This window comes from Oncorhynchus nerka, linkage group LG20 (assembly GCF_034236695.1).
Source record: "Oncorhynchus nerka isolate Pitt River linkage group LG20, Oner_Uvic_2.0, whole genome shotgun sequence".
In the NCBI taxonomy this organism is placed as follows: Eukaryota; Metazoa; Chordata; class Actinopteri; order Salmoniformes; family Salmonidae; genus Oncorhynchus; species Oncorhynchus nerka.
The window spans coordinates 38,562,406-38,706,584 of NC_088415.1; the positions used below are offsets into that span (position 1 = coordinate 38,562,406).

The 144,179-nt window shown below is 42.5% G+C and overlaps 6 protein-coding genes and 2 long non-coding RNA genes across 14 annotated transcripts in view; 4 read left to right on the top strand and 4 right to left on the bottom strand.

Annotated features, from left to right (window-relative positions):
* The window catches only part of LOC115102462 (mitochondrial ubiquitin ligase activator of NFKB 1-like), a 23,053-nt gene extending 8,531 nt beyond the window's left edge, over positions 1-14,522 (top strand). Inside the window, exons 1-5 of one of the 5 annotated variants that reach the window (XM_029622438.2) lie at positions 9,098-9,168; positions 9,829-9,968; positions 10,285-10,493; positions 10,794-11,005; positions 13,546-14,522. In XM_029622438.2, the coding sequence (XP_029478298.1) occupies positions 9,849-9,968; positions 10,285-10,493; positions 10,794-11,005; positions 13,546-14,063 (1,059 nt within the window). In that variant the 5' untranslated portion in view covers positions 9,098-9,168; positions 9,829-9,848 and the 3' untranslated portion in view covers positions 14,064-14,522. The other 4 variants (XM_029622436.2, XM_029622435.2, XM_029622437.2 and 1 more) reach the window with 4 other exon arrangements.
* Positions 14,523-46,264: 31,742 nt separating this feature from the next.
* On the bottom strand, positions 46,265-89,997 carry LOC115101905 (von Willebrand factor A domain-containing protein 5B1-like). Its single transcript, XM_065005481.1, has 21 exons — positions 89,814-89,997; positions 89,418-89,579; positions 88,894-89,116; positions 88,403-88,557; positions 86,806-86,937; positions 85,497-85,621; positions 75,492-75,668; positions 74,071-74,181; positions 73,371-73,573; positions 66,028-66,142; positions 65,387-65,572; positions 64,854-65,061; positions 64,475-64,677; positions 60,766-61,033; positions 60,337-60,645; positions 54,411-54,548; positions 52,975-53,097; positions 52,212-52,283; positions 51,759-51,828; positions 49,351-49,474; positions 46,265-49,266 (listed from the first exon to the last, which is right to left on the bottom strand). Exons 1-21 carry the CDS (start codon positions 89,995-89,997, stop codon positions 48,520-48,522), a joined length of 4,035 nt encoding a protein of 1,344 aa, XP_064861553.1. The 3' UTR covers positions 46,265-48,519.
* Positions 89,998-95,334: 5,337 nt separating this feature from the next.
* LOC115102464 (ATP-dependent RNA helicase DDX19A-like) lies at positions 95,335-100,334 on the top strand. 2 transcript variants are annotated; one of them, XM_029622439.2, is made up of 12 exons: positions 95,335-95,578; positions 95,929-95,998; positions 96,107-96,157; positions 96,254-96,389; positions 96,597-96,689; positions 96,926-97,052; positions 97,318-97,432; positions 97,697-97,874; positions 98,108-98,345; positions 98,457-98,619; positions 98,780-98,971; positions 99,064-100,334. In XM_029622439.2, exons 1-12 carry the CDS (start codon positions 95,522-95,524, stop codon positions 99,123-99,125), a joined length of 1,482 nt encoding a protein of 493 aa, XP_029478299.1. In that variant the 5' UTR covers positions 95,335-95,521; the 3' UTR covers positions 99,126-100,334. The 2 variants fall into 2 exon arrangements, with proteins under 2 accessions (XP_029478299.1, XP_029478300.1); XM_029622440.2 differs by having other exon boundaries at positions 96,950-97,052.
* On the bottom strand, positions 99,938-101,932 carry ubxn10 (UBX domain protein 10). Its single transcript, XM_029622441.2, has 2 exons — positions 101,850-101,932; positions 99,938-101,433 (listed from the first exon to the last, which is right to left on the bottom strand). Exon 2 carries the CDS (start codon positions 101,393-101,395, stop codon positions 100,553-100,555), a length of 843 nt encoding a protein of 280 aa, XP_029478301.2. The 5' UTR covers positions 101,396-101,433; positions 101,850-101,932; the 3' UTR covers positions 99,938-100,552.
* Positions 101,933-102,402: 470 nt separating this feature from the next.
* cptp (ceramide-1-phosphate transfer protein) lies at positions 102,403-111,247 on the bottom strand. Of its 2 annotated transcripts, none has more exons than XM_029622442.2 (3): positions 111,114-111,247; positions 110,129-110,277; positions 102,403-106,729 (listed from the first exon to the last, which is right to left on the bottom strand). In XM_029622442.2, exons 1-3 carry the CDS (start codon positions 111,198-111,200, stop codon positions 106,207-106,209), a joined length of 759 nt encoding a protein of 252 aa, XP_029478302.1. In that variant the 5' UTR covers positions 111,201-111,247; the 3' UTR covers positions 102,403-106,206. The 2 variants fall into 2 exon arrangements, with proteins under 2 accessions (XP_029478302.1, XP_029478303.1); XM_029622443.2 differs by having other exon boundaries at positions 110,444-111,206.
* On the top strand, positions 109,704-116,146 carry LOC135562970 (uncharacterized). Its single transcript, XR_010460173.1, has 2 exons — positions 109,704-109,929; positions 115,128-116,146. It is a non-coding gene; the product is annotated as an uncharacterized LOC135562970 (long non-coding RNA).
* A 7,827-nt stretch (positions 116,147-123,973) lies between these two features.
* Positions 123,974-124,801, top strand: LOC115102468 (uncharacterized). The gene is made up of 3 exons (XR_003859456.2): positions 123,974-124,098; positions 124,183-124,247; positions 124,397-124,801. It is a non-coding gene; the product is annotated as an uncharacterized LOC115102468 (long non-coding RNA).
* A 5,380-nt stretch (positions 124,802-130,181) lies between these two features.
* LOC115101684 (lysophosphatidic acid receptor 6-like) lies at positions 130,182-133,841 on the bottom strand. Its single transcript, XM_029621150.2, has 2 exons — positions 133,717-133,841; positions 130,182-133,392 (listed from the first exon to the last, which is right to left on the bottom strand). Exon 2 carries the CDS (start codon positions 133,302-133,304, stop codon positions 132,321-132,323), a length of 984 nt encoding a protein of 327 aa, XP_029477010.1. The 5' UTR covers positions 133,305-133,392; positions 133,717-133,841; the 3' UTR covers positions 130,182-132,320.
* Positions 133,842-144,179: the final 10,338 nt, after the last annotated feature.

Here is a 144,179-nt window from a genome sequence, read left to right on the forward strand (position 1 = left end):
ATACAGAGCCTTCAGTCTACTGAATCAGTCTACGCTCTCATACAGAGCCTTCAGTCTACTGAATCAGTCTAGGCTCTCATACAGAGCCTTCAGTCTACTGAATCAGTCTACGCTCTCATACAGAGCCTTCAGTCTACTGAATCAGTCTACGCTCTCATACAGTGCCTTCAGTCTACTGAATCAGTCTACGCTCTCATACAGAGCCTTCAGTCTACTGAATCAGTCTACGCTCTCATACAGAGCCTTCAGTCTACTGAATCAGTCTACGCTCTCATACAGAGCCTTCAGTCTACTGAATCAGTCTACGCTCTCATACAGAGCCTTCAGTCTACTGAATCAGTCTACGCTCTCATACAGAGCCTTCAGTCTACTGAATCAGTCTACGCTCTCATACAGAGCCTTCAGTCTACTGAATCAGTCTACGCTCTCATACAGCTGTGCTTGAGGGAATTTTGTTCTTGTCTTTGTCGTAACCTGTGTTATTTTTGTTGTCTCATTATAAACATATATTCCTAGAATTGTTTATCAATAAGTGTATTTTGTATATAAACAATATCATTTTGTTATCAATGATTAGAATTTTTTATCAATAAAAAAAGTATCATGTTTTTATTACATTTTTTTTAATATAAATTAATTCCCCATAGGATTCAACGGAGAAACCAATTTTTTTTTTAGCAATAAGATTTTTTTTTATATCAAATGTTTAATTATCGATACAAAACATGGTAAGTGTCCATGTTGTTTATTAAAACCAGAACACTGAAGCAAAACAAAAATAGAACAAACCGCAAAAGTTCTGTCAGGTACTCACACACAACACTAAACAGAAAATAATCACCCACAACTCCAAATGGGAAAACTGGCTACCTAAGTATGGTTCTCAATCAGAGACAACGATTGCCAGCTGCCTCTGATTGGGAACCGTACCAGGCCAAATATATAGAGATAGAAAACATAGAATGCCCACCCCAACTCACGCCCTGACCAAACTAAAATAGAGACATAAAAAAGGAACTACGGTCAGGACGTGACAATTGTAAATGATTGATTTTTAGTTTTGTTTGAATTATCAATATCAAAAATGTATTTCTCCTTTGAGAAATTATATCAAAATAATTGTTGAATTTCACATATATTAGCACATATTTAGCATTATTAAGAAGTGGTACCACAGGTCCCAGAGTGGTGTGGGGCACGAAAAAAATCTAGGGCCTGTAGTTTTTCCTGATCTGGTAACCTAAGCAGGTAAAACTCCGGACCTTATACGGTATGCCGTGATGAATCTGTTGTGAAAAGGTTTAATATGGGCTATGATTGGATCAGATTGTTTCTAATCAGGTCACATGATTTTTTTTAAAATTCCTGGATGAAAACCCCGTCAAACTGCTGCAAACTTGTCCATATAAATGATATGTTAAAGAAGGACTAGGGGGGTTTCCTAGACACAGAAAGCAACATCATTGAACAATAAAACTCACAGGGCCTAGCTTGCTTTGTGCAGGTTTGCATCGTGTAGAATAGTCCTGCCCTATCCAACTGTAGGCCTAATAAAAAAATGAATCAGTCTATCAGCTATTGTGCTTATTGATTAATTAAGTCTAGGTAACCTAGTCAGCCCAAGTTTGAATATAAACCAAATTTGATCCAGTTCACATTTTTTCACAAACAAAATGTTACTGCATTGTTTTACCTGGCCAGAGGGACAGGGTACATAGTAGGCTAGACTATGCAGCCGTTGTTGTTAGTAGCCTACAGTTGATCAGACTTAAAAATAGCCTCATTATCAAATCGCATTTTATTTGTCACATGCGCCGAATACAACTGGTGCAGATTTCACAGTGAAATGCCTGCTTATTAACCCTTCCCAACAATGCAGAGTTGGAAATTGTGCAAATTGTAACACGAGAGGAATAAAATACACAAGAATGGAGCTATATACAGGGAATACCAGTACCAGAGTTTCCATGCAATACAGCATGTTAGATCGCTAATGTTTAGGTGTACATGTCAAGGCTCAGGAGAAGACCCAGATGCAGACAGTTTCGATGTAACAAAAGTTTATTACATAAACAGGGGCAGGCAAACGACAGGTCAAGGGCAGGCTGAGGTCAGTAGTCCAGAGCAGAGTCCGAAAGGTACAGAACGGCAGGCAGGGTCAGGGCAGGCAGGGGTCAGTAATCCAGGGTGGTATAACAAGGTACAGAACGACATGCAGGCTCAGGGTCAAGGCAAGCAGAATGGTCAAAAACCAGGAAAGCTAGAAAACAGGAACTAGAGATGGACAGGAGCATGGGAAAAACCGCTGGAAGGCTTGATGAAACAAAACGAACTGGCAACAGACAAACAGAAAACATAGGTATAAGTACACTGGGGATAATGGGGAAGATGGGTGACACCTGGAAGGGGTTGGAGACAAGCACAAAGACAGGTGAAACAGATCAGGGTGTGGCAGTATACTGTAGGCTAAGACATTTACGTTTAAGAGTTTTTACTTGTGTCTGGAGTGATGTTATCACTCTTGCTGAATAAATACCAGAGGTAAGTGGAGAGTGTGCGTTCAGCTTTGTGCGTTGTGCCCGGCCCGCATGACCTGCAATTTTCATGAATCTGATTGGTCAAGACACTCACAAAGCCTGCAGCAACACTCCTATGTGAAGGACAGAGAAATTCTGGGAGAGTTGACAAATCATGAGGCAAATCGGCCAAAAGAAACGCACTTTGCCCTCTTGATTTAGTTCAATAAAATAATAAGTGGTCTGGCGCTGCCACACCTGACTGAAAAGTGCTGGAGCAAATCTCGCCTCACCATTCGTTTTCCAGCGGCACTGCCATAATTACTACTTGGTGGAAGCACCATTGGCAGCCATTAAAGATGTGAATAATTTTGAATAAGATGAGTACTGTGGTGGCAGCATCGTGCTATGGCTATGCTTGTTACTGGAAGGGGCTGGGGAGTATGTTTGGATCAAAATAAGTATTAAAGGAGCAAAGGACAGGAAAACCATCGTCTTCTGAAAACCTAACCCTCTGATAGTTCATTTTTTTCAGAGGAACAATTACACATTCTAATGCCAAAGACCCACCAGAATGGCTTTCCAATAGGTGTTGAGTGTTCATGAATAGTCTAGCAGTCTCAGTCCTGACCTAAATCTGCTTGAAAGTCAGTGACAAACATTAAATATTGTTGTCCATCAATGATTCCTAACCAAATGCACTGAGCTTGAGTAATTTTGACAAAAACAATTGATATGTTGCCCAAAGAGTTGTACAAGGTTGTAACGCACTTCTATGAGTAGTGGGTGTGGAGTCAGGCGCAGGTAACAGAGGGCAAAGGACAACCAGGTGCATAACAAAGACCGGGCCAAAAACAGGACCCAACCAGTCTAGTAGACTGGTGACGACGACCGCAGAGCGCCGCCCGAACAGGAAGAGGAGCCACAGTACTCCCCGACGCCGGCCTCGAGGGTGACTAATGGAAATCCCCCAACAGGGACGGATCCAAGATGTCCCCCAGCACCTCTCCACCGGACCATACCCCTCCCAGTCCACGAGGTACTGCAGGCCCCTCACCCGGGGTCTAGAGTCCAGAACAGCACGTACTGTGTACGCCAGGGACCCCTCGATGTCCAGAGGGGGCGGAGGGACCTCCGGCTCCTCACCTTCCTGGTCCTCTACCAGCTACCACAGGCCTGAGGAGAGACACCTGAAATGAGGGGTTAATACGATAGTAAGAAGGGAGTTGTAATCTATAACACACCTCGTTTATCCTCCTCAGGACTGCGGCCCCAGCTTTCGGCAGAGCAGGCGGAGGCGCAGGTTTCGGGTCGAGAGCCAGACCCTGTCCCCCGGTGCGAACACAGGGGCCTCACTGTGGCGGTGGTCAGCGTTCCTCTTCTACCGTCCACCAGCTTGCTTAAGGGATTCCTGGACGGCCCTCCAGGTCTCCTTAGAGGGCTGCACCCACACCTCCACTGCAGGAGCCTCGGTCTGACTCTGATGCCACGGTGCCAGGACCATCTGGTAGCACAACACAACACGCATTGAAACGGTGACATGTTCGTGGAGGAGTGGCGTTGTGAGTTCTGAGCCACCTCCGCCCATGGGATGTACCTCGCCCATTCTCCTGGCCGGTCCTGGCAATACAACCGCAGAAACCTACCCACCTCCTGGTTCACTCTCTCCACCTGCCCATTACTCTCGGGGTCAGGCTGACCGAGACCCCCAGACACTCTATAAACACCCTCCAAACTCAGTACGTGAACTGGGGACCCCGATCAGAAACTATGTCCTCAGGCACCCCGTAGTGCCGGAAGACGTGGGTAAATAGGGCCTCCGCAGTCTGTAGGGCCGTAGGGAGACCAGGAAATGGGAGGAGACGGCAGGACTTAGAAAACCGATCCACAACGACCAGGATCGTGGTGTTCCCCTGAGACGGGGGAAATCAGTAAGAAAGTCCACCGACAGATGAGACCACGGCCGTTGTGGAACGGGGAAGGTCTGTAACTTCCCTCTAGGCAGGTGCCTAGGAGCCTTACTCTGAGCACACACCGAACAGGAAGAGACATGGAACCTCACGTTCTTAACTAAGGTGGGCCACCAGTCCTTCCCCCTAAGTACTTCCCCCTTGTCCTCGCCACACCAGGATGACCCGAAGAGGGTAGCGTGTGACCTCCCCGAATCAATTGATCACGGACACCAAGCGGTACGTACTTAAGACCTGTAGGACAATGTGGAGGCGCAGGTTCCAACCGTAAAGCCCCCTCGATGTCCGCGTCCACCTCCCATACCACCGGTGCCACCAGCCTTGAAGCTGGAAGGATGGGAGTAGGATCGATGGGTCGATCCTCGGTGTCATAGAGATGGGACAGCGCGTCGGCCTTCGTGTTGCACAAAAGCAGGCGGGCATCACCGGCTTAAATAGCCCCCCGAACAGGAAGAGGAGCCACCTTCGGTGGGAGTCGTGACAAAGGTTAGTAGAATCTTATTCAAAAGGATTCACAGCTGTAATGGCTGCTTCCACCAAGTATTAACTCTGGGGTGTGAAGACATACCTAATTAATACATTTTAATAAAAAAAATTCAGGCAACAAAATGTGAAGAATGGGTAAGGGATGTGTAGACTTTCACTAGTGACTGTATGTAGGAGCATGCACAGGTAATCCTGCCCCCATGAAGGTCATTACCTTAGATTTTATTTATATCGAATCTCTGTGCTGCACCCAATTAGCACAGGCATACAGTGATGTAGAGATACAAATATATAAATCCACATTCATCCCAAATGTTGAAGGGAAGTACACGACAAGCCTATGCATTGTACATTTAGCATCATTGTCACACATTGTTTGTAGATGTTGCATCCTTGTCACATCTTATGTCTACCGGATTTCATTGCATTAGTTATTTGACCCCAAATAATTTTTAGGAAACCAAGTCCCACATGCCCCTGCCTGTAACCCTGTAACTAAATATCAAATTGGCTATGACTGTTGTGTGGAAAACCAGCTGACGAGGCAGAGATTTTATGCTAATCCTGTACTCATTATAATTGCCCCAAAAAATGTGTAGGGTGCGTCCCAAATAGAACCCTATTCCTTATAGTGCACTACTTTTGACCAGGACACAATGGGCTCTGGTCAAAAGTGATGCACTATGTAGGGAATAGGGTGCCATTTGGAAAACAGATCTAGTGAGACAGAGAAGAGAATGGTGGCTGCTGCCTGTTAGACAGTGGGGCTGGACGAAGTGAGAGTAAGTTGGTGGATTTATGCACAACAGGCTCAATTGAATGGTTCTGAACTGAAGCCTGCTTTTCTCACTGCTGCATGCTGGCACTTACCATATTTCACCCTGAATAATTGAATGCTCTACATCTTTATTGCTTCTCTGCACTTCTCCATTGCATCATTGTTCATTGTCCTTTATGAACGAGATCAAGTTGTGATGTGTCCCAGTTTGATATCAAGTCTTCTTGTATTATCCTCTTTTGGCTTGTTCAGCAAATTGCAATGGGCTCCCCTACCCATTGATGTAGGCCAACATCTTTACATGAGAAAGAGGAAACAGAAAACATTGGCAAAATCACTTGAAATCACTGGCCACTTTAATAATGGAACACTAGTCACTTTTTAATAATGTTTACATATTTTGCATTACTCATCTCATATGTATATACTGTATTATATTCTACTGTATTGTAGTCTATGCTGCCCTACCAAGCAAAAAGGCAGTAACTGCTCATAAGTGTGGAACTGAGAAAATGGCTTTTATTTACCTTGGTTTCACAGTAACTTGATGCAGTTACTGCTAACATGACCCCCGTTTTCTCCAAACACAATAGAGGCAGGATACTTGTCCACATGATTAAGCAGCAACTTAATCTGCTTAATCCACATGATTAAGCAGTAATGTAGCAAAATTGACATTATCTCCGACCAAATGAGCAGTTACTGCCTTTTTGCTTGGTAAGGCAGAATGCCGCTCTGACGTTGCTCGTCCAAATATTTATATATTCTTAATTCCATTCCTTTAGATGTGTGTGTATGGTTGTGGAATTGTTATTACTTTTACATATTATTGCACTTGTTGGAGCTAGAAACACAAGCATTTTGCTACACCCGCAATAACATCTGCTAAACATGTGTACAGTATGTGACCAATAACATTTGATTTGATTTGAAAGTGCAGTGATGTTAACAAAATTCCTTAAACTCCCACCTTGTTTCCTGTAGCTGCATGTACTAATGGCTCTCACACAATACAATGCACATTTCTGTATGTTGTAAAACCGCTACATGGTCGCTGCCCATATCATTGCATAATGCAGAGGTCAGAAGCAACTGCTTGCATGTGCATTACCACTCCACTATGTCTCCCTGTCATGGCTTTTGCGCCTTCAGTACAGATACCAACACATCTTGACCACCAAAGTCCATTTTATGTCACAAAGCTGTCCAGTACTTTAAAAAAAAAATCCTCTCACCTTGTAATGGTTTCCTGTGGTTTACAGAAAAGGATGTTTCGCTTAATTGACCCCACATAAAGGTAACGGACATATACCAGGAGCTGTGCCAGGCCCAACATTTCTGTTGACTCATCCAGCTGTAAGGCATATAATTAGTTTCAAAACATCTCCTACTATGTCACTGATGCGTCGTGAAACAGTGTTGTTTGATGAAGGAATTGTCTGTAGTCTTTTCCCCCAGCCATATCCGCGGCAGTAGGGAAATTAAGTCATCCACAATAGTATGGGCCTTGCCTGTCCTAGCTACTCGGTAGCTCACCATATATGTCGCTTCTAGCCCCTTATTAGTGGTATCTGTTACTTTTATACATGTTACTACTCGAAAGTCGTCTTTATTCTCGCTCAAAAAACTCATGTTTCGTTTGTAAATGTCTGCGCATGAGTGAAAGTTTTCCGCGAGAGAGTAAGTAGCGGTTAATGTGATTGGATGATAATTATTTGACTAGGCTACCTGTATTTGACATTGTGTTATTTCGCAAAACACTAACGTTAGATGGTTTCATTTGATTTTTGGCAGACGAGAAGAAAAAAAACTCACCCAAACATATAGCCCCGTTAGAAAATGTAAATGTAATGTTTGAAAATGTGAAGAATTTATTTTTAAAGTAAAAAACCTTTTTGTGAATTACATTTTTATTTGGCGTACCGCCAAAGGCATGGCGTGTACCTAGTTTGGGAATACCTGGATTTGAGAATTGAGTTAAGATTACCAAGAATAAAAGTGTTCAGTGTTTATGTTGCTGCGTTTCTTTTATTCAATAAACCACTAGAAAGGCAATACATTTTGAAGACATGTTTCATTTGGGCTACACAATATTATTTGTCATGAAATCAATGGTTCTTATTGACCATTCTAACATTGATAACCGCTCTAAACGTGATATAATCTAATGGTTTATCAAAGGGCCCATAAACATAGTGTAGCGACCCGCACAGACAGCTGTGTGTTATGTGCTAGGCTAGGAGGTGGTTGTGTTGTACTGACCAGTACCCGGTGTTCGCGGGGTCCGACATGTCAATCAACCTGCTATCTGCCAATCACGGGAATGCCTGGAATGTTCTGATGCCGGGCATCCTGGTGGTTGGCGGAGTGGCGTGGAGGGGGGTTGGGCATTGGAAGTTAAGACCAGGTTCAGCCTTTGTTCTCTCTCTCTTACGTCTGGGCTTCATAAGAGAAGGTCACGATTGGCTTGTGGGTTATCTGTCATCTATTTGGCGTGTGCTACGGCCCAAACAGTAGCCTGTGTAAAGTTGGTTCAATAAACCGTCAATTCGCAAACTCAAGCCTCTGTCTGGACAATTGTTCATTTATGATCTAGTCAGGTCATTACAATAGATAAAAACGAATCTGTGCTGTGCTTTTCAATTGATAAATGATTGAACACTGCTCCCTGCTGGTCAAATGGCCACATTGAACTGCCTTTATTTTGAATTGAAAAAGGATGGAACCCCTCCAAGGATCAGATGTCAAGGATCAGCATGTCCCGTGCGAGCAAGGCAGGTTGATGTTTCCAGAGTTAGAGTAGTGCAGAGGCAGTGAAGAAAGTAGAGGAAGATGGGTCAAGGGGGAGGGATCCTCAGAGGAGTGGTGTGAGTAGTAGATCTGTACCAGTGCAGAGGGATAAACCAACAAGTGATATATGTTTCAGTAAGATTGGATTTTTGGCATTTATAGCAATGGTTATTAACTGTAATGCAGAGATGGAACGTAAGTCGCAGAAAATAGAGGTTGTGGTGGCAGCTGCAGAGAGGCATTTGGGTGTGTAAGACTTGACATCAGAAGAGTCACATGATGTGTTAAGTGGTGGTCCCATCCTTTCATGTTGTTGGCCTGAAGTAGGACTAAATAGATTTAAATAGTGGAGTATGGTATTTATTATTATTTAGAATTTTTATTGTGAGTGTAGTGTTAGATGGTAAGGTATTTGTTGTGTGTGTGTGTGTGTGTGTGTATGTATATATATATATATATATATATATATATATATATATATATATATATATATATATATAAGCATTGTATAAGGGAGTTATACTCCAGTATAGTAGGTGGCAGTAATGCAACATTTATTGGATGCCAACCGCCGTTAAACCTCATCGAAGAAGAAGTAGAACATAAAATAATAAAAAATTATTACTATGTAAGGAAGTGGAGGGTGAGCCCAAACTAGCAATTCGATGTGGCTTTATTTAGCTAATCTTGGAATGAAATCAATAGTTTTAAAATATAAAAGTAGCCAGTCTATTAAAATTAGCTTGATGAGAAATATGTGTTTACAACTAGCTAGCTAGCTACGTCAGTGCAGGGCTAAATTACAGAGCCCGGACCTAACTAGTTATGTTAGGTAACATTAATTACAGTAGCTTAACTAATTAGGTAGCTAGAGTAATGTCAACAAACCTGTTTAGTCAATCGATTTTGTATAATTGCATGATACCAAATTTTGAATTTTGGCGACAACGTTATCATTAGTATTTGAAATGGTCACTCGCCTCCAGAAAGTCACTCATCAACCCAAGTTGATTTTGACTAGCCCAAAAGAGAGAACTCCAGGGTTAGCTAATAATAGCTAGGTGTCAGTCAAGTCTCTGTAAGAATGGGTTTTCAGGCTGACAAATATAATACTGTAATTCCATGGCATTCATACATTCCATAAGGTCCCAACTAACACATTGAATCACATGACCATAGCCTTATAGACTGTCAATGGCAGGGCAACAGTTGTCATCTGATTTACGGCCCAGATGTGGATCCATACACCTTGCTCTTGTGTTCTTTGACATACTCTTTGTTGTTTCAGATCAAACAGAAGATCACAGGATGGATACTAGTGGGAAACCCTCCACAGCCCAATTTCTGCTATTAGCCACCAGCTCAGCACTTACTGCAGTCTTCTACTCTGTGTACTGGAGGAGGACAACAACCGTAGCTAGATTAAAGGTAATAACATTGCAGCCTTGCCTCATCTATATTATCTACCTTATCTCTTTAAATCTGTTAGTAGCATGTTTAGTAGTTAGGCTAAACATTGGCAAGCGACACATTGAAGGTGGTTTAAAATATTTTGTTTGCAACTTACCAGAGCACACCACTGCGCCCAGAAATCCAATGTAACGTTATCAATAGTTCAGACAGTGTTTTTATATCATTGCAGTTGACCAGGAAACGATGTAACTTAATCACAATGTCTATAACTGCATTGACAATGAACATTTGAGGTTTTTGATTATTATTCAATATCATTTATGTTTTACAGGGAGCCAAGAAAGTGTCTATTGATCAGGATATGAAGAACATCCTGACAGAAGCACCAGGAAAATGTGTCCCGTACGCTGTTATTGAAGGTGTTGTGAGATCTGTGAAAGAAACCTTGAACAGCCAGTTTGTGGACAACTGCAAAGGGGTCATCGAGAGGTTAACTCTAAAGGAGAAGAAGATGGTGTGGAATCGCACCACTCATCTCTGGTAAGTGCTAAAGTACACTAAAGTGTTATAATATTTTGCACCCTCTCTTACTGTTAGCTCAATTTGTGTGGATTTATTTTTTGTGTGTGGAGACACTTTCACACACTGACGATGGCCTAGTAATGGCTAACTTTTGTTCTGCTTATGCTACCTCCTAGAATGAATTAATAAATATGGTACCTTTTTTAAAAGTAAAAGAAAATATAAAAACAAACTTGATGATGAAAAACATTATACTCTATACTGTATCTTTTTGTGGATATACATCTCTGTAGGTATCTAATATTTTATACCTGTCAGGAACGAGAGTGAAAAGGTCATCCACCAGCGTACCAACACGGTGCCCTTTGACCTGGTGTCCCACGACGAGGCTGTGGCAGCCACCATTCGGGTCATCCGTCCCCTGGACTCCTCGGAGCTGGACCTGGAGACCACCTATGAGAACTTTCACCCCACTGCCCAGTCCCTGACCAACGTCATCGGCCACTTCATCAGCGGGGAGCGCCCTAAAGGTGTGGTCCTGTGTGGCTCAGTTGGTAGAGCATGGTCTTTGCAACACCAGGGTTGTGGGTTCAATTCCCGCTGGGGCCACCCATACTTACTAAACTAGGGGGGAAAAATACCATGAATTTCAATAAATGTAATCCATGGAATGGTCCTTGGGAAGAAGGATTGTTGATATATATTTGACATTTGTATCTAAAAGCATAATTTTGAAATAATTAATCAAAGCAAAGTTAATATATTTATGCCATTTTGGACCCAGGCCTCCTTAATGTTTAATCTGTAGGTTTCAATATATTGATGAACATTACACACCCTACAGGCATATCAAAGTTCCAGATTGGAATCGCTGCAGCTTTTAGAGTTATGATCAGTGGTGTAGTGGAGGGTGAACACACTTTTTCAAATAGATTCAATATTCAAATAGTCTGGATAAACATTTGATTAGATGTTCAGGAGTCTTATGGCTTGGGGGTAGAGGCTGTTTAAAAGCCTCTTTTGACTTGGCGCTCTGGTACCGCTTGTCGTTAGGTAGCAAAGAGAACAGTCTATGACTAGGTTGGCAGGAGTCTTTGGCAATTTTTAGGGTCTTCCTCTGACACCGCCTGGTATAGAGGTTCTAGATGGCAGGAAACTTGACCCCAGTGATGTACTGGGCCGTACGCACTACCCTCTGTAGTGCTTTGTGGTCGGAGGCCGAGCAGTTGCCATACTAGGCAGTGATGCAACCAGTCAGGATGCTCTTGATGGTGCAGCTGTAGAACCGTTTGAGTATCTGTAAACCCATGCCAAATCTCCTGAGGGGGAATAGGTTTTGTCATGCCCTCTTCACAACTGTCTTGGTGTGCTTGGACCATGTTAGTTTGTTGGTGATGTGGACACCAAGAAACTTGAAGCTCTCAACCTGCTCCACTACAGCCCCGTCAATGAGAATGGGGGCGTGCTCGGTCCTCTTTTTCATGTAGTCCACTATAATCTCCTTTGTCTTGATCACATTGTGGGAGATGTTGTTGTCTTGGCACCACACGGTCAGGTCTCTGACCTCCCTATAGGCTATCTCATCGTTGTCGTTGATCAGGCCTACCACTGTTGTCATCTGCAATTTATTTTTTATTTAACTAGGCAAGAACACATTCTTATTTACAATGATGGCCTAGGAACAGTGGGTTGTCAGGAGGTTCAGGATCCAGTTGCAGAGGGAGGTGTTTAGTCCCAGGGTCCTTAGCTTAGTGATGATCTTTGAGGGTACTATGGTGTTGAACGCTGAGCTGTAGTCAATGAATAGAATTCTCACATAGGTGTTCCATTTGTCCAGGTGGGAAAGGGCAGTGTGGAGTGCAATTGAGATTGCATCTGTTTATCAGATTGCATCTGTGTATCTGATGGGGTGGTATGCAAATTGAAGTGGGTCTAGAGTTTCTGGGATAATGGTGTTTATGTGAGCCATGACCAGCCTTTCAAAGCACTTCATGGCTATAGACGTGAGTGCTACGGTTCGGTAGTCGGAGACCAGGGAGGCCAAATCTACACTGGAGTTGTTTACCAAGAAGACAGTGAATGTTCCTGAGTGGCCAAGTTACAGATTTGATTTTAAATCTGCTTGAAAATGTATGGCAAGACCTGAAAATAGTTGTCTAGCAATGATCAATAACCAATTTGAGCTTGAAGAAGTTTAAAAAAGATTAATGGGCAAATATTGCACAATCCAGGTGTGGAAAGCGCTTACACTTACCCAGAAAGTATTGACTCAGGGGTGTGAATACTTATGTAAATGAGATATTTCTGTATTTAATTTTCAATACATAACCCAACAATTTCAAAAAACATGTTTTCACTGTCATTATGCGGTATTGTGTGTAGATGGGTGAGGGAAAAAATGTATTTAATCCATTTTGAATTCTGCCTGTAACACAACAAAATGTGGAATAAGTCGAGGGGTCTGAATAAGGGATTTATTATTTTAGATCATTCAGAGTCTGTCACTGTTTGTCATAAGTTTTGAACAGGGCGCCTTTCCTTCGCCGGTTGGGCCGTTTGGGATTTTTTTATGCCAAATTGGAGTATTCCCACTTCTCCAGGCACCACTACACCACTGGTTGAGATCCAATTAGATAAAATGACCGAATGGGAAACTGTATTCAAAATGGTTGCTCTCTGCTGGTGATTTGCAGGATGTGCAATGTTACAAGTAAGTAAAAGGAGGCTTGTGATTGGTTTACATTGCCTACTATGCCAATTTCTCTGGGCCATAACTTTTAACCTAGCAGAAATCCCTGGGTAAGGCCAAAATGTCAAATGTGCCAACTTTGATCAATTATTTCTCAATTATGCTTTTAGATACAAACGTCATATGTCAACAATTCTTCCTCCAAAGGACTATTCTATGGATTATTTTGTGAAAATCTCCAAAATCATGGTCTTTTTTTGTCCTGGTTTCGTGAGGAATCAGTCATTTGAATAATGTAATGTACTTTGTGATTGATATACTTTTATCCAATAAATCAATCAATAAAATTATATCCTAAATGGTATGTTATTATTATCTTAGGTATCCACGAGATGGAGGAGATGTTACGTCTGGGGGAGAGTGTGACCGGGGTCGGGGAGCTGGTGCTGGACAACAACCTGGTGAAGCTCCAGCCTCCCAAGCAGGGCCTGAGGTACTTCCTCAGCCGACTGGACTATGACTCCCTGGTGGAGAAGCAGCAGATCACAGTCAGGTTCTGGAGGATCCTGACTATGATGTTTGGTGTAGTTGCTTCCACAACGCTCTTCTTCATCCTGTGGAAGCAGTGGGCTTACCATACACAGAGGAGGAAGAAGAAGATTGTTCTGGAGGAATTCAAGGAGCAGCAGAGGAAGAGGATGAGGGAGCTGAATGTGGAGGAGGCCAGTGTTTCCCCTAGTGCCTGTACAGTGTGTTTGAGCCAGGAGCGTTCCTGTGTGTTCCTGGAGTGTGGGCATGTCTGTGCTTGTGACCGGTGCTACCAGGCACTGTCAAAGCCAAAGAAGTGCCCTATCTGCAGGGCGACGATAGAGAGGGTAGTGCCTCTTTATAACAGCTAATGGACAATGCCATTTGGATGGCCATTGTAAATGGACTGATCTAATGTCACTGAAAAAAGGATTGTCGGCTTGTAGCTTGATCTGAGTTATATCAGTTGAAATGAAAACGTCATATCCAGGATCCTTCTTAGTTGTAGAATCAACCCAGAACTTGAATGTTTTCACCTTTCTCCAAAGCACACATCAAAGCCATTTTGAATAAATAAAGACAAACAAAATAAATATATCCTCAACCTATTTTACAAATCTGTTGGCCCTATACTATCCACACACATGTATGTAAATGCTTGTCTGCCAGGAGAGGGTGATGTCTGCCTTGCATACCTTTTCAACAGGGAAGAAAGAGTACATCATATTTTATGATTTATATAAACCATTGCATTTGCTCTAAGCAGAAAATGCACAGAAATTATGTACAAAATAAAGGTATTTGCATATTAAAAACCATTTGATAAAGTACCAAGTTTTTTAAGTGACAATCAGTAAGTTATCATAAAAGAAGGCGCAATACACAATGGTGTTAATAACTTATTCATGAAGTGTTGACTGTTACGGGATGTCCATTGAACCGAGAAAGTAAAGAATAAACACAATATCACGAGCGTGTCGTGACGAGACAAGTGAATGCACCAGGAAAAGGCTACCTCAGTCGGATCTTCTGCCAATTCTGCTAGGGATTGTTTTGCATCGCTCTCCTACACTATTTGCATTTCTCTCCATCAGACTTTTATTCTGTAAATGACTATTCCATCGATAAAATACCCATTTATTCGTAAAGAGGACGGAACATTTTGGATAAAATGTGTTTTATGCAAGCGATATCATAGGCTACAGTATAATGTTCAGTTGATTATCAAATCATCGTTTTCACTGACGTCTTTCAGTATCGATTATTGACTAAGCTTTTATTGTGAAGACATTGCGGAAAGTATTGCCTTACAATGAGAAAAACTCATTATGGTGCTGATGGCGACAGGTCTCCATCACCGGTCTCCTTGCAGGATGCCAACAACTTCTATTGTAGCCTACTTCACAGACTAAAAAAAAACACCTCAACTCTAACAGATTGGGAGAAGTGAAAGAGGTGAGAGGCTATTGTCAGCCATAGGACATCTCTAAATCATTACAGTAAAGGCAATAAACACTTTTGGAAATAGGACAAAGGCCTAGTGTGTGTGTGTCCAAAAATACAGTCGGCCTCTTATTGGAAAATGTGTTCATATTTACCAGTGGCATTACTGGACACAGCATGTAAAATTAACTTTCCCATGAATAGATAAAGGCTGAGTTGAAATCCACTATCTCGTAGTTGATGCTTGCCTGCATCCTGAATCAGAATCTGACTGAATTCTCACAATTGTGTTCTCTTATCAGCAGTTGTCATTGAAGATGACAGAATAGATGGTGAGCTGAAAGACCCAACAAAAATAACAACTGCTGGTGTCTAAAATATGGTTGGAAGATCAAATATAGGCCTACCCTACCCTCCTTGCTCAACAAATAAACCATTTGGAGTGTTATGGTATTGTAATCCTCAGCAACTTGTCCTCCCAAGTTTAGCTTGAGATGTAGACCCCCCCCCCAAAAGTACTTGAGCAATTTGATTGGTTGATGATAGGCCTGTGACATCAGATCTCAACAATGATTGGAGAAGTGTTTAGCATCACCAGGAAGCTTAGGCTACCACATCCTTATATATGCATTTTTTTTCATAAGCGCAACGTGACTGCAAGACAGGTTGGAATGTCTGACTGAAATACGGGAAAAATCAACCTTTCTAAATTGGTGGTGTTTGAATTTGTTGATAAAATGCGGGACATGATTGTTTGGTTGCGGGGCGAAGGGACAAAATGCAACACTGTCCCGCACAATCCGAGACGTGGTCACCCTACCTTTTTGCAGTGATGAAATACTGAACCACTTGTTTTTTACAGAATGACAATTGAAGGAAAACCATTTGTATTAATCATGCACTTGTTGCTGTTCCTAGTTGTACTTATGCCATTGCTCTGAACTGCCGGCTCATTCTAATGTGAAAATCTATTTTTGTATCAGGCAGCTACCTATGAAACAACAAACAACTAGAATGACTTTGGCGATGTAATTTACAAAATAGCCTCCAACACCCTACTTAGCAAATTGGATGCAGTCTATCACAGTGCCATCCATTTTGTCACCAAAGCCCCATATACTAACCACCATTGCAACCTGTATGCTCTCGTTGGCTGGTCCTCGCTACATATTCGTCGCCAAACCCACTGGCTCCAGGTCATCTATAAGTCTTTGCTAGGTGAAGCTCTGCCTTATCTCAGCTCACTGGTCACCATAGCAACACCCACCCGTAGCACGCACTCCAGCAGGTATATTTCTATGGTAATCCCCAAAGCCAACACCTTTCTTTCCAGTTGTCTGCTTCCAATGACTGGAACGAATTGCAAAAATCACTTAAGTTGGAGACATATCTCCCTCACTAACTTCAAACATTGGCTGTCAGAGGAGCTTACAATTCGCTGCAACTGTACACAGCCCATCTGTAAATAGCCCATCCAACCAACTACCTACCTCATCCCCATATTTTTTTTATTTTTATTATTCTCTTTTGCACACCAGTATTTATACTTGCACATCCTCATCTGTGCATCTATCACTCCAGTGTTAATTGCTAAATTGTTATTACTTCGCCACTATGGCCTATTTATTGCCTTACCTCCTTACTTGATTTGCACACGCTGTACACAGATTTTATATTGTGTTATTGACTGTACGATTGTTTATCCCATGTGTAACTCTGTGTTGTTGTTTTTGTCGCACTGCTTTGCTTTATCTTGGCCAGGTCGCAGTTGTAAATGAAAACTTGTTCTCAACTGGTTAAATAAAGGTGAAATAAAAAAGGTATTTAACCTACCTGGTTAAATAAAGGTGAAATAAAAAATGTAAAAATCATGTTTTTGTGATTGTAACAGTCAACACATTTGATAGTATTGTGCTGTCCTAGGGTCACAACAGGTCACAACTGTCCCAAATATCTCAGATGATGCCAGCATATTAATTTATTCTCAGTGATACACTACATCACCAAATGTATGTGGACAGCTGCTCGTCGAACATCTCCTTCCAAAATCATGCGCATTAATATGGAGTTAGTGCCCCCCCCTTTGCTGCTATAACAGCAGCAAAGGGCTTTCCACTAGATGTTGGAACATTGCTGCAGGGACTTGCTTCAGCCACGAGCATTCATTAGGTCAGGCACTGATGTTGGACGATTAGGCCTGGCTCACGGTCGGTGTTCCAATTCATCCCAAAGGTGTTCGATGGAGTTGAGGTCAGGGCTCTGTGCAGGCCAGTCAAGTTCTTCCACACTGATCTCGACAAACCATTTCTGTATGGACCATGCTTTGTGCAAGGGGGCATTGTCATGCTGAAACAGGAAAAGGCCTTCCCCAATCTGTGTGTGACTGAAATAGCCGAAAACACTAATTTGAAGGGGTGTCCACATACCTTTATATATACAGTGCCTTATTCTAAAATTGATTAAATAAATAATTTCCCTCATCAATCTACACACAATACCCCATAATGACAAAGCGAATAAAATAACAGAACTACCTTATTTACATAAATATTCTGTTGATCATCCTTGAGTTGTTTCAACAACTTGCAAAAACCAAGCCATAAGGTCGAAGGAATTGTCCGTAGAGCTCCGAGACTGTGTTGAGGCACAGATCTGGGGAAGGGTACCAAAAATGTTCTGCACTATTGAAGGTCCCGAAGAACACTGTGGCCTCCATCATTTTTAAATGAAAGAAGTTTGGAACCACCAAGACTCTTCCTAGAGCTGGCTTCCCAGCCATACTGAGCAATTGGGAGAGAAGGGCCTTGGTCAGGGATGTGACCAAGAACCCAAGGTCACTCTGACAGAGCTCTAGAGTTCCTCTGTGGAGATGGGAGAATCTTCCAGAAGGACAACCATCTCTGCAGCACTCTACCAATCAGACCTTTATGGTAGAGTGGTCAGACGGAAGCCAATCCTCAGTAAAAGGCACATGACAGCCCTCTTGGAGTTTGCCAAAGGCACCTAAAGAACTCTCAGACCATGATAAACAAGATTCTCTTGTCTGATGAAACCAAGATTGAACTCTTTGGCCTGAATTCCAAGCGTCACATCTGGAGGAAACCTGGCACCATCTCTACAGTGAAGCATGGTGGTGGCAGCATCATACTGTGGGGATGTTTTTCAGCAGCAGGGACTGGGAGACTAGTCTGGATCGAGGGAAAGATGAACAGGCGATGTACAAGAGAGATCCTTGATGAAAACCTGCTCCAGAGTGCTCAGGACCTCAGACTGGGGCAAAGGTTCACCTTCCAATAGGACAACAACCCTAAGCACACAGCCAAGACAATACAGGAGTGGCTTCGGGACAAGTCTCTGAATGTCTTTGAGTGGCCCAGCCAGAGCCTGGACTTGAACCCGATCTAACATCTCTGGAGAGACCTGAAAATAGCTGTGCAGCGACACTCCCCTTCCAACATAACAAAGCTTGAAAGGATCTGCAGAGAAGAATCAGATAAACTCCCCAACTACAGGTGTGCTAAGCTTAGCGTCATAACCAAGAAGACTTGAGGCAGTAATCACTGCCAAAGGTGCTTCAACAAAGTACTGATTAAATGGTGTGAAAACTTATGTAAATATGATATGATATTTGCAAAAATGTCTAAACCTGTTTTTGCTTTGTCATTATGGGGTATTGTATGTATATTGAGAAAAACAATATAATCAAGGCTTTAATGTAACAAAATGTGGAAAAGGTCAAGGGGTCTGAATACTTTCCGAATGCACTGTATTGTGTTGCTTATAGCTCTTCTGAAGCATTTCCAATATGAGTTTAAATTGAAAACCTTCCTCTTTCATGGTTTGCTACAAAAACAATCCCTGCCTGTCAATTTATCAAAGGTTCAAATGCTCCGCTGGCAGACAATGGGGACTAGGTTTGATGTGAACATTTACTATTCATTATATACCAACAGAGACTCAACATAACCTCCGCTCGAGCCCAGAGAGCGACAAGCCATCTCATTGAGTGGCAGCGGATGCTCATGTCACAGTCGGACAGGGTTATTGAAAAGATCCAGGGAAAACCACCCAAACACAGGCAGGAGGCATACCATCAGGAAAGGGTAGTATGATATTCTCACTTTCTTTTCTTTCGTATCATGTATTTTCTTTCTTTTCTTCCTTTTGGCTCCACAGACATGGTTTACATAACGGAGGATCAGATATCCTTGCTGCTGAGTGACTGTCACCAGGACAGTAGTCGCTCAGTGGCAGTTATATAAGATGCCATGTAACTGTAAGCAATACTGGGTTCAAGGGCCTGGCTACAGTTATTGCGCTTTTCACGGGCAAAGGGCAGATGCAGTACAGTTCTCTATTAGAGTTAATGAGCACCATTCACCTCCTCATTTGGTACAGCTTGGTGACCTTTTCAGTGGTTACAATATGCCTAGTTCAAATAGGACTGGTGTGTGAATTTTCAAACTTAATGGAATATGCAACGTTCCTATACATCAGATGATTTTTAAAGGCATAAACTGGTTTGCTATGTCAGCTTGAAAAGTTATGCCCACGCATACTATAGATTAATTTGATGGTCTGGGTAGCCATTTGATTAGCTGTTCAGGAGTCTTATGGCTTGGGGGTAGAAGCTGCTTAGGAGCCTCTTGGACCTAGATTTGGTGCTCCGGTACCGCTTGCCTTGCGGTAGCATAGAGAGAACAGTCTATGACTAGGGTGGCTGGTGTCCTTGAGCATTTTTAGGGCCTTCCTCTAATACCGCCTGGTATAGAGGTCATGGATGGCAGGAAGCTTGACCCCAGTACTACCCTCTGTAGAGATTTATGGTCGGAGGCCAAGCCAGACAGTGATGCAACCCGTCAAGATGCTCTCGATGGTGCAGCTGAATAACCTTTTGAGATCTGAGGACCCATGCCAAATCTTTTCAGTCTCCTGAGGGGGAATAGGTTTTATCGTGCCCTCTTCACAACTGTCTTGGTGTGCTTGGACCATGTTAGTTTGTTTGTCTTGATCACGTTGAGGGAGAGGTTGTTGTCCTTGCACCACACGGTCATGTCTCTGACCTCCTCCCTATATGCTGTCGCTTCGGGGGTGTGCTCGATCCCCTTTTTCCTGTAGTCCACAATCATCTCCTTTGTCTTGATCACATTGAGGGAGAGGTTGTTGTCCTTGCACCACACGGTCATGTCTCTGACCTCCTCCCTATATGCTGTCGCCTCGTTGTCAGTTATCAGGCCTACCACTGTTGTGTCATCAGCAAACTTAATGATGGTGTTGGAATCATGCCTGGCCATGCAGTCATGAGTGAACAGGGAGTACAGTAGGGGACTGAGCACGCACCCCTGAGGGGCCCCCGTGTTGAGAATCAGCGTGGCGGATGTGTTGTTACCTACCCTTATCACCTGCGGGCAGCCCGTCAGGATGTCCAGGATCCAGTTGCAGGGGGAGGTGTTTAGTCCCATGGTCCTTAGCTTAGTGATGAGCTTTGAGGGCAATGGAGATTGCATCATCTGTTTTGTGCAGTATGCACATTGGAGTGAGTCTAGGGTTTCTGGGAATATGGTGTTGATGTGAACCATGGCCAGCCCTTTTAAAGCCTTTCATGGCTACAGATGTGAGTGCTACGGGTTGGTAGTCATTTAGGCAGGTTACCTTAGTGTTTTTGAGCACATGGACTTTGGTGGTCTGCTTGAAACATGTTGCAGACTCAGACAGGGAGAGGTTGAAAATGTCAGTAAAGACCCTTGCCAGTTGGTCAGCACATGCTCGGAGTACACGCCCTGGTAATCCGTCTGTTCCTGCGACCTTGTGAGTCTTGACCAGTTTGAAGGTCTTACTCACATCGGCTGCGGAGAGCGTAATCACACAGTCGTCCGGAACAGCTGATGCTCTCATGAATGTTTCAGTGTTACTTGCCTCGAAGCGAGCATAGAAGTTATTTAGCTCGTCTGGTAGGCTTGTGGCCCTGAGCAGCTCTCGGCTGGGCTTCCCTTTGTAGTCTATAATAGTTTTCAAGCCCTGCCACATCAAATCAAATCAAATCAAATTTATTTATATAGCCCTTCGTACATCAGCTGATATCTCAAAGTGCTGTACAGAAACCCAGCCTAAAACCCCAAACAGCAAGCAATGCAGGTGTAGAAGCACGGTGGCTAGGAAAAACTCCCTAGAAAGGCCAAAACCTAGGAAGAAACCTAGAGAGGAACCAGGCTATGTGGGGTGGCCAGTCCTCTTCTGGCTGTGCCGGGTGGAGATTATAACAGAACATGGCCAAGATGTTCAAATGTTCATAAATGACCAGCATGGTCGAATAATAATAAGGCAGAACAGTTGAAACTGGAGCAGCAGCACAGTCAGGTGGAAGTTGAAACTGGAGCAGCAGCATGGCCAGGTGGACTGGGGACAGCAAGGAGTCATCATGTCAGGTAGTCCTGGGGCATGGTCCTAGGGCTCAGGTCAGTTGAAACTGGAACAGCAGCATGGCCAGGTGGACTGGGGACAGCAAGGAGTCATCATGTCAGGTAGTCCTGGGGCATGGTCCTAGGGCTCAGGTCCTCCGAGAGAGAGAAAGAAAGAGAGAAGGAGAGAATTAGAGAACGCACACTTAGATTCACACAGGACACCGAATAGGACAGGAGAAGTACTCCAGATATAACAAACTGACCCCAGCCCCCCGACACATAAACTACTGCAGCATAAATACTGGAGGCTGAGACAAGCGTCGGAGCCGGTTTAATACGATTCGATCTTAGTCCTGTATTGATGCTTTGCCTGTTTGATGGTTCGTCGGAGGGCATAGCGGGATTTCTTATAAGCTTCCGGGTTAGAGTCCCGCTCCTTAAAAGCGGCAGCTCTACCCTTTAGCTCAGTGCGAATGTTACCTGTAATCTATAACTTCTGGTTGGGGTATGTACGTATAGTCACTGTGGGGACAACGTCGTCAATGCACTTATTGATAAAGCCAGTGACTGATGTGGTGTACTCCTCAATGCCATCAGAAGAATGCCGGAACATGTTCTAGTCTATGATAGCAAAACAGTCCTGTAGTTTAGCACCTGCTTCATCTGACCACTTTTGTTGCTTCCTGCTTAAATTTTTGCTTGTAAACTGGAATCAGGAGGATAGAATTATGGTCAGATTTGCCAAATGGAGGGCGAGGGAGAGCTTTGTGCCTCTGGATGAGCGTTTTCCTGTTTGCTTATGGCGGTATACAGCTCACAGAGTGCGGTTTTAGTGCCAACATTGGTCTGTGGTGGTATGTAGACAGATATGCAATATAATAGTCCATTATATCATAACACCTTAATGTCCCCCCCCCCACCACCACCACCAATACCACCACACACACGCACACACACACACTGAGCAAACACAAGTAATTACAAGGTCTAGCTCCACACAGCAGTCCATAGAGATGCATCGTGGTGCAGATCTATAAAAATAAATCCTACCTAGTCTCAACATTGAAGCAACAACTGCACTGGGAGACGGAGCTGGAGGCTTCGAGCAGTTGCCAAGGCAACTGTCCTGGTGCTGGCAGTCTGTGTGGTGTGTGTTATGTGTTACGTTTTCTCAGCTCACAGTTGTCATACCAAGAGTGCCGCCATGTGTTATCACAGTTTCCTGAGGAAATTGCTGTACCCCAGGGTGTCTAACATGATGATTCCTATCACATTTTAATGATATCAGCAGGAGATAGAAACTTCAATTAAGCCAACAACCAGACAGGGTGAGGCTAAAGTCTCACACAATGTAATGCATGGTGTGCACTGTTTTTCAACAGTATGGATCACTAAGGCTGCATTTACACAGGCAGCCCAATTCTGAACTTTTGCCAAATTATTTGCAAAAGATCTGTTTTGTTTGGTTAATTAGTGGCAAAAGAGAAAAATTGGGCTGCCTGTGTAAACACAGCACAATTGCCTCATTGCCCTGTCGTATGTCTCAAATTTTGATCAGTAATTAATTCACTCATTATATTGACACGCTCCTGTAAGATGGAGAAACGCAGCATCCTGATCATCTGAAAAGCAATGTGAGACCATGCTGGTGAAGCATTTTAATCTACTGTCATGTGCTGTGAATTGAAACCTGAGAAACAAGCTTCCAGATAAATGAGTCTACATCCTATAATGTTGGTAAATGGCTCCTTTGCAGACAAAAATAATTCAGCAGATCTTTTAATCGGCAACATGTAACTTCAGTATAAAACAGGGATTGTGGCTTTTTCTTTTCCCATCTTCTTACTCTGTAACACACACACTTCAAGTCCTTCTGATTAATAATGCACATTTACTATGGGCTGCATATTAGATGTTTGAAAGTGAGGTGTTGTTTTGATTAAGCGTTGTGTGTTTTGTTCTTCAATCACGTCAGTTAAGGATGATCTTTCAAAATGTTGACTCCCTTCAGTTGGGGCCTATTCCTTGGGGAGCCCTCGCCATTCCACAAATGTGTTCTATTCCAACACAAGCACTCCTGATTCAAGTAGTCCACGGACCTAATCATCAAGCTCTTGATTAATTGAATCAGGCGTACAGTGCTGGAATAACAAATATGTCCATGACATGATACTGGGTTAAAATATATGTGATGGATTATGTGTGCCAGGTGGAATTACTGTAATATATGGTAGAGTTGCTCATAGTGGGCTCTTCTGTATCTAGCTGAATATCATTGATGTAGCCCTTACATCCAAACCATGATTTCAAATTATTTATCTATTGTGGCTGGCATTTCCTACTGGCCAAACAGAGCTATTGAGACAAACACACTGAGCACTGACAATGTTGTTTGTTTTATGAAAACAAATGAAGTGTATTATGTATTCATGGAAGCAACCAGTCCACCTGCCTACATAAGATAATACAAATCAACCATGAGGAAAATGAGAAATATAATTGATTAATTATACATGAAAATGGTTCCGCTTTTATCAACCTCGTGATCATTTATAATATTGCCCCTCCTATAGCGGTAAGGATAGACACCATTCTAAATAGGAGTTATATCCGTTGTCATTAAATATGCCCCCAATTCAAAGCTAATGCAGCTATATACAATAATTGTAGATACAAATCAGGATACTAATCATCGCTGGTGATTTACGATTGTAACCTATACCGTAACGATACTAGTGAGCATACCCGTCTCTGTACTCTATTTTCTACTAGCCCAGATTATACCTTTGTCTTTCTCCTTGAGACCTGGGCCTTGCCTGCTTGCTAATTGAATTCACCGGTGTGTAATTACTCTGCACCTCTGTCAGACCGATTGGGCCGTGTAATAGTAGCTTTGAAAGGCTACAACGATTACTGGAGCAGTAGTGGATATTCAAGTGAATCTTTTGTTCTGTAACAATCTTTAACCCCGTAGTAGTGAGACTGACATCAAAGGGTGTTTCTGCATTAAACATGAACATTTCTATTCAAATATAAGGTTGGTCTAGGTACAACACCGAGCCACACTGAGATGGTAAAAACAATAGGAGGGCTTCAAGGAGGGAGTGAATCAGTGAAGTTGCCCAAGTAGCTGTGATGTGCACTTTTAGGTCATCATAAAAGGATTACCAGTGAGAGGAGGGCCATTAGGTTCATCTTGCTTGATTACCTGAGAATAGTCTGGGGTCCTCAGAGAGTACCACTGTCAGTTAATACCTCCTCTGATGGAGAGTGCTCAGGGTAGCTATGATGGTTATGTGGTAAATGGCTTGTTTGGTTGTAGGAGAGTGCGAAGAGACTCAGGGTCAGCCAGGGTAAAGAAAAACACAGTAGAGAACTCAATTTCACAATTTATTACTGTTTCAAAACTGTTTCTAGCTCCTAGCCAACTGTACATTACAAATATAGCTCTGTTCAGTGCCCTCTTTTGCCCTATTTTGTTCATTGAAAAGAGTGCATACACAATATTCAAAGAAGATATTCTTGAGGTCTGTCATTCCAAGTTCCAAACAATATGTATGCCAATTTGTTTTTTAAAGTTTTTTTTACCACTGAGACACTTCTGTTCTGACTATTCCATGCAAGGGCAGATGTAGACAGCCCACAAACAAACATTACAATCAGAAATGCACATTGGACCATCCGACATACACATGGCCAAAAGTATGTGGACACCCCTTAAAATTCGTGGATTTGGCTATTTTAGCCACACCAGTTGCTGACAGGTGTATAAAATCGAGCACACAGCCATGCAATCTCAATACAAACACATTGGCAGTAGAATGGCCCGTACTCCACTGTCATAGGATGCCACCTTTCCAAAAAGTCAGTTTGTCAAATTTCTGCCCTGCTAGAGCTGCCTCGGTCAACTGTAAGTGCTGTTATGGTGACGTGGAAAGTCTAGGAGCAACAACGGCTCAACCATGAAGTTGTAGGCCACACAAGCTCACAGAACGGGACCGCCGTGTGCTGAAGCGTGTAAAAATTGTCTGTCCTCGGTTGCAACAGTCACAACGAGTTCCAAACTGCCTCTGGAAGCAATATCAGCACAAGAACTGTTCATCAGGAGCTTCATGAAATGGGTTTCCATGGCCGACCAGCCGCACACAAGACTAAGATTGCCATTCGCAATGCCAAGCATTGGCTGGAGTGGTGTAAAACTCTGGAGCAGTGGAAATGTGTCCTCTGAAGTGCTGAATCACATTTCACCATCTAGCAGTCCGATGGACGAATCTGGTATGTATGTGTATGTGGACACCCTTTAAAATTTGTGGATTTGGCTATTTCAGCCACACACAGTTTGGGGAAGGCCCTTGCTTGTTTCAGAAGGACAATTCCCCTGTGCACAAAGCAAGGTCCATACAGAAATGATTTGTCAAGATCGGTGTGGAAGAACTTGACTGAACAGAGCCCTGATCTCAACCCCATCGAACACCTTTGGGATGAATTGGAACGCCAACTGCGAGCCAGGCATAGTCGCCCGACATCAGTGCCTGACCTCACTAATGCTCTTGTGGCTGAATGGAAGCAAGTCCCCGCAGCAATGTTCCAACATCTAGTTGGATGCCTTCCCAGAAGAGTGGAGGCTGTTATAGCAGCATAGGGGACACTAACTCCATATTAAATGCCCATGATATTGGAATGAGACGTTCGACAAGCAGGTGTCCATATACTTGGCCATGTAGCGTATGCCTACTCCAATTCTACTCATGGTGCAACAAAAATCTTCCAGACAGGGTCTATACTACTGTTGGCTATTGTCATTCCGTGTAACACAATGAGAGCAGTAACTTGGAACAGCATTGTGTAAACCTTTTATCCATGTCAAAACTGTTATGCTATTTATTTTTGTCAAAGTCAAGAACGGTTTAAATCAATTTATTGCATCCCAGAATAGATGTACAAGCCAATATTAGCTAGAAAAGGTATCCAAATGTCATGACTTGGACTCCACTGTACCTATAATGACGATGCAAAAGTTGGAGTCCTCAAAGGCCGGCCCTCTTACGCTTGTTTCCATTCATATTCCTCACTGACATGAGGCCATTTGTCAGGGTTCTATATAGAACACAAATATGTACTTTACAAGCAACACACCATGACCTCATTTAAAAGTGAAAAAAATATGGTAATAGTTTACTGGTGCATTGCTCTCTTCTCCCAGTCTGGGATGTCTCCCCCCCAGCTCTGAGAGATCTGTAATTTTACAAAAGGAAAATAATGCATTACACGTGGACAGGATTTTCCCATCCAGTACTACATGGCAATATGTCGTTCAACTCATACCAATAAAACATTTAATTTCTCACCAAATATTTTTTAAATCATTCCCCATTAGCTGCTCTTCCATCTTTAATAAATCTTCCGGACTCGGGCGACTGTCCTTTAAAAAGGTCACAGATGTCACAAAGGAGATATAGGACTCTTTTTTTACATTTCTGAAACAAAGTAGTTTGACATTTGTTCACTTCCTAATGTCACAGCCTAATTTGAATATCATTCAAAATGGTTTAAAAAGGAAGTGTCATACTTGCTTCCAGCATAGAAATAAGGTCTGAGCCGTTGCAGCGCTTTGGTGAGGGAGAAGGAGACCGCTGTCTCCCACATGACCCATCCCTGGAGAACGAAGGCTCAAGATTCTCTGCAGTAAAATATTGGACAACATCATGGCAATTCTTGGTACAACTAGAATACCAATGGGGTTTGCTTACTTTTTTGAAGGGTCCTCCTCACTATAATTGCTTGGTGGCTTGCGCAGCATTTTAGTTTGCCATTTCCCCTCAACGCCAATACTTGGTGGCTTGCAGGGAGTTTTAGCCTCAACCCCATCGAACACCTTTGGGATGAATTGGAATGCTGACTGTGAGCCAGGTCTAAACCCCCAACATCATTGCTCGACCTCACGAATGCTCTTCAAATCAAATCAAATGTATTTAATATAGCCCTTCGTACATCAGCTGATATCTCAAAGTGCTGTACAGAAACCCAGCCTAAAACCCCAAACAGCAAGCAATGCAGGTGTAGAAGCACGGTGGCTAGGAAAAACTGCCTAGAAAGGCCAAAACCTAGGAAGAAACCTAGAGAGGAACCAGGCTATGAAGGGTGGCCAGTCCTCTTCTGGCTGTGCCGGGTGGAGATTATAACAGAACATGGCCAAGATGTTCAAATGTTCATAAATGACCAGCATGGTCAAATAATAATAATCACAGTAGTTGTCGAGAGTGCAGCAAGTTAGCACCTCAGGAGTAAATGTCAGTTGGCTTTTCATAGCTGATCATTAAGACTATCTCTACCACTCCTGCTGTCTCTAGAGAGTTGAAAACAGCAGGTCTGGGACAGGTAGCACATCCGGTGAACAGGTCAAGATTCCATAGCCGCAGGCAGAACAGTTGAAACTGGAGCAGCAGCACGGCCAGGTGGACTGGGGACAGCAAGGAGTCATCATGCCAGGTAGTCCTGAGGCATGGTCCTGGGGCTCAGGTCCTCCGAGAGAGAGAAAGAAAGAGAGAAAGAGAGAATTAGAGAGAGCATACTTAAATTCACACAGGACACCGGATAAGACAGGAGAAGTACTCCAGATATAACAAACTGACCCTAGTCCCCCGACACATAAACTACTGCAGCATAAATACTGGAGGCTGAGACAGGAGGGGTCAGGAGACACTGTGGCCCCATCCGATGATACCCCCGGACAGGGCCAAACAGGAAGGATATAACCCCACACACTTTGCCAAAGCACAGACCCCACACCACTAGAGGGATATCTTCAACCACCAACTTACCATCCTGAGACAAGGCAGAGTATAGCCCACAAAGATCTCTGCCACGTCACAACCCAAGGGGGGGGGGCAACCCAGACAGGAAGATCACATCAGTGACTCAACCCACTCAAGTGACGCACCCCTCCTAGGGACGGCATGAAAGGGGGAGTTAGGGGGAGTGATGAGCTCTACAGCAGAGTCTCACAACTCAATCGTTGGTTGAAAACTGTTTTCTGCCCCTCTCAAAAGATAGAAGATAGGCTACTTAATGTTAGATCCCTTACTTCAAAGGCAATTATAGTCAATGAACTAATCACTGATCATAATCTTGATGTGATTGGCCTGACTGAAACATGGCTTAAGCCTGATGAATTTACTGTGTTAAATGAGGCCTCACCTCCTGGCTACACTAGTGACCATATCCCCCGTGCATCCCGTAAAGGCGGAGGTGTTGCTAACATTTACGATAGCAAATTTCAATTTACAAAAAAAAAAATGACGTTTTCGTCTTTTGAGCTTCTAGTAATGAAATCTATGCAGCCTACTCAATCACTTTTTATAGCTACTGTTTACAGGCCTCCTGGGCCATATACAGCGTTTCTCACTGAGTTCCCTGAATTCCTATCGGACCTTGTAGTCATTGCAGATAATATTCTAATCTTTGGTGACTTTAATATTCACATGGAAAAGTCCACAGACCCACTCCAAAAGGCTTTCGGAGACATCATCAACATGTCTCTGGACCCACTCACTGTCACAGTCATACGCTGGACCTAGTTTTGTCCCATGGAATAAATGTTGTGGATCTTAATGTTTTTCCTCATAATCCTGGACTATCGGACCACCATTTTATTACGTTTGCAATTGCAACAAATAATCTGCTCAGACCCCAACCAAGGAACATCAAAAGTTGTGCTATAAATTCACAGACAACACAAAGATTCCTTGATGCCCTTCCAGACTCCCTCTGCCTACCCAAGGACGCCAGAGGACAAAAATCCGTTAACCACCTAACTGAGGATCTCAATTTAACCTTGCGCAATACCCTAGATGCAGTTGCACCCCTAAAAACTAAAAAAATGTTTCATAAGAAACTAGCTCCCTGGTACACAGAAAATACCCGAGCTCTGAAGCAAGCTTCCAGAAAATTGGAACGGAAATGGCGCCACACCAAACTGGAAGTCTTCCGACTAGCTTGGAAGGACGGTACCGTGCAGTACCGAAGAGCCCTTACTGCTGCTCGATCATCCTATTTTTCTAACTTAATTGAGGAAAATAAGAACAATCCGAAATTCCTTTTTGATACTGTCGCAAAGCTAACTAAAAAGCAGCATTCCCCAAGAGAGGATGACTTTCACTTTAGCAGTGATAAATTCATGAACTTCTTTGAGGAAAAGATTATGATTATTAGAAAGCAAATTACGGACTCCTCTTTAAACCTGCGTATTCCTCCAAACCTCAGTTGTCCTGAGTCTGCACAACTCTGCCAGGACCTAGGATCAAGAGAGACGCTCAAGTCTTTTAGTACTATATCTCTTGACACAATGATGAAAATAATCATGGCCTCTAAACCTTCAAGCTGCATACTGGACCCTATTCCAACTAAACTACTGAAAGAGCTGCTTCCTGTGCTTGGCCCTCCTATGTTGAACATAATAAACGGCTCTCTATCCACTGGATGTGTACCAAACTCACTAAAAGTGTCAGTAATAAAGCCTCTCTTGAAAAAGCCAAACCTTGACCCAGAAAATATAAAAAACTATCGGCCTATATCGAATCTTCCATTCCTCTCAAAAATTTTAGAGAAGGCTGTTGCGCAGCAACTCACTGCCTTCCTGAAGACAAACAATGTATACGAAATGCTTCAGTCTGGTTTTAGACCCCACCATAGCACTGAGACGGCACTTGTGAAGGTGGTAAATGACATTTTAATGGCATCGAGGCTCTGCATCTGTCCTCGTGCTCCTAGACCTTAGTGCTGCTTTTGATACCATCGATCACCACATTCTTTTGGAGAGATTGGAAACCCAAATTGGTCTACACGGACATGTTCTGGCCTGGTTTAGATCTTATCTGTCGGAAAGATATCAGTTTGTCTCTGTGAATGGTTTGTCCTCTGACAAATCAACTGTAAATTTCGGTGTTCATCAAGGTTCTGTTTTAGGACCACTATTGTTTTCACTATATATTTTACCTCTTGGGGATGTTATTCGAAAACATAATGTAAACTTTCACTGCTATGCGGATGACACACAGCTGTACATTTCAATGAAACATGGTGAAGCCCCAAAATTGCCCTCGCTAGAAGCATGTGTTTCAGACATAAGGAAGTGGATGGCTGCAAACTTTCTACTATTAAACTCGGACAAAACAGAGATGCTTGTTCTAGATCCCAAGAAACAAAGAGATCTTCTGTTGAATCTGACAATTAATCTTAATAGTTGTACAGTCCTCTCAAATAAAACTGTGAAGGACCTCGACGTTACTCTGGACCCTGATCTCTCTTTTGAAGAACATATCAAGACCATTTCGAGGACAGCTTTTTTCCATCTACGTAACATTGCAAAAATCAGAAACTTTCTGTCCAAAAATGATGCAGAAAAATTAATCCATGCTTTTGTCACTTCTAGGTTAGACTACTGCAATGCTCTATTTTCCGGCTACCCGGATAAAGCACTAAATAAACTTCAGTTAGTGCTAAATACGGCTGCTAGAATCCTGACTAGAACCAAAAAATTTGATCATATTACTCCAGTGCTAGCCTCTCTACACTGGCTTCCTGTCAAAGCAAGGGCTGATTTCAAGGTTTGCTAACCTACAAAGCATTACATGGGCTAGCTCCTACCTATCTCTCTGATTTGGTCCTGCCGTACATACCTACACGTACGCTACGGTCACAAGACGCAGGCCTCCTAATTGTCCCTAGAATTTCTAAGCAAACAGCTGGAGGGAGGGCTTTCTCCTATAGAGCTCCATTTTTATGGAACGGTCTGCCTACCCATGTCAGAGACGCAAACTCGGTCTCAACCTTTAAGTCTTTACTGAAGACTCATCTCTTCAGTGGGTCATATGATTGAGTGTAGTCTGGCCCAGGAGTGGGAAGAGGCAGAGAATCCCAGTGGAGAGAGGGGAACCGGCCAGGCAGAGACAGCAAGGGCAGTTCGTTGCTCCAGAGCCTTTCCGTTCACCTTCACACTCCTGGGCCAGACTACACTCAATCATATGACGCACTAAAGAGACGAGTCTTCAGTAAAGATTTAAAGGTTGAGACCGAGTCTGTGTCTCTCACTTGGGTAGGCAGACCATTCCATAAAAATTGATAAGGTTTGTATCCAAATAAGTTCTTAGCCTAACTGGCATACATGCGCAGCACATGATTTTCAAGTTTGGGGAAAATCATTTTCACAATAAAAATGGACCTTTATAATAAAATAATTACATTACATTGATTACATTACATTTCAAATCAAGGCTAATTTATTTGTCACATGCGCCGAATACAACAGGTGTAGACCTTAGCGTGTAATGCTTACTTACAAGTCCTTAACCAACAATGTTTTTTTAAGAAAATAGAATTAAGAAAACATTTACTAAATAAACTAAGTAAAAAACAACAACAAAAGAAGGAACACAATATAATAACAATAATGAGGCTATACACAGTTGATTTTGTCATTTAGTCGAAGTAATTTGTAAGGTGACTATGCATAGATAATAAACAGTGAGTAGCAGTAGTGTAAAAACAAAGGGGGGGGTCAATCCAAATAGTCTGGGTGGCCATTTGATTCATTGTTCAGCATTCTTATGGCTTGGGGGTGTAAGCTGTTAAAGAGCCTTTTGGACCTAGACTTGGCGCTCCGGTACCGCTTGCCGTGCGGTAGCAGAGAGAACAGTCTATGACTTGGGTGACTTTTTGTGGTCACTTTTGTGGATGGTATTTTCCTTCTAATGGAACTGTCACGCTTATAGCCTACTGCCGTATGCGCATTGTTGCGCTTGTAATCTAAATACGTAGTCTAATAGTGTCTCAACACGGAGGATAGTAGATTGACATAGGCTAGTGCTTTTGCTGTTCGTTGGGCCTACTCATCTTCATCTTGACTGACGAAAATTAAATGTGGACAATTCTTCCAATATCTTCAATATGCTCCTCGGAATTAGATAAGGATACATGCAGTTGCATCCCCGATGTGTCTGTCTTCACTTGTAGCTTGTGAGAAAGACCCAATCGGAGAGCCATGTGAATGAGAGGTGCTTCTGCATGCAGCGGGAGAAGATCATTAGAATTAGAACATTCAGCCCAAGGGCACAACGGCCACTGGCCACAAAAAAAACATGGATTTTTTTAGGGTACATTACAGGCACACAAACGGGTTGCAGTCAGGTAATTCAGAGCATTATCAAGTGCTTGTCAAATTGTGAATGAGAGACTGATGAAGTGTGTACAGCCTGCGCAAAAAAAAGAAAGCAGAGCTCATGCCTTTCATTATCATTAGAGTCACATCATGTAGCCTTAGAATGTATTGCAAATCAAAACATATAGCCCAACATTTGTATCACAACTAAAGTTACATACATAACTGAGTTAACGCTTTGTTAACTGTTCAACACAGAATAGCCTCATGTGCACACATTTTATTTTATTCAGCTATGTTCAATTGTATTCTTCATACTATAAAATAGTGTAAAATAATGCCATGGAATTCTAAGCAAATCTTGTCTCCTAAATGAACTAGTGTAGCCCACAGCCATATGGAATTGCCAGATCAGGGCCTAACATACCACAACTCAGAGTATGCTATTCTGTTCTTCTGAAATAGACTACATTTTCTTCATATCATGTTTCTTTAGACCTGACTAAAATAAATAATGGATTTATTGTGAAGGTGTACCTTATATTACATGGATATATTAGACTTTTTAAACTGTAGATGTTCCAAAGGCCTCAATCAGTGGCTTGTAGGCTATGCCTTGGAAGCCGGGAGATGCCAAATAGGTTTATGTTAATTAATGGTCAATTCCCGTGTGATTGCCAGTTATTTGCTTGACAATCACCTTCTTGACCGCCACAACCCTATGACTGTTCAAAATCATTTTTCCCAATCGTAGCTTGTTTCTTTCCAAGATCCTAGTTGTCTTGAACGCACTGAAGTCAGAAGTCTGTGATTTCTGAGTTCCCAGGTCAGAGTTCCCAGTTGTTTTGAATGCTCCATTAATGCTCAGAGGGAGATGGCAGGGTATTCCCTTTGAGTCAAAGCCAATTTATGCTTCATCCGAAAATGTGGTCGGAGGCTTTGTATGGAGGGTGTGATGCAATTGCGGAGCCTCCGAGGGCATGCGGTGACCAAATCAAGCTCCGTACTGCATTGTCTTTCACCTCTCAAATGTTGTAACAATGCACAGGGCTCTGTATAGCTCCACCTTGAAATGATTGGTTGATGGTAGCTCTGCAAAGTGCAAAAAAATATGTTTACTCTGACTTCTGCAGAGGCCGCTTTGCAGTAAACAGCTGTACAGCCATTGCAGATGTCAGACTGACCATGCAGAGCCTTTTAGGAACCAAAACTCCATCATAGTGACGTGTGAATGCGTTGCATGCAGCATTCGGTCACATGACAGCTCAATCAGCTGTTCGATTTCACTTACCATGTCAACTGAGCCAGGATCACAGTCAAAAGGATTGGGAAGTAGGTCCGTCCCAAAGTGCTCTTCCAAGCGTTGGAGGTGAGCAGTCATCACTCGTGCCGGACACTTCCTGATGCTGTTTTCAATTATTTTCTTTTCATTACACAGAAAGTCAACCAAGTCTGTTTTTTTTGTTTTTTTACATCTATTGTGAATAACAACAGTTCCTCTCTCAATGCGAAAAATCTTTCCAACACTCCCCCTCAGTAACCACCGAGCCTCCGTGGGAAGTACTGTAGACATATGTTCCATTTCACACCGATGCGTGGTGGTTATCAAGGGCGAGCGTTGGAAAGATGTTTCACATTGAGAGAGGAACTGTTGTCATTCGCAATGGATGTCAAATAAACAGATTTGGTTGACTTTCTGTGCTCTTGTCACGCTCTGATCCCATGTCTCCACGTAGGTTTGCAAGCAGGTGTACACGTAGTCGATGTGGTTTGATGTAGTTTACAATCAAAGTTACCTGTTGCAATATATGTGTCTCCGAGTTCTGTGCTCAGCTCTTTTGACGCCAGTTGCTCTCGGTGTATAACGTGTGTCATACAGTGCATCCATATGGCAGAGGGAGACACATTCATAACTGGAGTGCAGAGTCCTGCCTGCCACCCTGTGATGGATGGAGCCCCATCTGTGTAAAAGCCCACCATTCCAGCCCATATGGAATCAGTTTTTCGTCAATATACCTAAGCAGCTAGGGCTGTGGCGGTCATGAAATTCTGTCAACCGGTTATAGTCATGCAAAAGACTGCCGGACTCACGGTAATTGACCATTAATTAACATAAAGTTTCGTATCGCCGGGCCTCCACACACTGGCTACATCCAAACAATTAGGGGGTCAACGAAAGGTTTTAAGATTCTCAAAGTTCTTCGAAGAACCTTAGGGTTATTGGCACTGAGAATTGTCCCCAAAAGTTTATTCCACGATCCCCATAGGAGGAGGGGTTCATCGAGGAACCTCATTTGTTGGTGGGGTTCTTGCAGGAATCTAACTGCCCAACTGAAGTATTTGGATTTGAATTTGAAAGGACAGCAGGTGTAGACACCTAACTGAAAAATGTAAAGATCTGCTAAATTTAAGGTAAGGTTTGTCCCTTGTATGATCTAAATTGATAATGTTTTGTGACGATACAGTCTAGCTTTTCATATTTGTGCAAAACAGAAAATGGACACAGTTCAATGGATATCAATCAACAAAGGTAAGAATATGTATGCTTGTAACGGTTGACAAGGAGGAGTAGTAGGAAGGACCGGGGACCAATGCGCAGCGTGGTAAGTGTTCATGATATTTATTATAACTCAGAACACTAAAGAATAAAACAACAAAGAGACCGAAATGAAACCGAAACAGTTCTGTCTGGTGCAGACACAAAACAGTAAATATAATCACCCACAACTCAAGGGTGAAAACAGGCTGCCTAAGTATGGTTCTCAATCAGGGACAACGATTGACAGCTGCCTCTGATTGAGAACCATACCAAGCCAAACACAGAAATACCAAATCATAGAAAAAAGAACATAGACTGCCACCCAACTCACGCCCTGACCATACTAAAACGAAGACATCACAAAGGAACTAAGGTCAGAACGTGACAATGCTCTAAGAATATGTTGGAGGCTTGCTGTATTGGTTGCAGATGACTGAACTGCTCACTTTTGTGTCTGTGTCTGTAGGTATACTGTCAATTGGTATGTTATGCAGATCACATGTACCATCCTCCTCCCTTACCTCTTCGATGAAAATCCCATAGGCCTCTACATTATGGACAAGGTATGTGTAGGAAAACCATAATCAAAACAGTTATTTACATTCACATTTACCACAAAAAAACAATAATGTCATGTGCATGTTTTGTTAAAAATATGTACAATTAAAAACATTTGGATTCACAGACTTCACCCTCCCTATACCCCTGATGAATATAACAGGAAACCTGTAGGGAAAAAAAGGAGGAGGAAGGGAAGGGAAGGGCTGCTAAGGTACACAATAGTAGATTTTGGTAGACAGAAGGTGTTCTTTGGTAAAAGGGGTAAATTGGTCATCAAAAAGAAAGGAGGACCAAGGCACTCTTCATATAATTAATTACAATGCCTTAATTTGTTCAATAGAGACAAAGTCAGGGAGTACAAAGAAATGATAATACAATGTCCTCTTTTGAACAGCTTTTTCCAATCTGCCCTAATTAGAAGAGGGAGCTGTTACAAAATTGATTGGACAACACCTAGTGAGTAATATTATACACATTAACAAGTGAAATACTGTAGACATGTTATCAAAATGTTTTACTCCAAGCTAGAAGCATCAGAACGCCTAGAAAGGTAGTTCTAACCTTAAATATGACTGTTAAAAAGCCACCACTAACATTGAGTGGCTGTTGCCAACACACTGACTCAACTCCAGCCACTTTAACAATGGAAATTGATGTAAAAATACATCACTAGCCACTTTAAACAATGCTACTTAATATAATGTTTACATACCCTACATTACTCATCTCATATGTGTATGTATATACTGTACTCTATATCATCTACTGCATCTTTATGTAATACATGTATCACTAGCCACTTTAAACTATGCCACTTTGTTTACATACCCTACATTACTCATCTCATATGTATATACTGTTGTCGATACCATCTACTGCATCTTGCCTATGCCATTCTGTACCATCACTCACTCATATATCTTTATGTACATACTCTTTATCCCTTTACACTTGTGCGTATAAGGTAGTAGTTTTGGAATTGTTAGGTTAGATTACTCGTTGGTTATTACTGCATTGTCGGAACTAGAAGCACAAGCATTTCGATTCACTCGCATTAACATCTGCTAACCATGTGTATGTAACAAATAAAATGTGATTTGATTTACCAAGAAAAGGAAAGCAATATATTCCATAGTACACAGCAAACATGGACAACAGTCTAAACATAGCTGAGGGCAAAAGAGCAAAATGTCCACTAGATGACAGCAAATAGACCCATCACAACCCTACAGAAAAGGTGAGAAATCCATATCTTCATTTAAACCAGGGTACTTAGTGGCCTGTAGTTTGTAAGTCCCAAAACGTTCCCTTTGGTTTAGCTGTTTAAGACAGTCCCCTTTTCTAATTGAGGCCGGAACATGATCAATACCCATAGCTTGTAGGGAGGCAGGGTTGCCATGGTGTAAGGACTTGTAGGACTTGTAGGACTTGTAGTTGCCATGGGGTAGTCTTCATTGCCTACCCGTATGGCTTACTTGTGTTCCACTAAGCGTTCTTGAAGGCGTCTCTTTGTCCGTCCAATGTAGAACACCTTGCACTGTGGACATTCCAATCTGTAGATGACATGAGCGGTTTTGCAGTTAATGAAATGCTTGACGTGATACGCCATTTTAGAAGCTGTGTCAACAAAATACTTCTTCTGTGCAATATTTCTGCAATGGTTGCATTTAAAAGAGCCCTTGGGTTTGTGGTCTAGCTAAGTGTTTTGAGAGTCACCCGGAAGATAACTCTGGACTAATTTGTCATTTAGGGTAGGACATTTCTTAAAGCTTATGACTGGTGGCTCAGGAAAGACTTGGCGTAGTAGCGTATCACTTTGGATGATTCCCCCAATTATTTTGAATGATACTTTTAATTTTCTCTGATTCAGTGCTGTATTTTCTAACAAAGTACACTCTCTGATGTACCACAAGGCTCTCCCCTTCGCAAACAAGGTCTCTCTGTCAAGGTCTCTCTGTCAAGTACCTGCATCATTCAGGACCTAGCCCCGATAAAAGAAGCGATTCTCCAATTCAGCAGATTTGACACTGCAGTCTGTTTCCTGATCGAAAATTCTGTGGACTCTTTGGAATTGGCCATATGGAATGTTCTCTTTTAGCCTTTTGGGGTGAAATCTGCCCTCAGAATGGTATTACCTTCTGTAGGCTTCCTAAGGATTGATGTGTGCAAACAATCTTTGTCCTTTTTTACTGATGTCAAGGTCCAGAAAATGAATTATCCTTGCTGTACTCTATAGTTAGTTTGATGTTAGGGTTAATGCTGTTAAGGTATTGGTGGAAGGAAATAAGTTCATCTTCTGAGCCGGACCAGAACAGGCAAACATCAACGTAGCGTCCCCACCATATAATCCGGTCAAATAAATGGTTATTAGAAGGATCCAAAATTAAGTAATTTTCCCATTTACCCAAGTACAAACCAGCGTAGGAAGGGCTGTAGCAAGCTCCCATGGCACATCTTTGACTTGTTTAAAAATACAGTCCTGAAAGACAAAGATGTTATTATTAAGAGTCCATTCAGTCAGTGAGACAATGAATTCTGTAGGATGCATCTCAGTCTCAGACCGGGTGCTCAAAATGGTGCATTGCTGCCAATCCTTGTTCATGCTCAATGGTGGTGCATAGAGACTCCACATCCATGGTGAATAAAAAGGAAGCTGTATCTATATTGTTCAATTCCTTAATTTTGTTTAACACATCTGTGGTATCTTGAAGATGGGCTGGGAGTGATGTCAGAACAGGCTTAATAAAGTAATCAGTGTACTTGGAGATGGGTTCTGCCAGACTTTCATTACCGCTAATGGCTGGTCTGCCTGGGGTGGTTTTCAAGATTATTGTGGACTTTTGGAAGAAGATAATACGTTTCTATTGAATATGCCATACAAATAAAGGCATTTTAATTCATTATATGAAGAGTGCCTTGGTCCTCCTTTCTTTTTGATAACAGGAAACCTGTTCGATCACCATGCACTGCAAAATCATTCTGGCTATGAATATGGAGAACATCAACACATTAACATCAATACTCCAGAGGATATACCCATTGGACTTGGGGCTCTGCTGGGAGTTTACCTCATATTTATTTATTTTAATTCTGCTTTGCCACTAAAATTATAGTGGGTTATTGTTGTTATTATTATTATTATTAATAATAATAATAATATGCATAACGGAGGGGGGCTACACTAAAAAAAAAAAAAATTAAAATAGGCGTTCAACAAGAGTTCTAAGATCCTCAAAGTTCTTTGAAGAATATATATACACTACCAGTCAAAAGTTTGGACACACCTACTCATTCCATGGTTTTTCTTTATTTGGACTATTTCCTACATTGTAGAATAATAGTGAAGACATCCAAACTATGAAATAACCCATATGGAATCATGTAATAACCCCAAAAAAGTGTTATACAAATCAAAATATATTTTAGATTCTTCAAAGTAGCCACCCTTTGCCTTGATGTCAGCTTTGCACACTCTTGGCACACTAATGTCAGAGAATGTAAGAGCACAATCTAATTTCATGGCAATCCCTGGTGCCACTGTCTGTGGCTTGCAGAGAAATCCTGTCTCACTCCATCATAGTTGAAGGGTGGCTGAGGTTGCCTTTAGAGCTCATTTTCCTGACGATGGCTCAACGCTCTTTGTACATGGAGACTTCAACCTCCCGACTGCTGCCTTCGATTCATTTATTGCCTCCTTTGACCTCACCCTTTCCCAGTCCCCTCCCACTCACAAGGCAGGCAATACTCTTGACCTCATCTTTACGATCTCACTGCAACCCCACTCCAGGTCTCAAATCACTACGTTGTTTCCTTTTCTGTCCCCGTCTCCTCCAACCCTAGCCACTCAGCCCCTACCCAGATGGTCATGAGCCATTGCAATCTTTGCTCTCTCTCTCCCACTGTTCTGGCCTCTTCTATCCTATCGTCTCTCCCTTCTGCTAAATCCTTCTACCTCCCATCTCCTGATTCTGCTTCTTCGACCCTACTCTCCTCCCATTCCGCATCCTATGACTCGCACTGTCCCCTTTCCTCCCGGCCAGCTCTCCCTTCCTGCTCCGTGTCTGAGTGACTCTTTGCGAGCTTACAAAACAGGGCCGAGCGAAAATGGAAGAAAGCTAAACTCAACCCCATCCCTTCCCCCCTTCTCCATTCCTCACATCCCCCATTAACTCATCTCTGACCAGTGGCTGCGTCCCCTGTGACTGGCAGAGTTGCTCCCCTCTTTAAGAAACCAACACTCGACTCCTCTGATGTCAAAAACTACAGACCAGTACCTGTTATTTTCTTTCCAAAACACTCGATTGCGCTGTCTATGACCAACTCTCTCACCATCTCTCTCAGAACAATCTTCTTGACCCTAGCCAGTCAGGTTTCAAGATGGGTCACTCAACCAAGACTGCTCTATTCTTTGTTATTGGGGCTTTCCACACTGCCAAAGCTGACTCTCTCTCTCTCCTCATCCTCCAAGATCTATCCTCTGCCTTTGACACAGTGAACCATCAGTTCCTTCTCTCCACCCTCTCAGGACTAGGTGTCTCAGGCTCTGCGCGCTCTTGGATAACATCCTACCTGGCAGGCTGCTCCTACCAGGTGACGTGGAGAGGATCTGTGTCTGCACCACATACTCTCACTCTCAATTCTAGGCCCTCTCCTCTCGATACAACAAGTCACTCGGCTCCGGCATATCCTCACATGGTCTATCCTATCATTGCTATGCGGATGACACTCAACTACTCCCCCAACACCCTGTCGTTCTCTGCAAACATAAAAACAGTGACTCTCTCCTGCAGGTTAGTTCCCTACAAACCTCAAACTCAACTCTATGTGCAATTCATTATCAGGTAGAACAGAAAACCAGTTGGCTACAGACTTCATAGGGTAAGAAATGAGTACCCTGCTCTACAACATCCGTAGAGTATGACCCTATCTCATACAGGAAGCCGGCACAGGTCCTAATCCTGGACTACTGCAACTTGCTGTTGGCTGGGCTCCCCGCTTTGTGCCATTAATTAAACCCCTGCAAATCTCTCAGAACATTGTAGCCCGCCTGGTGTTCAACCTTCTCAAGTTCTCCCATGTCACGCCGCTCCTCTGCACATGCCACTGGCTTCCAGTCGAAGCTTGCATCCACTTCAAGACGATGGTACTTGCATACGGAGCAGCAAGAGGAACTGAACTTCCCTACTGTGAGCGGACCAAGTACATTGAGGTTGCTCTACAGCGGAAAGGTGGAATAAACGATTCAGGAGCAGGTTTTATTAGTTAAACCAAGTTCTCTATTGAGGTATTTTGTTCCCTTCTCAAACACTTCAACACAATAAAGGATGACATCCCAAGGATGATATCCCAAGGATGATATCCCAAGGAAAACACAAATCTTCACAAGAACAAGGAACACAGGTGAGTATCTTTAAACTATAACATAAATCACGGGTGTGTCACCGCCTTCATGATCTGTCCATGGAGAGCTCCCTTCAGGTGGTCGTCCGGATCCATGGTGACCATCCCCAAGAGGTGGTATGTCCTCTCCTTTGTAGAAACAAACACTCTTTTCTCCCCTCTCTGCCGGTTCCCTCCTCTCTCTTGTCGGGGAAAGAGAATAGCTCATTAGTACCGTCAGCTGTGCTTAACTGCCTCTGATCACCTTGACTCACATGCCGGGCTGGGCTACTGTCCGTGGGAGCAGCCTGCCCTCTGGTGGTCCTTCCACACTACCTACATCCCGACCCAAGCACTCCGTTCTGACATCTTTGGTCTCTTGGCCACCCCCACCTGTACGGGAGGGAAGCTCCCGCTCAGCCCAGTCCAAACTCTTCTCTATCCTGGTACCCCAATGGTGGAACCAGCTTCCGCCTGAAGCTAGGTTAGCAGGGTCCCTGCCCTTCTTCTGAAAAAATCCCAAACCCTACCTCTTCAAAGAGTATCTTAAATAAAACCACAGAACCGCCTGCAAACCCTCCTCACCCCGACCTTTTCTGAACTAACACTCACACTTTTTCTGGATGAGGGCTTCCGCTAAATGACTAAAATATACAAAAATGTATTGAACCTTTATTTAACTAGGCAAGTCAGTTAAGAACAAATTATTATTTACAAATACAGCCTACCAAAAGGCAAAAGGCCTCCTGCAGGGACGGGAGCTGGGATTAAAAAATACAACATTTTTAAAAAATCAGGACAAAACACACATCACAACAAGAGGGACAACACAACACTACATAAAGAGAGACCTAAGACAACAACATATCATGGCAGCAACACATGACAACAACATGGTAGCAACCCAACATGACAACAACATGGTAGCAACACCACATGGCAGCAGCACAACATGGTAGCAGCACAAAACAGGATACAAACAGTATTTGGCACAGACAACAGCACAAGGGGGCAAGAAGGTAGAGACAACAATACATCACGCTAAGCAGCCACGACTGTCAGTAAGAGTGTCCATGATTGAGTCTTTGAATGAAGAGATTGAGATAAAACTGTCCAGTTTGACTGTTTGTTGCAGTCGGTAGCTGCAGCGAACTTAAAAGACGAGTGACCCAGGGATGAGTGTGCTTTGGGAACCTTCAACAGAATGTGACTGGCAGAATGGGTGTTGTATGTGGAGGATGAGGGCTGCATTAGATATCTCAAATTGAAAGGCACATTTCCATCCCCTGCACTGGCTTTGGAGGGTAGCTCTTCAAAGAAGCGTGTAGTGTGTACCATGTGTACCAGCAACAGGACCAGCTGTGTTTGATCTTCATAAAGAAATGGTCAAGATGGACTTCTGTTGCATCGCCTGTCTTTACACTAATGAGCCTTGCTTCATCTTTATTCACGCTCTCTCTCTCTCCATATCTCTCTCCCATTCTCTTTCTCTCTCCCACACTCTCTCTCCCGTCTACCTCCATCTATCCCTCTCTTTCTATCGCTATCCCTCTCTCCCCCCGCTCTATCTCCCCCCTACCTTCACCTCTCTCTCTATGTAGAGATATGTGCTTCCCCAGGTCGTGGTGTTGGTAGCATGACCAGATCCTTTCCACTGGGCACAGACGTCAGGTCAACGTCTAGTTTTGATTGACATTTGGTTGAGTTTTCAACTAATGTGAATTCAACATGAAATCAACAAAAAATTGCACGAGGTCAAAAGACGAAATGTCCTTACGTTGATGATTTTTTTGCAAATCCAATCAGTTTTCCACGTTGATTCAACGTCAGTACATAGATATTTTGGGTTGAAATGACGTGGAAACAGCATTGATTCAAACCGTTTTTGCCCAATGGGTTGTTATCCTAATGAGCTCTGATTTTCTCAAGTCATGGCTCCTTCCTACACTTGTTGTTAATGAGTCAGGTCTAGCTTACCTGACCGAGTTGACAAGCAGTCGTTAGTGAGTGATCCTGTAAAATATGAAAACATATTTTCATTTCAGTGAACATAGTGGCCTTTTGGTACAGACATTCTATACAGTTGCATGAGAGAACTTCGCATTTGAACTATACTGAACAAAAATATAAACGCTTCTTTACATCCCTGTTAGTGAGCATTTCTACTTTGCCAAGATAATCTATCCACCTGACAGGTGTGGCATATCAAGAAGCTGATTAAACATGATCATTACACAGGGGCATCTTGTGCTGGGGACAATAAAAGGCCACTCTAAAATGTGCAGTTGTGTCACACAACACAATGCCACAGATTTCTCAAGTTTTTAGGGAACGTGCAATTGGCATGCTAACTGCAGGAATGTCCACCAGAGCTGTTGCCTGAAAATTAAATGTTAATTTCTCTACCATAAGCCGCCTCCAATGTAACTTTCGAGAATTTGGCAGTACGTCCAACCGGCCTCACAACAGCAGACCACGTGTAACCACGCCAGCTCGGGACCACCACATCCAGCTTCTTCACCTGAGACAGCCAACAGGACAGCAGATGAAACTGTGGGTTTGCACAACCAAAGTATTTCTGCACCAACTGTGAGAAACCATCTCAGGGAAGCTCATCTGCGTGCTCATCATCCTCACCGACTTCAGTGGGAAATAATCACCTTTGATGGCCACTGGCATGCTGGAGAAGTGTGCTCTTCCTTGATGAATCTCGGTTTCAACTGTACCGGGCAGATGGCTGACAGCGTGTATAGCGTTGTGTGGGCGAGTGGTTTGCTTATGTCAACATTGTGGCAGTGGGGTTATGGTGTGGGCAGGCATAAGCTATGAACAATGAACACATTTGCATTTTATGGATCACCTCATGCTTCAGCATGATAATGCACGGCCCCATGTGGCAAGGATCTGTACAGAATTCCTGGAAGCTGAAAATGTCCCAGTTCTTCCATGGCCTGCATACTCACCAGACATATCATCCATTGTGCATGTTTGAGATGCTCTGGATCTACGTGTACGTCAACGTGTCCTAGTTCCCCGCCAATATCCGGCAACTTTGCACAGCCATTGAAAAGGATTGGTACAACATTCCACAGGCCATAATCAACAGCCTGATCAATTCTATGTGAATTGCATGAGGCAATTGGTGGTCACACCAGATACGGACTGGTTTTCTGGTACACGCCCATACTTTTGTTTGAAATTTATCTGTATTCCCAGTCATGGGAAAGCCATAGATTAGGGCCTAATGGATGTATTTGAATTGACAGATTTCCTTATGTGAACTGTAACAGTAACAATTTTGAAATTGTTGCGCGTTGCGTTTATATTTTTATTCAGTGTACATAGTTGACATCCACTGACTATGAATAGTAGTCGTGGCCAAAAGTTTTGAGAATGACACAAATATTAATTTCCACAAAGTTTGCTGTTTCAGTGTCTTTAGATATTTTTTTATCAGATGTTACTATGGAATACTGAAGTATAATTACAAGCATTTCATAAGTGTTAAAGGCTTTTGACAATAACATGAAGTTGATGCAAAGAGTCAATATTTGCAGTGTTGACCCTTCTTTGTCAAGACCTCTGCAATCCACCCTGGCATGCTGTCAATTAACTTCTGGGCCACATCCTGACTGATGGCAGCCCATTCTTGCATAATCAATGCTTGGAGTTTGTCAGAATTTGTGGATTTTTGTTTGTCCACTCGCCTCTTGAGGATTGACCACAAGTTCTCAATGGGATTAATGTCTGGGGAGTTTCCTGGCATTGAACCCAAAATATCGATGTTTAGTTCCCCCGAGCCACTTAGTAATCACTTTTGCCTTATGGCAAGGTGCTCCATCATGCTGGAAAATGCATTGTTCGTCACCAAACTGTTACTAGGATGGTTGGGAGAAGTTGCTCTCGGAGGATGTGTTGGTACCATTCTATATTCATGGCTGTGTTCTTAGGCAAAATTGTGAGTGAGCCCACTCCCTTGGCTGAGAAGCAACCCCACACATGAATGGTCTCAGGATGCTTTACTGTTGGCATGACACAGGACTGATGGTAGCGCTCACCTTGTCTTCTCTGGACAAGATTTTTTCCTCAAACAATTGGAAAGGGAATTCATCAGAGAAAATGACTTTACCCCAGTCCTCAGCAGTCAAATCCCTGTACCTTTTGCAGAATATTAGTCAGTCTCTGATGTTTTTCCGGGAGAGAAGTGGCTTCTTTGCTGCCCTTCTTGACACCAGGCCATCCTCCAAAAGTACTCGCCTCACTGTGCGTGCAGATGCACTCACACCTGCCTGCTGCCATTCCTGAGCAAGCTCTGTACTGGTGGTGCCCCGATCCCGCAGCTGAATCATCTTTAGGAGACGGTCCTGGCACTTGCTGAACTTTCTTGGGCGCCCTGAAGCCTTCACAACAATTGAACCACTCTCCTTGAAGTTCTTGATGATCCAATAAATGGTTGATTTATGTGCAATCTTACTGACAGCAATATCCTTGACTGTGAAGCCCTTTTTGTGCAAAGCAATGATGACACGTGTTTCCTTTCAAGCAACCATGGTTGACAGAGGAAGAACAATGATTCCAAGCACCACCCTCCTTTTGAAGCTTCCAGTCTGTTATTCGAACTCAATCAGCATGACAGAGTGATCTCCAGCCTTGTCCTCGTCAACACTCACACCTGTGTTAACGAGAGAATCACTGACATGATGTCAGCTGGTCCTTTTGTGGCAGGGCTGAAATGCAGTGTAAATGTTTTTGGGGGATTCAGTTAATTTGCATGGCAAAGAGGGACTTTGCAATTAATTGCAATTCAACGGATCACTCTTCATAACATTCTGGAGTATATGCAAATTGCTATCATACAAACTGAGGCAGCAGACTTTGTGAAAATCAATATTTGTGTCATTCTCAAAACTTTTGGCCACGACTGTACTGCCTTTCTGTGCAATTATTTTCAAATGCCAAACGTCATTAACTGAACATAAAACTGGACATAAACCACTACTGCACCATTCAGGGTAACGTTCGTTATATTGTTTGTGTGACCAATGGGACCAATAGTTTTTGCTTTGTCTCAATACAAACTTTTACGGCTTTACGAGTAAACACATTTTATTACATGCAGCCCCAAACAAACAGTCAACAATCTTTTCAAAACACACAGCAGCAATGGCGAGGTACACTACATATATATAAAAGTATGTGTACACCTTTTCAAATGAGTGGATTTGGATTTCAGCAACACCCATTGCTGACAGGTGGATAAAATTGAGCACACAGCCATGCAATCTCCATAGACAAACATTGTCAGTAGAATGGCCTAAGAGCTCAGTGACTTTCAATGTGGCACCGTCATAGGATGCCACCTTTCCAACAAGTCAGTTCGCCAAATTTCTGCCCTGCTAGAGCTGCCCCGGTCAACTGTAAGTGCTGTTATGGTGAAGTGGAAAAGTCTAGGAGCAACAACGGCTCAGCCGCGAAGTGGTAGGCCACACAAGCTCACAGAACGGGACCGCCAAGTGCTGAAGCGCGTAACACATAAAAATTGTCTGCAGTGGGAACGCGTTCTCTGGAGTGATGAATCACGCTTCACCATCTGGCAGTTCGACGGATGAATCTGGGTTTGGTGGATGCCAGGAGAATGCTACCATAGTGCAAACAACATTTTGGTGGAGGAGGAATAATGGTCTGGGGCTGTTTTTCATGGTTCGGGCTAGGCCCATTAGTTCCAGTGAAGGGAAATCTTAACGATACATCATACAATGACATTCTAGACGATTCTGTGCTTACAATTTTGTGGCAACAGTTTGGGAAAGGCCCTTTCCTGTTTCAGCATGACAATGCCGTGTACAAGAACTTAACTGGCCTGCACAGAGCCCTGACCTCAACTCCAACGAATACCTTTGAGATTAATTGGAAAGCAGATTGCAAGCCAGGCCTAATTGCCCAACATCAGTGTCCGACCTCACTAATGCTCTTGTGGCTGAATGGAAGCAAGTCTCTGCAGCAATGATCTAGTGGAAAGCCTTCTCAGAACAGTGAAAGCTGTTATAGCAGCAAATGGGGGACCGACTCCATATTAATGCCCATGATTTTGGAATGAAATGTTTGACAAGGAGGTGTCCACATACTTTTGGTCATGTAGAGTATGTTTGACCTCGAAACATGAAAAATACAACTTCTCACAAGTAAAGCCAGCCACCACAACCACAATAAGCTTATACAGATCACAATTACATTATGACATTTCTAGAGATGCGTCCCAAATGGCACCTTATCCCCTATGCAGTGAGATACTTTTGACCAGAGCCCTGGTCAAATATAGTGCACTATAAAGGGAATAGGGAGACATTTAAGACACACCATAGATCTCATCTCCGACAGCCAAATGCAGCAGAATAGGTTGACTGTGGGGGAATTGCTTTGCTCCAACTGTTGATACATCTTTTAAAACACAAACACCTGGTTTCCATGCAGCGGGATGGATGCAATGTCAAAGCCTGAGGAAAATAATATTACCTGAGTAAAACAACACAAGTTTATGAGTAAATATGAGAGCAAAGCACAATGCCTTGTAAAAGATAACAAGGACCAAGGAAAACGTTTATATCAAATTATTCAGAACTACGAAAACATCTACAAAGAAAACCTGCTGAGCATTTTCTTATAAGGAAACACAATTAATACAGTATGTCAAACAACATGTTGATGAATGGACAATGCATGACATCAGCAAAACATCCAAATACGTATTCCAGATAACCAATCGTTGTTTGTGTTGGATCATTGTTAGGCACTTATGGCTGATGAAAATACAATAAAAACACATTAAACATGAGAAGAGGAGTTCGCAAAGTTGGCAAAACGGCACAAACAGATCTGCTACCAGGCTCATTCTTATATCACAATATGGGTTTTGAAATGATGGTGACGAGCAAACACATTAGATGCAATATTAATAATTGGTATTGTTTTGGCAGATTCTCTCATCATTGGACATCAATATGATGGACATATTAAACACAAACAAAACATATATTTTCTCTCAAATATGTAAACAGTCAGCAAGTAACTTTACAGCACGTTTACGCGAACACTTCGGATTTCTTTCACTGACCCATAGCTAGTGAATGCATGGTCTGTATCCATCCACATGGAGACAACAAGCATGCCTCTGAGAAGCTTCTGACATGTTTAGAAGTTATCACAACATGATTAATCCAACTACACAATGCTCACAACAACCTCACATAACAAAATCATCAGAACAGCAAATACAATTTTTTTGTTTGTAAAGCGTTAGTCAGTTAGCATAGTTGGATATGTCGTGGTGGAGGACGGTGCATGCGATGCGATCAGACACTGTTGGGGTTGTAGCAGAGCATGTTGAGCTGCAGGTTCTCGTCCCAGTGTCTGAGGATGATAAAGAGCTGGTTGGCAGCAGACTTGACCGAGGCTAAGTCCTTTCCTTCAGGGATGCTCTGGGCACTGAGCCACATGCTAGCCTTAGCTGCTATCAGCTCCCACTCTATGAAGTAGCTGGCCGAACTGTGCTCCAGCCAGGCCAGGGCTACAGCCGTGGCCCACACCATGCCCTCCGTATCCAGCCTCTTCTCAGACCCAAGGGGCGCTGCTGGGGGTGTTTCCACACTCTCCGACTCCGAGCCCCGTCCGCCGTCAGTCAGGGAATGAGGGTAGAGAGGGGGCTCGGCGTAGGTGGTAGGGGTGGAGGGGCCGCCCAGGAAGAAAAGAGAAGATCCTGGCCCACCCTCCATCCGGAGACTCCTGGCCAGGTGTGAGGGGCCTTGGCCCGTCTGGCTGTGGCTGCTGACAGCCAGGTCTCCAGTCTGGTGGTGGCCTGCCAGGCTGGTCTCTGTTACCTTAGCTGAGCTCTCAAATGGAGACGGAGAGGTGGACTTGTGGCTGTCCTCTGCAGTGCTGCTGTCTGAGTGGCAACTGGCTGAGTGGGAGACGTGGTGACTCAGACTGATCCGGTGGCTGGTGAAGGGAGATGTCCACTTCAGCTTGTCCATGTGCACATTGATGGCCTCACACAGAGCGCTGTCCAGGCAGAACGCACCACACGCCAACTGTAAGGACACCTGTACCAGAGAGAGGGAGATGTAGGGTGTAAAAAGATAAACATTTATATTTTCAAAAACGTTTTGTCACCACTGACCACGCACCAGAGGAATGTAGTCTTTTTTTTCATTCTCGCTCTCCCCTACAGAGTTGCTGGTTTTGCTGTTTGAGCCAAACATGAAGCCCCTGGCAGCCCGGGTCAGGAGTCTTGTCCGGCTGAGAGTCAGTCTGTAGAGGACAGGAGAGAGATGCAGCATCTCAAGATCAACTTCAAGTTTCATTCATTGCCATTTGTGAGCACAAATACATACACTGGATTTTCTCTGTGACATCACGAAGCATACGCAGCCCTTATTTCCTGCTCCTAGCATAACCCTGCCATTCTCAGCACATACCTATAGTTCAACATAAGTGAAATTGTTTTCATTTTGAGAATGGAGGGGAAAGGGACATTTTTCCAACACTGGGAAATGCACAAATTATGCATAGCGGAAAAAGGCGACTGAGTGGTAATGTGTGCCTGAGAGATAAGACTGGGTGAGATTAGCATGAAATGGAGAAAGGAGACATTACATCACACAAAAAACAATGTACTCGAAGTAGGGATGTCCCCAACTAAAACTAATCTTACAAAATGTTAAAACGTGTACTTTTCCATATATGTGATTTGTTTAAGGAAACTAGGCATATGTCGCACGTCACTACTTCAGAGGAGAGGGATGTGAACATAAACATTTATTTTCTTATCAAAATGTGTTTTTTGGGTAGAAATCTGAACTTTCATGTGCCTTAATAACAAACTTGTATTCCATCCATAAATAGAAATACATTTTTGAAATTCCGAGCCTAGTTGGTTAAGCCACGGAAAAAGACAGGAATTTTACCGCTAGCCATGATTGGCTGAATGGGCTGGACATGCCGGGAGATGAGTTTGGATTGGTCTGCCATGTAGAATGCTTCTGTTTGTAACGTGAGCTGTTCAGTATGTGTTGCTAGTCCTTTCTACCGCGCCATTTAAAAAAAACGTTAGCCGTCGAGAACTAAAAAAGTTTTGCTACTTTTCTCAACAACATTGATGCCCTGAATTTAGCAGGTGCTATCAACAGTTCAGTTGGAAAAAGTGATGGACTACTTTCTGCACACGCCACGGTCAGTGTGAACCGGAGTGACTTGACACAACACCGGCCAAACAAGATGTAGCTTAAAATAAAGCATAGTTAAATGGTTCCAGTCTGCCGTGCAATGTTCATCCGTGTATACAGGTAAGAGTCTAGCTACATTTTCAGATAAACGTTTCTAATTTAGTCAGAAAGTCGTTTTTATTGCAAGTTAAAGCGTACTGTTAGTTAGATAACGAACGTTAGCTTTCTGGCTCACTAGCTAACTTTACGTGTATGATCTGTCTAATAGTATTATTAGAATCAGAAATCAATTTGCATTTCTAGTTAAAGAAAAAATTAAAAAATAATAAAATATGACATTTTTGTCCCCTTTCATGCTGAGTGGTTATCGAAAGGGAGAAATCTGGAAATATTTTTAAATAGGCTATGTTGAGGAACTATTGTCACTCTCAATGGATGTAAAAACAGACTTTGTTTACTTGCTGTTTGAGGCTAAATTTAAAAATACCTTGAGAAGCTCCACAGTAATGGTGAGTTATGACAATCAGAAATAGTAGCAGATCCCAAAATGGGCACATTTATAGGCCTACATTTGCGCCCAGGCCAGGTAGCCTAGGCCTACTTCTATACGTAATCAGATGGGTGTCCTTACTCAAAATTGACAGGAGCGCTCCAAGAAAAAGACCATTCATAAATGAACAACTCGTAAATGGAATGAAATGAGCAAAAACAGGTGTAGCCTAGTAAGACTGTATCAGTTAATATATTGAATGTATTAACAGAAATGACCTTAACCAAACAAACAATGTAGATGAGAAATTATGGAAATTAATGGTAGGCTAAATGTACTACTGGTGATACTGGTGTGCCATCCATATGGCCTATTCAATGGATTAGTCCACTCAGACAGGCGGGAATCAGACAGGTGTCTCATGAGCCAAAATGTTTTTTCCCCAAATGTTGATATGTTACAGACTTATTCTAAAATGGATTACATTAAAATGTTTCCCTCATCATTCTCTGAATACTAATGTGCAAAAATATGTAAACCTGTTTTCGCTTTGTCATGAGGGGGGAAAAACTATTTAATACATTTTAGAATAAGGCTGTAACGTAACAAAATGTGGAAAACGTCAAAGGGTCTGAATACTTTCCAAACGCACTCCATTTGCCACTGCTCTACTAAACAAATCTTGGTCAACCAACAGCTTATCGACCAAACAATCAACCAGACGACTAAATGGGGTCAGTCCTAACTCGAAGTCACTAGATCTAGCAGGTGCCCTCAAAATATAGAGTAACAGGAAGTAACAATTATCAGTTGGCAATGAGACACCACTAGCAGTCTAGTTAGTATTTTATTCTCCACCCTGGCCCTTGCCATCACCCACCTGGCTGAGAAGAGGCTCTCCACCAACTTCTGTGATTGGTCTGAGGTCACAGACGGGCTCCTCTGGGGGGCTGAGAGAGACAGAGAGAGAAAGACAGTCAGTCAGGGCAAGTTAGTTTTCCATTTAGCTCTCTCTCCTCTCTACCCTGAGCATCACGACTACACTCCACATGACACCACCACACAGTACACAGATAAGACACCCACAGAAGGTTGGAAGCCACAGCAGAGGACAAACACAATCTAGCAGCTGTGTGGGGTGTGTGTGTGTGTGTGTGTGTGTGTGTGTGTGTGTGTGTGTGTGTGTGTGTGTGAGCGTGCGTGTGAACGTGCATGTTTAGAGACTATCAATGTAGACCATAAGAAAACAAATGGGCTTTTTAATGAAGACATTAATATTATTTGCGAGCCAGTGATTTTCCTTGAGAGCAAAACAGGCCAGATAAAAACTCACCATTTGTAAAGCTGCTTCTTTCCCAGCCAGAGGATGAGGGGGTGCTGCACGGAGAGGCCCCATCTTCCACACCTAAAAGCCAGCAAAACGATAGGTCAATGTCATTTGAAAAGTTTCACTGTGGACAACATGAATAGTATACTACACAGGTAAAACACTCAAAGCATATTCATTCATTTGACTGTGATATGTGGTTGTCTCACCTAGCTATGTTAATATGAATGCACTAACTGTAAGTTGCTCTGGATAAGATCATCTACTTAATTACTCAAATATAAAATGTAAATGTTTTACATACAGATCTCACATTACTGTATTGATTCAAACTTTTAAAATATTGTTCCCAGATGTATTCTTTGTACAGTTTTTATTTATTTAATGTAGTTATTTGATACATTTGACTGTTTAAAACCTAGCAGTACTACTTGTTTTTCTGAGAGTGAGGCGGATATATAGCGTTTTGCCTAAAAACATGATTATTTGTCCCTCTGAAATGAAACCATCAATTGATAGAGTTCGAACAAATACATGTCTGTCATTGCACAACCCCATGCCACGATTAAAAAACACACAACCTATTTCATAACTTCTTTAAACAATAAAAGCTCATTTCAACATTTCTGAAAATAGCGTTTTGGAATGAAGCTTTTCATATAGAAATGACTAAAAACCTGTCAGATCTGTCTGTTTGGCAGGTGTATGACCTCTTCAAACTATCACCTGTCACACATTATTCTACTATGTAGTACGGTAAAGGTCTTACTGGGGTATAGATGCCCGTCCTCAGCCTCCTCTGACATGCAGCCAGACTGGGAGCGGCCCAGTCCGATGGAGTAAACCTGGTTCTTCCTGCTCCCCGAGCGAGAGCCCCACTTCAGACCCTCACCTGAAACACCCAACAGAGACACAGTGTATTTCCTAACCTAAAGGATGACAGCAGTCTTAGAACTGTTCACATTTGTGGTATTAAAGGACAAAGTTACCTTGATTTTTAATAAAGGTCTGAAGAAGAGTCAATGGTTAAAATAAGCATTAAAAAAACTCCCATCCATTCAATGTGAAAGTATGCATACCAAGAATTCTAAAAAGTTTTGGAGAATAACTTTCTCCATGGAGAATAAGAGCAACTCCTCCCAGCTGCCCACTGCACTGAGGCTAGGAAACACTGTCACCACCGATAAATCTACGATAATCGATCATTTCAATAAGCATTTTCTACGGCTGGCCATGCTTTCCACCTGGCTACCCCTACCTCGGCCAACAGCTCTGAACCCCCCCCAGCTGATGTTCCGAAAGAGCTGCAAATTCTGGATCCCTACAAATCAGCTGGGCTAGACAATCTGGACCCTCTCTTTCTAAAATTATCAGCCGAAATTGTTGCAAACCCTATTACTGGCCTGTTCAACCTCTCTTTCGTATCGTCTGAGATCCCCAAAGATTGGAAAGCTGCCGCGGTCATCACCCTCTTCAAAGGGGGAGACACTCTAGACCCAAACTGTTAGACCTATATCCATCCTGCTCTGCATTTATAAAATCTTCAAAAGACAAGTTAACAAACAGATCACCGACCATTTTGAATCCCACCGTACCTTCTCCACTATGCAATCTGGTTTCTGAGCTGGTCATGGGTGCACCTCAGCCATACTCAAGGTCCTAAATTATATCATAACCGCCATCGATAAAAGACAGTACTGTGCAGCCGTCTTCATCGACCTGGCCAAGGCTTTCAACTCTGTCAATCATCGCATTCTTATCGGCAGACTCAATAGCCTTGGTTTCTCAAATGACTGCCTTGCCTGTTTCACCAACTACTTCTCAGACAGAGTTCAGTGTGTCAAATCGGAGGGCCTATTGTCCGGACCTCTGGCAGTCTATATGGGGAGGCCAAAGGGTTCAATTCTCGGGCAGACTCTTTTCTCTGTAAATATCAATGATGTCGCTCTTGCTGCTGGTGATTCTCTGATCCACCTCTACGCAGACGACACCATTCTGTTTACATCTGGCCCTTCTTTGGACACTATGTTAACAAACCTCCAGACGAGCTTCAGCTTTAACTCTGTGTTGTTGTTTTTGTCGCACTGCTCTGCTTTATCTTGGCCAGGTCACAGTTGTAAATGAGAACTTGTTCTCAACTGGCCTACCTGGTTAAATAAAGGTGAAATAAAAATAAACAAATAAAAATGAACAGGAGTGTCTCACCTGGGTTGATGTAGTCGATTAAGGTCTGTAGATATTCATTAGTGTCCAGATCAACAGGGACAAATGCAGTGTATTTACTGAGAATGTTACAGGCCTTGCTGGTGTGGATGGCATACAACTGGCATCTTCTGCCAGAACCTGGAAAATAACATGTTGTCACCTTATCATCTTTGATTGACATAAATTCCATTATAAAACTGATTTGAAGAAGTAAACTATTACCAAAACAAAACAATAAAAGACAATCACTCCAAAGGATACCATTTGTGACTGTATTCAGGTTGTGTCAAATTGTCAAGGTTAGCTTTTTCTACAGACTCAGAGCTTCAAAATGGTGTATCATACACTGCAGTTAGGGAATGTGATAAACGTTGTGGCAGACGGCAGGAGGAGGTGAGGGGAGTGGTTATTGAGGGGAGATATCTTGCAGCCCACTGGCTCCACCCCCGAGCCTTATATGGACTTCCTGCCCCAAATAGACAAGGCTGTAGATCGTTAAGCCAGGGATTGCTTGGGGATAAAGGAGGAAGCAGCCTGCACAAAGGGTCAGAGTAAGGAAAGAGCAACGTGCGTTATGAAGAGCGGGAGAAGAGAGAATAATATCTGTGAGACTACCCGTTGTGACCTGGACTGTCGGATTACCCCACTTGTGTACTGCATTGGCTGAGGACCCGAGTTTTAGGATTATCCCTGGAGAACGGAACAGACAATGAGAATGGCTTGTGGACTGTGAAGTAATTGGTGAATTCCCCCTTCTTCCCCAGTGTGCAAAAATACCTAATAAACTTCCCATTTACATTCTAGTTGTGCTACTGGTGTATGTTTTGTTATTGAACTTGGTGATGTTAAAACCCCACACCCTTGAGCGTGCTACATATGGTGGAGAATGTGGAGAGGCCAAACCAAGCTCAATAACGAAACAGACACAGAGCACAATGGAAGAATTGGTGAAACGGCTAGTGGAGGCGAACATAGCACAGCAGTCTATGCATCAGGAGCTGCTGGCGGAACAGCGTCACCAGAATGTCCTTCCTGTTTGGCCCTGTCCGGGGGTGTCCTCGGATGGGGCCACAGTGTCTCCTGACCCCTCCTGTCTCAGCCTCCAGTATTTATGCTGCAGTAGTTTATGTGTCGGGGGGCTAGGGTCAGTTTGTTATATCTGGAGTACTTCTCCTTTCCTATTCGGTGTCCTGTGTGAATTTAAGTATGCTCTCTCTAATTCTCTCTTTCTTTCTCTCTCTCGGAGGACCTTGAGCCCTAGGACCATGCCTCGGGACTACCTGACATGATGACTCCTTGCTGTCCCCAGTCCACCTGGCCCGTGCTGCTGCTCCAGTTTCAATTGTTCTGCCTTATTATTATTTGACCATGCTGGTCATTTGAACATCTTGGCCATGTTCTGTTATAATCTCCACCCGGCACAGCCAGAAAAGGACTGGCCAACCCACATAGCCTGGTTCCTCTCTAGGTTTCTTCCTAGGTTTTGGCCTTTCTAGGGAGTTTTTCCTAGCCACCGTGCTTCTACACCTGCATTGCTTGCTGTTTGGGGTTTTAGGCTGGGTTTCTGTACAGCACTTTGAGATATCAGCTGATGTACGAAGGGCTATATAAAAATTTTTTGTTGATTTGAATGCTCTCCTGCAAGCTGAACTCAGCCAGCTGACAGCCGCCCAGGCCGGCATAGCGGCAGGCGCAGCAGTCTCTCGTCCCAAACCCAGTAGGTTTATACTGAAGCTGACAGAGGCTGATGACATTGAGGCTTACCTACATGCTTTCGAGAGGACGGCGGCTAGGGAGAAATGGCCCCATGAGCAATGGGCCAGCCTACCTGCACCCTTCCTGTCGGGCGCGACACAGAAGACCTATCAGGATCTGACGGTTGACCAGGTGATGCATTATGGGGTGCTGAAAAAGGAAATCCTGCACCGGTATGGTTACACCTTGATTAGTAGGACACAAAGATTCCATGATTGGGCGTATGATCCCGCCGATCACAAATGCATGATCTAATTGGGTTGGCCAAGAGCAGGCTAACTGCTAAACCCCTGACGCTCACAACCATCGAAAGTGGTCATAGATAAACTGATACACTCTCTCCCGTTCAAAGCTAAATAGTTAGCCAGCCAAGCTAACCCGCAGATCAGCTGGTAGTACTGGTGGAAGGCCAACAGGTGGCTTTGTAAGCCAGACTGGAGGGAGAGGTGGCGAGTCTGGAAGACATGTTCCCAATGGACCATCAGTTGGCATCAGAGCCTGCCTCTCTAGCGGGCCGGTTCGGCACACCGACCAAGTCAAATAACTTACCCCCATTTCTCTATAAAGAAGTTGCTATATCAGGCCGTGAAGAAGAATGATGAATGTCTGGAGTTGTTGTTGGTGCCTCGTCCCTTTGTAACATCTGTCCTGAGGTTGACACACTCACATCTTCTTGGGGCTCACCTAGGGGTGGAGAAGACCTTAGACAGGATCAAGGCATGATTTTACTGGCCAGGAGTGAAGAAAGCAGTGGAAGAATACTGCTGTAGTTGCCCCGAGTGCCCGCAGGTGGTGCCAAAACCCCATTTTCACAGTCTCTTAATAGCCCTACCCATTATTTCAGTTCCTTTCAGCAGGGCTGCAATGGACCTGGTGGGACCTCAACCAGAAGAGCAACCGAGGGCATCAATACATTCGGGTGATTCTGAATTATGCACCAGGTACCCAGAAGCCATTCCCCTGCGCACCATGGCCACCAAGGGAATTGCATGTGAGTTGGTCATGCTGTTCTCCCGGGTAGGCATTCCTGATGAGAGATTGACCGACCAGGGCACCCCGTTCATGTCACGGATCATGAAGAATCTATGCAAGCTAATGAAAATAACCCAGTTGCGCACCTCAGTGTATCACCCTCAGACAGATGGATTGGTGGAAAGATTCAATCAAACCCTGAAGCAGATGGAAAAAGAAGGTGATGGAGGCTGACGGAAAGAATTGGGACGAGCTGCTACCCTACCTGATGTTCTAAATCTGAGAAGTGCTCCTAGCTTCAACAGGATTCTCTCCCTTCGAACTCCTGCATGGGAGATAACCAAGAGGACTGCTGGACGTGGCTAAAGAAGCCTGGGAACAGCAACCGTCGCCCCACCGAACCTTGGTGGAGCACGTGGGAGACACAAGAGATTGGATGGCAACCCTGTGGCCCCTGGTACGGGAACATATGATGGAGGCCCAAGAGCGGGTGTACATTTACATTTACATACATTTAAGTCATTTAGCAGACGCTCTTATCCAGAGCGACTTACAAATTGGTGCATTCACCTTATGACATCCAGTGGAGCAGCCACTGTACAACAGAGGAGCACAACGAAGGGACTTTCAGCCAGGAGACCAAGTGTTTGTCAACACAGCAGAATGTAAGTTTTTGGGCCAATGGAGCATGCCATACAATGTCATTGAGAAGGTGGGTGTAGTTAACTATAGGGTCAGACAGCCGGGACGTAGGCATCTGACCCAGATTTACTATGTGAATTTGCAAATGAAATGGAATGCATGTGATGTACTCTATTTTCCGGAAGAAGGCTACCACAGAGACTGAGCCGATGGAGGTGCCAATGGGGAAGCAGCTAAGCCATGCCCAGAAGCAGGAGCTGAGGGAGTTGGTCGGCCGGAACCAAGATGTGTTCTCCAGTGAACCAGGACACACCGATCTGGTACAGCACAGCATCATCACCAAACCCAGGAAAAGGTGAAGTTGAGACCCTTACCGGAAGCAAGGAGAGAGGCTGTCAGGCCCGAGGTAATAACGATTTTGGAAGCTGATATAATCGAAGAGTCAAATAGTGAGTGGTGGAGCCCCATAGTGTTGGTGCCGAAACCAGACGGCAACTTTAGATTCTGTAATGATTTTAGAAAGGTAAATTAAATCTCAATGTCCAACGCCCACCCCATGCCCCGAATTTATGAATTAATCGATCGGCTAGGGACTGCCTGATTTATCAGTATGCTCGACCTGACAAAGGGTTATTGGCAGGTGCCCTTAGCTCTTGAGGCATGGGAGAAAACTGCTTTTGTCACCCTGGATGGACTGTTCCATTATAAGAAGCTGCACGGGTCCCCGGCCACCTTCAAGAGGTTGATGGACCAGGTTCTCCGACCCCATTGGTAGTACGCGGCAGCATACATTAACGATATTGTGATCCAGGGGAGCGAGTGGGAGACACATCTAAACCAAGTGAGCGCGGTATTGCAGGCCTTACAGCGAACCCAAATAAATATTGGTTTGCGGGAGGCTGAGTACCTGGGGTACATGATCGGGAGGGGATGTGTCAAACCCCAGGTGAAGAAAGTGGAGGCGATTTGGGACTGGCCCCGCCCCTTCACCAAGAAGCAGGTACGCACGTTTGCGGGGTTGACTAGTTACTACCGGAGACTTATTCCCCACTTTGCCTCCCTAGCCAGCCCCCTGACAGAACTGACCAGGAGCCGTCTACCAGCCCAGGTGATGTGGACCGAGGAGACGGAGAAAGCCTTCCAGGACCTAAAGGGAGCACTGTGTTCTGGACCCGTGCTGGTGACACCGGACTTCTCCAAACCACTGGTGGTACAGACCGATGTGTCCGAAACAGGGGTGGGTGCCATCCTATCACAGTCATGTACATTGGCCGGAAGCTGATATTAACAAAGATATTCCACTGTGGAGAAAGAATGTCTAGCGATCAAGTGGGCGCTGGAAACACAGAAGTATTACTTATTGGGACGGCCCTTCACCCTCGTAACAGACCATACACCACTGGTTCGGATGTCATGGAATAAGGATGTAAATTCCCGCGTCACCGGCTGGTTCCTAACCTTACAGCCCTCTACTTTCTCTGTTGTCCACAGATCAGGTGCAGCCCATGGAAATGCCGATGCCCTCTCCAGTAGGGATGCTCTAGGGAGCTGGACCGCCCCTCCCTCCTGGTCAGAGCTGAGGGATGGGGTCTGGGGCAGATGGCAGGGAGGGGTGGTTATTGAGGGGAGATATCTTGCAGCCCACTGGCTCCACCCCTGAGCCTTATATGGACTTCCTGCCCCAACGAGGCGATGCTGTAGATCGCTAAGCAAGGGAGTGCTTGGGGATAAAGGAGGAAGCAACCTGCACAAAAGGGCAGAGTAAGGAGACCAACGTGCGTTATGAAGAGTGGGAGAAGAGAGAATAATATCTGAGATTACCCGTTGTGACCTAGATTGTCGGATTAACCCCCTTGTGTACTGAACTGGATTGGCTGAGGACCCGAGTTTTAGGATTACCCCTGGAGAACGGAACAGGCAACGAGAATGGCTTGTGGACTGTGAAGTAATTGGTGAATTCCCACTTCTTCCCCAGTGTAAAAAAATCCCTAATAATTTCCCATTTGCATTCTAGTTGTGCTACTGGTGTATGTTTTGTTATTGAACTTGGTGACGTGGAAACCCCACACCCTTGAGCATGCTACAATGTGTTATATAACTTTGGAGATAAGTAGGAGAAAAATGCCATTCAATTATTTTTACTACCATTTAGCAATGTTCACAACTTAAGCCTTAGACCCACCCATCTCTAAGAATTCATATGTAAACGCATGAGTCAGCATGACATTCTCCTCCAGAATGTAGTCTCTCTGTTAACCCCCTCCCTTATCTCAGCCAATCATGGATCCTGCCTATCTCCCTATATAGCTCAGTGCTTTTGATTGGGCTAAACTCATTTTGAGTTTTTTCTTCTTCATATTTACAGATCCTATACAAGTTTGTAATTAAGGCATATGAAAGTTAACATGTTCAAGAAGGCATTTCTGCAACAACAAAAAATAATAATGTTTTTTTTTACATTTAACACCCCTACTGTGATGTAGGAAATCACATCAAACACCCCGATCCTGAATCCGGTCACATTTGAGCAATGAGATATTACCCATGTCTTACGCACCATGCTCAATCTCACACTCCTTATCTGCCATGTTTTCAAAATCCTGAATAATGGAACGTCCAGCCAGATGATGGAACGTTTCGTTCCACAGTTCCTCGTGAACTTTCTCTTCCCGCTCTCTGCCCTTCAGGTAGGGGTTTATGTCAAAGGTCACCTCCCACTTGACTGGTTTCCCGCAGAGCAGGCCCGACACCACGGCCTTACAGTCCCCCTTCACCACCTCCTGACAGTCTGGGGTGGTGTTCAGGTCTGGCGTGGCTGGAGGCTCCTGGGGGGGTTCTATCTCACACAGCTGATTGGGGTAGCAGTCTGGTAACACAACAATGAGAAGTTAGACGTCTTGTCTGGGATATCAGTTATTTGATCGATTAGTGTGTCTACCATTGCTCAATGTTAGGGTGAGTGGGAGGGCTGTGGTTGTGGACGCACCTGCGTCTCCTAAGCTGCCGACAGAAGGGTCAGTGGAGGAGGAGCAGTCCTCCCAACCGGTGCTCTTGGTTCCTCCTGGAGCGTGCTCTGGGTCAGCCCTGCTCCTGGTGGCTTCGGCCTGCAGGTTGGAGGCGGGGGGCTGGGCCTGCTCTGGGTCCACCTCTTGGGGAGCCCACTCCAGATGGGGGGAGGGTGTGTGAGAAGCGCCGTTGGCAGGGCGCTCCCTGGAACCCGTGGCAGATGTGGCACACAGGTTCACTAGCTGTGGCTGTCAGGGGTTAAACATAAAGATACATGTTTAGCTAAATACTATGACCAAAGATGTTATTAAACTTTATTACAATGTTAATTTAAGTTCAGAATAATTGCAATACATCCACTGACTTACTCCCCACAAATGTGAACCGACCATAGACTAATTGCGACCATGCCCATTCAGGCAAGAAGCTCACTTAAGTGTTAATAAGGACCATTACAGTGATGGCATTGTGCATGCAGTAATAGACTCAGTCATCAGAGCAATGTGTTTTTGCCCATTCCACTGATTACAATAAATCAGTGGTTCCCAAACTTTTTATAGTCCCGTACCCCTTCAAACATTCAACCTCCAGCTGCGTACCCCCTCTACTAGCACCAAGGTCAGCGCACTCTCAAATGTAGTTCTTGCCATCATTGTAATCCTGCCACATACACACACTATACAATACATTTATTAAACATAAGAATGAGTGTGAGTTTTTGTCACAACCCAGCTCGTGGGAAGTGACAAAGAGCTGTGTGTTGTCCTTGTTAATGCAGACAGAAGAGCTCCAACTTCTTAATCATAGCCTCAATTTTGTCCCGCACATTGAATATAATTGCGGAAAGTCCTTGTAATCCTAGATTCAGATCATTCAGGCTGTCACGACTTCTGCCGAAGTCGGTCCCTCTCCTTGTTCGAGCGGCGTTCGGCAGTCGACTTCACCGGCTTTCTAGCCACGGCCGATCCACTTTCATTTTCCATTTGTTTTTTCTTTGTTTTACACACCTGATTTCAATCCCACAATTACTGTTTCATTATTTAACCCTCTGTTCCCCCATGGGTTTTGTGAGTGATTGTTTATTGTATTTTCAGTCTGTCATGGTGTGCGTGCATTTGTTACTTTGTATATTTTACATTTATAGTAAAAGTACGTTGATTACTCATATCTGCTGTCCTGCGCTAGACTCTCTACACCAGCTACACATAGGACCCATTACAGAATCACTCACCCGAAGAATGGAGTCAGCAGGAGCAGACGCCCTCCCTGTTCCAGTGGAGGAGCGTGTTCAGCAGTACGCAACCATGTTGCAACGTCTGGGCACTTCCATGGATCGCGTGCTGCAGACTATGGATCGTTTAGAGAGAGGAGGAGGTTTTTCAGCGCCTCCACCAGCCCACTACAACAGGTGCCACTGTCCACCCCTCTTTCCCCTGGTCCCAGTGGGATTCGTCTCGCGCTCCCGAGGGAGTATGATGGGACTATGATGGGACGGCTGGCGTTATATCATTACGCAGAGTTCACCCACGGCTTTCGGGCAGTGTTCGTTCCACCTGAGGCAGGGGACGAGGAGCGCGCAGGATTTTGCCTTGGACTTCCGGTCCCTGCGGGCCAGCGCGGGATGGAACGATAGGGCCCTGATCGATCACGACCTGTACGTCAAGGCTGAGAAATGTCTGTTCTTCCAACAGTCTGTCTCCTTCTTAGGGTACCGCATTTCCACGTCAGGGGTGGAGTGGAGAGTGACTGCATTTCAGCCGTGTGTAAATGGCCGATTCCTACCACGGTAAAGGAAGTGCAGCGATTTTTAGGGTTTTCCAACTACTACCGGAAGTTTGGTCAGTTTGGCCTTCGTTGCTGCGGGATTTCCACCGTCTCCATCCGAATCGCCCTGCGCATCGTCCTCTGAGTCATCCCCGAAGTCGCTGTCACCTCTGCCACCTCTCCTTGTTCGGGCAGCATTCGGCGATCGACATCACCGGCTTTCTATCCACCGCCGATCCATTTTTCATTTGTTTTGTCTTTGTTTTACACACCTGATTCAATCCCACAATTACTGTTTCATTATTTAACCCTCTGTTCCCTTCCCATGGGTTTTTGTGAGTGATTGTTTATTGTATTTTCGGTCTGTCATGGTGTGTGTCTGTATTTGTTACTTTTTATATTTTACATTTTGAGTAAAAGTAGGTTGATTACTAATATCTGCTGTCCTGCGCCAGACTCTCTACACCAACTACACATAGGACCCATTACACAGGCGATAAAAAACATCACCCGGATACGTCATTGCATATTGCAGAAAATACACAAGAGTTTAGGGGCCTTGCTTTAACAAAGTTAACCATTTTCACTGTAGTGTCCAAAATGTCTTTCAAGCTGTCAGGCATTCCCTTAGCAGCAAGAGCCTCTCGGTGGATGCTGCAGTGGACCCAAGGCGCTTCCCAGGAGCAACTACTTGCTCGCGGGTTACCACTCTACTATGTCTCCCTGTCATGGCTTTTGCGCCATCAGTATTTTTACTCAAAATACCAACATGAGCAGCACCTACGTTTGGCTTCATACGGACCGTTAGTGGAATTCCCGCGAGAGAGTAACGGTTAATGTGATTGGATGTTAATCATTTGACATTGTGTTGTTATTTTGCTGAACACTGAGGCTACTCAGGCGAGAAAATATGTCATCACATTTTTATTTGGTGTACCCCCGACGGCATTGCTTGGGAATACCTGCACTAAATCAAGGACAACGCCTTTTATGATATGGGTTATGCCACAATTTGAATTAGCTGATGTCAATTTGTATAAAATGTTTTCTTATATTTCTTTATACGCTTTCTGTTGATGACCATAAAACCTGTTTTGTCTTTAATAAGCAAATTTCAGCACTCAGAACCAAGTCTTGCGTGCACTAGTAACTATCACACTATGCAGATCAAAGTCAAATTCCAAGTATATCATTTGTACAAGGGCAGAAACCATGGAATGACAGGTGAGCCTTGCCTCATTATGCCAATGCACTCTGGGCAAATTTCAGACAGTCCATTATCATTCATGAAATGATGGTGGCCCTCATTAGTGATGAGAGAACATTCCTCTTTTGTATTCGTGATTACACTCCAACTGAGCCCAGGGTCAGATCACTTTCTCCCACGCCATTATTACTCATCCAACGTCACTGCAATTTCAACACTGACTTCCTGGCATATCTTATCGAAAAGACAATATAATTGTCCGAAAGACATTTGTGTACAAAATGCCATATGCTGCAAGATCAACCTGTAAAAAACTATATTTTCCAGAATAATGGTTTTTACTTTTACCATGAAAGCCTATTAATTTTGCACCAATGTCTTAGGTATTCTGTGGTGTTTCTTAAATTGCTTTTGTGTGGTTATGAACAAAGAATCAATTGGATTGTCACTTAAACGATTCTATTTGAAGATTGAAATCAATGAACCATGTGTATCATATTAAGACATGTTTCTAATTAAGATTTAAGACATTCTATACGTGTTTTTCTTTTTGAACAATTCCCCTCGTAGTAATTTTTCTTCAGGTTATAAGTAGAGTGTGAGATAGATGAGGACAGAGACATAGTAGAAAGAGGGGACATAGGAATCGAACTGCAGACTCCAGGGTCGAGACCCAGATCTGTTGGCAGTGCCACAAGATCACAGACACTGCACTCACGTGGTATTCAGTCTTCCACTGTGCTCCATAGTCAGGGCTGGTCTGTCCATTCAGCTCCTGGACCTTAGCTCTCCTCAGTGGGTTCTTCCCCTCTACAGAGCTGGGGTCACTGGGAGTGCAGGTCTTCTTCATGTTTTGGTTGTATTCCACTATCTGGCTGGTGCTATACACACGTCTTCTAGGTGGCGTTTTGTTCTCTATTCCTATGGGTTTGTGAAAAGATCACATTCATTTGTGTGCACAAATACACGGTTTCATGTCTGAATGTGTGATCATGTCTGACCAAGTGATCGTTACCGCATGAATTGGACCAACGAAACAAAAATGCCATTTGAACCAGTGGAAAGGAAGAGCTGATCTCAGACCTCTAGATTCTTACCCATGGCTTTGTGTTCTGTGGGGCCAGAGCTGCTTTCTGACATGGAGTCCAGATAGGAGTCCAACGGCAGGCTGGAGTGTATGTCCCTGTGCATCCCTGGACCGTCAGAGAAGCCTGTAGTCGTCTCTGGGTCCTCCTCTTGGGAGTGGTAAAACACGGAGCTAGCTGACACATTGGAATGCATCATACTGTATCGCCTCCTTTTATCCTGGCGGAAGAGTTGAAAGAGAAATGTCTGAGTGCTGCATCTCTACACCACTTGGGAGTGTAATTGATAGTTGCTGAACGAGACATTCATTTCAAGATATAGCTTTTCGACACCTTTCATCAGAGAGGATATTTTAGCCTTCAAAAAAGAATCCACATCCTTCACTTGAATCACTTAACATAGAGACGTTCTATTGAATTGAAATAGAGGGAAACAGATGATGTGCTTGATTCTCATTCAGGAGTGAGGAGACTATCTTAATCACACTAAGAAATATGAATACATATTACATAGCCACTTTATGTCAAGGTGTAGGCCTACTTACAGATTTGGGATCGGGATGGTAGCGCGTGGTGTCGCACACCACGCTGTAGCCAATCAAACAGTCCCCAGGGAACAGGAATGTGGAGCCCACTGGGGAGAGCAACACCTCCTTGGTGTCAGGGAACAACCAGTCGATGGCTATGTCACTCAGCACTGGGGCCATGGTCTTCTTCAGCGACTTAATAATCTGGGAGAATATTCAGATAGAGAGATGCAGAATAGAAACAGAGATCTATTGAAGTTATTCTTATGAGTTTCAGTGATCTGGGAGAGTACGGGCAGAGATCCAGAGGACATTGCCTTCCTTGAGTGAAACGCGGATTCCTAGAATATCGCATTGTCTACTGAAATTATGACATTCCCTCCGTCTGTGCAATGCAATTTGTTTTGTGAAAACAAGACTAGAGCCTGTAAGCCTGTGAGAATGGAATAATAAAGGACCCTTTTAAAACATAACGTATGCTGTGAATTAGACTGATTCTAATGGGCGTTTTATTCAACAAAATGAATTGTTAATTGCTAACAGTGGAGAGCACTCTGTCTGAACAATTTGCATCCACTGCATAATGGCCCTCCTCTATGACATTCAGAATAGCTGGTTGTCGCAAAGAGGAGGATAAACATGTCATTGGAAATGAGGACCTTGGGTTGCAGTCTCTCCCCTTCTGCCAAGAACTCTGCCGTTCCTTTGGAAACGGCTGCCAGTCCTGTCATCAGTCTCCTGCAAGCACTCTGACCGATGCCGAAGGTGTAGCACCTGCCAAAACAAGATTCACATCTCAGTGGCTTTAGTGGCCTGGAAAGACCAGTGGCCTGAAAATGTCTGTAGGTATCGGAGTCGCATAAGTGTCAGACACCCTATTTCTCATAGACATTTATTCCCTCACAGAGACCTCTTGAGATGGTCCAGTAGCTCAAAGTTGTGGTGATATATTACAACCCCCCCCCCCTCCCCCACAAAGGTTTTGGTTTATAAGTCTATGTAATTTGCTGCACATAGCAGCAGAAAACTAGATGATGCGAAATGTAGTTAATTCTCTGCAATGAAAAGTATGTAGCAAATGACAGAGCAGTGGAAGAACTTAGTGTGTCGTCAGGCACCCCCAAGGCAGTCAATGAATGTATTGCGCCAGGAGTAGTTCACAAACTAGACCTCGATTCAAATGTATCAAGAAATATGAATCTGTATGCCTAGCAATCAACAAATGTGCATCGTTTAAAGCACACGTTTACAAGTCTCAGTCACAAATGACAGCTCCAATAAACCCCCTATGGTGAACATCATTGGTGCTTTCAAGACAACGGGGAACTCTGAAAAAAAACGAGGACGAATCATGAAGTCAATGAAAGAGATCCGAGTAGGAATTCTGAGTTTTATGACCCTTCAAAACAAATTTCCCCAGTTGGAGCTTGTTTTCTTCTGAGTTCCCAGTTGTCTTGAACACCCTGAAGTCAGAAGTAGGAGATCTCCCAGATCTGAGTTCCCAGTTGTTTTGAATGCGGTACATGTGAACAAGAGGCTCGCAGAATCATTCATGACTCTTTTCGAGTTTTCAGTTCATCGTTCGTCGGTAAATAAAAATGGATAGTGGGTCCTAGTGGCTCTGGCCATTATTGAGTCAAATGAATGAAATTAGTCTAAAGATTCGCTCTTTTGACTAAATTAGTCGAAAAGATCAGAGTCAGTAAAAAGAGCAGAACTACCCATCACTAGCCTGATGAGGATCGAGAGTGAGACGGACTCTGTTGACGGTCAATTTGATAGTCAATTTTCATCATCATGCAGCCAAATGCCATGTCTCCATATCATTTATCCCCCACTTGGTTTATCCAATTTCACTTCACATGTCACACTGAGTACAAATTAGAGATGTCAGTCTCCATCTCAGCATCAGCCGATGCACCAGTGATGGCCACTCTGCATAGTTGTTGAGGGCAAACAGCGGGGATTAAAAAGGAGGCGCAACCTTTAGCATAACTACATGTCTGACGTGGCTGTGTCCCAAATGGCACCCTATTCCCTATACAGTGCACAACTTTTGACCAGGGCCCATAGTGCACTACTTTTGACACTATGTAGGAAATAGGGTGCCATTTGTGATGCAAACCTGGTAGCAGAGGTTCATTAGTATTTTCGCTGTCCACTGACCGGGGATGTGCTGATTTGTGAGTGTGGAGCAATAATGATTCTGGACGCGCGGCCGGATTGGCCAGACCACTGTGTATCTAATCCAATCATCTAGGGGTTATTCATCCTTTAAAAAGGGGAATATTTCAAGTTAATTACATCAGTTGTAGTTCAAGAAAGGATGACTGCGGACTGGGATTGGAGATGCAACAACCAAAGTGAAACAATAACCAATTCCCTGCAGACAGTATTGTGTTATTGGCGGTCTTGGTCTGTCAACAGCTGGTGTTTTGATTCTTCAGGGGCATGTTCAGAGCATCTCCCCATGTTCAGATGTTGCAGTGTTTGAAAATATTAGCATATTACCATATGACTTTGTTGACACTGTGATTTGCTTTGACTTTACCATACCCATTAATGTTGCGCGGGTTGATTCATAACCAGCAGTCCGCGCGGGGTGGGTTTAGGGCCATGAAATATTGTGTGGATTAAGGGCGGGTGGTGGCGGGCGTGTTGAATAAAGAGAAAACAATACCTTAAATCCATAAATGTAGCCTATCATTCTTGTGCAATTTATATCTATAGGCTACATTGGCATTTTTATTTCATCATTTTATGCTCTGGCATTTGCACATAAGCCTAAACTTTATAGGCCAAACTGTATGAATGCCAAACCGCCTACACGCTAATCGACAAATGCTTTTGGGATCGGTCAGTAAATGTTAATGTCTGTCCATGGAGGCGAAAAGGACAATGTTGGAATTTAAAGCTGCAATATATGTAACTTTTTGAGTGACCTTACCAAATTCACATAAACATTTGTGTTATAGATCGGTCATTCTAATTGAAAGCAAGTCGAAGAAGCAGTAGATCTGTTTTATGTGCACTATTTCTATGCTTCCCGTTCTTACGTTTCGTTTTTGCATCTTTTATTTTCAGTTTTGTACACCAGCTTCAAACAGCTGAAAATACAATATTTTTCGTTATGTAAAATATATTTCACAATGGTTTAGAAGGTGCAATGATTCTCTACACTATACTTGCTTGTTTTGTCACGTAAACTGAAATTAGGGGACTATTAGAATTTTAGCAACCAGGAAACGGAGGAGTGATTTCCGCATAGCGCATCCTTAAGTCAATAAGCGAAAAGCTGCGAAATGCGGAGTTGAAAATAAAGAAAAGGGAGGGCCAGAAAAGTCATGTTTGGAAACTATGGATACTATACCAATTGGATAGTTGCATGGCACCTCAAGGAAACTGTAGCCTACTGTTTAGATGGCTTAATTGGAAACTGAACTCTGGACACTGCAGGTCTATAACATCTTACATGACCTTTATATTAACTCCTGCAGAATTAAGGATTTCTTGCAATAAAATGATACACCAAATGTAGGCAAAATGTTGACTCGGGAACAGGAGTGGAGAAATATGATTTATTCCTTTCAGCATCTTGAGAGAATGTGAATGCAGTTCCATCTGTAGTGTTGCTATCTTTAAAAGCTGATAGTAGCCTATTTCAACTACATAAAATATGGTCATTTTCATAGCTGTTTGGTCGTTTCCATAGCTTTCTATTTCTTACAACAGGTCAAACAGATGTGATTTGGAAATTTTGCACAGAAAATATTTCCCGTTTTTTTTTCTCCCCGGTCTCTAAACTTCTTTGCTCAGAGAAAGAAGCAGAAATCACATGGAAAACTTTACCGAAGTCAACTAGATTGAATAATTAATTCTATAGATTTATAACATTCTGATAAGTAAGGGTTTATTTAGTCTTCTAGGGCAACATATAGGCCTACTGACAGAAGAGAAGCTGTATGTATATACTGTAATTATAGACAAGTTGACTAACAAACATCCTACCAAAATGTCGGAAATTATAAGCAGAAATAACTAAAATCAGGCAACAACAAAAAATAATCCTGCACCCCCTGTCAAATTATTCCATCATCTCTGACTAGCCTAGAATGCATTTTCTATATTATCAGGTTAGGGTTGGTTGTGGCCTCAGATTTTCACTTTACCACATATAGTGCCTTCGGAAAGCTCTGGAGCAGGTTTTCATCAAGGATGTTGCTCCGTTCATCTTTCCCTTGATCCTAACTAGTCTCCCAATCCCTGCCGCTGAAACACATCCCCACAGCATGATGCTGCCACCACCATGCTTTTACCGGGGGGATGGTGCCAGGTCTCCTCCAGGTGTGACGCTTGGCATTCAGGCCAAAGAGTTCAATCTTGGTTTCATCAGACCAGAGAATCTTGTTTCTCATGGTGCCTTTAGGCAAACACCAAGCGGGCTGTCATTTGGATTTTACTGAGGAGTGGCTTCCGTCTGGCCACTCTACCATAAAGGCCTGATTGGTGGAGTGCTGCAGAGATGTTTGTCCTTCTGGAGGGTTCTCCCATCTCCACAGAGGAAGCTATGTCAGAATGACCATTGGGTTCTTGGTCACCTCTCTGACCAAGGCCCTTCCCCACCGATTGCTCAGTTTGGCTGGGCAGACAGCTCCAGGAAGAGTCTTAGTGGTTCCAAACTTCTTCCATTTAAGATTGAAGGAAGCCACTGTGTTCTATGGGACCTTCAATGCTGCAGAAATGTTTTGGTACCCTTCCCCAGATATGTGCCTCGACACAATCCTGTCTCTGAGCTCTACGGACAATTCCTTTGACCTAACGGTATGGTTTTTGCTTGGACATGCACTGTAAACTATGGGACATTATATAGACAGGTGTGTGCCTTCCCAAATAATGTACAATTAATTGAAATAATGTTCAAACCAGTTTTAGAAACATCTCAAGGATGATCGATGGAAACAGGATGCACCTTAGCTTAATTTGGAGTCTCATAGCAAAGTTTCTGAATATTTATGTAAATAAGGTATATATATATATATATATATATATATATATATATATATATTGTAATACAATCCCCCCCAAAAAATCTAAAAACCTGTTTTTGCTCTGTCATTATCGAAGTGTTTTGTAGATTGCTGAGGATTTTTATTTATTTTATATAATACATAATATAATATATAATACATGTAACAAAATGTGGAAAAAGTCAAGGGGTCTGAATACTTCCCGTAGGCACTGTATAGTCGGAAGGTTGCGTATGGGTTATTAGCAAATGCGGGTGCGGTTGAACAAACAGCTGACCCTCGCACCCCTAATCCAATCCTGATTGAGCTAGGTTTTTGAAGTCACACCTAATAATATCAAGTAATGTGCGAACATAAGGTACATATTTCCAAGCTTAATTTTAAAAGGATTACTGAGCAATGACAGCACAGCCACCACATAACGTTCTGAGAGCCATATGTTTCTTAAGAGTTTAATGAGCGTGGTGGTGTCATATGGTTATTTTGCATACAACCATCACACACCCTTCTGGGAATGGTGTAGGAAAGTTGTTTGGCTTTGAAAATTCGCAACACATTTAAACATACATTTGTTGGTACTGTAGCCCAATGACCAAAAGTGCCCTCTTTGGCCTCATGGGTGGAATGTTATTAATATTTTTCATAAAGATATCTTTTTTTAATGATTGAAAATCCGGTGTTTCTATATAAAACTATTGTTATATATTTCAGTCTTCTGTGTTGTATGTAAAGTGTAATATTGTGATGCAAAATTGAATACATTTCAACTTTATATCTGACATGGCACTGGTGTCTTCTTTCTTTAAGCCCATAACCATGTGTGTGAGGTGTATACTTTAGTTTCAAAGTAGATTTGCTTAAGACTACCAATAATCACTGTGGCCCTGATTTAGCCCATTGCAGTAAAAGGTTAACAGATCGTTTCCTAAAAGTTGAAACATGGGTACATTTAATTACATTTTTAATTTAAATGTTGGTAATGTTATATGAACGTTCTCCAATTGGTTTGACATTAGGAATGTTCTCAAATAGTTCAAAGAACTTTAAGAAACAACGTTCTTCTGTGGAAATCTCAGTACTTCAACATAACATTTCCTACAGGTTTCCTCATGGTTCTATTTAAAGTAATGTTCTCATATTAACCCTTAGCTAAGCCCCACCTCCCTTGGTTACTGTTGCAACCTCGGACAACATTTTCCCCGGGAAGCCCATTTCCCCATACGAACCACTGGCGAAATCCCCTCACAATGATCTCAAACTGTGTTTTTAATACATAATGAAATGAAACACAGACTACCCCTTGCTAACCAGGAAACGCTCGGGTATGTTGTGGTGGACTGTCATTACAATTGCTTTACGAGAACCTGGTGAAATGTGTTTTGTGGTGTGGCTAGCCACTGAATGGCTCTGAATTCACTGTCAGCATGCAGGAAATGCAACTAACCACTTTTGGAGCTAACTAGTTACTGCTTTCAAATCTTGATGTCGACAGCAGATGGCAGTTGTATTAATAACATGGCTAACTTAGCTAGCTAATATACATTTCAAAAAGCAAGTTATATTAAGTGGCTAGCTAGCTAGCATTAGCAACATTTGGTGGCCAATGAGACTGAGAGCTGGCTAACCAGCTGAGCTAGCAAACAATGTAACAAAAGTATAATTTCGGATTCGTAAAATACTCCATCAGGCTCTGCATTTCAGGAATCAGTAGCAAGTACCCCTGGTGCACTGTTAAATTATTTAACCATTTAAACAATGTATTTTTTTAAAGAAAACTCAATGTCATATGTTTTAAACTTGAGCTTGTCCGAGGTGTAGGCCTCGACAACAGTTTTTATCCATTGGAGCACTGGTTGCCACAAATTCTTGAGGGGCTTAGCGAAGGGTCAATTGTTCCGAGAATGTTAAGAAAACTTTGAGAGAACGTCTAAGAATGTTATTTAAAAACATATACATTCCGTTGTCAGCATCACCAAAACTCTCTATCCTCTTCCTTGTTAAGTGTGTTCAGGTGTGTTGGCCACGCCCACTTATTGGCCACACCTGATCTTAATGAGTGCTTGATTAGTTTGAAATGAGGCCTGTTTGAATAGACGAAAATTAACAGTTTTGCATGTGTAAAAAAATAAATAAAGGCAGGGCATGCTAGCACCATCCTGGTGGCGCAGTGGACTAATTCCATGGATAGAGAATAGAAGATTATAGACTCGAATCTTACTGATGCCTTGTCACAATAAAACAATTATTGTGTTTGCATGATTACTGCCTAAGGAAATAAGTGTCCATGTGTCCTATCTGTGCTAAGCCAAAATAAGCTAGCTGTGTTATTAAAAGTCTTAATGAAATATTCAGTGGAAGTTTTTTTATTTTTTTAACTAAAAACCTATAATTTCTCATGAATAAAACCTCCCAGAACATTCTCAGAACCTCCCTGCAATCTAAAAGTTTACATTCCCAGAAAAGGTGAAATTTTCACTTCTGTTCTCAGATCATTTAAAGAAAGATACCAGTCAGGAAACGGCTTCGTTCCCACAACCAATGTGAACTTCCAAGGAACCAAATGTGCTAGCTGGGAAGGTTTTGCAATAATGCCCCCTCCAATCCCCTAGACTTGATTACATGTCTGAATGGTATGTTGTTTATTTGCTTTGTGCATAATGCGTTAGCAAGCTCAATCAGATTTAATATGACTACTGTGCTAGTTAGTGTTGTGCTGCTATTGTTCTTGTGTCCAATTCCATTACAACTCTTAAAGTGGTGCCCGAGGCCGTCTGATTCACACGTGGTATCAAATGGGGCACTTTGTAACGGGTTTAGATTAGAAGCCTCCAGCTAGGGCAAAACGAACAGCAATTTAACAATACCCATAAACCACTTTACACCATGGTGTAAAGTGGGTTTGCATACTGATTGATTCCCCCAGTGCCTGTAAGAAGAGGAAGTGAAGGACAGGTATATGTTGATTGTCTGTTTACCTGGTGTAGCGGGCATGGCTGCGGACCAGCTCGATGACCTTCCCTGTGTTGTTGACAGCCCCGTCCGTGAGCAGGAAGAGCATGCGAGGATGACCTGCGTGCATTGGTTGCCTCAGGATCCATTTGAGCGGTGCCAGGATATTGGTGCCGCCCATGTCAGCTCGGATCTTCTTGATGTACTCACAAGCCATGGTTACTGTTTCCTGAAAATGTTAGAAAGCAAGAGAAAAAGCATAGTAGTATTTAATAGCCTAGCAGTTAGAAAGGCTAGCCTGCAACCGGAGGGTTGCCAGTTCAAATCCCAGGTCTGACTGGAAAAATCTGGTGGCAAGTGAGCTGGCAACCAGAGGGTTGCTTGTATCAAATTCTAGATGCTATTGCCTGCAGTTGTGCCCTTGAGCAAGACACTTAACACCCCAAAACAACAGCGCTTCGGGCGCCCAGTGTGGCAGCCCCCGCACCTCTCCTATGGGCTGGGTTAAAAGTGGAAGTCAAATTTCGGTTGGATATTGTGTGTAATTGACCAATAATGTGATCTCTCAATAGACAAATGTGTCTCTGACTCACACTTTGATTACCTGTAGTTGTCAAATCTGGCCTGCGAGATTAAATATTTACTAATAGAGATTTTATCAATGACATGCAGTTAATTAATATTGACCTGAAAGCAGAAACACTACATGTCCTGCCAGCCTCATACCTCATCATAGCTCTGACTGGTAGTAAACAGTGTTTTGAATGTGGAGCCAAAGCCAATGATGTTGAAGAGGCTGGCAGGCACAAGGCTCTTCAGAATCACCACCATGGCATCCTGGAAACAGAACAGACATGATAGAAACACAAGGTCAAGAGGTAGAAGAGTAGAATGAGAAAAGTGAGGAAGAGAGCAAAAAGAAAAGAAACAAGACAGGCAGACCAGGCAGTCAATTTTTAAGTCATTGTCTAACAATCAACCTTGTTCACCTGCTGCAAGTGTTCTTTACCTATATGAGGAAAATTGTTAAAACATTTTTGGCTGCAGCAGTACGACCAGATTACAGCTCCTCTGACACGGTCTTCTCTGGCATCAGGCTAGTTATTACAAACGGTTTAAAGTTTAAAGTGTTATTAGTCGTATGTACAGGATACACGTGGTATACACTGTCCAACAAAATGCTTACTTACAGGTTCCTTCTTGATAATGAAACAACAATAAGAAATAAGAAAAGATAAGAATATGAACAGAAAGTAAATGGCTTAGTAGAATAGACATTTTAGCATATGTATAATACAGGAAGTTTGTAGTAAATTAATTACATTTATGTATCAGGGAAGGGCGGATTTGGGTGCAAGTGTTTAAATTGTGCAGTATTAGTATTGTGCAGTAACCTCTGAGATCAACTTCGTTTTTACATTTAGCTCATTAATTTACTTCCCCAATTACTGCAGATAGAGCAGCTTGCTGTGGATCGGGTAAGATAGTTGTTTACATGTTTGAATGGTGCAGGCACGAAATGAGACTGAAATTTCACGGGTGGGGAGAGAGCGAGAGAGAGGGGTAGACATGGAGGGGGCTTGGCTTGAAGAACTGAAATATCATGACATGATGTGAATTGGAATGTGATTAGCCTATCACTAGAAGTTTCTGGCTGTTCAAAAAACAGAGGAGGAATGGTTGCATCGATTTGACCAGCCTTTAAGCCAGACTTTGGTGTATCAGAGGGTGTCAAAGGAAGAGGAGGCCCATCCCTCCTGGCCCGAAGTGCATCACAGACTGAGAGAGGTTAGTCAAACATCACTCAGCCTGGCCCATTCAGGTAACGTTACAGTCAGATGCACTGGAAATGAAGTCTGAGCTGGGCTGAGTTTCCATTGACCATTCCATTTAAAGGTGTGGCAGCTTCACTCCATCTTTGTAAAGACTACTTTCTATGAGCAGTGAGTCATTGAGTCATTAATAGCACACCATTTGTGTATAACCGCACTTAAGACACCTAATTAGTATACTACATCATTCCTTTCTCATTAATTTATTTTTCTTTGCCCTGAATTAACAAGTTTAGAATGTAGTTAATTATGCTTACTATATGCATTTCCTATGAATGTGTTATGTATGGGTTATTATGAAGTCTCGTAAAGTACCTTGACACGGCTGATGTTGACCCCGCTCATGCTCCCACTGCGGTCAATGAGGAAGATGTACTCTCCATGCACCTTCCTCAGGTCAGAGGTCATGGACTTGAGGTCTGGGCAGAAGTTGAGCATGACCACAGGGTTGTGAAGGATGTCCTTGTGGAGACGCTTACGAATGATATCCACCTACATATGGCCATATGACCAGAGGATAACATGGTGAGTGAAGTGCTTGAGATCTAGTCTACACATGGTCCAGAGGATAACATGGTGAGTGAAGTGCTTGATATCTAGTCTACACATGGTCAACAGGATACAGTAAGAGAAGGGTGAACGAAAGAAAATGAGATCAAAATTACATCATGCAAGCTTTGAATGAGAGCCATATCCACATATTGGAATAACTTTGTACATGCATTTGTTTTTAAATATAGTTATCTTACAAATCACATCTGATAAGATCAGCATTAAATAGAGCTAGCTCTTAACAAAACAGTGTTCCCTTAAGCTAAACTACAACACAGCTGTTTCCTTAATGCAAAAAGGTGCATGAAATACATAGATCTAACAGTTAAATATTCTCCACACGGAATGTTTTTGATAAACTGAATTACAGCTATGCTTCTTTAAATAAAAAATATTTCATAATTCAAGGATTTTCTTTTCTTTAAGAGACACATTATTTGAGAAAGAAAGGGCACTCGATCAACTGGTGCATGTGTTCTTGCAGGTAGATCCAAGCAGAAAGCTGAGGACCTTTCATTGTTTCCATAGTAACGCCTTTTTAATCACACACACACCATTTTAGGGCGTAAGTGTTTTCTCTCTCCCTCCCGTTTAGGTCTACTGGTCACTGAGGATGTATGTGTGTGTACCACTGTTGTGCCATTCTGACATGTGGAGAATAAGGTACAATCTGTACTGACACATGATTTCACCTCAAGAAAAATTATAAACTCACGATTTAAATAACATACCGTAGCTCCAATGTGGGTCATATGTGGTTTAACAATCATTTCAGAGAAGTGGAAATAAATCAAACACTTTTATGTAATAATAATGGACACAGGAATGATGTAAAATACCTGAATCATGCAAAACATGCAAAAGGTATGGGGGCAAAAACCCTGTGCTATTCTGGAGCACGAGTACAGGACATTACAGGGCTGCTTCCGACCGTTCTACGACAAATTCTGGGAGCTGACGCTGTCATAGTCCATGTGGGTCAAACGACATTAAGAAGGCTAGCTTGGAACTTCTGAAAATGTATTTTTAAAGAACTGATTCTAGCACCGAAAGATTCCAAAAAGTGGCCAATTATTTCACGTCCGATACCATCAATGGGCTGCGGGTGTGAAAGATTCAGCAGGCTACTGGCATTAGACAACTGGATAAAAGATTACTGTAGCTCTGTTGGAATCACTTTTGTAGATAACTTTGGCACCTTCTGGAAACGGAAGATGCTCCACAGGAATGACAAAGTCCATACAAATCATCTTGGGTCCTTGGACACTGTCCACACATTTCAAGGCTGCGTTGAGACAATGACTTATCAATGACCCACGCCCAGCTCAGATAATCCCGATCACTGTCTTGCTGAGTTGTCGTGGTGCTGCTGCAAATGTACATTGTCACTGGGGTGTTGGCAGACAGAATGTAAGTAACTTAATTTGTCACTCTAACTCCCCTGAATGTCTCTGTTGATCCTACAGCTATTGTATGCAATAATCATCTGCCTATGAACCAGAGTTATACTGTTAGCATGAGGCAGTGTGCCCTAGTAGGAAGTCCACCGTGTGCAGCTCACCCTGCACAGCTCAAACATAAATACTATTGTCACATCTACTTCTCATATGCTTCCCAATAAAGCAATAAAAACAATCAAGCATCCCATAAAAGTGCTAAAAATAGCCCACAATAACATATGTAGAGAAAGAAACAAGGTTCATGAAATCAATAACATGCTAGTAACAGATGACATTCATATTCTAGCTCTGAAACTCACTTGAATAATACCTTTGATGAAACAGTGATAGCAATATATGGCTATAACATGTACAGAAAAGACAGAAATGTCAATGGGGGTGGAGTTGCAGTCTATATTCAGAACCACATTCCTGTAAAGATCTCACGTTAAATACTTTTGAAGTAATATGGCTACAGGTTCATCTGCCTCACCTAAAGCCCTTTCTTGTGGGAAGCTGCTATAGACCACTAAGTGCTAACAGTCAGTATCTGGATAATATGTGTGAAATGCTTGATAATGTACAGTGGGGAGAACAAGTATTTGATACACTGCCGCTTTTGCAGGTTTTCCTACTTTCATAGCATGTAGAGGTCTGTCATTTTTATCATAAGTACACTTCAACTGTGAGAGACGGAATCTAAAACAAAAATCCAGAAAATCACATTGTATGATTTTTAAGTAATTAATTTGCATTTTATTGCATGACATAAGTATTTGATCACCTACCAACCAGGAAGAATTCCGGCTCTCACAGACCTGTTAGTTTTTCTTTAAGAATCCCTCCTGTTCTCCACTCATTACCTGTATTAACTGCACCTGTTTGAACTCGTTACCTGTCCACACACTCAATCAAACATACTCCAACCTCTCCACAATGGCCAAGACCAGAGAGCTGTGTAAGGACATCAGGGATAAAATTGTAGACCTGCACAAGGCTGGGATGGGCTACAGGACAATAGGCAAGCAGCTTGGTGAGAAGGCAATTATTAGAAAATGGAAGAAGTTCAAGATGACGGTCAATCACCCTCGGTCTGGGGCTCCATGCAAGATCTCACCTCATGGGGCATCAATGATCATGAGGAAGGTGAGGAATCAGCCTAGAACTATACGGCAGGACCTGGTCAATGACCTGAAGAGAGCTGGGACCACAGTCTCAAAGAAAACCATTAGTAACACACTACGCCGTCATGGATTAAAATCCTGCAGCGCACGCAAGGTCCCCCTGCTCAAACCAGCGCATGTCCAGGACCGTCTGAAGTTTGCCAATGACCATCTGGATGATCCAGAGGAGGAATGGGAGAAGGTCATGTGGTCTGATGAGACAAAAATAGAGCTTTTTGGTCTAAACTCCACTCGCCATGTTTGGAGGAAGAAGAAGGATGAGTACAACCCCAAGAACACCATCCCAACCGTGAAGCATGGAGGTGGAAACATCATTCTTTGGGGATGCTTTTCTGCAAAGGGGACAGGACGACTGCACCGTATTGAGGGGAGGATGGATGGGGCCATGTATCGCGAGAACTTGGCCAACAACCTCCTTCCCTCAGTAAGAGCATTGAAGATGGGTCGTGGCTGGGTCTTCCAGCATGACAATGACCCGAAACACACAGCCAGGGCAACTAAGGAGTGGCTCCGAAAGAAGCATCGAAAAGGTCCTGGAGTGGCAGAGCCAGTCTCCAGACCTGAACCCAATAGAAAATCTTTGGAGGGAGCTGAAAATCCGTATTGCCCAGCGACAGCCCCGAAACCTGAAGGATCTGGAGAAGGTCTGTATGGAGGAGTGGGCCAAAATCCCTGCTGCAGTGTGTGCAAACCTGGTCAAGAACTACAGGAAACCTTTAATCTCTGTAATTGCAAACAAAGGTTTCTGTACCAAATATTAAGTTCTGCTTTTCTGATGTATCAAATACTTATGTAATGCAATAAAATGCAAATTAATTACTTAAAAATCATACAATGTGATTTTCTGGATTTTTGTTTTAGATTCCATCTCTCACAGTTGAAGTATACCTATGATAAAAATGACAGACCTCTACATGTTTTGTAAGTAGGAAAACCTGATAAATCTGCAGTGTATCAAATACTTGTTCTCCCCACTGTATGTCATATCAACAGAGAGGAATATTTTCTAGGTGATTTCAATATTGACTGGCTATCATCAAGCTGCCCACTCAAGAAAAAGCTACAAACTGTAACCAGTGCCTGCAACCTGGTTCAGGTTATGAGTCAACCTACCAGGATAGTTACAAACAGCACAGGAATGAAATCATCCACATATATTGATCACATCTTTACTAATGCTGCAGAAATGTGCTTGAAATCCGTATCCAGATCCGTCGGATGTAGTGATCACAATATAGTAGCCATATCTATGAAAACCAAAGTTCCAAAGGCTGGGCCTAATATAGTGTATAAGAGGTCATACAATAAGTTTTGTAGTGATTCCTATGTTGATGATGTAAATCATATTTGCTGGTCTGTGGTGTGTAATGAGGAGCAACCAGACGCTGCACTTGACACATTTATGAAATTACTTATTCCAGTTACTAATAAGCATGCACCCATTAAGAAAATGACTGTAAAACTGTTAAATCCCCTTGGATTGATGAGGATTTTTAAAATTATATGGTTGAGAGGGATGAGGCAAAAGGAATGGCAAATAAGTCTGGCTGCACAACCGATTGGCAAACGTACTGAAATTGAGAAATCATGTGACCAAACAGAATAAAAAGAAGTAGAAGCTATACTATAGGAAACAAAGATAAATTACATAAAGATTGATAGTAAAAAGCTTTGGAGCACCTTAAATGAAATGTTGGGCAAGAAGGCAAACTCAGCTCCATAATTAATTGAATCAGATGGCTCATTCATCAAAAACCACTGATACTGCCTCCTACTTCAATGATTTTTTCATTGGCAAGATTAGCACATTTAAGCATGACATGCCAGCAACAAATGCCGACACTACACATCCAAGTATATCTGACCAAATTATAAAAGACAAGCATTGGAATTTTGAATTCCGTAAAGTGAGTGTGGATGAGGTGAAAAGATTATTGTTGTCTATCAACAATGACAAGCCACCGAGGTCTGACAACTTGGACTGAAAATTACTGAGGATAATAGCGTACGATATTGCCCCTCCTATTTGCGATATCTTCAATCTAAGCCTATTAGAAAGTGTGTACCCTCAGGCTTGGAGGGAAGCAAAAGCAATTCCGATCAGCCCTTAGAAAACTTTTGGCAAAAATGGTGTTTGACCAGATACAATGTTATTTTACAGTAAACAAATTGACAACAGACGTTCAACATGCTTATAGGGAAGGACATTCAACAAGCACAGCACTTACACAAATTACTGATGATTGGCTGACAGAAATTGATGACAAAGAGATTGTGGGAGCTGTCTTGTTAGACTTCAGTGCGGCTTTGACATTATTTTTTATTTGATTATTTAACCTTTATTTAACTAGGCAAGTTAGTTAAGAACAAATTAGTATTTACAATGGCCTACCAAAAGACAAAATACCTCCTGCAGGAACGGGGGCTGGGATTAAAAATTAAAAATATAGGACAAAACACACATCACGACAAGAGAGATACCACAACACTACATAAAGAGAGACCTAAGACAACCACATCGCATGGCAGCAACACATGACAACACAGCATAATAGCAACACAACATGGCAGCACTAAAACATGGTAGCAGCACAAAACATGGTACAAACATTATTGGGCACAGACAACAGCACAAAGGGCAAAAAGGTTGAAAAAACAAAACATCAGGCGAAGCAGCCACAACTTTCAGTAAGTGTCCATGATTTAGTCTTTGAATCAAGAGATTGAGTGTTTTTTGCAGCTCGTTCCAGTCGCTAGCTGCAGAGAGCTGAAAAGAAGAGCGGCCCAGGGACGTGTGTGCTTTGGGGACCTTTAACAGAATGTGACTGGCAGAACGGGTGTTCTGCCATGTGGAGGATGAGGGCTGCAATAGGTATCCCAGTACTCGATACCATCTACTGTATCTTGCCTATGCTGCTCTGTACCATCACTCATTCATATATCTTTATGTACATATTCTTTATCCCCTTACACTGTGTATAAGACAGTAGTTTTAGAATTGTTAGTTAGATTACTTGTTGGTTATTACTGCATTGTCGGAACTAGAAGCACAAGCATTTCGCTACACTCGCATTAACATCTGCTAACCATGTGTATGTGACAAATGAAATTTGATTTGCTTTGATTTGATTTGAGTGAGGCCTAAGAGGGTTTTTATAAATAAGCCTCAACCAGTGGGTCTTGCAATGAGTATACAGAGATGACCAGTTTACAGAGTATAGAGTGCAGTGATGTCCTATAAGGTGGCAAATCTGATGGCCGAATGGTAGAGAATATCTAGCCGCTCGAGAGTACCCTTACCTGCCGATCTATAAATGAAATCTCTGTAATCTAGCATGGGTAGGATGGTCATCTGAATCAGGATTAGTTTGGCAGCTGGGGTGAAAGAGGAGCAATTATGATAGAGATTGAACCGTAGCCTGCAGATTTGATATGTGCTGAGAGAAAGACAGTGTACTGTCTAGCCATACTCCCGAGTACTTGTATGAGGTGACTACCTCAAGCTCTAAACCCTCAGAGGTAGTAATCACACCGGTGGGGAGAGGGGCAGGTTAAGGGCAGCGAAAGCTTGTTGAACACGAAGAAAACTTTGTTGTAGAGCGTTTGTTGTAGAGAAAACTTTGTTGTAGAGTACCTCCAAAACTCCGGGGAGGTGCCAGTTGAGTATGACTGTATCATCTGCATATAAATGGATGAGAGTGCTTCCTGAGCTATGTTGTAGATGTAAATTGAGAAGAGCGTGGGGCCTAGGATCGAGCCTTGGGGTACTCCTTTGTTGACAGTTAGTGGCTGAGACAGCAGATGTTCTGACTTTATGCACTGCACTCTTTGAGAGAGGTAGTTAGCAAACTCCTTAGCAGGCCCACAAGAACGGAATTGTCTACTGTATCAAAAGCTTTGGCCAAGTCAATTAAAATAGCAGCACAACATTGCTTAGAATCAAGGGCAAAGATTAAATCATTTGGCACCCTTAAGGTTGCAGTGACGCATCCATAACCTGAGCGGAAAAAAGATTGCAAACCAGAGAGAATACTATAGACATCAAGAAAGCCAGTCAGTTGATTATTGAAACGTTTTTCCAACACTTTTGATAAACAGGGCAAAATAGAAATTGGCCTATAACAGTTAGGATCAGCTTTATCTCCCACTTTAAATAAAGGACTCATGGCTGCCTTCCAAGCAATGGGAACCTCCCCAGAGAGGAGAGACAGGTTGTCAAAGTTCTGTTTCATTTTTGAGTGTGCTCCCTTAGGTTACCGCTGGAGGGCACCTTACTTTGTTTCTAGTGTCCAGGTTCCCCTGATTGTTATTATTGGTTTCACCTGTGGTTGATTGCCCTGTGTTTGATTCACCTGTGGTTGATTGCCCTGTGTTTGATTCACCTGTGGTTGATTGATTCTCAGCTCATGTTGCCTGGCTATTTAGGTTCCTCTGTGGGCAGGGATCTTTGCTTAGGTCTCATGTTTTGATTAGTGTGCTATTGCTTTGTTTTTTTTTTCCTGTGAAGACCTTAGTAAATGTTCTGGATTTACCCTTACCTCTGCCTGCTGTGTTTCTCTGTGCCTGGGTCCGAGTTCATACTAGTATTATTGTCACACAGGTTAAAAAGGTCAGAGATATGCTTGGCGATGATAGGGAAGAGAGGGTCTAAACCATCTGACCCAGATGTTTTTTGGGGGTCAAGTTTAAGGAGCTCTTTTAGCACCTCAGACTCAGTGAACACCTGCAGGGAGCAACTTTGTAAGCAGAAAAAGAGGGAGGAACATCAGGGCTAATCGCATTAGAAGGGGTGGGAGATGAGGAAATGTTGGACGGGCAAGGAGGCATGGCTGAGTCAAATAGGATTCCTAACTTAATGGTGACTAAAGAGCACAGCCATCCTTGTCAGTAAAAACCACATCAACATTAAGGGACATGGGCAGCTGTGAGGAGGAGGGTTTATTCTCCAGGTCTTTAACCATTTTCCAGATGTTCTTAGACCCACAGAGAGAGAACTGCTCCTTCAATAACTAACTTTGGCCTTCCGGATAGCCTGAGTGCACTTATTTCTCATTTTCCTGAATGAGAGCCAGTCAGCCTGATTATGCGTGTGCCAAGCCTTTCACAAAATGGAATTCTTGAGGTGGAGGAGGACCTCTGCCAGATCACGGTCGATCCAGGGGCTGAACCTGTTTTTAATAACACATTTTCTTTATGGGGGCATGTTTGTCAACAATACCACAGAAAAAAATAATAATAAGTTCCAAGTGTCTTCGACAGAAGGGATAAAGCTGATTCTATAGAAATGTACAGAGGCCAGGTCATGAAGGAAGGCTTGCTCATTAAAGGTTTTTAGCAGGCGTCTATGACAATAAGGACAGGTTGTTTTGCTGAGCAGCCATTACGAACACAGGCTGTAAAACAGTGATCACTTAGGTCATTACAAAAAACACACGACTGATACCTATCAGGATTATTTGTGAGGATAACATCAAGGAGAGTAGCCTTTTCTGGGTGTTTGGAATCAAACCTTGTAGGATTGGTAATAATCTGAGAAAGATTTAGGGAGTCCCATTGCTTTAGGACCTGGTCAGGTGGTTTATGCATGTCCCAGTTTAGGTCACCTAGCAGGACAAATTCAGACTTAGTGTAAGGGGCCAAGAAAGAGCTTAGGGCAGCTAGGGTACAGGCCGGTGCTGATGGTAGATGATAACACCCAGCAACAGTCAACAAAGATATATATTTTTTTAATTGAATGCTTAAAATCAGAAAATGTAATTATTTGGGGGCAGAATTGGTGGAGACAATCAAGCACTGAAGGTGTTGGAAAAACATATGTGTTACACCATGCTATATTGTGGATAAAGAGTTACCTGTCTAACAGAACACAGAGGGTGTTCTTTAATGGAAGCCAATCCAACATAATCCAGGTTGAATCAGGAATTCCCCAGGGCAGCTGTCTAGGCCCCTTCTTCTTTCAATCTTTACTAATGACATGCCACTGGCTTTGAGTAAAGTCAGTGTGTCTATGTATGCAGATGACTCAACACTATACACTTCAGCTACTACAGCAACTGAAATGACTGCAGCAATGAGCTGCAGTTAGTTTCAGAACTGGTGGCAAGGAATACATTAGTCTAAATATTTCAAAAACGAAAAGCATTGTATTTGGGACAAATCATTCACTAAACCTTAAACCTCAACTAAATCTTGTAATAAATAATGTGGAAATTAACAAGTTGAGGTGACTAAACTGCTTGGAATAACCCTGGATGTTGATACAACAGTAGCTAATATGGTGAGAAGTCTGTCCATAATAAAGCGCTGCTCTCTCTTCTTAACAACACTATCAACAAGGCAGGCCTACAGGCCCTAGTTTTATCGCACTTGGACTACTGTTCAGTCATGTGGTCAGGTGCCACAAAGAGGGACATAAGAAAATTACAATTGGCTCAAAACAGGGCAGCACTTAAATGTACAAGGAGAGCTAACATTAACAATAATTATGTATGTCAATGTCTCATGGCTTAAAGTGGAGGAGGGATTGACTTCATCTCTACTTGTTTTTGTAAGAAGTGTTGACAACTGAATGCACTGGGATGTCTGTTTAAACTACTAGCACTGCTGGACACCCATGCACACCCCACAAGACATGACACCAGAGGTCTCTTCACAATCCCCAAGTCCAGAATAGACTATGGGAGGTGCATAGTACTACATAAAGCCTCGACTACAAGGAACTCTATTCCACGTCAGGTAACTGATGCAAGCAGTAGAATCAGATTTTTTTTAATGATAAAAATACACCTTATGGAACAGCGGGGACATTTTGTATTGTAGATATGTAGTGGTGTAATAATGTTATATGATGTACTGTTTTATTATTCGTTTTATGTGTAATGCAAGTGCCTTAATGTGTTTGGACCCCAGGAAGAGTAGCTGCTGGGGTCCAAATAAATACAAATACAAATATTTGCAGAAGGTCTTATTGTCTGATGAGTATATTTGAATATTTATTATGCTACACACTTTTATTCTTTAATTATAAGCAGCATCTTGCCATTTTACAAAGCCTGTTTAATCTAAAAGTCATTTTCTGACAGCTGTTTCTGTCTCTCATTAAGGCTGCTGTGTAAGATGCGTATCAGATCTGATGCAGCACTCACTTTCTTTTCATTGCTGGAGTCCTTCTTGGTGGCCTTGATGAAGTCACTCTTCCCCGCGAGGTGATCATCGTACTCCTCCAGTGTCATGTCTCCATCCTCAATCAGCACATGTGGCAGATGAGGATCTAGACAAAAGAGGAGATTGTGGCCATTAGACTAATGTGATACGGTATCACCTAGACAACAAGCATGTTTCAGTATGAGCTAGATAGTGGCTAGATATAGTACGTATTTTTTCTGTCACAGAAGTCCGTCTTGGATTTAGATTTCCAAGTTGTAATGATGTCGGAGTCAAAATGATAGTCCCATTACTGTTATTTCCTGCTCAAATTCTGCTCTCCACAGGCATCTCTCAAAACATCTCTCTGCAGTGAACTTTACGGCGAGCTGTTTTTATTGACCGTTTACCAAATCAATGGCGTTTTCTTTGAAAACCGACAATCATTTTTCATAATCATTCAAGTTAATTTAGCTATACCAATACTGACGAAAAACCGGCAAGCACTCCATTCATCGTTCTATTTTTGTTTCACCTTTATTTAACTAGGCAAGTCAGTTAGACCGCTGCGCCATCCATTTGGTTGAGCTCAGCAATTTCCTTGATGAGATTGAAACCCCAGCACCACATTGGGCTGAATTGAATTGCACAGCGAGCAACTGGCCCCAGGTCTGTTTGTAGACAAAGCCATCTCTTAGCGCCTGTTGAATAAGAAATCTGGGGATTTATTATTGCCTCTGGGAGACAACTGGTCCATGCAGAGGTCAAGACAACCAGAAGAGGATAGATAGACAGGGAAAGAGAGCAAGAGGGGGGAGAGATAGAGAGAGCAAGAGAGGGAGACAGAGAGTGAGAGTGAGCGAGAGAGAGAGTGGGTGGCTGGGTAAGCCCGAGGACAGCTCATACATTTGCACAAGGTGGAGGGTGGATGGAGTGGAGGGGCTGAGGGTGAACAGATATGCAGATAGAGAGAGAGTGGGTGGCTGGGTAAGCCCGAGGATAGCTCATAGATTTGCACAAGGTGGAGGGTCGATGGAGGGGAGGGGCTGAGGGTGAACAGATATGCAGAGAGAGAGAGAGGCTGATGATTCCCCCCATGTGATCTGATTAACTGTCCTCATATAAATAACAGGGCATTATCTAAATGAATGGTTTGCTGCAGATAGTCAATGATTTAACACCGAGGATAGGTAAACACTGGTCTATTCTGGGTATGTGATACTGTATTTTGAAGAGGAGTGAGAAATTGTTGTGTCTGCCAGGCTGAGTGGTGGGTGGTGGATGGTGTGTCTCCTAAAGTGCAGTACCCACCGCTGGGGTAGATGAGGATCTCCACAGGGCAGTCGTAGGTGTATTTGTCAGCCAGGGTGATGACAACACTGGTGGCTGAGCGGGCCAGGGGGTCTGCGTCGGCCCGGATCGCATGAGAGGGGCTCTCCACACCTGCACAAAAACACCTCTAAAGCATCTACAGTGTAGAATCTACAGGGTAGTATAAACAGTGGCATCCACTGTGATTTCACTTGACAAAGACATAAGCTATACACAAAAGTATGTGGACACCCTTCAAACTAGTGGATTTGGCTATTTCAGCCACACCCGTTGCGGACAGGTGTATAAAATCGAGCACACAGCCATGCAATCTCCATAAACAAACATTGGCAGTAGAATGGCCTTACTGAAGAGCTCCGTTACTTTCAACGTGGCACCGTCATAGGATGCCACATTTCCAACAAGTCCATTCATCATATTTCTGCCCTGCTAGAGCTGCCCCAGTCAACTGTAAGTGCTGTTATTGTGAAGTGGAAACCTCTAGGAGCAACAACGGCTCAGCCACAAAGTGGAAGGCCAAACAAGCTCACATAACGGGACTGCTGGGTGCTGAATCGTGTAGAAATCGTCTGTCCTTGTTTGCAACACTCACTACAGAGTTCCAAACCGCCTCTGGAAGCAACGTCAGCACAAGAACTGTTCATCGGGAGCTTCATGAAATGGGTTTCCATGGCCAAGCAGCCGCACATAAGCCTAAGATCACCATGCGCAATGCCAAGCGTCAGCTGGAGTGGTGTAAAGCTGCCACCATTGGACTCTGGCGCTGTGGAAACACATTCTCTGTAGTGGTGAATCACACTTTCCCATCTGGTAGTCCGACAGACGAATCTGGGATTGGCGGATGTCAGGAGAACGCTACCTGCCAGAATGCATAGTGCCAACTGTAAAGTTTGGTGGAGGAGGAATAATGCTCTGGGGCTATTTTTCATAGTTCGGGCTAGGCCCCTTAGTTTCAGTAAGGGAAACCTTAATGATACAGCATACAATGACATTCTAGATGATTCTGTGCTTCCAATTTTGTGGCAACAGTTTGGGGAAGGCTCTTTCCTGTTTCAGCATGACAATGGCCCCGTGCACAAAGCGAGGTCCATACAGAAATGGTTTGTCAAGATCGGTGTAGAAGATCTTGACTGGCCTGCACAGAGCCCTGACCGAAACCCCATCAAACCCCTTTGGGATGAATTGGAATGCCGACTGCAAGCCAGGTCTAATCGCCCAACATCAGTGCCTGACCACACTAATGCTCTTATGGCTGAATGGAAGTCCCCGCAGCAATGTTACAACATCAAGTGGAATGCTTTCCAAGAAGAGTGGAGGCTGTTATAGCAGCAATGGGGGGACCAACTCCATATTAATGCCCGTGATTTGGGAATGAGATGTCCACATACTTTTGGTCATGTAGTGTATCACAAAAATACTCAAATAAATCCTGTTTGTGTGTGGAGGTAGCTTTTTACTCATAGTGGAAGGATGTCTATATCGGTATGCAAGTCACTGTTGGTCAGGAACATAAATTGCATTTATTATTATACAAATGAACTGCAATGTGTAGATGGTTGTGTGTTGTGTCTCTGACCTGCAAGGAGATAGGGGGCTCTGATCTCCAGCTGGAAGCTAAACTCATAGTCGATGGAGTTGATGGCCTCTTCCTCCAGTAGCAGGGCCATGCACAGCTGGGGATTTATGGGTGTCTGTTCATGTGGACCCAGGGCACAATTATGCCTGTCCCTCCTGTGCAAAAATACCACAATACAAAATCATATCATGTCTTGTCCACGAGTCAGCTCTTTCTCTGTCTACAACATTTAAAATAATTTATGTCTAATACCGGAAGGTTGTGAATAACTTAACTTCTAAGTTTACAGTCAAAGGGATACTTCAAAAGTTACAAGACTGTAACTACCAATTGGATACCACAAAATTGGGCAGAAAAAGGGGTGAAAAAAATAAATAAAGATCAAGTTTTCTTTAAAGATCAAAATGGCACTACACATTTTTTATTTGGACAAGACAGCGTTGACATTCAGTTGTGGTTATGATGATGATACATTGTCACAGCATTCTTACGTTCTGTTCTGGAAGTTGGGGGAGAGTCCCTGCTCCTCGTTGATGGTCCTCTGGACCCTCGGGGTGCACACGGAGGGTGACGTGACACGGATTCCCCCGTCCGGCAAGGTGGGCAGCTCAGAGGAGGTGCTGACCAGCACGTTGACTGTCTCCAGAGGTGGGATGACCCCCAGATTCACCACCAACACCGTCCTCTCCAAGTCCTCGTCCAGCACTATCTGTCCTGGAATACCATAGCAGAACAACTCACATAAATGGTAATGTTTTGTATTTTTCTGAGCAATATTATCATTATTCACTGGATTATATTCTAGATACGTAGTTGGAACCAAAACCTCTAGACTGGTCCCTGTTTGGACTGTCTTGCCATCTCCAATTGTCATTGTCACACAAATGACCATAGGAGTTGGCAAAATGGCACAAATAGATCTGTGGCCAGGCTACAGAACCACTGACCACTTCATGACAGTGTGTGACGATTCCTCTAACCTTTAGAGGTGACATGGCGTGAGACACATTCTTACCACTGCCACTCTGAAGGGCTCCATTAGCTGTAGTGCAGCAATCAAAGTAACAGTCATCCATCTTGGACTTGTCTTTGATTTGCACTGTTATTATTTGGCTGGAGATCATAGCCTCGAATCCCACAACGGTAGAGCATTCTTCCAGTGGGTAAATGAAGATACCTGCATCAAATGAAGACAGGTAATTAAGTCAAACTAATGCAATTATGTCAATACAGCCCCTATGTAAATGTTTACATTGAGAAACATTGTGGAAGCTCTAGAGGCTACCTAGGAGACAAGGGAAGTAAATTCAGAATAATAATTTTAAGCACACTTGTATAAGGCCCCCAGGGAGTGTTCATGATCACTTGTAGTAATGATCTTACTTTGTTGTATAATGTACAATGTCCTTACCTTCAATAGGATGGTCCTCAAAGTTGTTGTAGGTCATGGATGCTGTCAGGGCTAGAGTGTAACCTCTGACACAGGAAGTGATCTCGGAGACACTGAGAGGCAGAGCATTCTGTCTCTCCTTGTTGATCAGGCCTGGCATGGTGATGCTTCTTTTATGTTTGAGTTTCTTTTCATTACCAATCATAGACTGGGGGTAAATAACACATTTTTCAGACACATTTTTAATAACTCAGAAAAAAAAGAAAAAAAAGATACAAACAAACAGTTTTCATTATAAATTCTGATATCCTCTCCCTTGTATTGTTATCCAGCAATAACAAAGAAAACAGAGCGGGCCTTATTAATGCCTTTGACATAAATCAAAACTTTCTTTAACTAGGCAAGTCAGTTAAGAACTAATTCTTATTTACAATGACGGCGTACACCGTCCAAACCCGGACGACGCTGGGCCAATTGTGCGCCGCCCTATGGGACTTCCAATCACAGCCGGGTGTAATACAGCCTGGATTCGAACCAGGGTGTCTGTAGTGATACCTCTAGCACTGAGATGCAGTGCCTTAGACCGCTGCGCCACTCAGGAGCCCAAAACGTTACATCCCTGCAGGCAGGCCCAGACAGTAAAACCACAGGGAAATTACAACTATCAGTTCAGTACATGCATGCTTAGACTACAAAAGTGATTGAAAACGAAAACAAAAACATTAGAGATAGAGAGATCATGTTTTTTACTGTAGTATGACATGAGTGGGGGTCTCTGATCTACATGTAAAGCAAAGGCAGCAAAAAACAATATAACACATTTGTCCAAGGTTATATTCAGGACACATTTCAAGTTCCCACTATAGAAAAAGCATGAGTCATCCAACAAACAGAGGATCAACATCAAAGTTGCACTGGTCTGGTAGAATATTGCATGAATGAGTGTGTGAGATGCGACGTGGCTATGAGAAGTGGACAATGCTTATGGCCAATATTTTCATGCAAATGTCATGTGACATGGCAGCTCAACATTTATTACCAGTCAAAAATTTGGACACACCTACTCATTCAAGGGATTTTCTTTGTTTTTATTTTAATTTGATTTGTTTTCTACATTGTAGAATAATAGTGAAGACATAAACTAGGAAATAACACATGGAATCATGTAGTAACCAAAAAAAGTGTTATATAAATATATATTTGAGATTTTTCAAAGTAGCCACACTTTGCCTTGATGACAGCTTTGTACACTCTTGGCATTCTCTCAACCAGCTTCATGAGGTAGTAACCAGGAATTACATTTCAATTAAAAGTTCATTTGTGGAATTTCTTTCCTTCTTAATGCATTTTAGCCAATCAGTTGTGTTGTGACAAGGTAGGGGTGGAATACAGAAGATAGCCATATTTGGTAAAAGACCAAGTCTATATTATGGCAAGAACAGCTCAAATAAGCAAAGAGAAACAACAGAGCATCATTACTTTAAGACATGAATGTCAGTCAATCCGCAACATTTCAAGAACTTTGAACGTTTCTTCAAGTGCATTCACAAAAACTATCAAGCGCTATGATGAAACTGGCTCTCATGAGGACCGCCACAGGAAAGGAAGATCCAGAGTTACCTCTACTGCAGAGGATAAGTTCATTAGAGTTACCAGCCTCAGAAACTGCAGCCCAAATAAATGCTTCACAGAGACACATCTCAACATCAACTGTTCAGAGGAGACTGTATGAAGCAGGCCTTCATGGTCGAATTGCTGCAAAGAATCCACTACTGAAGGACAACAATAAGAAGAAGATGCTTGCTTGGGCCAAGAAACATAAGAAAATGACATTAGACCGGTGGAAATCTGTCCTTTGGTCTGATGAGTCCACATTTGAGATTTTTGGTTCCAACCGCCGTGTCTTTGTGAGACGCAGAGTAGGTGAACAGATAACCCCTGCATGTGTAGTTCCCACCGTGAAGCATGTAGGAGGAGGTGTGATGGTGTGGGGGTGATTTGCTGGTGACACTGTCTATGATTTATTTAGAATTCAAGGCACACTTAACCAGCATGGCTCCCACAGCATTCTGCAGCAATATGCCATCCCTTCTGGCTGGTGCTTAATAGGACTATCATTTGTTTTTCAACAGGACAATGACCCAGCACACATTTCCAGGATGTGTAAGTGCTATTTGACCAAGAAGGAGAGTGATGGGAGTGCTTCTACAGATGACCTGGCCTCCACAATCACCCGACCTCAACCCAATTGAGATGGTTTGGGATGAGTTGGACCGCAGAGTGAAGGAAAAGCAGCCAACAAATGCTTAGCATATGTGGGAACTCCTTCAAGACTGTTGAAAAAGCATTCCAGGTGAAGCTGGTTGAGAGAATGCCAAGAGTGTGCAAAGCTATCATCAAGGCAAAAATAAAAAATTATCTAAAATAAAATATATATATTTTGATTTGGTTAACACTTTTTGGGTTATTACATGGTTCCATATGTGTTATTTCATAGTTTTGATGTATTCACTATTATTCTACAATGTAGAAAATAGTAAAAATAAAGAAAAACCCTTGAATTAGTAGGTTTTTCCACATTTTTGACTGGTACTGTATGTGGTGTTCTGGGTCTGTCGTGTCCAGAGAGCCATTGCCTGAGCGTCTAACACTGGCTCTTTGCGAGGTGTTGTGAGGAAAGCAATTTCCATAGAAACTGAGAGGCTGCCTGCCTAATATACCAGTATTAGTGGCTATAAGACTACACAGACTACAATACCTCCACATAGTGAACAACTCTACTTACTTCTTCAGACAAAGAGTATTTTCTGTGAAACCTCAAGATCTTAATTATCTACATGATGGAGCTCAAGATTGTTGCTCTCCCTGGCTCCCTGGACTCGATAAGATGACAACATTTAACAGACCAGACCACTGTCTGTTGTCATAATGCAGCCACACTTTACAGGATCCATAATTCATTGACAAAATGCGTTCCCCCTCCTCGTACTACTTAATCAAAAGGAGGTTTTGGCTGGCCGGCACAGCATTGTCATTTATTGAAAAGGAAAAGGTCAGACAGATGCATCAACATTGCTCACGTCTGCTCTGTTCTGCAATCAGTGTCAACCGTGCCACCATGTGTCCTAAGGGGCACAAGCTGGGAGTATTGATATAGTATTATATTTAATTATATTATTAATATTGATGTTGTAGAGATGCAGTGTCTTGTTCCTGTAAGTCTCAAAATCTCTCACAGTACATTGATGCAATTATTCTTACTTTATTCTAAAAACAAATTGAACAGCATAACCGGACTGTAAACTGTTTTAGCTATGACAACACAGAACAGAAATGCATTGTGAAATCAGATGGCCTCATATTGATGTACAGTTATAATGCAAACATGATTAATAAACTGAATCCACTTTTTTTTATAGCCATGCTAAGCAATCATGGTGGGGGGAAAAGAAGAAAAAAAAACATACACACACACACACACACACATATACAGTATATATATATATATACAGTATGTATGTTTTTTTTTCTTCTTTTCCCCCCACCATGATTGCTTAGCATGGCTATAAAAAAAAAGTGTATATATATATATATATGAGAACAGGAACTCAAATTGAGGGGGAATGTTCACATAAAATGTTCACAATTAAGTCGATTTATCTTATGCACAAAACTATCCCCTTTCAATAATGCCAGAAACTTGCTCCAATTATTTATGTCCAGTGGTCATAAGGCAATCTATTAGCGTTTCTCTTTTAATGGGAGTTTCCTTTTTCAGTCTGATGGGTCATGATATTGATTGTGTCCAAGTGATAGACCCCATGAGACCCCCCTCCTTGTCGTATGAATCATCCTGAAATCTCCAGAAAGGTTCATCCGAACATAACCTAATTTCATCCACTATAAATATACCAGAAGCCATCATTTAATACAGTACAGTCATAATAACATCAACAATAACAACAGCTTTCCAAAGAAACAGGTCTGAAAAAAACACCTGTTGATTGCTATTGCTCGATTTCATTGCAGACTCATATAATTGAAAAAATATCAATGCCGTTATACAATATACATGCACAATATTTAGCAACTTTTCAAATAAACAAATCATATTTAGAATGTAGAGAATGGAAGCAGCATCATGTCATGCAATCACTGACATCATCTGATATCAACACGTCTTCTTACCTTTCATTTGTGTCAACTGGGAGTGAAATTATGTCTGTCTTTTGGATGCCCACTTTTCATGAAAGATGTCCTTTCCCTTCTATTTCTCTTCCCTCCTTTTTTTTCTTGCCTCTACAGTATGTGGCGTAGAGGAAATGCCAGCTGTCACAGGTGGGCAGAGAAACTATTAATTAAATGGCTCTGGCTTTTCACAGAGGGACTAAACAAATCAAAGAAAGACAGTTGACAGGCAGCAACCGTGGCAGCAATTCAGTCAGCACAGCAACATGTGGTTATAAAAAGTATCTCTCAGCTCAGTCGCTGTCCTCCCTCCTTGTGGCTGGAGTTAGAGGCTTTCGCTAACGGAGAGAGAGAGAGAGAGAGAGAGAGAGAGAGAGAGAGAGAGAGAGAGAGAGAGAAAGAGAGAGAAAGAGAGAGACAGACAGTCCTTTGCAACAGATTAGCATCCCTTTCCCCTACTACCTCTCCTCTTTGCATTTATAGCATCAGCACCATCACTCTCCTTCCCTGCAATCGATGATGCGAGACCCCATTTATGGATCCTTTTTGATAGCTGGGGGATCAGACTAGATAGATGAAATGCAGCACCAGGCATGGAGGACTAGTGTGTGGGGGGGCATAAAGCATGTCTCTCTTGCCTCCACCCAGGGCAGGCATCAACCTTCCCACTCACCATCGCTGACAAGTGCTCTGTCTCTGGTTTATTGGAAAGCCTATAATGTTTTTATTCTAATGTGGGTAGTGGGAGTTTAGCTGTCTGCATTGTGGCCACTGTTAGTCTGATCCACCTATAATTTTTTTCCACTGAGGAGGTAACCATGACAATCGATATAGAGTTCTACTGGCATCTTAAAAGACATTTTGGTTGGCATGAGGGAGGGGGTTGTGTGTGGGTGGAGGGTATTGGCTGAAGCTGCATCCGCTCCTCAATTAAATTAGCATAATGCTGGCCATAACCCCCCCCTCTCTTTCCTCTTTGTGTGTATGTGTGTGTGTGTGTGTGTGTGTGTGTGTGAGAGAGAGAAAGAGATGTGGACTGTCAGGTCTCTTACCTGGCTGGGTCACTTTCATTAGGACCGATCAGGACATCCATAGTCTCTTCTCCTCCTACTCAATTTGTCTGGGTCCAGATGACGAATCAAAAAGAATAAACCATATCAAATTAGATAGAAATGACATATAATTTATAGCTGTGATATGTTAACGATTAACAAACAATAGTTTAAACTGACAAGTAAAAAATAGCCAACCTTGCTTATCTGATAAAGATTGTATTATTCCAGTCTGTGGTATTGATAATTTTAAACCACCTCCTACACAAACACATTTTGGGGTAAAACAAAGTTGATTGGAACTCAGAATTCCACTTCCGAGTTTCCATCGGAATGAATGCAGCTGAGCTAGCTAGAGCCGGTGCGCTTCAGCGGTAGCTTCTTTGGCTTGGCAGGCAGCATCTCTTTCGACGCCCAGCTTGATTGCATCGTTTGTGTAGCTAAAACTTCGGAAACTTGGTCTAAAATAATATACATTAAAGGTTAATCATGGCTACTGACTCTTGGGCCCTTGCTGTCGATAAACAGGAAGCTACGACTGACTCAGTAAGTTTAAATGTATAGGCTAGCAAGTTTAGCTAGCTTGGTACAATTAGCTAGACAGCTATATTCTCAGCTTTACGAAAAGTATCTAACTTTATGTTGCTAGTTTGCGAGCCCAGCCAACTGCAACTGGGGCAATTTGTGGCCGAATTATTACTTTAGCATACCATGTGCTGGTGGTGTTCCACTTACTGACACACCTTTTGAAAGCACTGCCATTGACTGTAGCTGTGTTTGTCATGGATTTGTTGTTGGTAGAATTTGACACTTGCTTGCCAAGATTTTATGAGGGCAAGCTTTCATTCTGAGACGAGATATTTGCGTACTAATAAAACATTTGTTTCTCTTACCAGTTCGGCTCCTTGGTGATAAGATCTCTACCTCGAGGTGGAGGTGATGCTGCACCTAATAAGGCAAAAAAGGGTAAAAACCACTGATGCCAATCAAACATTTGCTCTTGATATTCTTCCATGTATTGTCCATTACATTTTTGTGATAAAATTATGTGATGAGTTTATGTTTTTCTGCCAGGTACTACAAAGCAAGTGGAGAATGACACCAACGTCGAAGGGGAGGAAAAAGGTGTGAATTCTTAGCGTTTATTCTCATCTCCCTGTCATGTCTCCATTCAATTAGTGTCGTCGGACAGGTCATTCACCTGTCACTCTTGTCTTTTAGAGGACAAAGCAGCCCAGTCATTGTTGAATAAGATGATCCACACCAGCCTTGTGAACACTACCAATCAAGTAGAGGTTCTTCAGAGGGATCCCAACTCTCCTCTTTACTCGGTCAAGACATTTGAAGAGCTGAGGCTGTAAGTGATATCTGATTTCAAATTCACCATTGCTTACACCTCACACGAAGCCTAGATTATACAGTGCATTTCAACCCGAGTTAGGATCTGCAACATTGTTTTTTTTTTTTTGTGGCATTGTGTGGTATTGTTTGGTCAGCCTTTTTATTATATGTTGTCCTTTTTGTGGCCTCAATGCTTTTTTTTTTTTGTGTACATCCATCTCAGGAAAGATAAGCTGCTGAAGGGAGTGTATGACATGGGCTTCAACAGACCCTCTAAGATCCAGGAGAATGCCCTGCCCATGATGCTGGCAGAGCCGTGAGTACCCATTTATCAATAACAGAGGAAATAGCCTAGATATTCTGGACATATGAAGGTGTTGTTGTGATGCGTGTTCTGAGGTTACACATTTAATTTCCACTTTCAGTCAGATGTAGTCAAGCTAGTTGTTAACCATTGTCTATGTACACAGTAATATAGTTGTTTGATTTATTTTTTTAATGTGAAATTAATGGAATCTACCTTCTTTTAGTCCCCCATTAATCTCTCTTCAGCGTGTATTATCCCTCTGGTTCCAGACCTCAGAACCTGATTGCCCAATCACAGTCCGGTACAGGTAAAACAGCTGCCTTCGTGCTGGCCATGCTCAGCCATGTCGACCCAACTAACAAATGGGCACAGGTGAGTGGCATCTCCATCTTTAGCAATGCTATGGTCCATTAGCATTAGTCAGGCTATGAGAGAGGTTAGACCTCAAGAGGTCAGGTAATCAGTAAGGTCAGAAAGAGTTTGCTCTTTCGGTGGATGTTTATGGGTTATTTTATTAAGAGCACCTACAGATCAGAGTTACAGGAAATTGTCTTAGTTTAGAGAACATCTATCACAATGTGTTGATTTTGTAGATGGAAGCCTCTTATTACTGAAACGTCTTATTTTGCCCCCTCAGTGTCTTTGCATTGCCCCAACGTACGAGCTAGCTTTGCAGACTGGTAAAGTCATTGAACAGATGGGGAAATTCTATCCTGAGGTCAAATTGGCATATGCCATTCGTGGCAATAAATGTAAGTCTCAAAACATTCCTACTTTGTATTTATTTTGAATACAACCTGTAATGTTTGGGTGCCTAATTTCACTGGGGAAATGGTAGGCCTATGCTGTCACTGCCAGTGCTCTCACAAATTTCATGTCGAAAGCATAACTGTCAATGAAGAAAATGAAGAAAACGTGTATTATAGAGTTGATATTCTGTAAATATAAGATGCTGATGAAAAGCATCATTGTAACAATATCATTAACTGTCCTGTTTGTCTCTGGGTGTTGAGCAGTGGACCGAGGGGCGAAGCTTCAGGAGCAGATTGTCATCGGGACACCTGGCACGGTCTTGGACTGGTGCTCCAAACTGAAGATCATCAACCCCAAGAAGATCAGCGTCTTTGTCCTGGACGAGGCTGATGTCATGATCGCCACACAGGGTCACCAGGACCAGAGCATCCGGATCCAAAGGTGAGTTTTCCATATAGAAAGTTGTAAATGCACAGTACTCTCATCTAGCAGAACTTAAGTGATGCGAGACAAGTTCATCTTGCAGGCCAGTAATCACGAGTGCTGCCATTTAACTTTGTTTACAGACACCTGTAAAAGGGCTCTTAATGACCGCTGATGATTTTCAGATGCTATTCGACTCAATAACAGCGTAACAGTTTAGTTATCTAAGGACATTTCTTTTCCCCATTCAGAATGTTGCCAAAGGAATGTCAGATGCTGCTGTTCTCTGCCACCTTTGAGGACTCTGTGTGGAAGTTTGCTGAGAGGGTTGTGCCAGACCCCAACATCATCAAGCTGAAACGTGAAGAGGAGACTCTGGACACCATCAAGCAGTATTACGTGCTTTGCAGCGACAAGGAGGAAAAGTTTACAGCACTCTGTAATATCTACGGCGCCATCACCATCGCCCAAGCTATGATCTTCTGTCACGTGAGTATCCTCAACTTCTCCTAGGATTGAAGGAATTCTCTGAGGGATTTGATTTGATACGGTACATAAACTAATGAAGTAAAGAAATAAAGTAGACTTCTTTGCCTCTAGACCCGAAGGACAGCTGGCTGGCTGGCTGCAGAGCTGACCAAGGAGGGTCATGTGGTGGCGCTGCTGAGTGGGGAGATGACTGTGGAACAGAGAGCGACCATCATTGAACGCTTCAGGGAGGGCAAGGAGAAGGTCCTGGTGACCACCAACGTATGCTCCAGAGGTATAAAGACTGTCATTGAAAGCTAGATTAATGGTACCATTTATCCCAAGTAGGAGGGTGAGGATGAGTGTTTAATTCATTTTTAAATATATATATATTTTTTTACATTGAATAGGCCTAAGGGCGGGCATGTTTTTTTTCGCTCTTTTTCTATTGCTAGGCATTGATGTTGAGCAAGTTTCTGTGGTGATAAATTTTGACCTGCCCATGGACAAAGACGGAAACGCTGACAACGAGACATACCTTCACCGGATTGGTCGCACAGGACGTTTCGGCAAGAGGGGCCTTGCAGTCAATATGATTGACAGCAAACACAGCATGAACATTCTCAACCAAATCGAGGAACATTTCAGTACGTCACTCTGTTTCTAGAAGTCTTCACAAGGTTGTACATTTTGATCTATAAGACAATGTTCTAATAATTTCCTTTTTTTTTTTTCATAGATAAGAAGATCAACAAGCTTGACACTGATGATCTCGATGAAATCGAGAAAATCAGCAACTAGATGCTGCTAACCTTGATCACTAATCATTTAATGCAACTATTTATGCAGTTTGGACTATTAACTAATTTGGGCTTTTGGACTTGTCACTTTAAGGATTTATTTGAATGTTTACATTAAATTACAGCTGTTAGCCATGCCTTAAATGCAAAGCATTTTCAGGACAATAGTTCATACCAAAGAGAGGTCATGGCTAGGAGGGATGTCAACAGTTGACATTTTTTGTATTTTAGCGAACCCTAACCCTTTTCCTAACCTTAACCTAATTCTCATAACCTGCAATGAAAAGTAAAATCTGACAAAAGCAGGATACCTTCATTGATACTATTAGCATTATGGTTGGTGTTCAGTTGATATATATATATATATTTTTTTTTAATTGAGTGGTTGCACTAAACTAATATTTGACCCTTTAGTCTCTCTGAGGCATGTATTGGTTGTTAGCAATATACAATATATTGAATCAAACAAGACTTTGCAATTGTTCGAATGGGGGAGGTTTGCTGTGCTGATTGGTCTTAAAAACCCTTTTCTTATAGAATAATACTAGTGGAAGGTAATGTGATTTGAAGTTGAGCAAATGGGAAGTAGTACCCAAACTGGAGAAATGTCCATTCCTTATTAATGAGAAGGCAGGCAACTCATGATCAGTCTAGACTAACAATCCTCAAGTGATATAAAGCATTTCAGGATCACAACACTAAATACATTCTTGATTGTTTAGATGTGTGCCTCACAATAATCCAAAGATTCCATTGTAGTAAAACTGCAAGTATTGGAGCAGTTGCTCCCTCTTATTTTATTTTTTCCCCCAATAGGTTCTGCAAATCTCTATTGCGGGAGGTTGTTTCAGTGGAAACAAATTTTGTTCAGTCACATTCAAGCTAATTCTGTCACCTGACAGAAGTTGGTCACTTTTACCAAGTAAAATAATATTGTATGGAATATACCTAAGTTGTTAGGAATAAATATTAGATCTATTTCAAGAGGAAAAGCTTTATTGAGCAAAACACCATTGAATTGTTTTATTTTCTACCTCCAGTGAATATGATTTATATTTGGACTGCTTGAACTAAACAAGAGTTTAGTGTTTACCTTGGCTATGAAAGCTAAAATAGCCTCTGCTGAATCTCTTCTCTTATACTTTCTGCACTTTTTTGGGTTTTATCATTTCTAAATGGTGGTTGTAATAAAGATTACTTACCTAAAGTATGTCTGTCTGGGCTTATTTTGTGGCACAGTGGCTGTGAGAAAAGGCTAGTTTTTTTTTTTTTAACCTTAAACGCAAAACACACCTTCCTAAGCTCCTCTTTACAATGGAAAAAGCACTCTTTCCTCTAAAAACATATGGCTTCATTGTTAATATAATATATAGGCCTACTTGTCATAACTTTAATGTTTGTTATTATACTGTGTCATCCATCTTGAGTTCAGGCAGAGTCCATATCCTCCTGAAAGATGCACAGTACTGATCTATTTAAGATGCCACATTGGGCCAAAGTCATGTTCAGGTCTGTGAATGTCCTTCGGAGGGGTCTATCCACAACACTCTTAATGTAGCCATCCACGATCTCAATGTAACCATGCTCATATCTGGCCCCATACCTGGCCTCTGCACTGGCAAGCACCGTCAGTAGGGTGTCTGTGGGTAGGAAGTGGTACTCAAACCTCCTACCACACGGAGCCCGGATGGCAAGGAGTAAGCTCAAAGGATCAGGAGTGCCAGGGGAGAATACTGGTGGGTTTTCTGCCTCTGGGGTTGTGGCCATCACACTGAGGTTGGGAGTGGGGCAGACCTCGCAAAGCACCTCTGACACGTTGCCTATCTCCGGGTTGCTCCGGGATTCTGCTCGGGTCCTCACTGAGGACAGCTGATGCTCCCCGTGCCCTTGCCGAGCCTGGACAATGAGGCTGTCGGACAGACTGAGCTTGGATGTCTTCTCCTCCATGCCCCTCAAAGAGATACCCTCCTCTGACATCTTCTTCTCAATAGAGGGGAGGGGCTTGTATTTGTTCCAAGGGAAGGGAAGAGAGGGTACCTTGGGAACAGTATCTAGGTAGTCTGGGTCTTGTTTCACGCTCAGCTGGCTGCTCTGCCTGAAGAGGGATTGAGAGCGGGAGCGGAGGCAACGATCTGACCTGTCGTAGCCCATTGAAGGAGGCTTCGGGATCAGTGGTGTGTTGTGGAAGCTGTCAGCCACATCCATGTTTGGCGTGTGGCTCAGGTTGGGTCGACTACGCCCTTTCGAGGACTTTGGCCTGGTCAAATGCATTCTCCACAGCAGTCGAATGTTTTAGATGTGACTCAACTCTAAAAGATGGGAGATAAGAGAGAACTGAAATATAAATATAATAGCTATTCTGTGACATTCTGTCTCATCATAGTCACACTGTGAATGGCATTCTTGCTGAGAGCCTCTGGGTGTGCAGGCTTTTGTTACATCCCTGCTGAAAGTTATGTTACTGTCTGCTCATCAGGGTTGGCTCAAAAGTATTCATACCCAGTAGCTGTTAAGGAGACTGGCCAGCTTGAAAGTTTACAAATCTTGAAATGCCAATGGCAGAAAAAGTCTTCCATTTGATTTCCTTGTTGACCAGTTAACGTTACCAAATTAACGTTAGGTAACTAAGCTGTCCGATCCAAGTAGGTGACAAAGAGGGAATATACTTGCCACTAGAATTACAGATAGTGCACGATAAGAATACTAACAAGCATATGCAGCATACCTTGCATTTCAGCTGATAGATCAGTCTCTTTTTTTGCTTGTCAACACTCGAGGGAAGTTTTCAAGCTTTTTCAGCAGGCAGCGTAACTCAAGTTACCGATACAGCTATGGTTACCTTGACAACACTGCTAGCCTCACACAGCAACAAAGCTGCCCCCTGGTGCAAGTCAAGGAACGTGCAGCATCAGTCGTATCTATTCCATTTCTAATCACACTGCTCCAGACTAGGGTTGCAAGATTTCAGGAACTTTTAATAAATTCCCTGGTTCTCGTAAATCCTGAGTAGACGATCCTGATTCCGTATTTCCTGTTTATTCCCTCCGGATTCAGGGAATCCTCCAACCGATACTTTGGGGATACCAGAGAATTTATTGAAAGTTCCTGTAATTTTGTAACTGTACTCCAGACAGAGATGTTTTGCATTATGCAAATTGTATTTGAAACATTGCACTAGATTTAACGCTAATATCCATCTTCATTCTTAGGTTATATAACACCATGACACAATTATGAAGAAACATAAATCATTGCAGAAATAGAACAAAGACAAAGTCTAGACTTATCAGGTCTCTGTTTAATTTATAGTTTCATTCATAGTCAACAGAAAAAATGAAAAACTAAGATTAAGTGGTACATATTTTAAACAATAAACAAGGCAACAGTAAACATCATCCACCCCCCTTGGGCCAATCAGTGTAATTTTGTAAATAACAGACTTCTAAGGCAAAACCAGAAGAGGCTCCTCAGAGGATGAACGGGAAGACCATCCTCCTCAGTGAATTTCAGAAAAATGTAAATTGTAAAACATTTAAAAGTTATCATTTTTAGATAAAACCATACTAAATATAATCACATCACCAAATAATTGATTAAAACATTATTTTGCAAAAGTCTACAGTAGCCTCAACAGTACTCTGTAGGATAGTACCATGGTGTAGCCGGGGGACAGCTAGCTTCCGTGCTCCTCTGGGTACATTGACTTCAGTACAAAACCTAGGAGGCTCATGGTTCTCACCCCCTTCCATAGACTTACACAGTAATTATGACAACTCCCAGAGAACATCCACCAGCCTATCAGAGCTCTTGCAGCATGAACTGACATGTTGTCCACCCAATCAAAGGATCAGATAATTAATCTAGTACTGAAAGCATAAGCTACAGCTAGCTAGCACTGCAGTGTATACAATGGGGTGAGTAATTAACTCAAAGAGAGAGAAAGACAATAGTTGGAACAGTTTTGATCAAATTAAGGGGAAGCAAGAGAAAAATAGAGATTGTTATTTTTCCCCACTTTCAGAATCACTTACTTTGCTAGCAAATGCAGCTGGCTAGTTTAGCCTACTGAAACACCCTGCTCAAACAGAGTGATGCTATGTTAGCTAGCTGGCTATGATTTTCCAACCTAACACTGGAACTCCTCCAAATTGTTTTTAAAAACTTTTCTCCAAGGTTTTTCCAAGGTAAGCTTTTGGTATTACTAATTTATTGCCATCGGGGCCTCGTTGACGTAACTGCTCACTGACCGTACACTGTAGCGTTACTGCCTGCCGGGTTTACAAACGCGTTAGTTCTATTATCTATGCAGACTATGACATTACTTTAGCTAATATGGTGACAATGATGTAGGCTGTGTGTAGCGGTTTGGCTTACAAAGGTTTTTTCCGCCTGGTCACATACAGCTGATGTGTTGTGCATTGAAGTCCACAACAAAGGGAAGAGGTGAGAGGAGGAGAGATGCGAAAAGGAATACAACGTGGCTGTTATGAAAGTGATGTGTTTACACATTATCAGTGGTGTATTCATTCAGCCAATTCTGTTGAAAAACGTTTCTTAAATGGAAGCAAATGGAACAAACAGGGATAAACATACCTGAATTTGTCCAATAGAAACTCGTTTGCAACTGTTGGACTAATTATGACACCCTATGTCTCTCGACCTGTGTGCACCTACGTTGTAAACTTTCATTCATAGGCTAGGTTGTAGCAACCTCATGATGGGTATAGGGAAAATTTGAGTATCATGTAGTAGTCTAAACCGATCGCTGTTACATTGAACTAGGTGAATGGAATATGAATTAGTCATCCAATATCCTGTAATAGAAATAAGGCCATACTCATGAAAAACATTTGTCCTCCCTCATCTTAAATGGCACTGACCGCCACTGGGAAAGACTCATTCACCCAAGTTTCCTCAAAAATCAGCCAGTGGTATCTGATAGCGGTGCACGATTCAGAAGTTTGTTCAGCTGTTTACGTACCTACCCACAATTGCTAATAACCCATCTGCAACCACTGACTATGTGTGTTAAAGTGAAAATCTGAGGCCCGCACCCGACCCTAACCAGCAAATATAGAAGATGCCCTGTAGGCTACAGTCAGACCACAGAATACGTTTTTGACAGGAGGTGGAGGATTTTTGTGTGTGCCTAATTTAGTTATGTTCCAGCTTATAATTTCAGATATTTTGGTAGGCTATTTGTTAGGTAACTTGTCTATATTTAGATAGGCCTACATGCAACCTCTCTTCTGTCATTATATGTTGCTCTAGAACACTAAGGGTGAGTTGGTAAATTCACTCTGGCTATCTACTAAGATTTCAGAGCACTACTTCTGAGTATGCCTGAGTGCAGAATAACTGATGAATTTAAGAATGCACAACTCCCGTTGAATATGATCGGTCTCTTCCAAATAAAGATTACAGTTTTGAAACTGCAGTAAAGTGTAGTAACTAGCTGACTGTGGTATTTTGGATGCAGTAATAACTGCAATACACTGCACTGTAACTGCAGATACACTGGACGCTGTATTTGCAACATACTGCAGTTATACAGCAATCTTTTTTTGTAAGGGGTGTCAGTAAACGTCAGCAAAACAAACATAATTAAATTGTTGCCAGCAGCAGTTAGTCACCAATGCTCTAGATAACATGAAAACAGCCTAACCAGCTCTGCAAGGGCTAAGTAAAATGGTCAGAGTGAGGTGTTGTCATTTGTGTCTGGAAGTAGCTAGCAAGCTAACCAACTTTAGCCAGTTAGATTGGGTGCCGTTGTGAGGTCAGAATGCTTGGATCAACCCTACTTCTTGGCCAGAGCGTTCAGTGTGCACTCTGAACACTCAGAGGGAAGCGCTCTGAATTTGTGAACCGACTATCTGACAATGCTCGGAATTTAAGATCGAACTCTGGCACTGCCAGTGAATTTACAAACACACCCTAAATAAATCCTTGCTCACCAGAATTGTATAAATGATAGAATGATTGCTTGAATTTAGTTGACAACGGTAAAGTTCTCCCTGTCATCTCTGCTTCTTACACAGAGCAGAGACATTTAGGGACCGGGGTGAAAATGCAAGAACAAAAAAAAATGGGAAAGATTTACTGTGCAGAATGTCCAAATGACATCAGTTTAACCAGTTGTAAGGAAATAGAAAGCTGTGAAAACAACCCAACATGTTTCTGATAAGATTTCCATTCGACTTAGTATTTCAACCACATAAAATATACATCCATCAGCTTTTATGATGCTGATAAAGATGGCACCTCTACAGACTTCACATTTGCATTCTCTCAAGACGCTGAACTAAACCAATCATATTTCTCCACTCCTGTTCCCGAGTCAAAGTGTACACTTGGTGTATCAGTTTACTTCAAAAAATGCTTAATTCTGCAGGGGTTAATATTAAGACTACGTGAAAGGTTACAGACCTACAGTCAGTCTCAGGTTTTCAGTTTCCATTTAACCCATTTGAACAATGGGCTGCAGTTCCTTTGTCACACGCCATCTGGATAATCAGTGTAATTTTGTAAATGCCTGATTTCTATGGCAAGACGAATCATTCCACAAAATTGCTGTCGATTTGTCAAAATTGGGCCAGTGCGGTCCGAGATATCACGTGTGACGAACGAACGTACTAACGGACAGAGACAGATCCACCGTCCCCTCCCCAATTTCATTGTGGGGCGACAATTATGGACATGTATATCTTTAGATTAGACAAGACCGACATACAACCTAAAAATATGCTATTGCATTTGCAATGAATACATACTCTTCCTGTAATACAAAACCTACTTTGAGTGCTAAAAACTGATGCATGCTTAAACAAATTAAGGAGAGACTGAAATGCAAAGAGATGTGTTGCACAAAAACAGCACTGAATGCCATAGAAATCCCATTTCACAATTCTAATTAGAAATAAATATATGGGTAATGCTGCCTACGAGGCCTACAGTAGCCTGGTGGTCTCCAATCTATTTATGCTGTCTTGCCAACTCTTATAAACAATTCCATTGGAGTTGGCAAGATGACACACACAGATCTGGGACCACCAGGCAACTACTACTACATTACTTCCTGCCTACTAGGGCAAGTCCAATATATTGTTCTGGGCATAGAGGTCCTCTGTCACTTGGTACACCTCAGAGATGAGCGGCAGGGCATCCCCTAGCATGGCCACTACCTGCTCTGGGGTACCTACATTCATCACATCAAAGAACGTAGCACGCCCTGGGAGAGCCCAGAAAGCTGTACCGGCAGCCTTGCGGATGATCCATGCATGGTGTTGGGAGAGGGACTCATTATAGGCCTCAGAGCACATGACAGAGGTCTTGCTTTCCTCAGTGCTGGTGCGCAGCCGTTCGAGAAAGAGCTCCAGCCAGCGCAGGGCACGGTGCAGCCTCAGAAGGGTGCGGCAGCCGGACTCGGGGAAGCTGCCTCTCTTAGTCAGGTCCACCATTTGGTTGTCCAGTTCGTATTTGACCATAGACTGGACGGTGACGTAGTGGGCCCCATTCTCACCGTTCAGATGGTTGATCAGGATTTGGATCTTGTTGACAGCATCCTTGGCGATGAAAGAGAACACACTCCCCAGGCTGTTCATGAATCTGGATACAAAGGACAATAAACACATTTAATACAACACAAGTTTTTTTATTGGAAGAGTCTTCAAATATTTCATTATACTAAATTGCTCTATATATTTTTTTATTTTACCTTTATTTAACCAGGTAGGCAAGTTGAGAACAAGTTCTCATTTACAATTGCAACCTGGCCAAGATAAAGCAAAGCAGTTCGACAGGTACAACAACAGAGTTACACATGGAGTAAAACAAACATAGTCAATAATACAGTAGAAAAATAAGTCTATATACAATGTGAGCAAATTAGGTGAGATAAGGGAGGTAAAGACAAAATAAGGCTATGGTGGCGAAGTAAATACAACATAGCAAGTTAAAAAAATAATAATAATAAATAAACATGAATGGTAGATTTGCAGTGGAAGAATGTGCAAAGTAGAGATAGAAATAATGGGGTGCAAAGGAGCAAAATAAATCAATACAGTAGGGGGAGAGGTAGTTGTTTGGGCTAAATTATAGATGGGTTATGTACAGGTGCAGTAATCTGTGAGCTGCTCTGACAACTGGTGCTTAAAGCTAGTGAGGGGGATAAGTGTTTCCAGTTCCAGAGATTTTTTCAGTTCGTTCCAGTCATTGGCAGCAGAGAACTGGAAGGAGAGGCGGCCAAAGTAAGAATTGGTTTTGGGGGTGACCAGAGAGATATACCTGCTGGAGCGCGTGCTACAGGTGGGTGCTGCTATGGTGACCAGCGAGGTGAGATAAGGGGGTACTTCACCTAGCAGGGTCTTGTAGATGACCTGGAGCCAGTGGGTTTGGCGATGAGTATGAAGCGAGGGCCAGCCAACGAGAGCGTACAGGTCGCAGTGGTGGGTAGTATATGGGGCTTTGGTGACAAAACGGATGGCACTGTGATAGACTGCATCCAATTTGTTGAGTAGGGTATTGGAGGCTATTTTGTAAATTACGTCGCTGAAGTCGAGGATCGGTAGGATGGTCAGTTTTACAAGGGTATGTTTGGCAGCATGAGTGAAGGAGGCTTTGTTGCGAAATATTAAGCCAATTCTAGATTTAACTTTGGATTGGAGATGTTTGATGTGAGCCTGGAAGGACTAACCAGTCTAACCAGACACCTAGGTATTTGTAGTTGTCCACATATTCTAAGTCAGAACCATCCAGAGTAGTGATGTTGGACGGGCGGGCAGGTGCAGGCAGCGATTGGTTGAAGAGCATGCGCATAGTTTTACTTGTATTTAAGAGCAATTGGAGGCCATGGAAGGAGAGTTGTATGGCATTGAAGCTCATCTGGAGGGTTGTTAACACAGAGTCCAAAGAAGGGCCAGAAGTATACAGAATGGTGTCATCTGCATAGAGGTGGATCAGAGACTCACCAGCAGCAAGAGCAACATCATTGATGTATACAGAGAAGAGAGTCGGTCCAAAAATTTAACCCTGTGGTACCTCCATAGAAACTGCCAGAGGCCCAGACAACAGGCCTCCGATTTGACACACTGAACTCTATCAGAGAAATAGTTGGTGAACCAAGCGAGGCAATCATTTGAGAAACCAAGGCTATCGAGTCTGCCGATGAGGATGTGGTGATTGACAGAGTCGAAAGCCTTGGCCAGGTCAATGAATACGGCTGCACAGTATTGTTTCTTATCAATGGCGGTTAAGATATCGTTTAGGACCTTGAGCGTGGCTGAGGTGCAGCCATGACCAGCTCTGAAACCAGATTGCATAGAAGGTATGGTGGGATTCGAAATGGTCGGTAATCTGTTTGTTGACTTGGCTTTCGAAGACCTTAGAAAGGCAGGGTAGGATAGATATAGGTCTGTAGCAGTTTGGGTCAAGAGTGTCCCCCCCTTTGAAGAGGGGGATAACCGCAGCTGCTTTCCAATCTTTGGGAATCTCAGACGACACGAAAGAGAGGTTGAACAGGCTAGTAATAGGGGTTGCAACAATTTCGGCAGATCATTTTTAGAAAGAAAGGGTCCAGATTGTCTAGCCCGGCTGATTTGTAGGGGTCCAGATTTTGCAGCTCTTTCAGAACATCAGCTGACTGGATTTGGGAGAAGGCTTGGGTGAGTTGCTGTGGGGGGTGCAGTGCTGTTTACCGGGGTAGGGGTAGTCAGGTGGAAAGCATGCCCAGCCGTAGTAAAATGCTTATTGAAATTCTCAATTATAGTGGATTTATCGGTGGTGACAGTGTTTCCTATCCTCATATTGAGACAACCAGAATAATTTCAGGGGTTGACATCAAGGAACCATTAAGATCAGTACTGGGATTTTGTATTTGTGTTGCTATCAGTAAATAAAAAAAAATCTCAGTGCAGGCTCAACTTGCCCGGGTTGGCTGACATCACGAAAATTTTGAGTGCGCAGTGATGTGGCATGCGTTCTTATGATTCTGAATGGTCAGATAGCAAACATCAATTACAAAAAGCTGCCATGTGGGAAATAGTAGATGGCTCATTTCAGCTCGTAGCTTATTATTGATACCATGTCTTGTTTTGACTGATGTCATGTATATGCCAATATGGCTCAAATTTGCTAGCTAGCTAACCGACAACTGTAAAGATATATTTGAGAAACAACTGCTCATTGTCAAAATGTGTGTTTTCAATAAACATTTGGAGACTAAATACAGTTTACATGTTATCAAGTCTACGCCAACCCTGTCTGTTACAACCAACCTGTCTATAAATACCATACATGGTCTGTCTTTCACTTAAACAATGGTGAGGGTCCAGAAAGATCAGTTTTAGGCTAATGGAATTCTTTGCAGTTTGGTTATTTTGTCTTTTTTTTAAATTAACATGCACAATGGTGCAATCTCAGAGCAGGCTCAACTTGTGCGACTACTCCCTTCACTTGCCCCAGGCAATAGGGCAACACTTAAAGCTAGAGTCCTTAGTTGCTACATCCATTTTTTTTTAAATATATAATTAATTTACGATATATACCCATTGATTATTTAAGAATATAACGTATAAATGCCTCCTGAGCTTTAGTTCAACTGTTGTACGCCATCAGAACCTAAACATGAGTTAGTTTTTATTTATTTGTAAACAATGTAAACAAACACTGTAGCTATATGCCAAAAACATAGTTCAAACTATAATTTTGATATCAGGGATGGTCAGTCCTTGCATAAATAGCTCTTTCTACGAATTTGATTGTGGTAACATTTCTCCCGGCCAATCTCTCAGCATTTTATCAAAACAAAGGTGGGGTAACGCTTTGTTATTGTTTCAACTAAGGATTCCAACTTTAATGTTAATCCCTGTAATGTACATAGCAGATTTGTTTTTAGTACATATAACTAGATTATGTGCACTCAATGATTTGCCAGCTGTTTGTTTAATGTTAGCCCAGGGCTACCTAGTTAGCTAAGAATCTAGGCTAGCATAGATTTAAACGACTTACCTTACAAGACCAAGCCATCCTGCTACATAATGTTCGAGGAATACTTCTTTGTTTTCAGATAGGCATGACTTAAAGGTGTCAAGAACCTCTTGTAAAGTGAATTTCGGGTCCTCTACTGCAACAGAATCGGCCATGGCTACACGGAAGTACTATACGTCGAAAAATGATATGAATGAGTACAGCAATTCTACAATATTGTTTACTTGCCAATACAGATCTTCATATGAATGTTTTATATTCAACCTGTGGGCATCCTTAATAACCTGTTATTATTAGAATTGCTAACAAATTAACTGCATTCTGATAATATCGTACTTGCGAACTCTGTCGTCCCACGGAAGTAACGTTACTAGCTAGGTTTCCACTAGCTTCTAGCAACAAGTCAGATTCCACAGCCACAAAATAGCAAAAAATGCAATAACAAAAACAACGTATACGGTTAGCAGTGTGCTTATGGTTAGGTTTAAAATCACATTTTAAAAAGAGAAATTGTAGTAATGTGCGGGGTTTATGAAGCTATTGAAGACCGCGAACGGCCCTGCGCAGGTCCGAAGTTCGTGAGTACTGCAGTGCAGTTGCACATCCTCGTCAATTGGTGTCGATAATGATGGGTGAAGCGCGTTGGAACAAACAGTATAAACACATATAAACTAATGAGACCATCTTTGGTGTAAGGGCCACTGCTAGCTAGCAACAACACACGCTGCTAACCCATCTTTCTAAAACAAAACTCCTTCTTGCAGCCATCTAGCGAGCTAAATACTTTTTTTGCAGGGAAAGCTTTGCCCATCATAATTTAGCCGCTAGGGTTAACTACTAGCTGGCAAATCAATCTACATTAGCTAGCTAGTCAGCTACTTTTCGACCCATTCTAGTTTGAACACCCAGCCAGGATGCCTAAGATACGTGACACCACTGGTTAAATCGAAAATTATTCAAAATACAGAAATGTAGTTAGCCACGAACTTTAGAGCACGTTGTTTACCGCTAGATTAGCTAACTCTCCTATAGCCTGTGATTCCACCAACGTTTCTAAACCGTCTTTAATTTCACACTCATTCGAAAGAGACATCTGCTAGAACACAGATAATATTTTATATTGACCAGATACTCTAGTGGCCGCTCTCTACTTCTTAGCTGAGCTTTAACGGCGGTTGGCATCCAATAAAATGTTGCATTACCGCCACCTGCTAGACTGGAGTACAACTCCCTTATACTTTGAATGAAAAAATAAGTAAATACCTTACCATCTAACACTACTCACAAAAAAATACAAAATTACACCACCCTACTCCACTATTTAAATCTATTTAGTCTTACCTCAGGCCAACAACCTGAAAGGATGGGACCACCACTTAACACACCCTGTAAGTCTTCTGATGTGAAGTCTGACATGACCAAATACCTCTCGGCAGTTCCCACCACAACCTCAATGTTCTACGACTAATGTTCCATCCTTGCATTACAGTTGATAGCCATTGCTATAAATGCTAAAAATCCAATCTTACTGAAACATACACAAAAGTTTGGGGTCACTTAGTAATGTCCTTGTTTTTGAAAGAAAAGCACATTTTTGTCCATCAAAATAACATCAAATTGATCAGAAATAGAGTGTATACATTGTTAATGTTGTAAATTACTATTGTAGCTGGAAACAGCTGATTTTTTAATGGAATATCTACATTTTTGTTATTCTTTATTTAACCAGGTAAGCTAGTTGAGAACAAGTTCTCATTTACAACTGCGACCTGGCCAAGATAAAGCAAAGCAGTGCGACACAAACAACAACACAGTTACACATGGAATAAACAAGCGTACAGTCAATAACACAATAGAAAAATGAAAGTATATATACAGTGTGTGCAAATGGCTTGAGGAGGTAAGGCAATAAATAGGCCATAGTAACGAAATAATTACAATTTAGCAAATGAACACTGGGGTGATAAATGAGCAGATGGTGATGTGCAAGTAGAAATACAGGTGTGCAAAAGAAGAGAAAAGTAAATAAAAACAATATGGGGATGAGGTAGGTAGATTGGGTGGGCTATTTACAGATGGGCTATGTACAGCTGCAGCGATCGGTTAGCTGCTCAGATAGCTGATGTTTAAAGTTAGTGAGGGAAATATAAGTCTCCAGCTTCAGTGATTTTTGCAATTCGTTCCAGTCATTGGCAGCAGAGAACTGGAAGGAAAGGCTGGCTTTGGGGATGACCAGTGAGATATACCTGCTAGAGCGCGTGCTACAGGGTGGTGTTGTTATCATGACCAGTGAGCTGAGATAAGGCGGAGCTTTACCTAGCATAAACTTATAGATGACCTGGAGCCAGTGGGTGGAGCCAGTGGCGACGAATATGTAGCGAGGGCCAGCCGACTAGAGCATACAGGTCACAGTGGTGGGTGGTATAAGGGGCTTTGGTGACAAAAATATGGCATTGTGATAGACTGCATCCAGTTTGCTGAGTAGAGTATTGGAAGCTATTTTGTAAATGACATCGCCGAAGTTAAGGATCGGTAGGATAGTCAGTTTTACGAGGGTATGTTTGGCGGCGTGAGTGAAGGAGGCTTTGTTGCGAAATAGGAAGCCGATTCTAGATGTAATTTTGGATTGGAGATGTTTAATATGAGTCTGTGAGGAGAGTTTACAGTCTAGCCAGACACCTAGGTATTTGTAGTTGTCCACATATTCTAAGTCAGAACCGTCCAGGTTAGTGATGCTAGTCGGGTGGGCATACAGAGGTCCATTATCAGCAACCATCACTCCTGTGTTCCAATGGCACATTGTGTTAGCTAATCCAAGTTTATCGTTTTAAAATGCTAATTGATCATTAGAAAACCCTTTACAATTATGTTAGCACAGCTGAAAACTGTTGTCCTGATTAAAGAAGCTATAAAACTGACCTTCTTTAGACTAGTTGAGTATCTGGAGCATCGGCATTTGTGGGTTCGATTACAGGCTCAAAATGGCCAGAAACAAATACCTTTCTTCTGAAACTCGTCAGTCTATTCTTGTGCTGAGGAATGAGGGCTATTCCATGCGAGAAATTGGAAGGCTTCCTACCATTCTATTTTAACAAACCATCTCCATTTTTAACCGACTCATACTCCCCCCTCTCTCTCTTAGACCTCCATTCCTCCTCCGTAATCCAAGTATACGTCTCCTTATGATTATACTGCACTTCTGACATACATCTTGTTATTGTCTTCTCGAGGGATGCCATTTAACAGTCTGTCACAATCAGCTCGAACCCCTCGGGATGTGGCGCTCAACGCTGCATCACACTTGATGTTATTCTTTATCAAAAGCTACCGCAACACTTTTCCATTTCAAAGCGCGCTCTTTCATCCACCGTCTCGCTTCATGCAGTCCCAGAGGCCGCTCTAACAATGGAAATACATTTCTTCAAAAACAGAAGATCAGGTGGGACCATTCTAGCCGACGAGAGGGCATATACGGGTGTGAACAACAGGCACAACTGTTTCCACTAGTTGTCATGAAAGCTATACTTGCTTTTTTGGTCCTAAGGTTAGGTATAAAATCACATTTTAAGAAGATAAATAGCAGAAATGGTTTGGGTGTAAGACTATGGTTGTGGTGATTAGTGACGACCAGGCACAACTCCGACAGTGTTTTTTTCCTCAAAGTTGCCCGGATGTCACGTGTCCTACTTATATCGGTACACTCCTAACAACCAAATCGTTACAAAAGTTATATTCGAGCAAATAAGCCATTCCATTTTAAAAAACTAAATTAGACACTCTTGTTATGGGTGTAAGATGGCACGAACAAGACTGGTAAACTGTCATCAATGACTGTCTTGTCATTTAACATCCAAACAACTCTCATTGAGCTCCATACAAAAACGCATCGCTTGGTGTGCGGAAAAAACGCAACCTGCTGGAGAAGACCAATTGTGGCTCCAGTTACACCACGCCAACAGTGTCTTTTCGCAAAAGAGTACTTTGCATAATGTAGATATGTGTGCAACAAAAGTTCAATATACACCTTTTCTTCGGGAATGTAGTGAAGTAAAAGTAGTCAATAATAAATACCCCCTCAAAAAACGAGTACTTTAAAGTATTTTTTACCTAAGTACCGACAGTGTTATTGCATTTTGGTACACCAGAAGTACATCCATTTCCAATTGAACGTTGCAGAGGCAGTTGCAGTACGTCTTGTGTGGTGCACAGATTGGATGTATCGAACATATGCATCGATGGCTTGACAGAAATGGTAGCAGAAGGTGAATGTGTAACTTTTCTTGCACACATACAGATGATGATGATGCTGTGTACCACTTTCCGCAAAAACACTGTCGGTGTGATCAAGGCGTGAAGCTTGAAGCCTCTACCTCTCTGGCTAGAGCTCGCTAGCTTTGGTCCTTACGCATGCATTGGATGCACATGCAGTTTACATTCCTTTCACCTTGATCACACCTACAGTGTATTGCGCAAAATGGTACGCAGCATTATCTGGATAAGTGCAGCATTATCTGGATAAGTGCAACTGAAGTGCAACATTCACGTGCAGGTTGAAGCATACGTTCAACAAATCCAACGTATGCACCACACAGAACTCAATGCAACTGCCTCTGCAATGCAATGCTGCAAGGCAAATGCAACGTTCCTTTGGAAATGAATGTACCTCTGGTGTACTAAAATGCAATAACTGCTAAATTTGGTTCGTAGTGGAGATTATCCTATGCATGTGCTCTGGGCTTTCAATCTTAATGGTCAGTTGCCATCACGTTTAAGAAATCAGTAACATTATGGATGAGATGTTGTTTGTACCTCGTCCATCTGTCCCTACTCAGGTGCTGGACAGGATGTTGGCCGCGGCTGCATCCTTGTCTCAATTGGGGGGGGGAATATTGTGGGATGCACATGGGTTTCAATGATGTAAGTAGCTGCATGATTCTCAATGTAACTGTCCCATTGTGTAATTCAGATAATCTTTTGGTCCTTATGATGTTCCATTATTGTGCCATTGTTGTCTTTCCAGAGACGATTCCCAGATTTCTACATAACACAAGGACAGCATGATAATGCACGGCCCCATGTCGCATGCACGGCCCCATGTAGCAAAGATCTGTACACAATTCCTCGAAGCTGAAAATGTCCCAGTTCTTCCATGGCCTGGATACTCACCAGATATGTCACCCATTAAGCATGTTTGGGATGCTCTGGATCGATGTGTACGACAGCGTGTTCCAGTTCCCGGCAATAACCAGCAACTTCGCATAGCCATTGAAGAGGAGTCGGATAACATTCCACAGGCCACAATCAACAGCCTGATCAACTCTGTTCAAAGGAGATGTGTCACACTGCATGAGGCAAATGGTGATCACACCAGATACTGTCTGGTTTTCTGATCCACTGACTTTTTTTCTAAGGTAACTTTGACCAACAGATTCATATCGCTATTCCCAGTCATGTGAAATCCATAGATTAGGGCTAAATTAATTTAATTCAATTGACTGATTTCCTTACGTGAACTGTAACTCAGTTAAATCGTTTTGGTTCAGTATAGATTTATTCGCCACACTGGGTTTTGCAGCTGCAAAAACACACATAAAATTCACACAAGCATATATTTATACCTTCCAATGTGGTGGAGTCACCTTGTATTTCTAGGATAAACAATCAGTCTCTGTTGGTAGGCAAGAACTGAGTCTGTTCCTCCTATTGGTGTTATCGTGGGCCAACCTGAGTCCAGAACCTTCATGGGCAGGGATGTGTGTGTATGAGATAAGACCTCAGTTTGAGTATTGTTGGGATGGACACCTCTAGCCCCCCTCTCAGAGGTTTCTTCTCTCTTCAACTTTGTCCTCACCTCCATGTCTTTCTTTGCCCTAGTTCCACAGAAAATCGCCTGACCTTACCAGGAACTGAGAGTCGACTTTGGCTCTTTATCTACTTCCTTTAGAAACATGAATATAAAAGGAGTTCACTCACTGCTTTAGAATGTAGTGAAATACTGGTAAATTCAAGAGGGTGCTAATAAATGAATGTCTAAACGTAGTTTTCATTGCCCTATGTCATTATGAATCACATTCAACTAATCATTAGATTCGTCTCTACCATTTTATAAACTTAATATGCTTGTACTTAACCGTGTTGAGTGAAATAAGAACCTACGTTTGTTGTGACCGTTGGTAGTTTAACCTGCCCTGCTCTTGGTTGTATCACTTCCATTTTCGGCATTGGGAGGTAGTAACATTATGAGGCGTTTCCACAGTTTGGACCAATCAACTAGACCGATTGTCTTTGGGGAGGGTAGATATGGAAATTCAGTCTGTTTAGCTTTATAAATCAATAAATACATAGACCCAATTTGTTTTGTATTTAATTTAATTTAGAAAAACCCAATGTTATCACACAGGAACCTGCAGCCACTAGCTAGCTTGTCAGTTGATTTTTGAAGTTGGCACTGTTCTGGCCGCAGAGCAGTAGCAGAGTTCTATTGGGCAGTGACCACTTTTTGACCACGGTCATATTGACATTCTATTCACTCTAACCATGCTAAATTCTCTGAGTAAATATTCTAACTTGTGAACCATCTATGTTAGAGACAGGATTTGCACTATTGTTTTTTTTTCTTCCGGATCGACAGGGGCACACACCAACACTCAGACATCATTTACAAACTAAACGTGTGTTTAGTGAGTCTGCAAGGTCAGAGGCAGTAGGGATGACCAGGGATGTTCTCTTGGTAAGTGTGTGAATTGGACCATTTTTCTGTCCTGCTAAGCTTTCAAAATGTAACGAGTACTTCTGGGTGTCAGGGAAAATGTGTGGAGTAAAAAGTACATTATTTTCATTAGGAGTGCAGTGAAGTAAAAGTTGTAAAAAATATAAATAGTAAAGTACAGATACTGTTGTGGAAAATATTGAGTCAAATATTTACACAGAGACCGGAACTTGTGAATTCAATTTAGACTAACAGAGCCGAGCCCTTCCATGGAAAATACTAAATTATTATATTACAGAGTCCTGCCTTAAAAGTATTCTGTCTATGCATAACATATAGAGTCCCCTCCCTCTATATGAAAATAGCTTCCCTTGACCTTTCTCCACCATTATCTTTCCATCTCAGTTCTTGCTTGTTAACGCCCACATCTGACAGCCGTATATGTTATAATGGTAGCGGAGCCCTGGTCCTATATGTTCCATTCCTTATTCTGTCTCAGCTCTTCAAAGTGGACAGCCTAGATGCTGCTAATAACGCAAATGTAATCATAGTCATGAGTTTTGCTCCCACAATACCCCAAAAAACTTGTCTGGGACAGCGAAACCCGGGCCAAAATCACGTAGCGTACACCCGACTTAAAACAGGCTCAAAAGTCATCCCTCTGGACCAGCGATCACTCGCATGTTCCACACCACCTATAAAACACAATGACTTGAGCAGAGAAAGAAAATGCGTGTTAATAATTTCACACCACCCTTGATGAGAATTAGTTTGAGGCAAGGACCACCTACCCGATCTGTTCCATGCCAATGGGATGTTAGATCTTCTGCTGGGCTCTGTGAAAATGGGACTCTATTGGTTTCCCTCACACGTTACCCCAGACTTCCCTTCAGATCATCAGAGAGAACACACTCGCTCCCTCTCCTTCGTTCGCGCACTTGGGTGTCATAGCAAACTACGAGCTTTGTAATTACTTAATTGCACCATGTAGTCCGGGAAGCCATATGTATGGCTTTAACATTAAGGTTTTGATGGCATGGTAAAATAAGGCCCCTTCCATTAAGATAACCATTTTGTCTAGCATTGCCCAAGCTGTATATTCAACTATCCACATAATTTGTCCCTTAGTCCATGACCATGTGGTTACTACTGCATCTCGAACAGATTTGGCTATCCCTTTTACACTTCCACCCTCCACAACTGCAGTCACTATCAATGACACGGTGAATCTATTCACGCTGCTAGTCGAAACTCGTAATGAATTCCATTTGAGTGACATTCACTTCTCTTATAGGTGTGTCATTCACCACTAGTGCCTTGGTGAACACTTCACCATGGTTGGAAGGTGCTGTTATCGCCTGTTCACCCGTGTCTGAGTCTAACACCCCATATGATTGTTTATCTGCTTCTAGGCTCTTCCATTAGATAACCGTCTGTTCCAAAATGATGCTGCCAGTAGTGTTTTGCTCGCACATATTGGTCAATTTAGGGGCTCGTAAGTAAACATTTCACTGTAAAGACTACACCTGTTGTATTTGGTGCATGTGACTAATGAAACTTTATTTGATTTGATCAACGAGTTTCACTACTACGTTTTGTTAGCGTATTGCTCGGTTAACATGTTTCTTAGAGTTGTGTTATCCCAGCACAGAATTTGATTGGGTAGGAGAAGCTCCCCCAAAGAACAAACATTCTTTTGACTACTCAGCCCTGAGCTACTCTCAGAAGGCTGAACATCTATGCCATGTCTGGGGTGGGTTTCCGCTATCTTCTCTCTGGGAGGATGTGAAAGCATATGGTTTCAAGAGTGTCATTTTCACCGCTTCCCCCACACCAGGGCGGTGTTGCCGCAGGTACAGTAGGAGGGACGGTCTCATCTAGTTCTTCAGACATGAAGTGCCGTTCTGCTCTCTCCAGATCCATTTCTGCAACACAACGACTCCGCCCGGGGCAGAACCCACCCTCGGAGTACTGGTTTGTTTTTTACTCTCCTAGAACAACCCACACAACATGTCCACAGTGATTAATGTTCTGCTTCGCACCTGTGACATTAACAGCACTTCTCACCCAATGCACCCTCTCATCTGTCCACTCTCCTATCCATTGTACTGGCATTGAAATGTAGTCATTATCATTGTTCCCCTAAATCACTACTGCTAGGAATACGGTTGTCACTACACGGATGCTGTTAGGACAACACTTTTCTTGACATAATGCCTACTCTCCAGTCTCCTTTTCTCCAGCTCTTCTTCCAGCTTACCCATTAGTCAGAACGGATCTCATTTCACATGAGAAGTATGGATCCATCAGAGAGAGGCTGTGGTTTTCACCTCTGTAGGCGCGGTGAGGGGTACCGTTTGGGGTCCGGACCAGCGTTTATTCTCCAAACACACCGGCTTGGTGGACTTTGATGTACACTCGGTCCCCCAGACTCAGGCCGTGCTCGCGGTTATCTCCTGGGGTTCCGTTGCTCGTGTGCTACTCTTACCTGTGAATACACACACTGCAAGGCATGGGTCATTTTCTGATAGTATGACAACATTGATTCTTCCATTATGGAATCACCTCCCTTAGGAGAGTCTGAGCTGCAAAGTTCAGTGTAGATTTATTCACCACACTGAGTGTTGCAGCTAGAAAAGCAGACACACAATTCACGCAAGCATATGTTTATACCTTCCAATTAGGCGGAGTCCTTGTTTATCCTAGAAATACAATCAGTCGCTGTTGCTAGGCAAGAGCTGAGTCTGTTCCTCCTATTGGTGTTATCGTGTTGCCAGCCTCTGTCCAGAACCTTCGTGGGCAGGGATGTGTGTGTGATTAAGACACATTAGGAATGTGACCAAAATAGCTTTTTACCACCTGATGAACATTGCCAAGGTGCGGATGTTTCTCTCTCAGGCTGATACAGAGGGACTCATCCACGCTTTTATTACAAGCAGACTTGACTACTTTAATGCTCTCCTGTCTGGTCCCAAGAAAGCCATTGGTCAACTGCAAAACATACAGAATGCTGCAGCACGGGTACTGGCCAAGACCATACAAAGAACACACATTACATTTGTTTTAAAGTCTCTGCACTGGCTGCCTGTGAGTTCTAGAGTACATTTTAAGATTCATCCATTGGTTTTTAAATCAATCCACGATTGTGCACCCCAATACATATCAGACATGCTTTTGAGTTATGTACCCAGTAGGTCCTTCAAGTCCTCTGGCACTGGCCTTTTAACTATCTAAAAGCCTAGGACAAAGAGGCATGGAGAGACAGCCTTTAATTACTATGCACCCAGACACTGGAATAGCCTGCCAGAGAACCTGAGTGGGACAGAAACTGTGGACATATTTAAAATAGCTCTTAAAACACAACTTTTTAGCTTTGCTTTGCCTTAGGGTGCTTTTTTAGTCTTTCAGTTCTATTGTTTTCTTTATTTTTTTTTATCCTCTTATGTTTGAGAGGGTCGCCCACCAAAACTCACGGACCAGGCAAGGAGGGCATTAATCAGAGAGGCAACAAAGAGACCAAAGATAACCCTGAGCTGCAAAGCTCCACAGCGGAGATTGGAGTATCTGTCCATAGGACCGCTTTAAGCCGTACACACTCAAGTTTTCTGTTGTTTTGTCTTATTTCTTGTTTGTCCCCCCCCCCCCCCCAAAAAAAAGATGTCTTCAAAGTGGTAGGCATGTTGTGTACATCAAATGATTCAAACCCCCCAAAAATCTATTTTAATTCCAGGTTGTAAGGCAGCCAAATAGGAACAATGCCGAGGGGGAGAATACTTTTGCAAGCCCCTGTACCACACCTGTCAGGTGGGTGAATTGTCTTGGCAAAGGAGAAATGCTCAATAACAGGGATGTAAACAAATTTGTTCTTAAAATTTGCGAGAAATATTATTTTTGTATAGGATCTTTATTTCAGCTCATGAAACATGGGACCAACATTTTACATGTTGTGTTTATATTTTTGTTCAGTATAAATTACACAGTGAAAAGAAGGAAGTCTGTACATAATAAAAAATATTCCAGAACTTGTTTGCAATAAGGCACTAAAGTAAACTGCAAAGAATGTGGCAAAGAAATTAACTTTGTTTCCTGAATACAAAGTGTTATGTTTGGGGCAAATCCAACACAACACGTCACTGAGTATTACTCTTCATATTTTCAAGCATGATGGTAGCTGCATCATGTTAGGGGTGTGCTTGTCATCGGGAAGGACTGGGTTTTTATGGGGGGATAAAAATATGTACGGAATAGAGTTCAGTCTGCTTACCAACAGACACTGGGAGACAAATTCACCTTTCCGAAGGACAATAACCTAAAACACAATGCCAAATATACACCGGAGTTGCTTACCAAGATGACATTGAATGTATCTGAGTGGCCTAGTTACAGTTTTGACTTCAAACGGTTTGAAAATCTATAGTAAGACTTGAAAATGGCTGTCTTGCAATGATCAACAACCAACTAGACAGAGTTTGAATAATTATTTTAAGAATGTGCAAATATTGTACAGCCCAGCTCTTAGAGACTTACCCACAAATACTCACAGCTGTAATCACTGCCAAAGGTGATTCTAGCACGTGTTGACTCAGGGGTGTGAATGCTTATGTAAATTAGAGATTTCTGTATTTAACTTTCAATACAAAAATATTATTTTTTCTAAAACATGTTTTCACTTTGACATTGTGGGGTATTGTGTGTAGATGGCTGGGGGATTATAAAAAAAATAAAAAATCATTCAGGCTATAACAAAATATGGAATACAGTGCATTCAGAAAGTATTCAGACCCCTTGACTTTTTCCACATTTTGTTACGTTACAGCCTTATCGTAAAATGGATTAAATCGTTTTTTTCTTATCAATCTACACACAATACCCCATTCAGACCCTTTACTCAGTATTTGTTGAAGCACTTTTGGCAGCGATTACAGCCTTGAGTCTTCTGGGCACACCTGCATTTGGGAGGTTTCTCCCATTCTTCTCTGCAGATCCTCTCAAACTCTGTCAGGTTAGATTGGGAGCGTCGCTACACAGCTATTTTTCGGGTCTCTCCAGAGATGTTAGATAGAGTTCCAGTCCGGGCTCTGGCTCTGGCTAGGCCACTCAAGGATATTGAGACTTGTCCCGAAGGTGAACCTTTGCACCAATCTGAGGTCCTGAGCGCTCTGGAGCAGGTTTTCATGAAGGATCTCTCTGTACTTTGCTCTGTTCATCTTTGCCTCGATCCAGACTAGTCTCCCAGTCCCTGCCGCTGAAAAACATCCCCACAGCATGATGCTGCCACCACCATGCTTCAACATAGGGATGGTAACAGATTTCCTCCAGATGTGACGCTTGGCATTCAGGCCAAAGAGTTCAATCTTAGTTTCATCAGACCGGAGAACCTTGTTTCTCATGGTCTGAGAGTCCTTTAGGTGCCTGTAGGCAAACTCCAAGCGGGCTGTAATGTGCCTTTTTCTGAGGAATAGCTTCCATCTGGCCACTCTACCATAAAGGCCTGATTGGTGGAGTGCTGCAGAGGTGGTTCTGGAAGGTTTTCCCATCTCCTCAGAGGAACTCTGGAGCTCTGTCAGAGTGACCGTCGGGTTTTTGGTTACCTCCCTGACCAAGGCCATTCTCCCCCAATTTCTCAGTTTGGCCAGGCGACCGGCTCTAGGGAGAGTCTTGGTGGTTCCAAACTTCTTACATTTAAGAATGATGTAGGCCACTGTGGTCTTGGGGACCTTCAATGCTGCAGACATTTTTTGGTACCCTTCCCCAGATCTGTGCCTTGACACAATCCTGTCTCGGAGCTCTACAGATGTTTCCTTTGACCTCAGGGCTTGGTTTTTGCTCTGACATGCACTGTCAACTGTGGGACCTTATATAGACAGCTGTGTGGTTTTCCAAATCATGCCTAATCAATTAAATTTACTACATATGGACTCCAATGAAGTTGTAGAAACATCTCATAGCAAAGGGTCTGAATACTTATGTAAATAAGGTATTTCTGTCGTTTTTTTTTATTCTGAAAACGTGTTTTGATTAGGAAAAAATTGTATGTAGTCCATTTTAAAATAAGTCTGTAATGTACCAAAATGTTGGATAATTCTAGGGGTCTGAATACTTTCCAAATACAGTGTACAAAACACAAGAAAACCACATTTTTGACTGACATTTTTTGAATGAACTTTAAAAAAAATATTATCCACCGTCAAATCTCGCTTAGGGCCTCTAAAAGGCTGGAGGCGGTGCCTGGCCCTGCCCTGCCCTAATGGTCATACATACATAATAGGACCTTTATTCTGCATTGTGAATTTTTGTATAATTTTATGATTTTTTTCTTACCTTTTTAATGGAAAAACTGTTTTAAAAAAATGGCTGTTTAACCTGGCACACCAAGAAAAAGTATGAGAAAATGTATTTTTCGTCAAAATTTGTATGTAGCCTCAATATAGGCCATAAATTAAGATGTTGTTTATGTGCATGATTTTAACTTTGACAATGCATCACAAACATCTCAACCAGCCAGTTGTTGCCCAATTAGCGTAAACAAATTTTGTACTGAAATTTGCATAGACTTTTTCAGTCATCTAAAAAATTATACATGCTTTTATATTATGTCTGCTTCATTAACTTACAATGGAAGTTAGGACTGATATCAAATATTAATAAAATATGATATGTGTAAAAATATGAATATTAGAATGCATGTAAATGAATGTTTTCAGTTTATATGCTTAAAGTACCAGTACAATTACATGTACTGAATGATATTATGAAACATATTGAAGATAACAGTCATACAGTGAATAATGATATGGATTTGAAAGGATTTTTGGATTTGCACACATTTAAAAAATCCCATAATATTTCTCCATTGTCCGTTATCTCTAGCTTTGACTTAATAGCATTCCGTTAATGGGCAACTCAACTGACTGGTAGAGGATGTTTTTCAACAGTTCCTAAAATTGTAAATCAACAACATATTAGTAATGTAATCATTCTGAAGTTATGTTTTCAAGGTCAACAACATTTTACAACATTCTCATTTCCCATTTTAAACACAATTAGTCAACTAAACGTGTGGTACTGTAAATGAGGTTTGGTTTTGCTCAAATGATTTAGATCCATGCTTATGTGTTCTATAATAAACCATTTCCATTCTGTGTTGTCATAGGGCTGCGTGGTTTGATAAGGGTCGGCCTGACATCCTCATCTCATAGTCTACCTACGCCACCACCTCCCGTGACTCAGGGAAAGGGACTTCCTGAAGAAAGTACATGAGACAGTGGAGAGAGGAGGAAAGGTGAGGACCACCACACAGGTTTCTTCTGTCCCTTTAGCTAATTCTGTCTCTCTAGAACTAATGGAGGAAATGTTGTGCTCTCAGGTTCTGATGCCAGTCTTTGCCCTGGGAAGAGCTCAGGAACTGTGCATTCTATTGGAAACATTCTGGTAAGGTTTTGATTCCGAGTTTAATTTGCCAGTTCAATTAGTATTGTGATCATAGTGTCCATTTGTTAAGATGCCATTAATTGTGTGTTGATTTGGCGTTAGGCAATTCAGAAAATGATTTCACAGTAACACTCTCCTCTCCTTCCAAGGGGAGCGGATGAACATGAAGGCCCCCCATCTACTTCTCCACAGGGCTCACAGAGAAAGCCAATCACCTCTACAAACTCTTCATCACCTGGACCGATCAGAAAAACCTTTGAACAGAGAAACACGTTTGAGTTCAAACGCATCAAGGCCTTTGATCGCTCCTACGCAGACAACCAAGGACCAATGGGGCAGAAACATCATATTTTTGTATGCTACTACTATAACATTACCTTACAGTTGCAAAAGTTGAATGTATGTTTAGGCATTGATATGCTTTAGATACAGACAATTCCAATAATTTGTCCATTATAGATACTATTCTTCTTACCCCAGTGAATATTCTACATAGTCACTGTAGACCCGTTATTATTAGGTTTATCCATTAAATTGTGTTGGAGCAGACAGTGTGCGACTTTCTAAATGAAATGATTGAAATATCACTACTGAAAAATGTGTGTTCCATGCTGGTCAGGAATGTTGCATGCTGGTCAGTCTCTACAGATTTTCAAGAAGTGCGCTGGCAACGAGAAGAATATTGTGAGTCCCATTTAAGATCTATACCATAAGCCTCCCGAGAGGCGCAGTGGTCTAAGGCACTGCATCGCAGGTGTTAGCTGTGCCACTAGAGATCCTGGTTCGAGTCCAGGCTCTGTTACAGCCGGCCACAACCGGGAGACCCATGTGGCGGCGCACAATTGGCCCAGTGTAGTCCGAGTTAGGGGAGGGTTTGGCCGGCAGGGATGTCCTTGTCCCATTGCGCTCTAGCGACTCCTGTGGCGGGCCGGGCGCATGCGCGCTGACACGGTCGACAGGTTACGGTGTTTCCTCCGACACATTGGTGTGGCTGGCTTCCCGGGTTAAGCGGGCATTGTGTTAAGAAGCAGTGCGGCTTGGTTAGGTCGCGTTTCGGAGGATGCATGGCTCTTGACCTTCGCCTCTCCGAGTCCGTACAGGAGTTGCAGCGATGAGCCAAGACTGTAACTACCAATTGGATACCACAAATTTGTGGAGAAAAATATAACTTTTTTTTTAAAATAAAAAGATCTATACCATAACTTCAATGAAATGGCGAGTCTAAAATAGCCACCGGGTCTAAATGAACTGTTTACGAGGTTATCATGAATTACAATCAATTAGTTTAATGTTTGATTTGTTACATTAAAGGTGCCTTATGCAGAAATAGCTCTGCCGTTTCCTGGTTGCAAAAATTCTAATAGTTTGTCTAATCTCAGTTTGTGACAAAATTAGCAAGTATAGTGTAGAGAATCATTGTACCATCTACACCGGTGTGAAATATATTTTTATTAATGTGTTTGAAGCTGGTGTACAAAACCGAAAGTAAAAGATGCAAATCCGAAACTTAAGAACAGGAAGCATAGACATAGCACACATTGAACAGATCTACCACTTCTTAGACTGGATTTCAATGAGAGTGACAGATCTTTCTAACTAACTGGCAAACACAAAAAGCCTATTTCGGGGGTAAAGACCCCCAGAAATTGGCCAATCACCCTCTACTGGCAAAAGTAAGAACTGCCAAAAAATGCACAGTGAAAGTAAAGAATCAATTTTCTGTCATGGAAAAAAATTTTTTATTTTTTTGCCATACTAAGACAAACATGACAAAGTGTGTAAATATGAACACATTAGTGCAGGATATGAAGAAATGTATTAAAATGCTGGAAGTGGATGCTGGAATTAAAATAATTACCACGCGAAGGAGAAAACGCCGTGCACATTAAGGAAATAGAAGCCTCTCTCTAGCAAGTTCCTGTTGTGTTCAGTGATTTTTTACATGTCGTTCAGCGTCCATGCAGACGCTAAGGGCATCATGCAGCTCTTCCGCATGGCAGAGCCTCGCAACATGCTGCTGGTGCACGGAGAGGCCAGCCAAGAAGATGGAGTTCTTCAAGTTCTTCAAGATCGAGTAGTTCAGGGAGTGACACCAAGATGTCCTTGTAACCCTAACTGTATCAAGAATGTCAGGGGGTTGGAGAAAAGGATATAGAATTGCAGTGTGTGCCACATGTTTGAGGAGCTCTGGGTAGTGTTTAGTAGTAGGGCACAGCGAAATGTTTTGCAACAGAAAACAACAGTCTTCTTATTAGACAAGTTCACATTTCGCAGTGGGGAGAAAAAGGTTTTCTCCCCACTGAACAGCCCTGGTATTATCCATTTATTTTGATCGGTGTTCATTGTTTGTGGATTTGTAAAAAGTTATTTAATACAGTCGATGCACTGAAATGAAACGTCCGAAAAAGAACACTTGGATTATAGTGATGTTTGTGAGATCAGACATAATAATGTAAAATATGTTTAGATAGGTGTAACCTAGAGCCACGTGTGTTGAATTTTAATCTGAGGGTATCCTGTTATTGACACACTTGTTGAATTATGCAAGAGAATGTGACAACTAATTAATGAGGCAGTCTAGACCGCACATGCGAGTGCAGGTAGTGTAGACAGAGCAAATGTTGTTTGGTGTTTGTAGCCATGTTCCTCTCCTTTATGTTAATTTATTCATATATGCAAAGGAACCAATGTATTTATTCAGATGAGACACAAATATCCTGATTTTTAACACACACACAAAAAATACCTGATTCAATAAGAAAAAGTATACATGAGTGCATTCTAAGACAAAAATAAGTGACATTTGAGAGTGAATTGAATACCTGAATTCCCACCCGAATCACTGAATTCCATTCATTATTTGTACTTACCAGTAAAATGTTTTATGTGCTAGAATTCAGTCGATATCTGATAGATGACAAAAATGTGAATAGTTTAGAGCAGGGGTGTCAAAGTCAAATGGACGGAGGGCCAAATAAAAAAATCAGCTACAAGACGAGGGCCGGACTGTTCGAATGTTCATTGAAAAATTTTTAAATGACGCATATAGTCTAGTGAACCTAATTGAACCTACTGAAAACCTAACAAATATATTACAATATGATCAGATAAATAAAGCAATATTTTCTTATGGCTCTGTCAGTAATCTTTAATTTTCAACAGACACAAAAGACAAATTTCCTTTATATAAATATCCCCATAACATGAACATTAAATGAAAGAAACCGGTATTCAAGGCACCATCAGTAGACTATATTTTCTATTTTAGCAAAAGTGGGCTAAATTTACTTCAAAGAAAAAACAATAATAGCAATTTTCTATCATCCACTCAACTGAAATATTTTTAAAATATAATTGGATTGAAATACAAAAATAAAGTGCAAAAATCTATTAATCAAAAACAACACTTTGTTTAAGGAGAAGTAACATGCAGTGAAAACAAATATTAAATTTTAACTTTTAAACTTGAACTGAGTAAAAACTCTAAATATGTGATTGCACAGTAATGTTCACTTGTTTGAGGTTGAGGGTGATACTTGGTGGTGTCCCATCTTTTCCACAAGTTCATCAATGTTCGGGTAAGGCTCTGAGCTGAAGAAATCCTCAGAATTGAGTGGAGGTGTTCAGCAGTAAGTCGACTTCTGTGTGATGTTTTGTTCAGGTTCATCAAAGAAAACAGTTGTTCACACAGGTATGTGCTGCCAAACATAGACAACGTTTGAGCAGCCTGGATGCGCAGCTGGGGCATTGTGCCGGGAGGAACGGGCGAACTCCGCAGCACCCACTGCCGCATATTTTGCCCTCAGTGCATCATTGCATTGAGGTCAATCAACTCCATTTGGAGGTTTGGTGGTGAGCTTTCCACGTCAACAGCAAATGGGTTACCGAGCAGTTCCAACCTGCTTTTTGTGCTTCAAAGTCAGCAAATCGGCGTCGAAAGTCAGCGGCAAGCATACCTATTTTATCAGCCAACTGTGTGCTCGGGAACGCACTGGTAGAGAGCTTCTCTTTCATGGTCTGGCAGCTGGGAAAGTGGCTCAAATTTTCTTTCCGCATCTGCGTCTCCCACAGAGTCAGTTTGGTTTTAAATGCCTTCACTGTACTGTACATATCAGAGATGACACGATCCCGACCCTGCAGCTGCAAGTTTATTGCATTCAGATGACTCGTAATGTCACACAGAAAAGCCATTTCACACAGAAACATTTCGTCTCGGAGTTGTGTTGTGTCTTTCCCTTTGCTGTCCAAGAACAGACAAATCTCCTCACGAAGCTCGAAACATCTTTGAAGCACCTTTCCCTGGCTTAGCCATCGCACCTCTGTGTGATAAGGCAAATCACCATGCTCCGTTTCTAACTCCGTCAGAAATGCCTTGAACTGGCGGTGATTCAAACCTTTGGCTCTGATAAAGTTAACTGTGCGCGTGATGATGCTCATTACATGCTCCATTTTCAAGGCTTTACCGCACAACGCTTCCTGGTGTATGATACAATGATAAGCTGTCAGCTCACCTGTCGCGTTTTCCTCTTGCATCTTTTCCCGTATCTTCGCCACCAGTCCGCTCCTGTGTCCACACATCGCAGGTGCTCCGTCGGTTGTCAAACCCACGAGTTTTTCCCAAGGCAGCTCCATCTCATTTACACATCTTGACACCTCTTCATACAAATCATGCCCCGTAGTTGTGCCATGCATAGGACGTAAAGCCAAAAACTCCTCTGTCACGCTTAGGTTGGAGTCCACTCCGCGGATGAAAATTGACAACTGGGCAATGTCAGAAATGTCGGTGCTCTCATCCACAGCCAAGGAATATGCAATAAAATCTTTTCCTTTTTCACAAGCTGCTCTTTTAGATTGATGGACAACTGGTCTACTCTCTCGGCAATGGTGTTTCTGCTCAGACTCACATTTAAAAAGAGTTGCCTTTTTCTGGGCAAACTTCGTCACAAACTTTAATCATGCAGTTTTTGATGAAATCCCCTCCGTAAATGGCCGGGCTGATTTAGCGATCTCTTCTGCCAAAATAAAACTGGCCTTGACAGCAGCCTGGCCTTGTGATTTGGCTTTTTGAACAGAGCCTGTCGAGATTTGAGGCCTCGTTTTAATTCCTCTGCCTTTTGTAGCCTTTGTTCCATGTCCATATTCTTGTTTTTGTCCGCGTGTTTCGTTTCATAATGTCGTCTCAGATTATACTCTTTCAGTACCGCCACACTTTCTCCACACAGAAGACACACAGGTTTTCCAGCTACCTTCGTGAACATATACTCCGACTCCCACCTTGTTTGAAACCCCGGTTCTCAGTATCCACCTTCCGTTTTGCCATTTTTGATGGGTATCTGAAAGTTAATTTTACTGTGATGCTGACGACTGCTGTGCCAATAAATATTGAAATGAAGCAGCCTACTGCTCGGTGCGTCACCTTTGCATTGTGGGAAATGTAGTATTGGTGCGTGTAAAAGATCTGCGGGCTGCCGGCTTGCTGCGGGCCGGTTCTAATAATAAATCAAGATCATCCCAGGGGCCGTAAAAAACCTTCTTGCGGGCCGGATGTGGCCCGCGGGCCTTGACTCTGACATATGTGGTTTAGAGTATCTTCATGCATTGTCCAAGAATGTTGCATTTATTACAATTGTTTTTAAAACCTTAACAATTTAGATGACCAGTTGCTAGTGTTTGTAATTCAGGGTGTTTTATTCTCTGCCTTTGGCCTTGCAAGTTTTTGTCCCATTATTGCCCTTGGTTCACTTCTCCCCCATTTGTTCCCCTGCTCTCCCTGGGTGTAGAGTCTTCGGCTGGTCTCTCCAGAGCAAGCTCTTAATGAGCTGGGCCTCAACGTGCACCAGCTCCGCTTCACTTGCCGAGTGCAGCCCCACGACGCGTACAGTGACCCCGACACCCTCATCAGGATCTACACACACCTCAATAGGTACAGTAAGACAAAGTTGACCATTTTTATTCTTATTTGGGTAAAGCTTGGGCATACAATGTACAAAGTTTGTTCTATGTCTTGAGCAAAGAAAAGTATACATGTATCACAAAAAAAAGTTACAGTAAGAGGACTAATATGAATGATTCATTCTCCCATTTCTCTCTGTATTGCCTCTGTTCTAGTCTACTGAAAGGTTACACCATCCAGCACCTCCCAGGCTCTTCAGCTGAAGAGCTATCAGGTAAGGAGGACGGGTGTTGGAAATGAGTGTTATTGTGCCAGACCACAGTGTCTGGGTACACTGTCCATACATGGCTTGAACCAGGGTCTGCATCGCAAACACGCGTGGCCGTCTGTTCGACAACGTACTAGCCAGTTGCACCACTGAAAAGTGATGTGATTGGAGGCAGTTCAAGCTTTGGAGTGTGCTTACGGTGCTAACTGAACCATGTTGCACTATACACATTATGGCGCAGCCCACAACCTTAAAGAGTCCTGGGGTTTCTATAACTTGAGTCACCGTCGCCATATCCTGTGACGCACTTCTTTGACCAAAAATATCTAGCTACAGCAGTACATGTAACGACCACAAGCCAGAACCTTTTCGAATCTAACCCTTTTTAGATAAACACTATGTAAATGTCAATGATATGATCAAAATACACTTTAGGTTAGTATGTTTCCTGATAGAGTAGATTTACTAATCACAAGTCAAACTACTCTATCACATTCTCAGAGTTTATTTCAATCCAAATTATGTTAACCTGGCTTTATTTGTAGGATGAAGATCTGGGGAGCTTTCTGTCTACTCTGCTGAAGAAAGGACTTCCATCGCGATTGTCTTCAATATGATCCCATTGTTCAGTGTAGCGTTCTGTAAAGGTTCGTATGTCTATTGTACAAAGCTTGAATACATACAGTTGAAGTCGGAAGTTTACATACACTTACGTTGGAGTCATTAAAACTCGTTGTTCAACCACTCCACAAATGTCTTGTTAACAAACTATAGTTTTGGCAAGTCGGTTAGGACATCTACTTTGTGCTTGACACAATAACTTTTTCCAAAAATTGTTTACAGACAGATTATTTCACTCATAACTGGAATTGTGATACAGTGAATTATAAGTGAGAAGTTTACATACAATAAGTTGACTGTGCGTTTAAACAGCTTGGAAAATTCCAGAAAATTATGTCATGGCTGAAGAAGCTTCTGATAGGCTAATTGACATAATTTGAGTCAATAAGAGGTGTACCTGTGGATGTATTTCAAGGCCTACCTTCAAAAAGGCCAGGCTACGGTTTGCAACTGCACATGGGGACAAAGATATATAACTGCTTGGCCGTAATGACCATCGTTATGTTTGGAGGAAAAAGGGGGAGGCTTGCAAGCCGAAGAACACCATCCCAACCGTGAAGCACACGGGTGGCAGCATCATGTTGTGGGGGTGCTTTACTGCAGGAGGGACTGGTGCACTTCACAAAATAGATGGCATCATGAAGTAGGAAAATTATGTGGATATATTTAAGCAACATCTCAAGACATCAGTCAGGAAGTTAAACGCTTGGTCGAAATTTAGTCTTCTAAATGGACAATGACCCCAAGCATACTTCCAAAGTTGTGGCAAAATGGCTTGAGGACAACAAAGTCAAGGTATTGGAGTGGCCATCACAAAGCACTGACCTCAATCCTATAGAAAACTTGTGGGCAGAACTGAAAAAGCGAGTGCGAGCAAGGAGGTCTACAAACCTGCCTCAGTTACACCAGCTCTGTCAAGAGGAATTAATTGAGTGCATGTAAACTTCTGACCCACTGGGAATGTGATGAAAGAAAATCTGAAATAAATCATTCTCTCTACTATTATTCTGACAGTTCACATTCTTAAAATAAAGTGGTGATCCTAACTGACCTAAGACAGGGAATTTTACTAGGATTAGATGTCATGAATTGTGAAAAACTGAGTTTAAATGTATTTGGCTAAGGTGTATGTAAACTTCCAACTTCAACTCTACATGTATGCAAAGGTTGGTGGTTTACGATGGCAAAAAATTGCTTCATCAATTGGCTTCAGAGTTTGTGAGTAGAATATAAAAAGCATACAATTACATTAGCTGATTGGATACAGTTGGAGCTAGTTTATCCAAACCATTCACTGTGCCACAGCAATGGTATAGAGCCCCCTATTCCTCCTGGCCCAAATCCATCTGAACCTGGCCATGGAGGGACTCCACTTACAGCGACTAGTGGTGAAGTAGTAGAGCAGGGGGTCCAGACAGCTGTTGAGGCTGACCAGAGCCAGAGTCACCTGCCGGGCATTGTAGATGGCATTGGCATAGGGACAGTGATGGATGGCCCCTTGACGGCGGAGCAGGTGCAGGAAGTGAACCACATGGTACGGCAGGAAGCAGAGCAGGGTGATAGCCAGGATGGTGTAGATGACCCTCAGGGCTCCGCGGGCCGTGTTGGTCCGGATGAGAGAGATGCGCCGTGCCACCAGAGGGTAACACACCAGGATAACCACAGAGGGCAGTAGCGAGCCGAAGACGAGACTGAATAAGCTGTACGGCGCCACACGCCTGTCCCACTCGTGCTTTGAAAAGTTCTCAAAGCAGCTACGGCGCTGGGGGCGACCTCCGCCAGGTTTGCTGTCCAGAGGTCCCACTCGGATGAAGGACAGAACAGCCACCCCTGCCACCACCCACACCGCCACACTCACCACTACAGTATAACACGAGTTCCGGAGCCTCAGATAGATGTGAGGATGGGCAACGGCCGTGTATCGATCCACACAGATACAGGTCATGAAGGCGATGCTGATGTAGATGTTGGCGAAGAACAGTGTTCCTGTAATGCGGCAAGCCATGTCTCCGAATACCCAGTCGTTTCTGTTGAGGAAGTAGTGGATCTTGAAGGGCAGGGTGCAGAGGATGGCGGTATCGGCTAGGGCCAGGTTGATCACGTACACGTTAGATGAGGTGCGGGGAGTGATCTTGAAGATGAACATGTAGAGGGCTCCCACGTTTCCTGGCAGGCCCAGTGCCATCACCAGACTGTAGACGGCTGGGAAGAGGTAGAACTGGTAGTCTGCTGGGGTACTGCAGTTGCCAGGGAAATCTCCAACAGATGTATTCATTGTTTCAGGTCGGATAATAAAAATGAGCTTGTAGGTGACAGAGCCAGTGGGAGAGTTTACTTCTGATTTCCTTTGCTGATTATGGAACCTATGGTGAAAGTGTTCACGGTCAGATATTATCACTGTTGATGTTTTACAGAAGATATTTCTCATCCTATCCTCTGCTTGCTTGACTTATCATGCCGTAGTTCACCAATACAATCATAGCTTCCATCGTAAAAAGTTGCTGTTTGAATTTCTTTATCTGATTTACATTTTAGTCATCGAATTGAAACTATCAAGATGTTTTTCAACTTATGAACACCGTGTGATGATGGCTGTATTCTGTGACTATAGGCTACAATTCTTAACTATGACTAAATCACGTAAACTGTGTTGGTAAAAGATAAAGTATGTTTAAAGAAAAAAGTACCTGCGTTTCTGAAGAACACTCGCTGGATCCACAAATCCACCAAAAAAAGTCAGCTAATTATTAAACATGAGCACTAAACAAATGCATTGTCTGTTTCCCCCCACACCTTCATATGAGCTTGGTGTCATGGGCATGGAAATTTCTTTGTGAGCTCTGTCGCGTGAGTGGGTGGTGCTCAGTGCTATATCAAACTACACAGGAAATCTTCAGTGCATGTACTGTGCTCCTCCGTGGGTGGGTTGTATCAGACACCAATCATCCTGTCATGTCGTGGCCTCGTTTTTATTTTAGTTGAAGGTGTTAGACCTCATTAATAACAGTACAGGACTAGCTGTCAACACAAGCAAGCCTTGCCCATGCCCTTGCCCTTGTCCTTGCCCTTGCCCTTGCCCTTGCCCATGCCCTTGTCCTTGCCCTTGCCCATGCCCTTGCCCTTGCCCTTGCCCTTGCCCTTGCCCATGCCCTTGCCCATGCCCTTGCCCATGCCCTTGCCCTTGCCCATGCCCTTGCCCTTGCCCGTGCCCTTGCCCTTGCCCTTGCCCATGCCCTTGCCCTTGCCCTTGCCCATGCCCTTGCCCTTGCCCATGCCCTTGCCCTTGCCCTTGCCCATGCCCTTGCCCTTGCCCATGCCCTTGCCCATGCCCTTGCCCTTGCCCATGCCCTTGCCCATGCCCTTGCCCTTGCCCATGCCCTTGCCCTTGCCCATGCCCTTGCCCATGCCCTTGCCCTTGCCCTTGCCACAAGGTCAGTTTAAGATTGACTTACTTTATAATTGACCTACTGTTTAATCTTCTACTTAACTTGCATGATAGTTTAATGGATCCTTGATACTTCCCTGGGGGTTGTGTCCTCACTAAATGATGCTAAGCTTGTCAAATTGGTGGCACTTGTCAGTGCATCTGATATGCTATTCTGGGTGTCTTGACTCTTCTTCAACACTGGAGGGCGCTTAACACAAGTCAAATGTCCTTTACTGCTGGTCATATCATTGTCTGCAGCACAGCAACAAGCCATACCGCTGACAGTAAAGCAAAATTCAAAAGCATAATTATTGAAAGGGATTTTGATCCATATATTTGCTGTGAGGGCTTTATGGCTTTGTCGATGTACTGATGCTTATATGTTATTCAAAATGTAATTTAAAATGTAATTTAATCCAAAATAGGATGTTTTGACGTTGACATTCAAATCATTATTTTGTTCATTATTTTTTAGTTATTCTCTAAAAAATAATGCTAAATTACACACAACAATTCAATACCATGTATATCATCATCATGGAATATCCAGCAATGCATATCTTTCATCCTCTTGGATGACTGGAATGTTACTGAAATCCATTATTGATTTGTACTGTAAGGGGTTGTTCAAAGAGAATAATCAGGTGCTGTTCATGTTGTGAACTATTCCTGAAAACCGTAGACAACTGGTTTGGACCTGGTTATAAGAACAGATGGGAACCCCCCCCCCATCACCACCAGGGAGAATCCAACACAGCCAGAGTCGGTTGGACACAGGCAGCAATCACCGGCCAGATGTACTGTAGTATTCTTGGCCAAGCACAGCATGATGGATGGCTGACACACACAGTCACACCCACAATGCACGGCTGATAAGTCACAGAATCAAGTTTGATGATGGCTGAAGCCAGGAAGTAGCTCTCTCTCTCATCCTACCCTCACTCTCCAGCCCCCCCTCCGCTGTGCTGTTGCCTAGCAACGCTGCTGCTGCTGTACTCACCAGTCGTTCACAACATCTAATCCCACCCTCCCCGAGAGGAGGGAAAGAGAAAGGGGGATACCTAGTCAGTTGTCCAACTGAATGTACTCCACTAAAAATGTGTCTTCCGCATTTAACCCAGCCCGTCTGAATCAGAGAGGTGCGAGGGGGCTGCCTTAATCGCCATCCACGTCTTCGGCGCCCGTGGGAAGAGCACTGCCTCTATCAGTGTTCGACACATTTTACCACAGCCACAAGACACGAGCGAGGGCTAAGAGATATTTTGTAGCTGCTCAACTCCATACACTGTAATTTCCCAAGCGGTGTATATGTCTAAAGTAGCCTATGTGAGGGTTTAGTAATTAACCCGTGTGAAAAGTGGGTTGAGAGCTGATAAGTAGTGCTTAATATGGAATCTCTGCATTCGGATGAGGGTCAGAAACCATACATATTTACTGATGGTGTGAGGAGACAAATTAAATAAAAATGAAAAGCTGAAATGTCTTGAATCAATATGTTAGGGCAATCCTAAATATGTTCAGGAGTAAAAATGTGCACTCACTCTGTGAGCGATAACAGTGTGTTAACATGATGTTTTATGTTTACGTCATCTCTGTACCCCACACATACAATTATCTGTACAGTCTGTACTACCCTACCCTCTGTACTACCCTCAGTCGAGCAGTGAATTTCAAACACAGATTCAACTACAAAGAACAGGGAGGTTTTCCAATGCCTCACAAAGACGAGAGGGGGAAAAACTGACATTGAGTATCCCTTTGAGAATGGTGAAGTTCTACTTTAGATGGTGTATCAATACACCCAGTCACTAGAAAGATACAGGTTGTTCTTCCTAACTCAGATGCCAGAGAGGAAGGAAACCACTCAGGAAATGGTACCATAAGGCCAATAATGACTTGAAAGCTGTGATAGGAGAAAACTGAATGACAGAGTGAAAAGAAAGACTCCTGTACAAAATAAAACATTTCCAAAATATGCATCCTGTTTGGAACAAGGCACTAAAGTAATACTGCAGAGTTTTTTTCAAGAAATTCACTTTTGTCCTGAATACAAAGTTTTATGTTTGGTGCAAATCCAATACAACACATTACTGAGTACCACTCTTCATATTTTCAGGCATAGTGATGGCTGCATCATGTTAAGGGTATGCTTGTAATAATTAAGTACGGGAGTTTTTCAGGATTAAAAAATTAACGGAATGGTCTTAGCACAAGATAACCTTGTTCAGTCTGCTTTCCACCAGACACTGGGAGATTAATTCACCTTTCAGAAGGACAATAACCTAAAACACAAGGCCAAATCTACCCAATGAGTTACTTACCAAGAAGACAGTGAATGTTCCTAAGTGACCCAGTTACAGTTTTGACTTAAATCGGCTTGAAAATCTATGGCAAGAACTGAAAATGGTTGTCTAGCAATGATCAACAACCAATTTGACAGAGCTTGAAGGATTTGAAAATAATAATAGGAAATGTTTCACAATCCAGGTGTGGAAATCTCTTAGAGACTTACCCAGAAAGAATCACAGCTGTAATCATTGCCATAGGTGCATCTACAAAGTATAAACTCAGGGGTATAAATACTTATGTAAATGAGATACTTCTGTATTTCATGTTCACAACATCAACAAAAAACTAGTTTTCACTGTAATTTGTGTGTATTGTGTGTAGATGGGTGAGAAATCAAATACATTTAATCCATTTAGAATTCAGGCTATAACACAACTAAATGTGGAATAAGTCAAGGGGTATGAATATTTGTATCTGCATATCACACTGTATCTGTAACGGCTGTCGTGGGTTGAAGAAGGTGAGGACCAATACGCAGCGTGGTAGGTGTCCATATTGTATTTAATACGAATACTGAACACTTGAACAAAAACAATAAAACGACAAAAAAACGAACAGTCCTGAACGGTGCAGCAAAACACAGAACAGAACAGAATCACTCTCAACTCAAAGGTGAAACCAGGCTACCTAAGTATGGTTCTCAATCAGGGACAACGATTGACAGCTGCCTCTGATTGAGAACCATACCAGGCCAAACACAGAAATCCCAAACTATAGAAAAAAGGACATAGACTGTTTATTTGGACATGAAGCTAAAAAAGTTTAATTTGGCTCTTTACTCCATAAGTATTTGGACAAATTCACTTATAGTGTATTCAATTTGTCAAAAGTTTAGTATTTGGTCCCACATTCATAGCACGCAATGACAACAAGCATGTGACCACAAACTTGTTGGATGCATTTGCAGTTTGTTTTGGTTGTGTTGCAGATTATGTTGTGCCCAATATAAATGAATGGTAAATAATGTATTGTGTCCTTTTAGAGTCACTTTATTGTAAATAAGAATACAATCAATTTTTTTCGGAACACTTAAATTCATGTGGATGCTACCATGATTACAGATAATCAGCAAAGAACAGTGTATAATGCTTACCTTCCCTGTTATTGCCAATGGCGAAAGGTTAGTGTGTTTTGAGGATATGATCTTTGTGCATCTGTTACTTTCAAATGCATTATTATTCACAATTCATTCATGAGCATCCATAGTCATGGTAGCATCCACATTAATGTAGAAGTATTCTTATTGACAATAAAAGTGACTGCAAAATGTGAATTTGTACAAATAGTTGACACCTTCAAATGTGGGGCCTAGATACATAGTGTTTTCATTTCTAAACGGTAAAAAATACCTTCAAATTAAAAGGGGACATTCTGTAGCAGAGAGTGTTTCTACAAAACCATATACAAAATTAATAATGCGACTAAATATTTAGGAAGAGGTCATCTTTTCATGGAGTTTGTGAAGGAATAAACCACATGAAAAAACAGCTTAGTAGTACGCAAATTAATTTGTTTATCAAATTCAGTTTCCTAGTTCTGAGGTTCTGCATAGACCTGCCCATATAGGACCTGCCTCTGTACAATAGCCAACTCTAAAGCTGATTGGTTGACAATACATTTTCATTTCCATTCACTTTAAGCAACAAGCGCCCGCACTGTTGATTCTGAAGGCCTGGGGGCAGATTTTAGACCCCTGGCAACACATGATGGCTGAATATGATTGGATAAAAGATCTAACATAAAGACCAGCCCTCCAAATCTCAACCTGGGGCTGGAAGCAGTGCAACCAAGAGGAAAGCTATGAAATGAAGAGTATAACTCTTACTCAGGGGAATAATTTAATACATATTTGTGGGAAAATATATTTAAAAAAAATTATATTCTGATGATGTTTAGGCCAGCAGAGAAGGCCTTGCTGGCCCTGACGGCCCACCACTGAGTCTTGCCCCCCTTGAAGTTCTTGAGGGAGCAGACAAGGAAGTGAGAGAAGGGAAGAAGTCCATTCGAGCAGCAGCAAAGGATAAACACATTGACTGAATAGCTAGGTTTCCATCCAATTGTCCGGATTTTCCTTGCAAGTATTCTAAAACCTGCATAAAGAAAATATGTGGATTTTCCCACCAGTGGTGTTACTCTTGTTGTTGCAGACAAAAATCAGTGTGTGATGACACAGTGAACACAAAATGTACTTTTTCGATTAAGTTTTCATGTACTGGATAAAAATCTAAAGATCAATGTGTTTCCATCGCATTTTCAACTCTACGGATAGTTTTGCCCCACACCATTGCTTTACAAAGCAAATGTACCTCCTCTGGTGTTGGTATGTGTGCAGTTTCTAACAGCTCGCAAATACCGTGCGGGTAGACTAGTCTACTTGATGAGATTATTATTGATAAGAGCAAGAATATTTTCATTTGTCAAACAGCAGTCAAGCATCTATCATCATGTCACTCACCAGAATAAGGCCCTTGATATTTATTGGAAAGGAGAATCAAGCTCATCACCGTGCACTTTCACCACCCTGTGAAATTCATCATCATTTATTTAATCTGTAGCCTAATAACTGCATAGTGTCATGAGTGTCGGGGGACCACACACCATTTCATCGCGTCACTCCAAGTTTACTTCGATAAGATGGTTATTTTATCAATATTTGCGCATAAAGGCATTTCCACCATAATTTCTCGTACATTCATTTTAAAGACACAAAAAGATTCCACCATGTCGAACTAACAAATGATCTGTAGGCATTTATAAAATTGTACAGAAACTTCCAGTGTCCATCATAGCTGTCATGATTTTTATTAATTTAGTGCATTTGGAAAGTATTCAGACCCCTTGACTTTTTTCGCATTTTGTTAAATTATAGCGTTAATTCTAAAATTGATTAAATCGTTTTTCCCCTCATCAATCTACACACAATAACGCATAATAACAAGGCAAAAACAGATTTTATAAATAAATCAAATTGAAGTATTCAGACCATTTACTCAGTACTTTGTTGAAGCACTTTTTGCACCGAATACAGCCACAAGTCTTCTTGGGTATGATGCTACAAGCTTGGCACACCTGTATTTAGGGAGTTTCTCACATTCTTCTATGCAGATCCTCTCAAGCTCTATCAGGTTGGATGGGGAGCATCGCTGCACAACTATTTTCAGGTCTCTCCAGAGATGTTCGATCAGGTTCAAGTCTGGGGTCTGCCTGGGCCACTCAAGGACATTCAGAGACTTGTCCCGAAGCCACTCCTGCATGGTCTTTGCTGTGTGCTTAGGGTCGTTGTCCTGTTGGAAAGTAAACCTTCTCCCCAGTCTGAGGTCCTGAGTGCTCTGGGGCAGGTTTTCTTGAAGGATCTCTCTGTACATTGCTTCGTTCATCTTTCCCTCGATCCTGACTAGTCTCCCAGTCCCTGTTACCGAAAAATATCCCACAGCATGATGCTGCACCACCATGCTTTACCGTAGGGATGGTGCCAGGTTTCCTCCAGACGTCACATCCCTGACCAAGGCATTTCTCCCCCGATTGCTCAGTTTGGCCGGGCGGTCAGCTCTAAGAAGAGTCTTGGTTGTTCTAAATTTCTTCAATTTAAGAATGTTGGAGGCCACTGTGTTCTTGGGGACCTTCAATGCTGCAGACGATGTTTTGGTACCCTTCCCCAAATCTGTGCCTAGACACAATCCTGTCTCAAAACTCTACGGCTTGTTTTTTTCTCTGACATGCACTGTGTCAACTGTGGGACCTTATATAGACAGGTGTGTGCCTTTCCACATCATGTCCAATCAATTGAATTTACCACATGTGGACTCCAATCAAGTTGTGGAAACCTCTCAAGGATGACCAATGGAAACAGGATACACCTGAGCTCAATTTCGAATCTCATAGCAAAGGGTCTGAATACTTATGTAAATAAGGTATTTCTATATATTTTTTTAATGACATTTGCAAAAATTCCTACAAACCTGTTTTTACTTTGTCATTATGGGGTATTGTGTGTAGATTGGTGAGTTATTTCTGTCTGTAACGTAACAAAAGGTTGAAAAAGTCAAGGGGTGTGAATACTTTCCGAATGCACTTTACAAATGACTGGATGGAAACATGGTTAATGACACTGAAGGGGTACATTGACATAAACGAAAATGAACATGTACCTGTGTGAATGAGAGCCTATGATAGACGTGGAGTCTGAGCTTGCTAAACATAGCAAGAATCTCACTGAGCATTTTCATGGGCGTAATAGCCTCAAATGCAGAGAACTTGCCTATGACGTGGCACATCAAAACAACATCCCTGTCCTAGACAGAAATAGAAGGGTAAGTGATATTGAACAGAGAGCTCTACAGAGTGCTTCATAGTAAACATGTAATTACTTTAATACACATATCCAGTACCAGTCCAAAATTTGGACACACATACACATTCAAGGGTTTTTCTTTATTTTTACTTTTTTCTACATTGTAGAATAATAGTGAAGACATCATAACTATGAAATAACACTTGGAATCATGTAGTAACCTAAAAAGTTTTTTTTTTTAAAGCAGCCAACAAGGGCTCAGTATATGTGGGAACTCTTTCAGGACTGTTTGGGAAAGCATTCCAGGTAAAGCTGGTTGAGAAAATGCAAAGCATGTGCAAAGCTGTCATCAAGGCAAAGGGTGGCTACTTTGAAGAATCTCAAATATAAAATATATTTTGATTTGTTTAACACTTTTTGGGTTACTACATGATTCCATATGTGTTGTTTCATAGTTTTGATGTCTTCACCATTCTTCTACAATGTAGAAAATAGTAAAAAATAAAGAAAAACCCTTGAATGTGAATGTGTGTCCAAATATTTTGAATGGTACTGTATATGTGTATATGTGTATTAAAGTAATTAAATGTTTACTATTTCATCCCATATTCCTAGCACACAATGATTACATATGTTTCTAAACACTTCTAAATTAATGTGGACGTTACCGTTATTACAAATAATACTGAATGAATCTTAAATATTGATGAGTGAGATAGTTACAGAGGCATAAATATCATAAACGGTTCACCCGATATGAATGAAAACACCCTCAAATTAAAGTTGACAGTCTGCAACTTTACCTCATAGTCATTTTATCATTTCAAATCCAAGGTGCTGGAGTACAACAACAAATTTGTCCCTGTCCCAATACTTTTGGAGCTCACTATATATCTGAATGTAGGCATACATTTAAAATGACAATATACCACACCCCCATACCATGAATTAAACTGTGACCTACCAGCACCACCAAGCACTTGTCACAGACACCACCAAGCACTTGTCACAGGACACCATCACCCACTTACCCCAAGGTGGCTCAACTTACCCTGCCCCGATGCTCAACTTACCCCATACCGGAGAACAATCTATGTTTTTAAAGCTGTTATGTTTACATGAATTCTGATTATTTCCAGGGATACACAACAACCCCCTCAAAAAAAATTGAAGATTACTAGAATTCCCTTGACGTAGTGATGCTGAATGTAAAAAATGGCTCAACGTACCCCACTCTCCCCAACTGTAGTCTCATGAAACATTTGATCTCAAATCCAAAATACTGGAGTATAGAGCCAAATTAATAGTTTTAGCCTCATTGTCCAAATACATACGCAGGGGAGTGTGTATGTGTTAGGATTGGGGGGGTGGAGACTAGCAGCTGAGTAAAGCCTGCAGCTCATCTTGCCCTACCTTTCCAAAAAAACTAAGTGCATCACATACATTCACCATCTGAGTCGGAATTATTGAAATAAACGTAATGTCTTGACAGTCAGAGACAATGGCTTTCAGAACTCTTATAGTGATTGCTTTGAGTCCACACAATGAAGCACTCACTCTCTCATGTTTGTTAACACTTTCCTGGGTAATCAGCTTAATGCTAATCTTCACTGCTTCACTCACTCATCCCAGAGCAGTTCCCTTGTATTATTGGCGAATGTTCATTTCATTTTTTTTATTGTCCTCTCTGAAAATGACTGGTACTTTTCAGTTATTCAAGGGACTATTCAAGCATGGAATTTGACAAGCCTACTTTGGAGAAAGCGTGCCAGCGTACTACTTCCTGGTCAAAGGAGACATGTGCATTTGAAATGTGCTGCTTTAGCTCAGAAATAGAGGGGAGGGTATAGAGATAAGGAAAGATTTGTTTACAGTATCATGGAAGATGCTCAGCAACTAACTATTAGTTCAGGTCTTAAGAATGTCCCAGAAATCATACATTCAATGCTATATATCTATATACTTTCACAAAGCCCAGTGTGTCCTTGTATTTCGTTGTTTTGCCCATCTCTGAGTACGATCATCAAATTTTGTGAAGAACTGTTACATTCCAGTGTCATAAAAATGGCATTCCAAGACCTTCCACTTGGGGTTTGATGTTCTGTATCCCTCTTCTTCAGAGCAGCTGGCAGTTTGATATGAACAGTACTTTCCTTTGTACCTGTACCAGCGGGTCTGACTATGACCCTGATTCATGTTAGCCAGCCGTGGCTTCATAAGGATACTCTACTCTTGTTGTCTTGGCTGAAGACTTCAATTATGATTACGACAGCACTCAGGCTGCTATTGACTTTGAAACAGTGCTTCCTCTACAGCACAAAGACCTTGTCGGAAGCAAAAGGGCTTTGCCTGCCTGGCTTTGACTGTCAGTCCGAGGCTCCTTAAGTAATTAGGCTTACCCAGGCTAACACGATTAACACACAATGGAGCCAAGGTCAAAACTTTGAATGACTCTTACTACTGAACATATTTAAGCCTGGTTGCTTTTACATACTTTTCTTAATGGATGTTGACAAGGCTCCTCAGCAGAGTTGTGATTAATGTCTGGATCCCTCCCTGGGTTTATATAATGTAAACTACTTTCTAGGTTAACATATATGGATGAATATGCATTTAAAGGGGCAGCAGGTGAAACAAAAACATAGTGTTCTTCCTGCCCCTGTTTCGGTAAAAAGCCTAGGGATGGGTCTGAAGAAATGTAACCACTCTCAAATTCAGAGACTTACCATGCATGATATCAAAATGATAGTTGAACCATGTTTTGAGGCTAAATATTGTTTGTTTAAGTTAACTTGGTTTGCAAACGGAGTAAAAGTAAAAGCTCATTAATGGGTACGACAGTGCATGAGGCGTTTAAGCTTTTTAAGTGTAAGCTTAACTTTCTGAACATTCGAGACGTGTAGTCCACTTGTCATTCCAATCTCCTTTGCATTAGCGTAGCCTCTTCTGTAGCCTGTCAACTATGTGTCTGTCTATCCCTGTTCTCTCCTCTCTGCACAGACCATACAAACGCTCCACACCGCGTGGCCGCAGCCACTCTAATCTGGTGGTCCCAGCGCGCACGACCCACGTGGAGTTCCAGG

Excerpts from the sequence above, each read along its gene's own strand:
- LOC115101684 (XM_029621150.2), bottom strand. The coding sequence starts at position 133,304 with ATGAATACATCTGTTGGAGATTTCCCTGGCAACTGCAGTACCCCAGCA.
- cptp (XM_029622442.2), bottom strand. The coding sequence starts at position 111,200 with ATGTCTCTTTCGAATGAGTGTGAAATTAAAGACGGTTTAGAAACGTTG. Across the intron at positions 110,278-111,113 it reads GAGAGTTAGCTAATCTAGCG|TACTTCCGTGTAGCCATGGC; the intron begins GTAAACAACGTG and ends TTCGACGTATAG. Across the intron at positions 106,730-110,128 it reads GGATGGCTTGGTCTTGTAAG|ATTCATGAACAGCCTGGGGA; the intron begins GTAAGTCGTTTA and ends CTTTGTATCCAG.
- LOC115102464 (XM_029622439.2), top strand. The coding sequence starts at position 95,522 with ATGGCTACTGACTCTTGGGCCCTTGCTGTCGATAAACAGGAAGCTACG. Across the intron at positions 95,579-95,928 it reads AGGAAGCTACGACTGACTCA|TTCGGCTCCTTGGTGATAAG; the intron begins GTAAGTTTAAAT and ends TTCTCTTACCAG. Across the intron at positions 97,053-97,317 it reads CAACTAACAAATGGGCACAG|TGTCTTTGCATTGCCCCAAC; the intron begins GTGAGTGGCATC and ends TTGCCCCCTCAG.
- ubxn10 (XM_029622441.2), bottom strand. The coding sequence starts at position 101,395 with ATGCATTTGACCAGGCCAAAGTCCTCGAAAGGGCGTAGTCGACCCAAC.
- LOC115101905 (XM_065005481.1), bottom strand. The coding sequence starts at position 89,997 with ATGATTGGTAATGAAAAGAAACTCAAACATAAAAGAAGCATCACCATG. Across the intron at positions 66,143-73,370 it reads AGCCATGCCCGCTACACCAG|GTGCTACACCTTCGGCATCG; the intron begins GTAAACAGACAA and ends TTGTTTTGGCAG. Across the intron at positions 61,034-64,474 it reads AGTGGAAGACTGAATACCAC|CCACAGCTAGTGAACCTGTG; the intron begins GTGAGTGCAGTG and ends AACCCCTGACAG.